The 144179-nt window shown below is 43.3% G+C and overlaps 1 non-coding gene across 1 annotated transcript; it reads left to right on the top strand.

The window, feature by feature from the left end:
• Nucleotides 1-39479: 39479 nt before the first annotated feature.
• Trnap-cgg lies at nt 39480-39554 on the top strand. The gene has a single exon. It is a non-coding gene; the product is annotated as a tRNA-Pro (tRNA).
• Nucleotides 39555-144179: the final 104625 nt, after the last annotated feature.

The following is a 144179-nucleotide window of genomic DNA, read 5'->3' as shown; positions in this document are numbered from 1 at the left end:
TTCGCGTTAGGTATGGCTTTCTAGTCGTATTTGACTGATGATTTCACGACTGTGATGCGTGATAGTGTCTTCACGGCGTAATACATCGCCACCTTTAACTCAACGAGGAACAAAGGCGGAATATTTTACCAACGATACACTATCGCCCAATGCTTGACTATAATCCGTTTATCATAAGAATAAACCTGATGTAAACATTGCACTATGTATTCTTCCGCCTTTGCAGGAACCTCATTGGATTTCCCTTTCACGTGGGACTCCAGCCAAGCTACAGCTAACCTGCAGTGACGTAGCCAGCTGTAGTTCACACGAAAAAAAAAAAAAAAAAGAAGAAAAGAAACGAGCAATACAGCCTCGAATGTCATTTACTTTTCAAACAGAATGAAATAATACACTGCAAATCTCCCACAATACGCTCCTTAGACGACTAGACGAAAGCCTCAACACATTATCGTTTTTAGCTAACGTACTATTGTAATTAAAAACAAGAATACTGAAAATTCCTCACTTAACCGCAGTGTAATTTTTGTGCATAAGCTATGTGTAACGCAACAGAGTATTGAAGAATTTCACCGTACAGTTAAACATTGAAGTTCAAATGGTTCAAATGGCTCTGAGCACTATGGGACTCAACTGCTGAGGTCATTAGTCCCCTAGAACTTAGAACTACTTAAACCTAACTAACCTAAGGACATCACAAACATCCATGCCCGAGGCAGGATTCGAACCTGCGACCGTAGCGGTCTTGCGGTTCCAGACTGCAGCGCCTTTAACCGCACGGCCACTTCGGCCGGCAAAAACATTGAAGTCATTGAAGGTATTACAGTCAGTCGCCTGGTAATCTCTTAAGTCCTTCCTTATCCGAATCCGAGAAATTCATTTCAGTTCTGAAAGTGTCACCTGCTACATTGATAACGAGCCTATCAACAACAGAATCCACGAAGCCAAACAGGTGCACAATTTTCTCTTGTTCTATATCACGTCAGCGTTCGGCAGTGCCGTGTGAAAAAGCTGCGTGCGTTAGTTCCAGCACGTCTGGCAGCTTAACAGTCTTGTTACTTCTCGGGCCAAATCCCGCAGCTTGGCTCCAGATCAGTTCTGTTGGGTTCATATTGTAATGGTACAGTAGAAAATGCGAAAATGCAGCATTTGTATGATGTGCTCCATGCTGTGAAAATGGTTGCTTTTCATTTTTCTACGATACTTATCTATCTCTGTGGTATAAAACGATGGACACAGTCCAAATAAAGAGGATTTGGTTTTTCATTTTTGCCTTAAGAAATTAAATTGTTATGTTTTCTTAATTTAAACAACTTTTTTTTCTTCTCTATGGGACTTAACATCTATGGTCATCAGTCTAAACAACTTTTATGAACAGTCTTTCATGAAACATCGATAATCAAGAATTTGAATTTGAAATGGAAACAGGAATTTCGCGTCTAATACGTAATTAGAAACAAGAAGGCGTGCATTATTCATAAAAAAGATGATTTTTATAATTATGAGATTTAGGTAGTTCAAATTGAACGAGGAAAAAAATCATACACGAACAATCGCATTTGCTTTATATTCCATTACGCTACCGACTGCGCTACACGTTCAAGGGATATGTGCACCTCAACTGCATTATATACATGGCTGGGAAAACTTGAAAGCCAAATATCTCCGTAGATTTATGAAAAATACTTAGAACAGCCTATTCTCGGCACTTTTTAACCGTATTCCACGCGCGTGTTTCACTACGCAACAGAACGCAGCCCAGCCATTTTCATACTGCGCATTAACAGCGCCACAATCAGAGCACAACGCCGCACAGGCTTTGAGTGTACACGATTTTTGAAATAAAAACTACGTAGCTAAAGCGTGATTACGAAAAATTTTGATGGTTCTTAATACATTTGATTATCTTAAAGTTTCATTTAACGTAACTTAGTAATAAGATATCTAATACATAAGTAGGACCTAATTCCAAGAGCGTAAGAACACCAGTGTACGTGTGCAACGGCTTCTGACCAATCATCGCGTTTGCATTTGTTTACAGCAAGTTTATTCTTATGATGAATGGATTATAACTGCTGTATATGTACGTCGTCACAGGGAACAGCTGATGAATATTTTTATCCCTCCCCCTCCACAGAAAATGAATCGAGTATTTATCGAAATTAGCTCTAGCACGGATGTATCTAACGCTCATTATTGTTGAAATTGATCAACGTATAGCTAGGGAATACCATATAAAATATACAGCTAAAACATAAGATAACCAACAGTCACTTCCACCTCAAATGAAACGATGGGATGGCAACAGAAAGATGGGAACAGTCAGATAATCTGCTAATGGAAACAAACTACGCGAGATAGCAGATTGGCGGAGATTACGAACAGTATTATGGCTAGAGTACAAAATTCTCTTTGAAATTCTGAAGGTTGCAAGGGTAAAATATAGGGAGGGAACGGGTACATCGAACTTTAACAGAAACCAGACGCTACTTATAAGAATCGAGGGCATGAAAGGAAGGCAGTGTTTGAGAAGGCAGTGGCATGAGGTTATAGTCTATTACCGACGCTGTTAAGTCTGTACACTGAGCAATCAATAAAAGAATCTAAAGAAAAATTTGAATTAATTCAAACTCACGTAGAAGCAATAAAAACTTTGAGGTTTGCCAGTGACATTGTAATTCTGTCAGAGACAGCAAAGGACTTGGAAGTGCAGTTGAACGGAGTGGATGGAAGGATGCAAGGTGAACCCAACAAAAACAAAACAAGGGTAATGGAATGTTGTTGAATTAAATCAGACGATGCTGAGAGAATTAGATTAGGAAATGAGTAGATGAGTTTTGCTACTTGGCCAGTAAAATGATGTAGACTGGCAACGCGAAGGAGAGTATTTCTGAAGAAGAGAAATATAACTTTGGGTGTTAGGAATCTATTCTGAGGGTACTTATCTGGAGAGTGACCTTGTACGAAAGTGAAACGTGGACGATAAGCAGATCTAACAAGAACAGGTCGGAAGCCATTGAAATGTGGTGCTACAGAAGAATGCTGAAGATTAGACGGGTAGATCACTTAACTACTGTGGAAGTAAAATTGGGGAGGAAAAAAAAAATTGTGGCATAACTAGACTAAAAGAAAGGATCGGTTGAAAGGACGCGTTCTGAGACATCAAGGAATCAAAACTTAGATATTGGGAAGAAGTGTGTGTGTGTGCGTGTGCGTGTGTGTGTGTGTGTGTGTGTGTGTGTGTGTGTGTGTGTGTGTGTGTGTGTGTGTGCGGGGGGGGGGGGGGGAGGGGGTATAAATTGTAGAGGTACACCAAGAGACGAAAAACCGTATGCAAGTTCAAATGGGTGAAGTTTGCTGTAGTTATTCGGGGATGAAGAGGCTTGTACGGAATACAGTAATGCGGAGAGCTGCAGCAAACCATTCTTTGGACTTAAGACAACAACATAGATATAATAGGCTTGTGTATCACCAGAAGAAATTAGCAAACGATTTCCAGTAGTACCGGATAGGATTCTGTGGAAGTAATGCAAGCTTTAATTGATCAAAGAGACATTACATGTGTAGAGTGTATAACTGGTGCCTTTGACAAAGTGGCCTTCACCTCGAAACAGTGGTGATGTAGTGATTATCAGTAAATGGTAGGACACAGATCCAGTGATCCTCTTGAACTTCCTGGTTAACGTGTTCGAAAAATTTTGATGCAAAGTATTACAAGACCGCAGACCACTAAACGATGTGAGCCGTCACCAGAATCTGCACAACAGAAGTCGCAATACATAAGACTATTTCGCTTGAGACAAACACCGCAGCGATGATGACAGACATTACGGACGATATCGACATCCAGTGGTGGCTGTCTTTTTTGTTATTTGCCTCACGAGTGAATTGAAATACTCAGAGGCACCATATACTGAGGTGAAAAAAGTCGTTGGATACCTAATAGCTTGTTGCACCTCCTTTAGCTCGAAGTAGTGCAGTAACTCGACGTGGCAGAACTCAACAAGTCGTTAGAAGTCCTCCGCAGAAATATCGAGTGATGCTGTCTCTGTAGCCATCTATACTTTCGAAAGTGTTGCCGCTGCAGGACTTTGCGCGAGAACTGACCTCTCGATAGTCCCATAAATGTTAAATGGAATTCATGTCGGGCGATCTGGGTTCGTTCGCTCAAATTGTCCAGAACGTTCTTCACACCAATTACAAACAACTGTGGCCCAGTGACATAGCGCTTTGTAGTCGAAAAAAGTCCACTGTTGCTTGGGCACAAAATGGGCTCAAAGTAGCCGAATATAACCATTTCCAGACAGTGATCGGTACAGTTGGATCAGTCCATTCCATTACAACACTCCCGACACCATTATGTAACGAAAAGCAGCTTGCACAGTGCCTTGTTGACAACTCCTACTCATGGGTTCGTGGGGTCTGCGTCGCACTCTAACCCTACCATAAACTTAACAACGGAAATCGGGTCTCATCTGACTAGGCCACGATTTTCCTGTCGTATAGGGTCCAACCGATATGATCACAAGACCAGTTAATGCGCTACAGACGATGTCGTGCTGTTAGCAAAGGCAATCGCGTCGGTCGTCTGCTGCTACAGCCGATTGTCACCAAATTGTGCCGCACTGTCCTAACGTATATGTTTGTCGCACGTCCCACGTTGACTTCTGCGCTATTTCTCGCGATGTTCCTTGTCTGTTGGCAATGAGAATACGCAAACGCCGCTGCTCTCAGTAGTTATCTGAAGGCCGTCAGCCGCTACGATGTCCGTGGTGAGAAGTAATACCTGAACTTTTGTATTCTCGACACTGTGGATTTCGGAATATTGAATTGCCTAACAATTTCGGAAATGGAATGTCCCATGCGTCTAGCTCCAACTACCATGCCGTGTTCAAAGCCTGTTAATTTCCGTCGTGCGGCCATAAGCAGAACGGAAATCTTTTCGCATGAATCACCTGAGTTTGAATGACAGTTCTGCCAATGCCGTGCCCTGTTACACCTTTTGTACGCAATACTGGTGCCAGCTGCACATGTCCCATGACTTTTGTCACCCCACTCTATAGCTGCCTAAGAGACTATTGCCGCGAGGGACGGGCAACTTTATTGTGCCCAGGATTGGAAATAACGAAGGTCATTTCGAAAGGAAGTCCCCAGGGGTCAGTATATGGTCCACCTGAGCCCACAATACGTAAGTTACGTAACAGCAGTACTGTAAACGAACTGATAAATTTTGTAGACGAAGTGCTGTTCTTTGTAAGTGATAACTAGAGAAGAATTTTGTTCAGAATGCTTCAAATGGCACTGAGCACTATGGGACTTAACATCTGCGGTCATCAGTCCCTTAGACTTAGAACTACTTAAACCTAACTAACCTAAGGACATCACAGACACCCATGCCCGGGGCAGGATTCGAACCTGCTACCGTAGCGGCAGCGCGGTTCCGGACTGAAAGAATTTTGTAGTACAGTACCGGCGTTTATGTGCGTTGCTGTTACAGATTGTGATCAGGTTTGAAAAGATGAAACTCTGTTTGCCAAAAGGACAGGAAGAGGAAAAGATGGTGATTTGCAGTCACAAGGCAATTTCTTTCAATAAACCTCGTACACAGAACAAAATAAAAAAAAAAATTGCTCTGAGGTAACTCTTATTAATGATCGTCGAAATGTGATTCATGCACCAAAACCAGATTATTCTTCGAGAGTGCATAACTTTCTTTCGACTTTTTTCCACCGTGTGAAGTTTCACCAGAAGTCCTTATGAAAGTACGAATAGACAAAGCAGCGCTTCAAACAAAAAGGGAAAGAGGTAAGCCGGAAACGAATTTCGCGTCGGCAGGAAACCAATAAAAACTTTTGTCTGTCGGCGGATGGAGGAAGGCGCACAGGAAATTGCAACAGTTTTCTGGACGCGTGTGTCGGATGGCCCGCCCTGGGGGATTCGTGTTGTGTCCACCAAGTACAGTGTTGCATTGTGATTTGAAGTGAACGAAAGAATTTTACCAGCAGAATGTGTGTATGCGAGTATAAAATCCGCCGCAGAATTCTCGGTTATTACTACACAACAGAAGAATGAACTATGGTCGAGAGGATGATAAATGAGAAATACCTCCTGTTTAGTGTTAAGATTATTTGATACGCACGACGAACGACCTGTAGCTGTTAACTACTCCTATACTATAATAGAAAAAGTGCACTTTTTGTGCTTTAAACAGTATTAACAGTTGATAGATGCAAGTTAAGCAGCATAGCTCTCTGTCCGTAAGTAACAGAAATGTATAATTTTCTGCCTTTGTGTGGCTCTGAAAGCCTGGTGTTACTTTATTTACGTGAATTTAAAATCCTTAGCAGTTTTCGACGTTTGTCATGAGCTCTGCCTGTTTTTGCCAGGATGCAAATTATGATTCCTCCTATGCAAATGAAGACACAGTGAAGGAGATGAGAAGGTACGTTGCATCTATAATTAAAATACAAGGAAAAATGATGTCAATGTTACAAACCGACATGCGTTTCCTGCTGAAAATAAATGTTTAATTGACGAAAGCTTGTAGTATGAAAATGCAGCAAATGAAGCAGGAAAAAGGGAACATGAGTACAGACATTTGGAAAATGAAATTAACAGGAAGCGCAAAATGGCAAAGCAGAAAAGGTTCAAATGGCTCTGAGCACTATGGGACTTAACTTCTGAGGTCATCAGTCCCATAGAACTTAGAACTACTTAAACCTAACTAACCTAAGGACACCACACACATCCATTCCCGAGGCAGTATTCGAACCTGCGACCGTAGCGGTCGCGCGGTTCCAGACTGTAGCGCCTAGAACCGCTCGGCTACCCTGGCCGGCGCAGAAAAGGCTAGAGGAGAATAGAGAGCTATAGAAGTATGATTATGGGAGAGATAGGGGCCACCTGTAGTAAAGTTACTAGACTAGGGGCATACATCTACATCTACAGCTACCTGGTTACTCTTCAATTCACACTTAAGTGCCTGGTAGAGGGTTCGTCGAACCATTTTCATACTACTTCTCTACCATTCCACTCTCGAAGGGAGCGTGGGAAAAAGGAACACCTAAAACTTTCCGTCCAAGCTCTGACTTCTCTTATTTTATGATGATCATTTCTCTCTACTTAGGTGGGTGTCAACAAAATATTTTCGCATTCGGAAGAGGAAGTTGGTAATTGATATTTTGTAATAAATCTCGCCGCAAAGAAAACCGCCTTTGTTTCCGTGACTGCCACCCCAACACGCGTATCATATCAGTGACACTCTCACCCCTATTGCGCGATAACACGAAACGAGCTGCCCTTCTTTCCACGTTTTCGATGTCCTCCGTCAATCTTACGTGGTAAGGATCCCACACCGCGCAGGAGTATTCCAGCAGAGGACGGACAAGTGTAATGTAGGCTGTGTCTTCAGTGGCTTTGTCGCATCTTCTAAGTGTTCTGCCAAAAAAGCGCAGTCTTTGTTTCACCTTCCCCGCAATATTATCTACGTGATTTTTCCGATTTAAGTTGCTCTTAATTGTAATTCCTAGGCATTTAGTCGAACTGACAGCCCTTAGATCTGTGCGATTTATCGTATACCGAAAATTTATCGGATTTCTTTTAGTACCCATGTGGATGACCTCGCACCTTTCTTTGTTTAGTGCCAATTGCCACTTTTCGCACCATACAGAAATTCTCTCTAGATCATTTTGTAATTGGAATTCATCGTCTGATGATTTCACTAGACTGTAAATTGCAGCGTTATCTTCAAACAATCTAAGGGGGCCGCTCAGATTATTACCTAGATCATTTATGCAAATCAGAAACAGCAGACGGCCTATGACACTACCTCGCGGAACGCCAGATATCACTTCTGTTCTACTTGATGATTTACCGTCTATCACTACGAACTGTGACCTCTCTGAGAGGAGGTCACGAATCCAGTCACACAATGGAGATGATACTCCATATGCATGCAATTCGATTAATAATCGCTTGTGAGGAACGGTATCAAAATCCTTCTGGAAATCTAGGCATATGGAATCGATCTGAGATCCCTTGTCGAGAGCACTCATTACTTCATGGGATTAAAGAGCTAGCTGTGTTTCACAAGAACGATATTTTCTGAATCCGTGTTGGTTATGTATCAATATGTCATTTTCGTCAAGGTGATTCATAATGTTCGAGTACAGTATATGCTCTAAAATCCTATTGGAAATTAAGGTCAGTGATATGGGTCTGTAATTCAATGGGTTACTCCTATTTACTTTCTTGAATATTGGTGTGACCTGTGCTACTTTCCAGTCTTTAGGAACAGACCTTTCGTCAAGTGAGCAGTTCTATATGATTGCTAAGAAAGGCACTATTGTGTCTGCATGCTCTGAAACGAACCTGATTGGTATACCATCTGGACCGGAAGACTTGCCTTTGTTAAGTGATTTGTTTCGCAACACGTAAGATATCTACTTTTATGTCACTCATGCTAACAGCTGTTCTGGTTTCGAATTCTGAAATATTTACTTCGTCTTCTTTCGTGAAGGAATTACGGAAAACTGTATTTAGTAACTCCGCTTTAGTGGCACCATCATCGGTAACATTTCCATCGCTGTCGCGCAGTGGCGATAGTGACTGTTTTTTGCCACTGGTGTACTTTACATACGACCAGAATCTCTTTGGGTTTTCAACCATATTTTGAGACAATGTTTCATTGTGAAACCTATTAAAAGCATCTCGTATTGACGTCCGCACTAAATTTCGACCTTCCGTGAAACTTAGCCACTCTTGGGGATTTTGCTTTCTTCTTAATTTGGCTTGTTTTTTACTTTGCTTCTGCAACAGTGTTCTGACGTGTTTTGTGTATCATGGTGGATCAGTCCCGTCTCTTTTTAACTTATGCGGTATGAATCTATCTATTGCTGTCGATTCTGTATCTTTGAATTTGAGTCATATCTGGTCTACACTTACATAAATAGCTTGGAAGGAATGGAGCCTTTCTGTTAGACATACAAAGGAAATGAAGACAGTGTTGTAGTAAGAGAAATGGAAATAGATGAAGATGAGGAATGCTATCGAATTAAATCAGACGATGCTGAGAGGATTAGATTAGGAAATGAGACATCAAAAGTAGCTGATGAGTTTTGTCACATACAGGATGTAACTAAATTCCCTTTACAGACGCCGAGGACTTGGACACGATCAACGTTAAATTCATTGTAGTAACTCAAGTCCGGAAACGTACCGCTTTCCCGCTACACGCAAAATATCACAACATGCGTTCACATCTCCCGCATTTTCGGCGCCATTGGCTAGGGTATTACGCACGTCATTCACCGATCACCTAATGTCCCATGCCCACTACTGGAAGATTACATGCAATTCAGTTCAGTTTGTGATCTGCCTGAAGAGGTTCTGCTATTGTGCTTGTCGTCTTTGTTCACATTGTGCTATTGTACAGTAGTAATCATTCATTACAGCACATAATTTTTAGTGTGCTGCTGTTCATCATGGTGAACAACCCGTCTGCGAAGTACACCGACATGATCTCATTGGACGGCGAAGCTCGGCGCAATGGGAGGACTGGTAGTCAGTTGTATGCGGAGTGTTTTCCCCAGCGCCAGTCGCCTTCACACTCCCTCTTTGCTGCAGCGTACCAGCGGGCGTCGGAGATGGTATATTCACCCCCTGTAGGGCCGGGGGTAGTGCTCCTCCGCGGCGCCGCACACCCGTGTTTGAAGAGCCTATACTCCGTGCAGTGGAGGAGGACGCGACGACGGGTACCAGAAACAGAGCAGGTAGACTGGATGTGGACCAGCAAATTGTGCAGCGCGTCTTGCATGAGCAGCAGCTACACACTTACCACCCCAGAACGTACAGTCAGTACATTCACAGGAGTTTACGTCACGAGTCCCTTCCTGCAGGTCGTTCTTGCACAGATCTGTGGACGAGCCCGGGTCCCACGGTGGGTCATTCTCACGGATGAAGCCAAGTTCACAAGGGATCGTGTTCTCATTTCCCACAACAGTCATGAGCGGCTGCAATTTGCACGAAAATTCTGTAAGACGAAACGACCATTTGGATGCATTTTAATAACTTGTCTTGTGTCTTGTCTATACTTTTATTATTCCCAAATACACGTTACACTTTTCGACATTCCATCATTTTCAAAGGCAGTGTTATGACTGACATAACACTGCTGAACATGATGGAATGTCGAAGCGTGCTAAGTGTTTTTGAGAATAATAAAAGTGTGGTCGAGGCACAAGAAAAGTTACTAAAGTCTTGCGCTGGCTGATAGAAACCTGGACGCCGCGAGCACCCGTCGGTTTTTAGGAACGATGCGGTCCGAACATATGGGCATGGTTCCTGGTTGGTTGTCTGACTGGGCGAAATCTTTTTCTTCCACATCTCACCGATGTCGTGAACTTGCTATTCCCTGATGGTATACATCATGGACTGTTCGAGAGACATGCAACTGTCGAGAAACTTCCTGGCAGATTAAAACTGTGTGCCGGACCGAGACTCGAACTCGGGACCTTTGCCTTTTGCGGGCAAGTGCTCTACCATCTGAGCTACCCAAGCAAGACTCACGCCCCGTCCTCACAGGTTTACTTCTGCCAGTACATCGTCTCCTAGGTTCCAAACTTTACAGAAGCTCTCCTGCGAACCTTGCAGAACTAGCACTCCTGAAAGAAAGGATATTGCGGAGACATGGCTTGGCCACAGCCTGGGGGATGTTTCCAGAATGAGGTGACGAGGTACTGACAGAAGTAAAGCTGTGAGGACGGGGCGTGATTCGTGCTTAGGTAGCTCAGTTGGTAGAGCACTTGCCTGCGAAAGGCAAAGGTCCCGAGTTCGAGTCTCGGTCCGGCACACAGTTTTAACCTCCCAGGAAGTTTCATATCAGCGCACACTCCGCTGCGGAGTGAAAATCTCATTCTGGAAATATCCCACAGGTTGTGGCTAAGCCACGTCTCCGCAATATCCTTTCTTTCAGGAGTGCTAGTTCTGCAAGGTGCGCAGGAGAGCTTCTGCAAAGTTTGGAAGGTAGGAGACGACGAACTGGCAGAAGTAAAGCTGTGAGGACGGGGCGTGAGTCGTGCTTGGGTAGCTCGGATGGTAGAGCACTTGCCCACGAAAGGCAAATGTCGCGAGTTCGAGTCTCGGACCGGCACACAGTTTTAATCTGCCACGAAGTTTCATATCAGCGGACACTGCACCGAAAGTGTTTGTGTCATCCACACCAGAGTGGGTGGAGAGGGGCGAGTTGGCTAGATGGATGCTATGCAATCGGTTAATTTATTTATCATTCACAATATACCACACTGATGGGACGTCGGATTCGAGAATGTGGCGTGGACCTCTTTCCATATGTGTGTCACACACACTGGGAATTCTTAAATTCCATGGGGTTGATCGAGAGGCACTTTTGTAACACTTTCTAAACTGTTTTCGTGTGCAACAAACGAGTAACTGGTATAGAGCGGTAGTCATAAATGAAGCCCAAGAAAAATCCCCAGATATGATAAAAGGGGGATGGGATGGTCGATACCAAAACTGGGGTGGACCAAACGGCGCAAAGTCTTGGAATAGGTGTCCAGTGAGGCTCTGCGGGCAACGACGCCAGTTTTATTTGGGAGCTGACGTACAGTGTCGTGGCTCATCTCTCTGGTGGTCTGTAGCAAACACCTGCCGTTACCGCTGAGCGACGGAGATCGGCTGTGAATTCAATGACAGAGACATCGAACGATGGCGGCGACTCTATTCAGGGCGACGCTTCTCTCCGGTAGGCCCTCGCCAATGAGCGATACCTTGGATTTGGACACGTTGAGGGAGCTGCCCTATGCTTCGCCGTAATTCGCTACTCATGTCATGGCTGCTCGAACTTCATCCTCACGGTGCACTTAAAGAACTAGATCTTCTGCACAGACCCTGCGATGTCATATCTTCCAAACCTTGGCCTAGTTCCTGCAGAGGGTTCCAAATCTAAAGCATATAAAATCTTGGAAAGGGGGCTGCCTTGCCAAACAGATCGTGCTATGACCAGGGGCGGCGTGAGGCGGCCGTTGTACTTGATTCTGGAGGTAGCGCGGCTCAAAAGGCACAAAATTACCGTGACAAAACCGCTAGGGAAACCCATATGTTGAAGAACTGTCCCCCAAATGGGAGTGGTCTACACCGTCTAAGGCTTGGCTGAAGTCCAACGATGCAAAGGCACCAGAGTGACGCTGGATACTGTTGTCGCCTCCTAGGGAAGTCTGATTGCAGGAGGTGACGTAACGTGCGATCTTCTTGAGTCCCGAAGCCAGCTTTTGTAAAATGCGATGGGGATACCATCAGGACCTGGGGATTTTGTTGTCAAATCCCTCCTTGATAGTATCGAGTACTTCATCTATGGTCACGTGTTCCTAGAGTTCACGTGCTACCTCCACTGGGAGAACACTTGTAGTAAGTAATGCGGCCTCTGTGACCAGTCCCTTGGAATGCGGTACAGATGCATACAATCCAGATAAATTATTATGTAGAGCATGTCCAATGGTTTGCTGGGTCTCATGTTGGTGGCCTTCATCAGTGAGGACTTGGACAGGGCCTTGCATCTTCATTGTTGTTCCTGGAGGAGGTGGTACATCAACATACGTTCTTGAAGTGTCTGATCAGAGGTTCGAGATCGGGCTACAGCGCCCTCCAAGTAATAGGGCATGATGAAGGAAATGTATGCATTTGTTCACTGTACTACTGTCTGCCCAGCTGGCGAGAAAGGCGTCATCACACAGTCACGAAGAATGGAATAATAAAAGTGCAAGGTATTAGTTCGTCATGCCTTGACTTCCTTAACATAGCACATCAATGTTTTATGGAGGGTTGGCTTTGCACAGGAGAGCCACTAAGATAAGGTGGAGGCACAGACCTCACGAGGACGCCGGCGTTGTGCCCATACATCCTCGACCATATAGCGGCACTCTGGGGAGGTCAGGTGGACGACATTGAATTCCCACAGACCACGACTATGCCGCACATGCTGCCAGGCAACAGTGACGTCGCAGACGTAAGCTTCATGGTCTAAAAAGGCCATAGGCCTGACTTCTACAAGGCAGCTGCCATCATCAAGTGAGCTTGATGAATTAACAATGTAAAATGAGTAACCCAGTTGGGTTTCATGGAGCTTCGTACAGATATCAATGAGTCGCAGGCAGTCTATGACCACCAAGATAGCCGCACAAGGTGAATGCCGTGGGAGTTGGCCATAGGGCCCTTGTGTCCAGTTGAAGTCCCCACCGAGCACCAGATCGTCTTGTGGGACCGTGAAGAGCAGTGTGACCTCCTTGGCGAAGAATGTATGACAGTCATAATAGGGGATAGTACCAGGTGGTGCATAGATATTAATGATATGCACGCCAGATTGGGTGAGGGCCATACCACATGTGGTGGGGAGATATATGGCATCCTCTGCAGGGAGCCTGTCGCGTAGGAGGATGGCGATGCTGCTACCAGTGTCGGAGGCGTGATAAACATGGGCAGTGTACCCAGTGGGCAACTGGAAGTTAGTGACTAACACTTCCTGTAGGAGTGCAATATCAACATCCGCAGAGTAGATGGTGTTTTGGAACATGGCCAGTTCGTGAGGGGCTCGGATGGCGGCAAGATTCATTGTGGCGACACGATATTACTGTGTATAGTCCTTTGCACTCGATGCAGAATGCGTGATGGAAGCATCCAACAGATGTACACCAACCGGGTCTCCTGAAGTGGTCATGATTACTGGCAGGGCGCCAGCTCAGTCGCATCCATGGGTGGATCCCACTCAGACACGCTGGTGATCTGATTCATTCCTTCTTCAATAACATCAGCCCAGGATGCTGATGTCGAAGACATGTGGCAGTCATTTACTGTCGGAATGGGGAAAGTGGGTGCTGTGACAAAAGCTGTGGGGGATCTGTCGTCCTCATGTACTGGCAACATTGAGTATATGTTCTGGACTGAGAGAGGATCCGTGACAAGAGGGGCGTCAGGAGTGGTCGTACCATGTGACTGTACGCAATATGAGAGGTCACCATCAAACAACCGGTCGTCATCTCGCTAGACCATCTGAACGAGGGCGTCGTCGGATGGTGTTCGTCGGCGTTTCTTGCGCTTCCTGGGCGACTGCTGTTTCCTAATGTGTTGTTCCGAATCAGAATGTGGTCGGCCATCATCCGATGCTGAGTCCGTCTGAATAAAGACAGACGTCGGCACGACATCTAGTTTGACGTCCATGGTTCGAGTAGGATCGTCCGTGACGGTCCTGACAGTGGATGGTCCCGGTGCAAGCACGAGGTGACGCCATGCTGGTCTCGTCGGCATGTTGTGGTGCGCTGGGTGGCATTGACGAGGCTTCAGGGGTATACTGGAGTGACGTGGAAGGGTTCTGTGCTACCATCGCGTAAGTGACGTCTAGGGACGTGAGCGTCAATGCTGGGGTCACTTCACCTAACGGTGCCTGTATCAAAAGTCGGCGTAAACGTTCGGACTGGATATGTCCTTCTTGGCCACATTCCGTGCACGTTCGTGGCTGCCCATCGTACGTGACAAAGGCTCGCACACCGACAATCATCAAGTACGATGGAACGTGTTTCCTCAGCTCAGTTTTGGACTGCCGAACGCAATTTAACATTAGGTAGATCGTAAATGTTCGCCATTTCTCCGAAAAGTGGCCCAAGACGTTGCCGTACGGTTGGAAAGCGGCAGTGACTACTTCTTGAGGTACTTCGAACGGGAGATCAAACACCCGCAAGGTTCGGAGGTCTTCTGCATGGTCCACTGTCATTGCACTTACATGTCCATCAGAGTGTTTAAATTTTAGCCCGACGGCATGCTATTGGACAACTCCAGTGCATAGCGTCTCAATCAACATCTTATGTATACAACACTTCCTGTTATGGAAAAATGTATTCCGATCACGTACCGGGGATTCAAACGCAGATCTTTTCATATGAACTATCAGCTTCAAAGGTTCTCGGTCGTAGATGTTCGGCTTGAAACATTACTTTGATCGTCACACGTCGGTAAGAGTGCGCCATGAGGTACTTTCTTAGTGGACTCTATATACACAAACACCGCGACGCGGAAGTCAGGATTCACACTCATAGCAGTGGGAGGGAGTTCAAAAAAATATCAAAATATTTTTTTTTACATATGAAATTTCATCATTTTTTCACTTACTGTTGGCTGCATTTTCTGCTATTCTTCTATGAATTTAACACAGCTACAAACCATACTTACAGATGTATGAAACTCTAGAATTAATTTAATTTATGAAAAAATAAATGAACTGTTACATTTTAAACCTCATGTTCAGAAAAAACTCAAATTTTATAGTTAATTATGTCAATTTTTACCACCTTTTTAATAGATTTTGAAAATTCTGGAGTTTTGCATTAAGGAGTTTGTGCTTAATAAGCACACCAGGTTTGAAAGTAATAGGAGATTTATTTTGGATATTACACGTACTTAAGTACAGAAATTTGTGTTTTGTGGAAAATGGCCGTTAAAGTTTCTGCTCGTATTTGGCATTCTTTTAGAGCTGTCCATCACCATAAGCAGGTTCTCTTTCATTTTCTAAATCAGTTTTCTTCCTCTTTACATTCCTATGATGCACTCTTCTTGTCTTTATTACCTTCAAAAATGATTTACCTGCTTTCACTAAACGTTGTCTGTCTACCGCATACAAAGCTTTGATGCAGTTCACTCCGGGCTTAATTCCCATTTTCTCTAAAACATATTTACTGCTTTGCACACCATCATTAAAACATGAAGCTGTATCATAAAGACCAATAGCAATTGCATTTCTTCCCACAAAAATGGTTTCCGGCAATCTTTCCCATACAAAAATGGTTCAAATGACTCTGAGCACTATGGGACTTAACGTCTGAGGTCATCAGTCCCCTAGAACTTAGAACTACTTAAACCTAACTAACCTAAGGACATCACACACATCAGTGCCCGAGGCAGGATTCGAACCTGCGACCGTAGCAATCGCGCGGTTCCGGACTGAAGCGCCTAGAACCGCTCGACCACCACGGCCGGCTTTTCCCATATACAATGGTTAAAACTTTCATTTGGGTTTTGGGTACCATCATGAAGACATTTCTTCTGTAAGTTTTCATTTGGAAGATCCCTGAGTATAAGTTTGGTGACTTCCATTATAGCAGTTGGTAGAGATTTCCTGTGATGTTATTCTTCACCACCAGCAATTGACCTTTGGTAGCCACACCATGATTCGCTTCTTTTTGGGAATAATTTGTGGATAGGGTTTGTGGAAGTACAAGGCCCAAAGTGCTTGCTTCATATGTTTCATTTCCCCTGTGTGCCTTCTTATTGCCAAACCATAATATGCCTGTAGCTTGTCTGTTTCTGCAATCGTCAGTCACCCTTTCCCTTTTAGTCCCTTCCCATCAGGCATTTTTTTTTTTTTTTTTGACGAATCTTGTCTCAGCCTTGTAAGCCTAGTGCCAAGTCTTTTCTGAAAATGTCCCATATTCATTCTAACTTCTGCAAAATAGTCTCAGCTCCATATGGAACACATTTTTGAACCTCAAGGAAAGCTTTACTGGCGTGTGACGCAGCATCTTGGTACTCTTAAATATATGTTTTATACATCAAACCATTCAGGAAGATGTACGCTACAAAATAGGCATATTTTTGAAAAATCGAATTTTTTAAATTTTTTGACGTGCTACTCCCCCTTACCGTGTCTGTGCCACCTAAACAGCCAGTATATATGGTAGGTTCAATTTACGGATACCAGAGCGCGGGTTTAGACTGGCGACGTAATGTTGTCGCGGTGTGCGACATTCATGTGCAAAGATACGCTAAGCACTGACAACAAATCATTTTGCTTCTATATTATTTTTAGGAATGTATTTTGCGGCGACAAACGGATCTGTAGCGTAGCTCTAGATCTAGGTTAGACTGTAATATGCTTGATTTTGAGCGAGCAAAGCTAACAAACATTATGTCATGAGAATGGATATAACTCTTGTTAGAAGCTATGTTACACATACTAAATGTCGATGAGTGTTTTTGTTAATCATGTTCAAAGCAGAGCATGCCACTACAACTAAGATTTCATACTCACATACATTAGTTTAGCCAGTTCACGAACGGTCACCTTCCAACCTAAGCTAGACTTATGTTATGCTACAGATCAGCCTGTCATCATTAAAACCTGCAGTCCCAAAAAATAATATAGAATCAAATTAAAAATTGCCAGTGCTCTGTTCTACAAGTTTACCAACGTGTCATGTCACACGCCAGATCATTGCGTCACGGTTGAAGGTGACATTTGTTATTTATAACTGAAACACTTTATACGAGGTGGGTCAGGAGGAAAGGTACATGCTTTGAGGGGTAATACAATTAGTGATTCTGAACAAAAACTTTCACATGGACAATGCTCTATCCGAATGGTTTCCGAGATAGAACATATTTAACTCCATCTTGGACATACGAGCGTGGGACAGCGGCTGGTCGATGAAATGTAATAATACTGTACCAACAACCGTTATTTGATATTCTTTTATTAGTGTACCAGTTTCGACGCTCCAATCACATCATCTTCAGGCCTGTACCACGATAGTGCAGAGGAAGATGAGACGAAACAGTTTATACAGGACGCTTGTGGTCTGCCGGCCACTGTGGCCGAGCGGTTCTAGGCGCTTCAGTCCGGAACCGCGCGCCTGCTACGGTCGCAGGCATGGATGTGAGTGAAGTCCTTAGGTTACTTAAGTTTAAGTAGTTCTAAGTTCTAGGGGACTGATGACCTCAGATGTTAAGTCCCATAGTGCTCAGAGCAATTTGAACCATTTTTTGAACTTGTGGTCTATCGACTCAGGAAACTACCTCAGACTGCGCAAAAATACTACCTAAGCTTCAGCGCAACCACGTCGAGCGAGATTTTCAATATTTTCGCGCTCTCTTCGCGAGAACTATTTGTCCTGGAGAAAAAAGTGTATGGGACCATTTTTGTAGCAAATTTAATGTAGTCTACTTTTGTACTGCGGTTTTCGAGTTATTCATGAAAAACCTACAAAAGTGATATTAAACGTGTCCTGCCTCGGGAACGATGAGGATTTGCCGTATGTCCATACGAAGTTGTTCGTTCAGAATCACTATCGCCCATTAAAGCGATTGCCTTTCCTCCTGACACACTGCCCAATAAAGCCTTATAAATATAATTAGTTTAGCAAGATATAATTACTTGCGCTAGTTTCTTGAGTCTGTTGCCCAACTACTCATCATTGGCAAAGACTGCCAAAGACAGAGCACCACCGGTATTCGCAATGACTAAAAAAGCTCCTGTGGTATCGTCACTTACAGTCACTCACGAGAAACCTGAAAAACTTTATTCTGGGTACCTGCACTTTCGTTCGAGGTGGAATAAGACTGCCCAACCCTACCTCGTTCGGCTGCGCCATTTTTCTGAAGATGTTTGAAAGTATTGTAGATCTGATCAGGAAGGCGGAAGGAGTGAAATTAGTTGAAGACGCGTACCAGAAGATAGTGATGTAGGAATTCAGCAATGGTTTGTACAGTCTCGTATGCGACGGACGGAGAGTAGTTATCATGCGGCGTGAGAACGTCACGCCTGGATAGCGTCGCAGTCGGTCATTATTGTGCGGAACTGCATCAAATTCCCCGTCAGCTCGTCCTTAGGCATTCAATAGCGATCGACAGACCAGGCAACGCATGACAATGGCCACCTACACGCTCTGAGCAGACTGTGCGGACAGTGTTGGAATGCACAATGAAACCCCTCCTCGGCCATCGCGTTCCTCTCGTACATCTTCCATTTATTACACCTTCTTGCATAATTTTCAGTGTTCCTTGATCACTCAAAGCAGCCACAGAATACAGGATAGTATGAAAGTTAATGTAATAATACTGTACCAACAGACGTTAATTTGATATTGTTTAATTAGGTAACAAGTTTCGGCGTTCCAATCACGTCATCATGAGGCCTGTCACAAAGTACCGCTCGTGCACGTGTAAGACAAGGCACCAATCAATATTCGTATATGGTTTTGCAGATATCCACACTTCATGAGCACGTGTGCTCTTCACATGCTTTTAAAGTTCGGACATCTACGGAAAAAGGAACACTGGTGTCTTGTCTTATACGTGCACGAGTAGTGCTTGGTGTCAATCATGAAATAGGCCTGAAGATGATGTAATTGGAACGTTGAAGATGGTTGCCTAATAAAACAATGTCAAATAATGGCTGCTGGTACAGTATTATTACATTTGATCGACCAGCCGCTGTCCCAAGCTCCTGAGTCCAAGATGGAGTTACATTTTGTCCGAAATGTGGTTGCCAACTTCTTCGTCTCATCGACGCTTGCCTGCTACTGAAATGAAACACATTTGTAGAAATAGTAAATTTACTCTGCCTGAGTAAGATTGTCATACGACTTGAAAGTCTTCGAGGTGCTTGCCCTTTCCTCGCACGATAACATGCAAATCATGGATGAAAGGCAACAGTCACATTCCAGTCCTATATATCTGAAAAGCGATACACGCGGTGCTCCACTGCAGGCTGTTAACGGAAGCCTGAGGTCTCGCAGTAGGTTCCCAGATACGTGAGTGCTTCGACAACTTCTTACATAGCAGAACCCAGTTTTTTGCTCGCGTATCATGTCATTTCTGGAAACCCAGAATCTACTCCGTAGGAATCAACATGGATTCCGGAAACAGCGATCGTGTGAGGCCCAACTCGCTTTATTTGTTCATGAGACCCAGAAAATATTAGATTCAGGCTTCCAGGTAGATGCCATTTTCCTTGACTTCCGAAGGCGTTCGATACAGTTCCGCGCTTTCGCCTGATAAACAAAGTAAGATGCTACGGAATATCAGGCCAGCTGTGTGGTTGGATTGAAGAGTTTTTAGCAAACAGTAGACAGCATGTTGTTCTCAATGGAGAGACGTCTACAGACGTTAAAGTAACCTCTGGCGTGCCACAGGGGAGTGTTTTGGGACCATTGCTTTTCACAATATATATAAATGACCTAGTAGATAGTGTCGGAAGTTCCATGCGGCTTTTCGCGGATGATGCTGTAGTATACAGAGAAGTTGCAGCATTAGAAAATTGCAGCGAAATACACGAAGATCTGCAGCGGATAGGCACTTGGCGCAGTGAGTGGCAACTGACCCTTAACGTAGACAAATATAATGTATTGCCAATACATAGAAAGAAGGATCCTTTATTGTATGATTATATGATAGCGGAACAAATACTGGTAGCAGTTACTTCTGTAAAATATCTGGGAGTATGCGTACGGAACGATTTGAAATGTAATGATCATATAAAATTAATTGTTGGTAAGTCGGGTGCCAGGTTGAGATTCATTGGGAGAGTCCTTAGAAAATGCAGTCCATCAACAAAGGAGGTGGCTTACAAAACACTCGTTCGACCTATACTTGAGTATTGATCATCAGTGTGGGATCCGTACCAGGTCGGGTTGACAGAGGAGATAGAGAAGATCCAAAGAAGAGCGGCGCGTTTAGTCACAGGGTTATTTGGTAAGCGTAATAGCGTTACAGAGATGTATAGCAAACTCAGGAGGCAGACTCTGCAAGAGAGGCGCTCTGCATCTCGGTGTGTAGCTTGCTGTCCAGGTTTCGAGAGGGTGCGTTTCTGGATGAGGTATCGAATATATTGCTTCGCCCTTCTTATACCTCCCGAGGAGATCACGAATGTAAAAGTAGAGAGATTGGAGCGCGCACGGAGGCTTTCCGGCAGTCGTTCTTCCCGAGAACCATACGCGACTGGAACAGGAAAGGGAGGTAATGACAGTGGCGCATAAAGTGCCCTCCGCCGTACATCGTTAGGTGGCTTGCGGAGTATAAATGTAGATGTAGATGTAGACATGGAGTGTTCATCAGAGACAAAGCTATAGGCAGGAATACCTCAGGGAAGTGTGATAGAACCGATCTTCTTGTTGATTTACGTATATGATCTGACGGAAGCGGGGTGAGCAGCAACCTTTCACTGTTTGCGGATGATGCTGTGGTATGCGGGGCAGTATCGTCGTTGAGTGACGGTCGAAGTACACAGGATAACTTAGATAGACTTCCTACTTGGTGTAATGAATGACAACTTACTCTAAATGTAGAAAAATGTAAATTAACGCAGAGGAGTAGAAAAACAATCTTGTTGCGTTCGAATCCAATATTAGTGGCGTGCAGTTTGACAAAGTCACATCGATTAAATAGCTAGGCGTGATGTTTGCAAACCCATCTGAAATGGAATGAGGACATAAGGACAATAGTACAGAAGGCGAACGGTCGACTTCGGTTGCTTGGGAGACTTTTAGAAAAGCATAGCTTATTTATAAATGAGACCACATATGACCCATTCTTGAGTACTGTTTGGGAATCCCACCCGGTCGGGTTAAAGGTTGATACCGAATCAATTCAGCACCGTGCTGATAGGCTTGCTGTCGGTATATTCCATTAACGCGCGAGAGTTCCGCCCTTTCTTTTCGTGAAACGCTATTGAGAAAATTTAGGAAACAGACATCTGCAGAACGATTCTACTGCTCCCAAAGTACATTTCGTGTAAGGACTTCGAAGACAAGATAAGAGAATTTAGGGCTCGTACGGAGTATATGCTGAGGCTCAATCTACATATAGTGGGGGTCAGTGCAGTGATGTGGTAAGATAAGAAGGATTACTGATTAGAGGAGTATATAATACTACAACAGAACCGAAACATGGTATAATGGGAGTAGGATTCGTTATGAATAGAAAGGTAGGGCAGAGAGTGAGTTACTGTGAACAGTTCACTGATAGCGTTATTTTCATCGGAATCACATCGGCAACGATAGCTCAGGAATAAATGCCAACGTCGCAAGCCAAAGATAGATTAGATTAGATTAGATTTGATTAGATTAATACTAGTTCCATGGATCATGAATACGATATTTCGTAATGATGTGGAACGAGTCAAATTTTCCAATAATTTAACAACATAATTAAGTTAATACAACAACTTTTTATTTATTTATTTTTTATATAATTTATTTGTTTTTTTTCTTTTTTTCTTAATTTATATCTAAAAATTCCTCTATGGAGTAGAAGGAGTTGTCATTCAGAAATTCTTTTAATTTCTTCTTAAATACTTGTTGGTTATCTGTCAGACTTTTGATACTATTTGGTAAGTGACCAAAGACTTTAGTGGCAGTATAATTCACCCCTTTCTGTGCCAAATTTAGATTTAATCTTGAGTAGTGAAGATCATCCTTTCTCCTAGTATTGTAGTTATGCACACTGCTATTACTTTTGAATTCGGTTTGGTTGTTAATAACAAATTTCATAAGAGAGTATATATACTGAGAAGTTACTGTGAATATTCCTAGATCCTTAAACAGATGTCTGCAGGATGATCTTGGATGGACTCCAGCTATTATTCTGATTACACACTTTTGTGCAATAAATACTTTATTCCTCAGTGATGAATTACCCCAAAATATGATGCCATATGCAAGCAATGAGTGAAAATAGGCATAGTAAGCTAATTTACTAAGATGTTTATCACCAAAATTTGCAATGACCCTTATTGCATAAGTAGCTGAACTCAAACATTTCAGCAGATCATCAATGTGTTTCTTCCAATTTAATCTCTCATCAATGGACACACCTAAAAATTTTGGATATTCTACATTAGCTATATGCTTCTGATTAAGGTCTATATTTATTAATGGCGTCATACCATTTACTGTATGGAACTGTATGTACTGTGTCTTATCAAAATTCAGTGAGAGTCCGTTTACAAGGAACCACTTAGTAATTTTCTGAAAGACATTATTGACAATTTCATCAGTTAATTCTTGTTTGTCAGGTGTGATTACTATACTTGTATCATCAGCAAAGATAACTAACTTTGCCTCTTCATGAATATAGAATGGCAAGTCATTAATATATATTAAGAACAACAAAGGGCCCAAGACCGACCCTTGTGGAACCCCATTCTTGATAGTTCCCCAGTTTGAGGAATGTGCTGATCTTTGCATATTATGAGAACTGCTTATTTCAACTTTCTGCACTCTTCCAGTTAGGTACGAATTAAACCATTTGTGCACTGTCCCACTCATGCCACAACATTTGAGCTTGTCTAGCAGAATTTCATGATTTACACAATCAAAAGCCTTTGAGAGATCACAAAAAATCCCAATGGGTGGTGTTCGGTTATTCAGATCATTCAAAATTTGATTGGTTAAAGCATGTGTGGCATTTTCTGTTGAAGAACCTTTCTGGAAACCAAACTGACATTTTGTTAGTACTTCATTTTTACAGATATGTGAAGCTACTCTTGAATACACAACTTTCTCAAAAATTTTGGATAATGCTGTTAGAAGGGAGATTGGACGGTAATTGTTGAAATCAGATCTATCCCCTTTTTTATGCAAAGGTATAACAATAGCATATTTCAGTCTATCAGGGAAAATGCCCTGTTCCAGAGAGCTATTACACAGGTATATGAGGATACTGAACGGGTGATTCAGTACGTAATAGTCATGGGAGACTGGAATGGGATTGTAGCGGAACGAGTAAAAGAAACGATTACGGGAGAATATGGGATTGGTATTAGAAATGAGAGAGGAGAAAGGCTAATTGAGATCTGGGATTAATTTCAGCTAGTAAAAGCGGATCTTCCGTTCAAGAATCACAAGAGGAGGAGGTATGATGGCTCTGAGCACTATGGGTCTTAACTTCTGAGGTCATCAGTCCCCTAGAACTTAGAACTACTTAAACCTAACCAACCTAAGGACATCACACACATTCATGCCCGAGGCAGGATTCGAACCTGCGACCGTAGCGATCGCGCGGTTCCAGACTGCAGCGCCTAGAACCGCTCGGCCACTTCGGCCGGAGAGGAGTAGGTATACTTTGTAGCGTTGCTCTTGGGGGGCGAAAAGAAAAAGAATTGTTATTTTATATATTTTTTGAAAAAATGTCGAAAAAGTGAATATTTTGGTGGGCCACTTGGCAGCAGAATCAGGGATTGATTACTCTATTATAATGACATACGTTGAGCATTAAATACCTGAATAAGAGCAGCAGATGGATTTATTTGAAATCGTTTGGAGGAAACATTATCATTTCTGTGCATTTTTCTAGTCGTGATGTAGTCATACCCGGAACAACACTAAGGGACCAGAAGAAGATTTACAGACTTTAAAAGAAATGCAACACTACACAATTAAAAAAAAAGAGTTGATTCAGAAATAATAGGAAAACCCCATCAGCGTGATCGTAATTTCTGGTGATGAACTAACACAAAATAAGTATCATTCAAGTGAATGAGGAGATGGAAAACATCAAGGTTAATTTACTAAAATAAGCACACTTATCTTTAACGTTTTTTTAAATGCTACGTACCTTTTCATATTAAATTACAATAGATGACCATTGTGGTTAAATACTTTATACATAACAGTCAAAATGCTCTCTTGATGCTGTCTGTTCGTAATCAATTACAAGAAACTACATGTTTCCTGATTGGAAAAATAAGAATTAGCATATTCACTCAATTTTTTCACATAAAATATAAAATACCGATGCGGAACGCAGAAAGCCCGCGTCCACCTTTCATGGAATACTAACAGTAAAAGCTGAGGCGCCCAAAGCCTCATTTGACCTTAAACAACAAAAAATGGCTCTAAGCACTATGGGGGTTACCACCTGCGGTCATCAGTCCCCTAGACTTAGAACTACTTAAACCTAAGTAACCTAAGGACATCACACACATCCGTGCCCGAGGCAGGATTCGAACCTACGACCGTAGTAACAGCGCGGTTCCAGACTGAAGCGCCTAGAACCGCTCGGCTACAGTGACCGCGCCTTTTTTATATCATTAATCGATACATGTACACAGAGATTTACAGGCATCGCGCAAGAACGGCAAAGATAAAGAATAATAGATTCTGTCGCTGCTATGCGATGGTTCATTTCTTTTACTTTACAGTTGTTCGATAACTTTAGACCATCAGGCGTGTACTATTGAGCGTATATTAATGTTTGTGAGGCGAAAATTACCAATATTACAACTTGGAAAAGGTCATGAGATACAGGAATATTTCAAAATGAGATTTCCAAGCTGCAGTATAGTGTGTGCTGACGAGACGAGAAGAGGTACTGGCAGAATTAAAGCTGTGAGAACGGGTTGTGAGTCTTGCTTGGGTTGCTCAGATGGTAGAGCACTTTCCCGCGAAAGGCAAAGGTCTTAGTTTGAGTCTCGGTCCAGCACACATTTGTAATCTGCGAGGAAGTTTCAGGAGTATTTCAGTTAGCTTACACCATGGTCAGGCACGTGTTTCGAAATTAGATACCAGACTGTCAGGCATCAGGAGCAGATACAGACTGAGATCACAATTTAGTAGTGATGAGGAATTGGCTGAAGTTTAAGGGACCAGCGAGGAAGAATCATTGCGCAAAGAAGCGGGATACGGAAGTACTAAGGAATGACGAGATACGATTGAAGTTCTCTGAGGCTATGAATACTGTGATGCAGAAGAGCTCAGTAGGCAATTCACCTGAAGAGAAATGGACGTCTCTGAAAAGGGCAATCACAGAAATTGAAAAGGAAAACGCAGGACCAAAGAAGGTAACTGCAAAGAAACGATGGGCAACAGAAGAAATGCTTCATTTAATCGAGGCATGAAAGAAGTACAAAAATGTTCAATAAAGCTCAAGAATACACCAATACAATTCGCTTAGGAATGGAATAAATAGGAAGTGCAGGGAGACTAAGGCGAAATGGCTGCAGGAAAAAAGTGAAGATACCAAAAAAGAAATGACTGGCGGAAGGACTGATACAGCATATCGAAAAGTCAAAACAGCCATCGGTGAAATCAAAAGCAAAGGTACTAACATTAAGAGTGCAATGGGAATTCCACTGTTAAATGCAAAGGATAGAGGGCGGAGGTGGAAGGAGTGCATTGAAGGCCTATATGATGACAAAGACTTATCTGATGAAGTAATAGAAGAAGAAACAGGAGTCGGAGTAGAAGAGGTAGGGAACCAAGAATTAGAATCAGAATGTAAAAGAATCTTGGAAGAAAGGATAGATAATATTCCATGAGAATTTCTAAAGTCATTGGGGGAAGTGGCAACAAACCGACTGTTCACGTTGGCGTGTAGAATGTGTGAGTCTGGCGATATACCATCTGACGTCCGGATAAACTTCATTCATACAATTCTGAAGATTACAATAGCCGAAAAGTGAGAGAATTATCGCAAAATGGGCTTAATAGCTCATAGATTCAAGTTTCTGACAATAATAATATACAGAAGAATAGAAAAGAAAATTGAGAAGTCGTCAGATGACGATCAGGTTGGCTTTAGGAAAGGTAAAGAGACCAGAGAGGCAATTCTGACGTTGCGGTCGATCATCTAAGCAAGGCTAAAGAAAAATCAGTACGCGTTTACAGGCGTTTTCGACCTGGCAAAAGCGTTAGACAATTGTAATTATGTAAGATGCTCGCAATTTTAACGAAAACGGGGGTAATCTGTAGCGAAAAATGGGTAATCAACAATAAAGAGGGAGTAATAAGAGTGGAAAGCCAAGAACGAAGTGCTTGTACTAAAAAGGGGTAAGATAGACATTTAATCTTTCGCCCCTACAATTCAATATATACATCGAAGAAGCAATGGCGGAAATAAAAGAAAGGTTCAAGAGTGGTATTAAAATTCAAGATGAAAGGATATCAATGATACGATTTGCTGATGACATTGTTATGCTCACTGAAAGGAAAGAAGAATTAGAAGAACATGCTGAATGGGATGAACAGTATAGTGAATACTGAATATGGGTTGAGAGTAAATCGCAGACACTGACAACGAGAAGGGAAAGGATGATACGACATCTGTTAAAACATCATGGAATAAGTTCCAAGGTACTGGAGGGAACTGTGGAGGGTGCAAACAGAGAAAAGCTGAGACTGGAGGCAGTAGGTTGCAAGTGCTCCTATGAAGAGGTTGGGGCAGGAGAAGAAATCGTGGCGAGCCGCAGCAAACCAGTCAGAAGACTGATAACTCCAAAAAAAAAAAAAAAAAAAAAAAAAAAAAAAAAAAAAAAAAAAAACTGAGGCATAAAGGCAGCTGTTTTTCCCTTGCTCCATTTGCGAACAGAATAGAAAAGGAAATGGTTAGTACTGGTATATGGTACCTTCCGCCATTAACCATAGGCTGGATTGTGGAGTATATCTGTAGATACAGATGTAAATTTAGAGTGATATGACTGAATCACAGTACGACAACACAACACATTATATTCTATGCTCATGAGCAAATGATTAGAGCCATAGCGACGTAGCATCGACTCCACAAAACACAAAAAGCGTCGAGGAACCCTTTGGACCTGCTCTGACATCTGCGTTGTACAATTGACACCTTTTCTTTATGTAATATCTAATGTTTGACCAGCTTCGATGGCGTATAAAAAAGCTTCTCTCCTAGAGCCTGTAAAGATTCGGTAAAAAACTACTGAACACGAGCTTAGTTTATTCACACACACCCAGCAAACGTCAGATGCAGGTGACCAAGTATTTCGCTAAATTTCCAACACTGCACCACACAAGGTCGATTACTGTTCAAACATGTTCAAATGTGTGTGAAATATTACGGGACTTAACTGCTAAGGTCATCAGTCCCTAAGTGTACACGCTACTTAACTTAAATTATCCCAAGGACAAACACACATACCCACGCCCGAGGGAGGACTCGAACCTCCGCCGGGATCAGCCGCACAGCCCACGACTGCAGCGCCTGAGACCGCTCGGCTAACCCCGCGCGGCATATGTGATTGACTCTATGCATAGTTGACTAATACAACAGTGTATTATATACTGGAAGGTGAATTATCTACAGAAACGAAAGTAACATTGAGTGTTCCCTAAGAAAACGTAACAGCACTTCTATTGTTCTGAACACACACTATCAGTTTGTTAGATAGGACCAGCAGCTCTGAAACAATATACGCTGATAATGCTACAGGAAAATATTGTCGTTGGACCATCGTGAGACAGCGCAGCAAGGCTTGGACGAACTTTCCATTTGGTGCAATGAATAGCAGCTATCTTTAAATGTGGATAAACCTAACATAATGCTTGTAAGAAAGAGAAACAACGGGGTAATATCAAATTACAAGACTATCGGAAAATATCTTGAACGTGTCACATCGTAGAAGCATTTAGGAGTGACAAGAAATGGGGTGATCGTGTAAAATCACTACTAGGTAAGGTGAACTGAAGACTTCGATTTGTTGGACGATTTTGTGAAATTGTTGTGCGTCTGTAAAGGAGTTCTATTCAAGCCGCTAGAACGCCCAAGTCTATTGTTCCAGTGTTTAGAGTTTTTATCAAGTAGTCTGACAACAGACACCGAATGAACTGAGAGGTCGGTATAGCACGCGAAAGTGTAACAGAAATGCTCGTGGAACTGTAATGGGAATCCGTGGAACAAAGATAACATAGTTCTCGCGCGAAACACTGTTACATAAATTTAGGCGACAACTAATCGAAAAAAATTGACCAGGTGCGTGGAGGATTCGCGCTTTGAGGATTCCGTACAAAGTTAATTATTTATATACAGACAGTTTATGCATTCCAGGAATCGAGGATATCGGCAAGATATCAGTCCCAGGGATTCCAAGACATCCGAAAATGTTTTAATTTCAAGTTCTAAGTCGGAAACCAAAATAAATATTTTCTCGGTGATATAATTACAAACCAGCAGTTATCGGATTTTTTTTCTTTTATTTGTAATTTACTTCCTGTCAAATTACATGATTATAGGTCAACGGGAAGCACCCTAAGTTTTGATGAGTGAGTTTTCCAGTATCAAATTACACTACTGGCCATTAAAATTGCTACACCACGAAGATGACGTGCTGCAGACGCGAAATTTAACCGACGGGAAGAAGATGCTGTGATATGAAAATGATTAGCTTTTCAGAGCATTCACACAAGGTTGGCGCCTGTGGCGACACCTACAACGTGCTGACGTGAGGAAAGTTTCCAACCGATTTCTCATACAGAAACAGCAGTTGACAGGCTTTGCCTGGTGAAACGTTGTTGTGATGCCTCGTGTAACGAGGAAGGAGGAGAAATGCGTACCATCACGTTTCAGACTTTGATAAAGGTCGGATTGTAGCCTATCGCGATTGCGGTTTATCGTATCGCGACATTGCTGCTCGCGTTGGTCGAGATCCAATGACTGTTAGCAGAATATGGAATCGGTGGGTTCAGGAGGGTAATACGGAACGCCATGCTGGATCACAACGGCCTCATATCACTAGCAGTCGAGATGACAGGCATCTTATCCGTATGGCTGTAACGGATCGTGCAGCCACGTCTCGATCCCTGAGTCAACAGATGGGGACGTTTGCAAGACAACAATCATCTGCACGAATAGTTCGACGACGTTTGCAGCAGCATGGACTATCAGCTCGGAGACCATGGCTGCGGTTTCCCTTGACGCTGCATCACAGACAGGAGCGCTTGCGATGGTGTACTCAACCACGAACTTGAGTGCACGAATGACAAAACGTCTTTTTTTTCGGATGAATCCAGATTATGTTTACAGCATCATTATGGTCGCATCCGTGTGTGGCGACATCGCGGTGAACGCACGTTGGAAGCATGTATTCGTCATCGCCATACTGGCGTATCACCCGGCGTGATGGTATGGGGTGCCATTGGTTACACGTCTCGGTCACCTCTTGTTCGCATTGACGGCACTTTGAACAGTGGACGTTACATTTCAGATGTGTTACGACCCGTGCGCTACCTTTCATTCGATCCCTGCGAAACCCTACATTTCAGCAGTATAATGCACCACCGCATGATGCAGGTCCTGTACGGGTCTTTCTGGATACAGGAAATGTTTGACTGCTGCCCTGGCCAGCACATTCTCCAGATCTCTCACCAATTGAGAACGGTTGGTCAATGATGGCTGAGCAACTGGCTCGTCACAATACGCCAGTACTACTCTTGATGAACTGTGGTATCGTGTTGAAGGTGCATGGGCAGCTGTACCTGTACACGCCATCCAAGCTCTGTTTGACTCAATGCCCAGGCGTATCAAGACCGTTATTACGCCCAGAGTTGGTTGTTCTGGGCACTGATTTCTCTGGATCCATGCACACAAATTGCGTGAAAATGTAATCACATGTCAGTTCTAGTATAATATATTTGTTCAATGAATGCCCGTTTATCATGTGCATTTCTTCTTGGTGTACAAATTTTAATGGCCAGTAGTGTATGTGACATGAATGGTCGCATCGTTTGACTGCATTGACTTAGAAACTTAAAAATTTTTACATCGGCAAGGGACAATAGACCTTAGTGTGTGACATAAATTTGAACTTGATACACTACAGTGTTCCCGAGAAAAAGGGTTTCAACAGACTGACAGACAGACGGATAAAACTGACTAAAATATTTTTTCGTGTTACGTAATTACAAATTAACAATTATCGGATTTTTTCCCTTTACTTACACTGCGAAACCTTACTTCTTGCCAAATTTTGTGATTCTAGGTCAATGGGAAGTAACCTGTAGGTTTTGATGAGTGAGTTTTCGAGTATCAAAATATGTGACATACTTGGCCGTATCTTTTGACTGGTTTGAATTAGAAGCCTAAAAGGCTTACAGCGCCAAGGGACAATAGACGTTAATATGTGACATACATTTGAACTTGATACGTGTACCCGTTCTGGAGAAAAAGGGTTCTTAACAGTCGGACAGAGAAACAGACAGACAGGACAGTCGGCCAACAAACCGGTCCTATGGGGGTTCCGTTTTTACAGACTGAGGCATGGAACCCTAAAAACTGTGTGACCATTACGCTGCCACCGTCGTGTATCTCACTGAAATGTCATAGCCGGCCGGTGTGGCCGAGCGGTTCTAGGCGCTTCAGGCTGGAACCTCGCGACCGCTACGGTCGCAGGTTCGAACCCTGCCTCGGGCATGGATGTGTGTGATGTCCTAAGGTTAGTTAAGTTTAATTAGTTCTTAGTTCTAGGGGACTGATGACCTCAGATGTTAAGTCCCATAGTGCTCAGAACCATTTGAACCATTTTTTTTTTTTTTGAAAAGTCATGCGGATTGGACAGTAGAGTTAAGACGAGTAAAAGACATAGAGACAGTCATTTTGTTTCCTCGCTTATTACACCAATGGGACAGGACACAAAATCGATAACATTGATACGGAATACGCCACGTACTGTACAATAACTTAGCGTATGGTGTGTGTGTGTGTGTGTGTGTGTGTGTGTGTGTGTGTGTGTGTGTGTGTGTGCGTGCGTGTAAGTATTTTGCACTGTTTCATAATACACTGAAGAGCTAAAGAAACTGGAACACCTGCCTAATATCGTGTAGGGCACCCGCGTGCATGCAGAAGTGCCGTAACACGGCGTGGCATGGACTCGATTAAAGTGTGAATAGTGCTGGAGGGAATGGACACCATAAATCCTCCAGGGTGTCCATAAATCCGTAAGAGTGCGAGGGGGTAGAGATCTCTTCTGAACAGCACGTTGCAAGGCATCCCGGATATGCTCAATAATATTCATGTCTGGGGAGTTTGGTGGCCAGCGGAAGTGTTTAAACTAAGAAAAGTGTTCCTGGAGCCACTCTGTAGCAATTCTGGGCGTGTGTGGTGTTGCATTGTCGTACTGGAAGGGCCCAAGTCCGTCGGAATGCACAATGGACATGGAATTTCTTGAAACGAAGATGGACGTGGAAGGATGCAAGTGATCAGACAGGATGCTTACGTACGTGTCACCTGTCAGAGTCGTATCTAGACGTATCAGGGGTCCCTCATCACTCCAAGTGCACGCGCCCCACACCATTACAGAGCCTCCACCAGCATGAACATTCTCCTGCTGACAAGCAGGGTCGATGGTTACATGAGCTTGTCTCTATACCCGTACACGTCCATCCGCTCGATACAATTTGAAACGAGACTCGTCCGACCAGGCAACGTTTTTCCAGTCATCAACAGTCCAGCGTCGGTGTTGACGGGCCCAGGCGAGGCGTAAACCTTTGTGCCAAGGGTACACGAGTGGGCCTTCGGCTCAGAAAGCCCATAACGATGGTGTTTCGTTGAATTGTTCGCGCGCTGACACTTGTTGATGCCCCAGCATTGAAATCTGCAGCACTCTGCGGAAGGGTTGCACTTCTTGTCATGTTCAACGATTCTCTTCAGTCGTCGTTGGTCCCGTTCTTGCAGGGAGAATTGATATTTTACCGCATTCCTGATACTCAAATACGCTCGTGAAATGGCGTACGGGAAAATCTCCATTTCATCGCTACCTCGGAGATGCTATATCCCATCGCTCGTGCGCCGACTGTAACGCCACGTTCAAACTCACTTAAATCTTGATAACCTACCATTGTAGCAGCAGTAGCCGATCTAACTACTGCGCCAGACACTTCTTGTCTTATACAGGCGTTGCCGACCTCAGCGCCGTATTCTGTCTGTTTACATGTTTCTGCATTTGAATACGCATGCCTATACCAGTTTCTTTGGGGTTTCAGTGTAATTAAAATCTGGGAATATTACAGTATGGATTCAAAGAAATTTACCACAGCCCTCAGATTCTTTCATCATCATCGATCCTCTTGATACCATGTCGTATGCACTGCTTTGGTTCGTTTTGCAATACAAAACGCCTTGATGAGATTGTGATCATCGCTCAGATTCCTAAACTTCAACCAATTGGAGCCCCCATGACAGACAGATCTCATAAAAATGGCTGCACAAACTGTAGCGAGTGAAACGGAATAATTCCAAATTGAGTTAGCAGCAGAATCGTTCACATAAGACACTACTAAATTAAGAAAAAGAAACAGTACATTACTCTCACAAGTGAAGTGGCAATGGAATACGGTAAAACCATTGTGAAAAAGCCAAAAGAGGAACAAGGATTGAAATGTTGTCCAAATTAGGGTTCAAATTTAAGTAAAAATTGAAATTAGAAAATTTTAATGCTCAGTTGAAGGCATAGTGGTGGTCATCAAACAGTGTCGTTTCGCGGGCTTTTAATTTCGGCTGCTCGCCTTGGTGGGATCTGTGGCAGCCGAGGTCGGCGTCCTTTGTCTGGACTAATATTTGCATTCGTGGCCCGCTGCGGGCATGTCCCCGCCTGGCTGTCACTTTCACCGCGCCGGGCGTTGCACACAGTGTACTCCGCTGCTTGTTTACGCTCACGTCGTATCCAGTTTTGTTCAAGGTCAGTCTGATAGCATTAGCTTCACTTCCGTGATAACCTCTATCGCCACATTGTACTGTTCTCCAAGAAGCAATAATGTCAGCATTCAAATGCCTCATTAAACTCTTGAATTCTTGCCTTGATAGCCGTACTTAATTCATTGCGTCACGTAGAGGTCTTTGTTATGTACAAGTCACAAAAATTTCAGTACATTTTAAGGAGTCTATATTTCCCAACATTATTGGAAACGTCTACTGTCTTCAGCAGTGTCAATGAATGTATGGTTCTTGATTGTTAATCACTTGAAGGATAAGAACTGATGTGAGGGAGAGTTAACTACCACTGTTTTCCGTTTATTTTAGAGGTATCAATGAAACAGAGAAAACTTTTTAAAAATACAGAAAATAACCCAATTTCGTGGAAGACGAGGAAAAGGAATGAGAGAAGATCAATAAAAATGAAACAATAGTGTAGCGAGGTCAAATCCGGATGTCTTTAAAATTATAGGGGAAATGGTATGTATATTAAATTGTACCTTAGTTAGAAAAAGAGAGCTTTTACTCCTCGTATTGGGAACGACAACAGAGACGGAGAAAAGAAACTGATTGCTCTCTGTTTTCTTCAGCGTCTACAGCATTTTAGTTCGAAAGTATCCCAGGTGCAGACAATTCCATTGTTTGAATATATATAGCGTGTAAAACTTGGTACGTGAGAGCGATTAAAGACATGTTAAGGACCATGCTTAATATTTTTTTGCCGTACTGTAGTAACGCGACAATAAAATAAATTTTACATTCTGCTCAATAATATATTAATTTTTGAGGTTATTTTATTATTGCATCAGCTGGCAATGCAAATCTTAGTATCATAAACGGTAACACTTCGGGCCTTTTAAATTTGTATTTTTGAGTGACGTTTCGTTACCTCGGCCAACAAGAAAACAGTGGTAAGGCACTTCTAACCTATGTTAAGTGCATTCATTTTGCAAACATGCAGTGTTAAGTACCCAATAAAAATATAAAATTTTGGACTGAATTTAAGATTTTAAAAAAGATGTCGTCACTCTAGAAATCTTTGAAAACAAAGACTTATCTAAACTGAAAAATGGCAATGGATGTAGGTGAAATATCTTATTTATGAGATATTATTGAAAATGTACTGTGAAATTTCTCCAAACAACCAACTTGTTCCTTACCATTGTTTCCAGCGGAGGTCTTCAACTAGGAATTATGTATAAACGGTGACGACATTATGGTATTAAGCAACTCAGGAGAAGGCTTCAGGGCTCGTTCGTTTTTAGAATAACTTTATTCAGGATTTTAATTTACGTGCCCTTGCATCGACGCTATCATTTGACCTATGGACCAGTTTCTACTTTATGTGAACATCTGCACTTAGTATTTATCTTCTGTTTTTATCTATTATCTGTATTTTGATTAAAAAAATCTCCCTATGACTTTACGTCCTTAGTACCGACACATAATTTACTTCATTGTATTCCAGCTTTGGCACTTTTTTCTGAGAAAACTCTTGCTAGAAGTAACGTACGTTTTCTAGACACTTTCTTTCAACACGATGCGGTTAATTATCTATAAAAATTTCTAAATAACATTCTCAAAAATAACGCTTCGTATCTCACGGTGAACGAACGCCATCTACCGTGGTCAACGCACACTTGCCAGAGTCCTGATGATCCCTGGCTTTCAGTCCTACGTATGTGGCCCCACGATGTAGAGCGATGCTTCCAGCATGTTTACCATTTGACAGATTGTACTGCCTTGTATTCATTGAACCACATTAGGCGTCCCGACACGGAAATTACTTCGCATCCCTTTTTTCTTTGCTTTGCTTTGTACTATAGCTTTCATGAAAATGACCGTTTGCAGTTTTTGCTTTTTCAAAATGCATTTCGCTTATTTCAAGGGTACTGGATGTCATGCTTTTAATAGGTGATGGGAGCATATACCGGGTGATCAAAAAGTCAGTATAAATTTGAAAACTTAATAAACCACGGAATAATGTAGATAGAGAGGTAAAAATTGACACATGCTTAGAATGACTTGGGGTTTTATTAGAACCAAAGAAAAGTATTGCTAGACACGTGAAAGATCTCTTGCGCGCGTCGTTTGGTGATGATCGTGTGCTCAGCTGCCACTTTCGTCATGCTTAGCCTCCCAGGTCCCCAGACCTCAGTCCGTGCGATTATTGGCTGAAGTCTCAAGTGTATCGTGATCGACCGACATCTCTAGGGATGCTGAAAGAAAACATCCGACGCCAATGCTTCACCTTAACTCCGGACATGCTTCACAGTGCTGTTCACAACATTATTCCTCGACTACAGCTATTGTTGAGGAATGATGGTGGACATATTGAGCATTTCCTGTAAAGAACATCATCTTTGCTTTGTCTTACTTTGTTATGCTAATTATTGCTATTCTGATCAGATGAAGCGCTATCTCTCGGACATTTTTTGAACGTTTGTATTTTTTTTGGTTCTAATAAAACCCCATGTCATTCCAAGCATGTGTGTCAATTTGTACCTCTCTATCTACATTATTCCGTGATTTATTCAGTTTTCAAATTTATACTGACTTTTTGATCACTCGGTATTTGCTTTGGCTATTTTTCTTCCACATTGCGAGGGCAGTTTATTTTTCGGATGTTTTATCATCGATATCCATAACTTGCTCATGAACATTTACCGCTACGTCTAGTTTTTAATTTTCCTAATTTCGTCCAATACCAGGGTAGGGTCAAACTTTTCTAATTCGATGGTATTTTACTGTACGTAAATCTGAAGATGTCTTGAGTTACGCTGAACGCGCGTCATTAACGAATAAATAAAGGTGGCCGAGCGGTTCTAGGCGCTACAATCCGGAACCGCGCTACCGCTCCGGTCGCAGATTCGAGTCCTGCCTCGGACATGGATGTGTGTGACGTCCTTAGGTTAGTTAGGTTTAAGTAATTCTAAGTTCTAGGGGACTGATGACTTCAGAACTTAAGTCCCATAGTACTGAGAGCCAATAAATAAAGAGTAATATGAACATTGCAACCAAGACTGTTTTCTTCTCCTTATTCTACATAGTGGTTGTTGTATCACGCCATCGATTGGAACCCGTTAAAGACACATGTGACTCCATACTCTGTATGAAGACTTTCCTTTTTGATGTTCTGAAGAGGGGCTGTGTCGAAACGGGTCGATCAATAAAAGTTTTTGTAGTTAGTTCCATGTTTCATGGAACATTTGCACGATAAATCATAATGACGTGGAAAGAGTCATTTACATTCATATCCCAAATTCCTACGACCACCTTTTGCTCATTAAAATAACAGAAATTCTTCCACAGCAGGTGACCAGTTATTCTAGTTCAAATGGCTCTGAGCACTATGGGACTTAACTTCTGAGGTCATCAGTCCCCTAGAACTTAGAACTACTTAAACCTAACTAACCTAAGGACATCACACACACATCCATGCCTCAGGCAGGATTCGAACCTGCGACCGTAGCGGTCGCTCGGTTCCAGACTGTAGCGCCTAGAACCGGTCGGTCACCCCGTCCGACTAGTTATTCTAGTGGACAATTCAACAGCGTCATAAGTCTCCTCAAATTTTGCTGTGTGGCTTGTTCTGAGAGGTATTCCGGCAGCTGGATTGGTTCGCACGCCACTCACAGATGTGTTCTGCACGCACCACAAGGTCCTGACGCTGTCCCGGACGAGGGCTGATCCAGATGGCGCCGGGACGTCTCCACCTCCCACCAGTCGCCTCCTGGTCTGCTGAGGCCGTACCGTTACCCACGGCGGCCAAATTAAGTCGCATTGTGTGCTAATCCGTGGCGCTCGCCACTGCACGCATCATGTATAAACATCAGCGGCCGCGTGACGTAGCGTAGCGCGCTGCCGTCCCGCAGACACCCGTCACACAACTCCTGATCCGCCGCGCGCTGCAGCCGCTATTCCATCTCAGGAGGCGTCGGGAGAAGGCTGGGATTCAGCAAAACAAGCAGAGGAAACTGACACTGAAAATAACCTGTACAGCATTCGGCCAGGAAATCCGCAGTCGTGCAAATCTTTCTATCACAAGAGGAATGGAGCATACGAAAAAGGAGTGGAACATACGAACACCACGAGTGGAAGATCTCGTCGTCACTCTAGAAATGTTTTAAAACAAAGACTTATCTAAACTGAAAAATGGCAATGGATGTAGGTGAAATATCTTATTTATGAGGTATTATTGAAAATTTACTGCGAAAAAAGCGCAGGTGACGCCTGTATATAAGAAGGGTAGAAGGACGGATCCCCAAAATTACAGACCAATATCCTTGACATCGGTTTGTTGCATGATTCTCGAACATATTCTCAGTTCGAATATAATGAATTTTCTTGAGACAGAGAAGTTGCTGTCCATGCATCAGCACGGCTTTAGAAAGCACCGCTCCTGCGAAACGCAACTCGCCCTTTTTTCACACGATGTCTTGCGAACCATGGATGAAGGGTATCAGACGGATGCCATATTCCTTGGCTTCCGGAAAGCGTTTGACTCGGTGCCCCACTGCAGACTCCTAACTAAGGTACGAGCATGTGGGATTGGTTCCCAAGTATGTGAGTGGCTCGAAGACTTCTTAAGTAATAGAACCCAGTACGTTGTCCTCGATTGTGAGTGTTCATCGGAGGTGAGGGTATCATCTGGAGTGCCCCAGGGAAGTGGGGTAGGTCCTGTTTTCTATCTACATAAACGATCTTTTGGATAGGGTGGATAGCAATGTGCGGCTCTTTGCTGATGATGCTGTGGTGTACGGGAAGGTGTCGTCGTTGAGTGACTGTAGGAGGATACAAGATGACTTGGACAGGATTTGTGATTGGTGTACAGAACGGCAGCTAACTCTAAATATGGTAAATGTCAATTAATGCAGATGAATAAGATAAAGAATCCTGTAATGTCTGAATACTCCACTAGTAGTGTATCGCTTAACACAGTCACGTCGATTAAATATTTGGGCGTAACATTGCAGAGCGATATGAAGTGGGACAAGCATGTAATGGCAGTTGTGGGGAAGGCGGATAGTAGTCTTCGGTTCATTGGTAGAATTTAGGGAAGATGTGGTTCATCTGTAAAGGAGACCGCTTATAAAACACTAATACGACCTATTTTTGAGTACTGCTTGAGCGTTTGGGATCCCTATCGGGTCGGATTGAGGGAGGACATAGAAACAATTCAGAGGCGGGCTGCTAGATTTGTTACTGGCAGGTTTGATCATCACGCGAGTGTTACGGAAATGTTTCAGGAACTCGGGTGGGTGTCTCTAGAGGAAAGGAGGCGTTCTTTTCGTGAATCGCTACTGAGCAAATTTACAGAACCAGCATTTGAGGCTGACTGCAGTAAAATTTTACTGCCACCAACTTACATTTCACGGAAAGACCACAAAGATAAGAGAGATTAGGGCTCGTACAGAGGCATATAGGCAGTCATTTTTCCCTCGTTCTGTTTGGGAGTGGAACAGGGAGAGAAGATGCTAGTTGTGGTACGAGGTACCCTCCGCCACGCACCGTATGGTGGATTGCGGAGTATGTATGTAGATGTAGATTTAGAAGATATGACGCTGGCCTTTATTCCAAAACGAGTGTGGTATTCCATACAATTCCCAGGTCCAAAAATATAACATCCAGTATATGAGTGAGGTTTAACAACGGCTGTTTCCCTAGTCATCTCCACGAAGACAGGGATGTCAGAAACTTCAGAATGAAATATTAGTAAGCGGTCTCAGCCATATATTATTCCAGTGCACTTTACATACCTTACGTTTGGGGTCGTTTTTAACACATTTGAGAAAGTTAGATTACTCCCTACCATTTTGTCCTCTTACATTGACAACCTACAGTTTAATCGCTGATGTTATAAAGAACGAAGGAATGCAACTTTAATGCTGAAATACTTTAATTAATGTGAACATTGCTTCTGAATATATTATTTAGTGTTCGGAAGGATGCTGTTATTATTTTATATGTGGGAATTTTATTTTCGCTTTGTACCGGATGATTACAACTGAAGTGAAGCTACTCACAGAGGTTCAATGTGGGCTGTAATTCTCGTAAGGCAGGGAAACGTGGTAGATATTTTAATGCGTTAATGCGGAACCAGTTTACGCTGGAAGCAAATTAGTCCAAATTTTGGCCTCCAGGTTCAAAGCTGGCGCTGTGAATGAAAGAAGTATAGAGTACTGGCGGAAGTAAAGCTGTGAGGACGTGGGGTGAGTCGAGCTTGGGTAGCTCAGTTGGTAGAGCACTTGCCCTCGGAAGGCAAAGGTCCCGAGTTCGAGTCTCGGTCCGGCACACAGTTTTAATCTGCCAGGAAGTTTCATATCAGCGCACACTCCGCTGCAGAGTGAAAATCTCATTCTGGAAACATCCCCCAGGCTGTGGCAAAGCCATGTCTCCGCAATATCCTTTTTTTCAGGAGTGTTAGTTCTGCAAGGTTCGCAGGAGAGCTTCTGTAAAGTTTGGAAAGTAGGAGACGAGGTACTGGCGAAAGTAAAGCTGTGAGGACGGGGCGTGAGTCGTGCTTGGGTAGCTCAGTTGATAGAGCACTTGCCCACGAAAGGCAAAGGTCCCGATTTCGAGTCTCGGCCCGGCACACAGTTTTAATCTGCCAGGAAGTTTCAAGTATAGGTATGTTTCCATATGTAATGGATTAGGAACGGTACATGGACAGAAAAGGTCAAAAAAGTAATAAAGGCGAGGTGGTGATTTTGTTATTAACTGCCGCTTACACAATTTTGTCAGTTTGAGCACCGGAGCCATCGAAAAGATGCTGTACAGATTTACCTGCTGGCAAAGACGAGAAATAATAGTTTTCCAGCGTAAATCGATTCTGCATTTATGCATTAGCACAGTGAACTAATTTCGCTACCATGCGATAATTGTAGCCCTCGCCGAGAAGCTGCACTTCCACGTTGTATATTTACATCCTTTCATCGACCAAATAATACCAGCTTTTTTAGTAACACTCAAAATTCTTCAGTACCCTTCTTTTGTATCCCGCCTGGAAGGCGGCACGTGGGTCTGCTCCTGAAAGCTGCAACATAGGCCGAATGTAGGAACAGGTGAGGTAAAGCTTTCGGTACTGCAAATAAAGTATAAGTGGTTTTACTATAGTCCAGCCCGAATTATACACTTGGATACATAACTTGGTACAGGTGAGCTCGTAGGTGCGAGGCCAAAGTCCAGATAAGAGAGTCTCAACAGCAAGCTAAGCCAAAGTGATGGTTCTCGGCCGTCTGCTCTTCATGGACTGGGCGAAAGTGGAGCAGCGCTCATAGAGCTGCACAGCATCGGCTAGAGGGCACTGTGGTCGGCGAAGATCTTCCGCTCTCGTAGTGCCTACCTACGCTGTGGCATCAGAACTATCGATACCACATCCCTGCCCCCTGAAACGGTGCACCACCGTTGCGTAGGGATTCCAACGGCGAGTGGAGGGACCCAGGGGTGGTGAACTGAGGGGGCGGACAGCGGAACTGCCAGCACGCCCTCCCACATCCTCGAATTGCTCGCAAGGGGGGAGGAAAACGCCCCGTTGAAAACCTGCCCAGGATGTGCACCGCCACTGGGTATGCTGGGATGAGATGGCAGAGCAACAAGCTCCATGGGCGACGGCGGCGGGCGGCGTGACGGCAGCCTCAGCGTCCATCGGTTCAGGCACCACGGAGGAACACGGCGGCGGCGGCGGCGGCGGCGGCGGCAGCTACGGCGACGGCGACGGCGGCGGCGGCGGCGGCCAGAGATGGGGCCGTGGCGGCGGCGAGATGCGCCTGCAGGCGCAGCTGACCGAACCGACGGTGCATTCAGGGGCGCCCCATGCCGGAGGCGCGAGTGACGGAGGCGCCGCTGGTGCAGTCGTGGGCTGAGGCGGTGGGAGCCGCGATGCGTCCAATTCTGCCGGAAAAGAACCAGAGGCAGAAAACCGAGGGCGGCACAAACGGATCTGGTTCTGGTGTCGCTTGACAGTGCCAGAGGGACTAGAAATTAAAAATAAAGCGCAGCCAAGCTGGCGAAGAATGCGCCCCTGCTCCCAGCCCTGCTTGCCATAGAATACACGATAGAACACCAAATCCTGCAGCGCCAAGCCATAACGAGGCGAAGCAGTGGGAGCGCACAGCGGCGGGTGCAATAGCTGCAGGAACGACCGTTGGGCGCGGCCATGTAGCAATTCCGCTGGGGAACGGGTGCCGCGCGGCTGAGAGCGATAGGAAGCAAGGAAAGTCCATAACGCGCGCTCGCGAGAGTGCGTGGTGTGCAACTTGCTCATCTGCGACTAAAATGTATGCACAAAGCGTTCAGCCTCACCGTTCGACTGGGAGTGGAAGATGAGGTCAGACGGAGAATGCTATTAGCAGCACAGAACGCTTCAAACTCTGAGGACCCAAATAGGGGGGGGGGGGGGGGGGGCATTGTCGGAGACCAGGAAGGCTCTCAATGCAAAAAATAGACGTCCAAGCCCGAATAGTGCTGACAGATGTTGTGGAATTCATAGGGACAACAAGCATGCATCAATAACTATCAACCAGCGGGTGTCCCAGAAAGGACCCACAAAATTAATATGAACGCACTGCCAAGGCGCAGTAGGAATCGGCCACACAAAGAAGCGCTGGCGGGGAGCAGATTGATGCTCCGCGCAAGAGCGACAATTAGCAAGCAAATTCTCAATTTGTTTATCAATACCGACCCACGTGCAGTGACGACGCTCTAATGCTTCTTCCGCACTATACCCCAAAGACCAGCGTGCAGTAATCGAAGGATTTCCGACTGCAACGAACGAGGTACAATCACACGAGACTGATGTGATTACGAAGACTTTCCCGGCGTAATAATTGAAGATATTCTTCTGGGGTGTGCAGCCGGATCATAACGTCATCTTGACACAATATTTCCGCGGTCCAACTGGCCGCCATCTTCAGGTGAGAGTGCTGGTACACGATCTCGCCAGAACTGGCCACAGTTGTTTGCGACTTGTTTGAAGAACATGCTGGACAATTCCAGCGATTTAACTGGACACCCAGATCGATAATTACGCACCAAATGTTTACGGGACATAATCAAATGGTTCAAATGGCTCTGAGCACTATGGGACTCAACTGCTGAGGTCATTAGTCCCCTAGAACTTAGAACTAGTTAAACCTAACTAACCGAAGGACATCACAAACATCCATGCCCGAGGCAGGATCCGAACCTGCGACCGTAGCGGTCTTGCGGTTCCAGACTGCAGCGCCTTTAACCGCACGGCCACTTCGGCCGGCACGGGACATAATCGAGGGGTCAGTTTATGAACAACTCGTGCACTGGCTGCATTTTCGTAATTATGGACAGTTATACAGGCAGCATGGCTCAGTATTTCTGCAGGGGATTTCCAACGACTTGTTCAGTCCCTGCCACGTCGAGTGGCTACACCACGCATAAGGCGGTCTGACACAATATTAGGAGGTATCCCACGACTTTTGTCACCTAAGAAAAAATGGTTCAAATGGCTCGAAGCACTGTGGGACTTAACATCTGAGGTCATCAGTCCCCTAGAACTTAGAACTACTTAAACCTAACTAACCTAGGACATCACGCACATCCATGCCCGAGGCAGTATTCGAACCTGCGACTGTAGCAGCAGCGCGGTTCTGGACTGAAGCGCCTAGAACCGCTCGGTCACAGCGGCCGGCTGTTACCTTAGAGTAAGTGACATTTGTATGCATAAACGCCTAAAGATGAACAAAACATGCTTGAAATGCTTTGCAGTGTGTTAAACATAAAATGAATAAATGTAACAAATAGCAGAAAAATGCAAATATTTAGAACTTCACTTTGTTTTAGTCCTGATATGTTTCATACTAATAAGTTGTACATTCTCTATGGAGTGTAAAATTTTTCCATATTTTTATACATTTATATATTCTGTATTAGTAATGTGTGGATAGTCAGTTAATGCTTGTATGGACGAAGATTTACGCTGAACTTTCTTCTATTTTCGAAAAAATTTGATGTCTAATGCAGCCACTGTCATTAGTTGCTTGAAGCTACTTTTAAAGAAATGGGGTGTCGTTAAATTGAGAACGTGATTGCACTTATTTAGCAAGTTCTGAGCCATGCTGCGGCTCGCATTGGTGCTGTTTGTTGGTTTCCGCCCTCTGTTGATGGCCGGACGGTATCGTTTAGTTGGCATGGTTACAGTTGTTTGTCTTCTTCTCGTGCTGACTGGCGCCACTCGGTTTCGCAGGGGTTGTCTGTCCGCTAGTGGCACCAGCGGCGGTTATCGATATGTTGTAATTGTTGCCCTATCTTTTGGGCGACGTCGTTGTCTTTCCGCGTCTTGTGAGAGAGCCAGTTCGATTGGGGACTCAGGAGAAGCCAGGTCCGCGCAGTGCCAGAACACGCCGGGACCGCTGGCGGCACTCATGGACTGCAGAATGGATGGGCTGTGGTCACGAGGGTGCACGACCTCGTCGTAAACCGGATGCAGCAAGCTTTAAGATGAGTGCACTTGAACTCAAGTAGAGAAACCTCCTCCACTGTGAGATCTCGCGATTCTCCAGTGACTTAGGTTCGTGTTGCTGCTCGCAGTGTCCCTCAGACTAAGATCAGCGAGTCGAGTGCTTGGGGAAGGCGGATCTGATTAGCTTTCCTCGACTACTTATTACTGTTTACTGCGTTCAAGTTGTTCAATTTGTTAAGTTCAACCAGCAGCAATTTTTCTTTCCTAGTGGCCGCTAACGCCCCAGTTACCAGCCCTGGGGGTTAGTGTATTTAACAGCAGTGTACGTGTCCTCGCCTTGCCGCTGCTGTCCAGTAAGGCGTCTGGTTTTGACAGCTTTCTTGATTGTAGGGCGGTTGGTGATTCTTCTACTCTGGTGGTAGTGATACCTTTCTCTTTCCGGGCACTCTAAACACAGTATTATGGGGACATAGTGCAGACCGCCGCTTCCGTCTTTGGCGTATTGTTCCATCGTTGCATTTGGTTTATCGGACGTCAGGTAGCTTCAGCAAGATTATCATTAGTCATTCATTAGACTGCCACTAGTCTGAGTTACCATCTTGTGAAGTGACTGCAACTCCTGGCTGCTTGTCTCATCGCTCGCGAAAGTGTTTGGTGCCAGACCTTCTCAGAGGTCGATTCCTGGAGCACTGTCTCTGGCCCCTTGGTTCTTTTAAGACGTATGTTCTAAAACGAGGTCTGATGGCCAGTAGTTTAGTGCAACGCTCCTTCAGCCCACGCCTTCTGCGGCTATAATCTGCCTCAGTACCGTTTGAGGAACTTATGTACTGGTCCTTGTGTTATATTGTTGTACTATTTATTACAGTACCTTGTAATGCCTACATTAAAGGTTATATATGTCTAGTTAATAGCTCTAGTCGCCTCATGGAATAAATCTAGCAGTGTAGTGTTCAGTGGATGTTAAGGGTTGTGTTACAAAGTTTACCACCATCTTATTTGACCCGTTTGGTGATCAGTTGCTTGTTTTTTTTTTTTTTTTTTAATTAAACTTTGCTACTGTATTTGCTGTTTTACAGCAGGTTTCTAAAATTTTTATGTTATTGCCGTTCCTGGCGTGTAAGGCCTTCGGCCGTAATTGTGGTCATTTGGTATTTGTTGTTCAGCGGTAAGCTTATTTACTGCCGTTCCTGGCGTCTGATGCTTTCTGGTGCGTTTGTGGCGACTTACCTTTAATATTTTAATACCTGTAAGTTGTAAATTGCACCAAGTTCTTAAACAATTCTTAATTTATTGCCATTCCTCGCATGTAAGGCCTCCTGCCCAGATCACAGTGGCTTGCTTTTGAAACATTATCTGCTGTATCTCTATTTAATGGTGATTTGCTAAATTGTAGCTCACTGAAAACACTATTATTTACACAGTAGTTTATTCCTTCATTAATAACGTGTGGTTTTTTTATTTATTGTTGAGTCTGGAATTACTGGTTTAAAATAAATTGTGTGTAACTGTAAACGGCAACCAATAGTAACTGATTACGGCCCAGTCCACAATCGTAACCGAACCCTGCCTTCCTTTGACTACCAGCTTTCAAGCTTCTAGCTAACCCTTTTACAAACAGATACAAAACTATCTCTATGCTTTTGTAATTTCACCAAACAAAACATTAATCAGCAGTGTTTCTACATTACAAACACAACACATTTACTCAGCTCGCAGCTGTTTTAGTGATTTTCACTCGTGTTTCCAATCGCTTATTAAGTGAAGGAAAGACTATAGTATGCCTGCAACCGACCGCTAAGACCTCTTATGTTATAAGTGAAACTCCCTATCGCACCCCCCTCAGGTTTAGTTGTAAGATGGCCCAGTGGAAGCCCGTCAAAAACTGAACACAGATCAAGCGTTAAAAGAGGAAGAAGGTGTGACTGAACTGTGAAAAAAAAAGCAAAATAAAAACAGTGAACGGGTCAAGGACAGTAAGTGCAACATAGAAAGAATCTGAACAGCCGCGGCGTTGTGGTTAAGTGATCACGCTGGTGGACTGCAACTGGACGTGCAGAGTTCAAATCTCTCTCGTGCCAGTTTTCTCTTTTTTTTTGGTGTCTTCACGACATTATGAACTGTCCGTCCAGGCCCTGAAACTCTTGTTGTCTTTCTGTAGTTTTGGCAGTTGCCGTACAATATACACACACCAAAAAAAGGTTTGTATCACCTCGGTTCCGAGAGTTCCGGAACCTTTACAGAAAATTGGAACAGATACCAACATAACATCATTTCCGCCATTTTTATTGCTCATGAAAGCCACACATTGCATTTTGTATCATCACAGCGAGGCCTTCAGAGGTGGTGGACACCACTGCTGTATACACCGGCACCTCTTAATACCCAGCAGCACGTCCTCTTGCATTGATGCATGCCTGTATTCGTCGTGGCATACTATCCACAAGTTCATCAACGCACTGTTGGTCCAAATTGTCCGACTCCTAAACGGCGATTCGGTGTAGATCCCTCGGTGTGGTTGGTGGGCTCACGTCGTCCATAAACAGCCCTTTTCAATCCATCCCAGGCACATTCGATAAGTTTCATGTCTGGGACCATGCTGGCCACTCTAGTCAAGCGATGTCGTTATCCTGAAGGAAGTCGTTCACAAGATGTGCTGGGTGGGGGCGCGAATTGTTGTGCATGAAGACGAATGCCTCGCCAATATGCTGCCCGTATGGTTGTACTATCGGTCCGAGGATGGCATTCACGTATCGTACAGCCGTTACGGCGCCTTCCATGACCACCAGCGGCGTACGTTGGCCCCACATAATGCCACCCCAAAACAGCAGGGAACCTCCACCTTGCTGCACTCGCTGATCAGTGTGTCCAAGGCGTTCAGCCTGACTGGGTTGCGTCCTAACACGTCTCCGACGATTTTCTGGTTGAAGGCGTATGCGACACTCATCGGTGAAGAGAAAGTGATGCCAATCCTGAACGGTCCATTCGGCATGTTGATGGGCCCGTCTGTACCGCGCTGCATGGAGTTGTGGTCGCAAAAGATGGACTATGCCATGGACGTTTGGAGTGAAGCTGCGCATTATGCAGCCTACTGTGCCCAGATTGGGTCGTAACACGTCCTGTGACTGCACGAAAAGCATTATTCAACATGGTGGCGTAGCTGTCAGTGTCCCTCCGAGCAGTAATAGTCTTTGGGCGGCCTGAGTGAGGCATGTCATCGACAGTTCCTTTCTCTCTGTATCTCCTCCATGTCCGAACAACATCACTTTGGTTCACTCGGAGACGCCTGGACACTTCCCTTGTTTAGAGCCCTTCCTGGCACAAAGTAACAATGCGGACGCGATCGAACCGCGGTATAGAGCATCAAGGCGTGGTAGAATTATAGACAACACGAGCCGTGTACCTCTTTCCTGGTGGAATGACTGGAACTGACGGGCTGTCAGACTCCCTCCGTCTAATAGGCGCTGCTCATGCACGGTTGTTTACATCTTTGGGCGGATTTAGTGACATAACTGGATAGTCAAAGGGTCTGTGTCCGTGATACAACATCCACAGTCAACGTCTATCTCCAGGAGTCCTGGGAACCGGGGTGATGTGTGTACATTGGTTATAAAACATGAGTCATGTGGTAAGAATACGTTACCGCCGCAAGTAAATGTGATGAATAGTGAGAGCAGGAGAGATACCACACAGACGTCTCACGGAAAGGAAAACAAACGGGTGTGAGCTATGTCATGACAAAAGAACTCAAGAGTCAAAACTTCCAAAACGGGACGCAATTTTAAGAACGTTAAAAACGTATGGTTTGACAGATCACAGAGAAACTGTGTGATTGTGCAACTGTTGCGTTAATTTGTAGCAGCTCATGTGATAAACTACTATATTTTCATCATTTCCTTGGCAGTGATCGTATTCAGATTCATACGAATACATAAATCCGGCGAGGATGCATATCTCACCCGCTTACGAGCCATACAAATTACGTGCGTCGATAAGAGATTCCTATCATATGACGCACGTACTGTCACTAATGGAGTATATGACACACCAGATGTGTTTTCCGGTGGAGGATTCGGTTCACTTGTCGCTTTGACATCAAACGTTTGCGGTTCCCATTCGAAAGCCACTACGTTTCGCCTGCTAATAGAATAGTTGTGCAGAATCAACTGTCATTATGGGTCCCTACCTTACTCCTCGCTGCTTCAAATGGACGTTACGCCACGACACAGACACAAATTTGAAGACAGCGAACAGCGGGAAAAAAAAGTTGGCACGAGGGAGGTTCGAGCACGGCTCGCTCGCTTGGTTGTCTAATACCGGACCACTTAACCACGGCACCGTTGTTCTCTCAGACTGCTCTATATTGCACTTCTTGGACCGTTCACTGTTTCTATTTTGCTTTTTTTCACAGTTCAATACACCTCCTTCCCTTTTGGTGTTTGATCAGTGTTCAGTTTCTGACAGGCTGTCCACTGGTTTCTCTCACCACTAAATTTGAGGGGGGGGGGGGGGCGGGTTGCGGAGGGGAGTTTCCCTTGTTAGTCTCGTTGACCGAAGGTTACATTTGGGATGGTTACAGCAACACTGTCGTTTTACCCAAGATTTCGCCAGAGAAACGTCGTCACTTTTCCAAAGATTGTCATTTAATTTCATCGACGATTTCTACTGTACTTTCGTATGGGCCATACCGTCGTGTTACAATCCTAGTAGTGCATTAACTGTCACATTTTCTTAATAATTATTCCCTACGTAAAGTAACTGATATTGGTCGCATTAATGTCTTTTATGTGATTTTCTGTAGGGGCTCACTTTTTTGGGAATGTTTCAAACAGATCTGTCTTCCATTTGCCTGGCCGAGTGCAGCTTTTACAAGATCGTCCAATTTCATATTGTTCCTAATGATACTATATGACCCGGTCCAGATGTTCACTGACATTTGTGCCGGCCGAAGTGGCCGTGCGGTTAAAGGCGCTGCAGCCTGGAACCGCAAGGCCGCTACGGTCGCAGGTTCGAATCCTGCCTCGGGCATGGATGTTTGTGATGTCCTTAGGTTAGTTAGGTTTAACTAGTTCTAAGTTCTAGGGGACTAATGACCTCAGCAGTTGAGTCCCATAGTGCTCAGAGCCATTTGAACCATTTTTGAACTGACATTTGTTTGGAGTATGCCAGTTAAGCAACTGTAAAAGGCGTGGAATGAGGTGAACCGTGTTGCAGAGTTTGGGAAGTGTAGACTTGTGCTCAGACTTTCTCATATCTGTGACATGGAGCGCAATGTCAGCGTCGCTTCAATAGCCAAAGAGGGTGTCAGGGGTCATCAAATGACGAATGTGGCTAATTTCATAGGGGTATCACCGCGAACTCTTCTACTGATTGGCCATTAAAGGCAAACATTGCGCTTTACAAAGAATTCCCGTCAGAATTTCGATGCAAGTCGCTCAAGACGGATCGGGAGCATTGGGAGTGTCCCATGTCGAGGCTAAAACTCATTCGTTAGTATTGCAAAACGTCACTGCTAGTCTTCCAGAACTATTTTGGATCGGATGTGAACCTAACAATCTTGGTCACTCTTGCCTTCAATGTTCCCAGTTACAGCGCGCGGAGGGCCCAAGAAAGCTCGAAGAAACACTGAGTCTCAGTGGGCCGCAAAAAAAAAAAAAAAAGGCCGTTCTTAGCAGAAACATGCAGCGCACTCCGATTGAATGGGAGTTGACGCGCGTACACGGATGCTTTCACTACTCACTTTAGCCGTTACACGCTTGTCACAGGCATGTGTGCCACATACTGACGACAGGCTATATATCAGCACGGTGAGTCAGCATGTACACAAAATTTCCAGGCAGCTTTCGGCCGGGAAAGACAACGTGTAGTTTAAATGTAACCTGAGACGTACATCAAGAAAGAATCCCTCGGATTAAAAACCGTGTAGGATAGCGATAAACTTTTTCGCCTCTAGAGTGAAGAAGCAATGACGGAAACGAAAAAAAAAGAGTTCAGTTTCAGGATTATAATACAGACAAAAAGGATATCAATTATAAGAGATTCGTTGATGACATTGCTATCCTCAGTGAAAGTGAAGATGAATTACATGACCTGCTGGACGGAATGAACAGTCTAATGAGTACAGAATATGGATTGAAAGTAAATCAATGGAAGACGAAAGTAACAAGAAGTAGCAGAAATGAGAACAGAGGGGAACCTAATATCAGGATTAGTGATCAGGAAGTAGATGAAGTTAATAAATTCTGCTACCTAGACAGCAAAATGACCCATGACGGACGGAGCAAGGAGGACATAAAAAGCAGACTAGCGCTGGCGAAAAAGGGCTTTCCTGGCCAAGGTAAGTCTACTAGTATCAAACATAGGCCTTAATTTGAGGAGTAAATTTATGAGGACGTACGTTTAGAGCACAGCAGTGAATGGCAGTAAGATATGGACTGTGGGGAAACCGGGACAGAAGCGAATCGAAGCCTTTGAGATGCGGCGCTATACAAGAATGTTGAATACTCGGTGGACTGATAAGGTAAGAAATGAGGTTCTCCGTAGAATCGGCGAAGAAAGGAACATATGGAAAACACAGATAAGAAGAAGGGACAAGATGAAAGCCATGTGTCAAGACGTTGGGCAATAACTTCCATGGTACTAGGGGGAGCTGTAGAAGGTAAAACCTCTAGGGGACGACAGAGACAGGGTAATATCAACAGATAACCGGGGACTTCTGTTGTAGGTGCTACACTGAGATGAAGAGATTGGCACAGGAGAAGATTTTGTGTCGGATCGCACCAAGCAGTCAGCTGTGTGACGATCAAGATGCTGATGTTTGGTTTGTGGGACTCTCAACTGCGCGGTCATCAGCGCCCGTACAAAGTCCCAATTTGCACACAGTCCAATTTTTTCACATTCCAATCTAACCACTCTCACGAATGATGATAATGATGATGAACTGATGAGGACAACACAAACAACCAGTCTCCGGGAAGAGAAATTCCCCATCACTGCCGGTAATCGAACCTGGGACCCCGTGATCCACAGGCAGCAACGCTAGCCACTAGACCACGAGCCGACAATGGAAAAAAAAGAAGAGTTTGCCTTGACGTCTACGTAAAGAATACAGTTTTGATGTTAGGTTGGAGTGAAGATATTATTTAGATATACTGTAACACTTCAGTTCTCACTAGCAGCCTAGAAGGTCTATTAGCTTGCAACACACGTTTGGAGCAGCAAAGGCGCGGCCATAGGCTTCAGTTGCATAGGGAAAACATGGAAATCTTGAATAACGATGGCTGGACAGTGACCCGAACTCCCTTTCTACTGGCTACGCAAGCGTTTAATGTTTTAACAAATGAACTTTCTCTCTCGTTTTTAGATTTGGACTTCAAAGTAATTATATAGCGAGCCGTTTGAAACAGGAGACTTATTAAAAATGTTTACTATGAGTAGCTAATTTTTCTGTGTATTTTTTCTTGAGGTGATGTTTCTTCATGAAAGCTTAGTACATGTTTCCGTGGTTGTTTTAACGATAAATATGTTCTGAACATTTTCTTGTTTTCTTCACCCATACATGTACCTGTGATGTTAAATGATCTTTGGCGGTTATCTATTTCTTTTAGTAACAATAATTACGTGTTAGACGGGAATTCATGTAAGTCGGAATTGCGGTCGCCATATTCAAAAAAGTCAGCTGTCACACTACACACATAGACTGTCTTTCATAAGGACCACAGGCCAACAGCAATTAACAATGATACAAATTTTCTTAGAAGGTAATGGGTTCTCACAGAAACTAATGATTGAAGAAAACTGCCACATAGAAAAAACCACAGTACAAGTAAAAGAAAAACCAACTGACTAAACAGCTCTCTGTAATGGAACTGCTTCGGAAACATCAGAAGAAAAAAATGAAACAACATACAGTAAAACTCACTCTATTTCTCTCTCTCTCTCTCTCTCTCTCTCTCTCTCTCACACACACACACACACACACACACAATTATAAATAAACTCACACTCACTACATTTACAAAATCCATCACGAGTGAGAAGAAGTTTCTTCAAGCAACAGCTGCCACTTTTTCTCAAAGAGTTGCAATAGCCCGGAAAACAAACGATAAACGTAACTTCCACCGTCGTGTTGATTGTTGAAATAACAAATAATGTTAGATAAAAAATATTACCGAAGTGGAAAATAAATCAACCTCCAGTAGTTTCATTCGAGGCTTGAAAATTTTCGATCCATATAAAGGTCAGTTGTTCTTTTAGTTGCAGATAACCAACTGTAATTAAATATCGACTGCAATGCGGGAGATAGAAAAAAACATTTATTGTCAACGTACAGACTTTTGTCAAAACGTTTGAGAATGAGTACCAAAATTCCAGTTCGTACGTATTCGCACCCAACATTTGCTTGTCACTGGACAGTCAGAGAAAAATCCATTAATGATGGTGTAACATGATTAAGTGAAGATAAACAAAGAGATTAAGAAATTGTGTTCTTCTCAAGGCTTTTTTATTTACACCTGATGCTTCTGCTCAATGAGCATTTAACACACACACGGACAAAGTTTCTATACCCTCCACAATCTCACTGACATTTAATATGCACTGGACGCACCTCCACTTGGCAGCGCTATATAGCGGGTAGATAGAAATCTTAAATTGGCAACTGAAGGCAGTGAGAACTGCAAGAGATGAAAAGAGGAGATGAATGTTGCAGAAGTTTCCCACTAGAGAATCACACCAGAGTAAATGTTTTACACCAGCTTCGTAGCTATACTGAGGTGGAGTGAAGCATCGTTTTTTTCACCTAGAAAACATACCGCACATTCGGTGGTGGCATGGCACCAGTTTTTACCAGATAAGGGAGGTCGGAAAACGTAGGAGTATTGTAGAGGAGGCCTGAAAGAACTAATTTATTACAGTATGTCCGGAGAAATTTACCCGATGACGTTACTAACTAACACCTATATGGGGACTGACCTAAGCCGACTCAACTTTTGTCTCTAAGGACATTTGAAGGGTGTGATGTATGGAATCCGGATGAAATCGCAAGAGAACATGTGGAGACATGTTAGACATAGAATCTGGCATCACAGATTTTCGAAAGACGACCGACAATGTACGACACTGTAGACTAATAATGAAGATAAGAAATTAAACCATATTTTGGGAAACAAGTGACTGCCTCAAAAACTTTCTTACAGTAGAACACAATACGTTGTATCGGACGGCGCCTACTCAACGGAAACGAAAGTAACATCAGATGTTCCCCAAAAAGCAGAACAGGACGTCTCGTATTCTCAATACAGATACATAAATTATCACCAGTAGTATTAGATTGTTCGCCGCAACGCTGCGGTCTACGCTCGTAGTATCGTCATCGCACGACTGTAAGAAAAAGCAGAACGCCTTTGACAGAATTTCCAGTTGATGCAATAAATGGAAAATCCTCTTTAGTTGTGCGTACATCCACAACAAAGAGAAAAAAACCAACACTATCCGATTAGAACAATAAAGGCGAACATTCCATAGCAACATTACAATATTTGTCAATAACACTATGAAGCGATGAGAAATGGGATAGGATTAGTAATGTAGGTAAATGGGACAGCTCCGAAAAAAAATCCATTCATCTGTGCAGGATCCACACACACGACGCTAATGCACACTACTGGCCATTAAAATTGCTACACCACGAAGATGACGCGCTACGGACGCTAAATTTAACCAACAGCAAGAAGATGCTGTGATATGCAAATGATTAGCTTTTCAGAGCATTCACACAAGGTTGGCGCCGGTGGCGACACCTAGAACGTGCTGACATGAGGAAAGTTTCCAACCGATTTCTCATACACACAAACGGCAGTTGACCGGCGTTGCCTGGTGAAACGTTGTTGTGATGCCTCATGTAAGGAGGATAAAAGCGTACCATCACGTTTCGGACTTTGGTAAAACTCGGATTGTAGCCTATCGCGATTGCGGTTTATCGTATCGCGAAATTGCTGCTCGCGTTGGTCGAATTCCAATGACTGTTAGCAGAATATGGAATCGGTGGGTTCAGGAGGGTAATACGGAACGCCGTGCTGGATCCCAACGACCTCGTATCACTAGCAGTCGAGATAACAGGCATCTTATCCGCATGGCTGTAACGGATCGTGCAGCCACGTCTCGACCCATGAGTCAAGAGATGGGGACGGTTGCAAGACAACAACCATCTGCACGAACAGTTCGACGACGATTGCAGCAGCATGGCCTATCAGCTCACAGACCATGGCTGCGGTTACCCTTGGCGCTGCATCACAGACAGGAGCGCCTGCGATGGTGTACTCAACAACGAACCCGGGTGCACGAATGGCAGAACATCATTTTTTCGGATTAGTCCAGGTTCTGTTTACAGCATCATGATGGTCGCATCCGTGTTTGGCGACATCGCGGTGAACGTACACTGGAAGCGTGTATTCGTCACCGCCATACTGGCGTATCACCCGGCGTGATGGGATGGGGTGCCATTGGTTACACGTCTCGTTCACCTCTTGTTCGCATTGACGGCACTTTGAACAGTGGACATTACATTTCAGATGTGTTACGACCCGTGGCTCTACCCTTCATTCAATCCCTGCGAAACCCTACATTTCAGCAGGATAATGCGCGACCGCATGTTGCAGGTCCTGTACCGGCCTTTCTGGATACAGAAAATGTTCGACTGCTGCCCTGGCCAGCACATTCCCCAGATCTCTCACCAACTGAAAGCGTCTGGTCTATGGTGGCCGAGCAACTGGCTCGTCACAACACGCCAGTCACTACTCTTGATGAACTGTGGTATCGTGTTGAAGCTGCATGGGCAGCTGTACCTGTACACGCCATCCAAGCTCTGTTTGAAGCAATGCCCAGGCGTATCAAGGCTGTTATTACGGCCAGAGGTGGTTGTTCTGGGTACTTATTTCTGAGGGTCCGTGCATCCAAATTGCGTGAAAATGTATTCATATATCAGTTCTAATATAATATATTTGTCCAATGAATACCCGTTTATCATTTGCATTTCTTCTTGGTGTAGTAATTTTAATGGCCAGTAGTGTACTTACTATCTGGAACAAATACTGTGGCGATACGAATCAGCCATTTCCTTTTGGGGTTGGGGTGATAACGTGAAGAGACAAGGGGGAGGAAGAGATGGGCAGACAAAGAGGGGGAACGAGGAGAAGGAATACAGATAGGGTGAGTAGGAAAGGGAGAGAGGGAGGGGAAATGGACACAAAGGGAAGAGGACGAGATGGAATAGAGAAGAGAAGAGGAACTGGACTCAGAACGGAAAGTTATGGACATGGATAAAGAGAAGTAGCAGAAATGAAATAAAATGGTTCAAATGGCTCTGAGCACTATGGGACTTAACATCGGAGGTCATCAGTCCCCTAGACCTTAGAACTACTTAAACCTAACTAACCTAAGGACATCACATACATTCATGCCCGAGGAAGGATTCGAACCTGCGACTGTAGCGGTCGCGCCGTTCCAGACTGTAGCGCCTAGAACCGCACGAAAAGAGAATAGCGGGCCGCATCAACATCAGGATTGATGGTCACGAAGTAGATAAAGTTAAGGAATTCTACTACATAGGCAGCAAAATAACCAATTAGAACGGAGCAAGGAGAACATCAAAAGCAGACTAGCTCCGGTAAAAAGGGCATTCCTGGCCAAGAGAAGTCTGCTAGTATCAAATATAGGCCTTAATTTGAGGAATAAATTTCTGAGAATGTACGTTTGGAGCACAGCGCTGAATGGTAATCAGAAATGGACTGTGGGAAAACCAGAAGAGAATCGAAGTATTTGAGATGTGGTGCTACAAACGAATGTTGAAAATTAGGTGGCCTGATAAGGTAAAGAATGAGGGAAGGAATATGTGGGAAACACTGACAAGGTGAAAGGACAAGATGATAGGGCGTCTATTAAGACATCAGGGAATAACTTCCACGGTACTAGAGAGAACAATAGAGGGTAAAGATAGAGATTGGAATATATCCAGCAAATAATTGAGGACGTATGTTAGAAGTGCTACGCTGAGATGAAGAGGTTGGTAAGGAGAGGAATCGTGGCGGGCCGCATCAAATCAGTCAGAAGACTGATGACTCAAAAGAAAAGAAAAGTGAAAGAGAACTCTTATCTCTTTGACATCAGTATTATTTCGTGGTCTGCAGCAATTAACTGGCTCTATGTTTAATTTAACGGCAACTAGAATGAAATATTAAAAAAAAAATCGAAGTTTACTTGGCAAGTCTTGCGTGTAACTCAACTATGAAAGACATCTCATACAAGAAATCAAACCGAACCACTTTTTACCAAATAAGAAACGTTCCTTTTGATGTATGAAAATCTCATATACATCGAAAATATCGATATGTTTCACGTCGATTTACGATCAGTAGAGTGTTTGCTGGTTCTTAAGAGTTTCGTAGGCGGACATTTTAATTTTTAGCGCACGTGAGCTTGATTTTGTGACTGCATCTTAGCTGTAGTAATAACGGTTAGCCAGTAGTGACTTCAAATTATTTCACCTATGTCGAAGAAATGGACTCGGCGATTTCTGTTAGATTATTTTAGTTTTTTTTGCGTGTTTAGCCGATCATATTCGCGAGTACTCGCTATGAAGTGGAACACACCAGTAGATTTACAAATATAAAGATTTTCTCTGCGAAAATGTGACTACGTGCTGGCCACTTACATAATTCGATTCTTTTTTAAAATCTTAATCTACAAAGATTTGTATAATTTTAACCCATCGACTTATATATATATACTATCTATTCATAAATTCGTCTACGGTGTAGAAAGACTTGTCAAGTAGAAATTATTTCAGTCTGAGCTTTTTAAGTGAACATTTAATTCACAAGACAGGAGATCAAACATGTCTATGTCTGAATACTTTGCTCCTCTCTGTGCGAAATTAAGGTCAAGTTGTGGACAGTGGAGACTATTTTTGTTTCTGGCGATGTATTTCTGAATACTAGTATTATTTTCAAATTGCGCCTTATTCTTCACATCAAACATCGATTGTTAGTACGCGCAATTTTTTAAACTGATCCATACATGAAACTCCTAGATGAACAGGACCTGTGTCCTTAGAGAATGTTTCCATACAGTGAAAACTGTGTGTCGATTTGTTGAATTTCCCCAGGAAATTATTCCGTAAGTAGAAATAAAACATACAGTTGCCGCTGGATGAGGAGTGTTCCTGTTTTCGTCTGACCCTCTGATCCGCACATGGCTGCAAGTGCTGTCCAGAGACGTATTTTCTTGGCTCAGATTGGCGGGAACTTGGCAGGGAGACAAATGGAGGTTAAACGGAGATTGTTAGCGGTGTATGTTTCCAGTGCAGTGGCCGGGTATCAGAATTTATCTGAGTGCAGCAAGATTGCTGCAGGACAATAATCAGTAGTGTCAGAGCTGTAAGTTTTTAACCTTGTCTCGCGGGTTAATGCGAGCTGGCGGCTAATATAGCAGTGCAGAGAGTTGATCCGGATCCGCTGATTAAAAAGCCCTGTGCAGACAGTGGTGCAATTGCGTCGTTTAGCGGGAATTTGAGCGTGCCACAAAGAACTGGAGCGAGTGCACCGCGGCGAAGAAGCGCTTTCATGACATTGTGCTGGTAGAAAGAGAAGCAGCTATCGTTAAAACTTTTCCATTCGATTTAACAGTTTTTCTGTTGCTGTTGTGATTGTCAGTTCTAATACTGATTTAATGCAGCTCACCACGTTGGTCTGTCATTTCATCTTCGCAGAACTGCTGCATTCCCCATTAATGGAGAGAAGTCTTCCGAAGTAAGAGTGATTTCAGGTGTGCCGCAGGGGAGTGTCGTAGGATCGTTGCTATTCACAATATACATAAATGACCTTGTGGATGACATCGGAAGTTCACTGAGACTTTTTGCGGATGATGCTGTGGTATATCGAGAGGTTGTAACAATGGAAAATTGTACTGAAGTGCATGAGGATCTGCAGCGAATTGACGCATGGTGCAGGGAATGGCAAGTGTAATGTGCTGCGAATACATAGAAAGAAAGATCCCTTATCATTTAGCTACAATATAGCAGGTCAGCAACTGGAAGCAGTTAATTCCATAAATTATCTGGGAGTACGCATTAGGAGTGATTTAAAGTGGAATGATCATATAAAGTTGATCGTCGGTAAAGCAGATGCCAGACTGAGATTCATTGGAAGAGTCCTAAGGAAATGCAGTCCGAAAACAAATGAAGTAGGTCACAGCACGCTTGTTCGCCCACTGTTCGAATACTGCTCAGCAGTGTGGGATCCGTACCAGATAGGGTTGATAGAAGAGATAGAGAAGATCCAACGGAGAGTAGCGCGCTTCGTTACAGGATCATTTAGTAATCACGAAAGTGTTACGGAGATGATAGATAAACTCCAGTGGAAGACTCTGCAGGAGAGACGCTCAGTAGCTCGGTATGGGCTTTTGTTGAAGTTTCGAGAACATACCTTCACCGAGGAGTCAAGCAGTATATTGCTCCCTGCTACGTATGTATCGCGAAGAGACCATGAGGATAAAATCAGAGAGATTAGAGCCCACACAGAGGCATACCGACAATCCTTCTTTCCACGAACAATACGAGACTGGAATACAAGGGAAAACCGATAGAGGTACTCAAGGCACCCTCCGCCACACACCGTCAGGTTACTTGCGCAGTATGGATGTAGATGTAGAGGTGTAGAGAATGGAACCTGCTAACTGTTATCAAGCTTTGGTCTCCCTATACTGTGAAGGGGCACTCAAATGAAAACCGAAAACCGGCCACAATGGGACCGCGGAATGGTTCCATTCAAAAGGAACCACAACACGCGTAAAGACGTTTATCCCACAGGGAGACGAGACGACCACTTCCTGGTTCGTATAACGCTGTCGGCCACTGGCGGATCTAGAACAACACCCACTCTTGCACTTCCTCGTCCGACTGAAACCGACGTCCACAAATGTTCTTCTGGTCACCAAAGATGTGAAAATCACACGCTGAGAGATCCGGACTGTACGGAGGCTGTTGCAGTGTTTCCCAACCGAATAGCCGAAGCCTAGGCTTGATCCGATCGGCAATGTGGGGCCGGGCGTAATGGTGCCACAGGACGATTCCATCCGGCAGCATTCCGACAGCCCGAGGGAAAACGGCAAAGGCAGCAGTGGAAACATTCTGAGCCGTGGCGCCATTGAGTTAGCGGACTGTTCTGTCTGGCGCCACTGGCTCAGGTGTAGTATCAACTATCCCTCCTGCGGCCCCATTGCCAATACCTATGAGGAAGAGTTGGTATCTGTGGGTTCTGTCCTCAGAAGGTCTTTGCTTGACGATATACACTACTGGCCATTAAAATTGCTACACCAAGAAGAAATGCAGGTGATAAACCGGCATTCATTGGACAAATATATTATACTAGAACTGACATGTGATTACATTTTCATGCAATTTAGGTGCATAGATCCTGAGAAATCAGTATCCAGAACAACCACTTCATGCCGTTATAACGGCCTTGATACGCCTGGGCGTTGTGTCAAACAGAGCTTGAATGGCGTGTACAGGTACAGCTGCCCATGCAGCTTCAACACGATACCACAGTTCATCAAGAGTAGTGACTGGCGTATTGTGACGAGCTAGTTGCTCTTCCACCATTGACCAGACGTTTTCAATTGGTGAGAGATCTGGAGAATGTGCTGGCCAGGGCAGCAGTCGAACATTTTCTGTGTCCAGGAAGGCCAGTACAGGACCAGCAACATGCGGTCGTGCATTAAGCTGCTGAAATGTACGGTTTCGCAGGGATCGAATAAAGGGTAGAGCCACGGGTCGTAATACATCTGAAATGTAACGTCCACTGTTCAAAGTGCCGTCAATGCGAATAAGAGGTGACCGAGACGTGTAACCAATGGCACCTCATACCATCACGCCGGGTGATACGCCAGTATGGCGATGACGAATACATGCTTCCAATGTGCGGTCACCGCGATGTCGCCAAACACGGACGCGACCATCATGATGCTGTAAACAGAACCTGGATTCATCCGAAAAAATGACGTTTTGCCATTCGTGCAGCCAGGTTCGTCGTTGAGTACATATCCCAGGCGCTGTTGTCTGTGATGCAACGTCAAGGGTAATCGCAGGCATGGTCTCCGAGCTGATAGTCCGTGCTGCTGCAAACGTCCTGGAACTGTTCGTGCAGATGGTTGTTGTCTTGCAAACGTCCCCATCTGTTGACTCAGGGATCGAGACGTGGCTGCACGATGCGTTACAGCCATGCGCATAAGATGCCTGTCATCTTGACTGCTAGTGATACGAGGCCGTTGGGATCCAGCACGGCGTTCCGTATAACCCTCCTGAACCCACCGATTCCATATTCTGGTAATAGTCATTGGATCTCGACCAACGCGAGCAGCAATGTCGCGATACAATAAACCGCAACCGCGATAGGCTACAATCTGACCTTTATCAAAGTCGGAAACGTGATAGTATGCATTTCTCCTCCTTACACGAGGCGTCACATCAACGTTTCACCAGGCAAAGGCGGTGAACTGCTGTTTGTGTATGAGAAATCTGTTGGAAACTTTCCTCATGTCAGTACGTTGTAGGTGTCGCCACCGGCGCCAAACTTGTGTGAACGCTCTGAAAGGCTAATCATTTGCATATCACAGCATCTTCTTCCTGTCGGGTCCGCAGCTCGTGGTCGTGCGGTAGCGTTCTCGCTTCCCCCGCCCGGGTTCCCGGGTTCGATTCCCGGCGGGGTCAGGGATTTTCTCTGCCTCGTGATGACTGGGTGTTGTGTGATGTCCTTAGCTTAGTTAGGTTTAAGTAGTTCTAAGTTCTGGGGGACTGATGACCATAGATGTTAAGTCCCATAGTGCTCAGAGCCATTTGAACCATTTCTTCCTGTCGGTTAAATTTCGCGTCTGTAGCAAGTTATATTCGTGGTGCAGCAGTTTTAATGGCCAGTAGTGTATATACGGGGTTTGCTGGCCAGAGAAGGAGCCACGAAGTTTGTGGATCGGCAGTAGCGTCGCGACAGGAGGTGGTATAAAGGTCTGAGCGGCTGATACCACGAGCTGCGCAAGGAGGGGCCAACGCAGAGCGGAGATACCGGTGTACTTCACCGGGGTCAGCGTCGACTAAAAGCAGCACGCCGACATTACGTCGGCTGGTTCGCAGCCCCTAGTGTCGGGCGACCGCTCGTGGCCTGGCTGCCCTCTTCTAGCTGGCTGTCGTCGGCACCACTCAGTAACCGCTGCGACGCACTGTGGATCCGTGGAACTCCTTGCTGATAAAGGGGGGTAACATTTTGTAATCCTCGTGATGATTTGTTTCACTGTCTACCTGCCCTTATTATTTTCTGGTTTGTACCCGACCCTCAGAGATTTACTCGGTTGGCTCTTTGGTCGTAGATATAGGCAGTTGTATTGTACTAAGGCACAGATTGTCGTTTGAAAATTTGTCCCGCTATTATATTGCCTTTCATTTCCGGTTTGTACCCGATAATTAATCTTCTAATTAATCAGCTCTTGGTCGTAAATACAGCTGCAACAATTGTACCAAGGCATAGGTTGCTGTTAACCAAGGGAGGGACCTTGTGGTTAGATTTACTTGTTAACCAGTTCAATTTTTTGATTGTAATTGCATTTCTCAGTTATTAGTTATAATCTGAACAACCTGTGTACTAAGCAGTTCGTTTCCGTGTTTGAAAGACCGGGTCATTATTTATGTATTTTAGCTGCATCTTGTGGTTCCGTCGAGTGAGTTCCCTTCTACTAAGTGTTCACAAGTGATGTTTTAAGAGGTTCCTTCAGAGCGGTCTTAATAACTGACAATCAGTTTAAGCTTGGAAATATTAACAACTAACTGTCACCAGGGCTTTAGTCAATTGTCAGAAGGGACGGGTTGGGGTCCAGTTGCACCTTGGTTGCCGACTGAAATTAAGAGGTTGGTTGCTTTGAAGCAGCCTTATCATTGTCATATTGTTTGATAATCTGTTTAGCCTTTAAGCACAAGTGCGCATCTTAACCCCGAAATTTTCGACATACAGCTTTCAAATTAAAAGTTAAGTCATTTGTTTTGAGTAATTGAATCACTCTTGACATCAATGGTGCTTATATAGTTTTCATGTGCTGCTGAAGGGCTTTTCATAAGACAGACTGTGTCCAGCGCGGTAGTAAACACCGCTGTTTCACCCGGTAACGGGCGGCCTGCAGTTCCGGCCATCTTGTAATCATTGTCATATGTTTGCTGTTTTGCAATACAGCACTTCAGATTTGTTTTGCAAAGATTGAAGGCTTTTTCAGCTTAACGTTTAAGGTCAAAAGAATTTTGGAAATTTGTTCCCTTTTTAAAGAAAATTTTATGGTTCAATGCTTCGATTATCTGTAAAACACATTATATATATAGTTAATTAAACAGGTTCTTTGAGAAGAAAGTTATATTGGCGGGTCCTCCCTTCCACGTTTTTCCTTAATTCCAGTAAGTACCACATATCACATTCCACAATTCCCCCGCCAAAGACATGTAAAGCTTTTCACACAAATTCCGGAAAGGTCATGTGAAGCTTTTTCTTCGACTGCACTGGTTTCACACACATGTTCTGAAATCGTCTCACTCGTAGTACAGAATATGGCAATGAGATCGTAGTAACTGCACATGCAGATACACATAATGTCGGGCAGTGCAGTGAATTAAGTGTAGGATTGGGGTGGAGGGTTTGAATAAGCACACTGATCTCTGGGGAATGTGACCAGGCGTTGATATACTCAGCTGCGATGATGATGAAATGGGTGTGTCGCCCACTGACCAAACAGAATCGTTGCTTCATCACACCATGTTGAAGTATGATATGTCGCCTGCCACAACTCAGCGACTCCACTGGATCATGACCGAAACCGTGAAACCAGATAACGTTAGTTACTCTGAAAAGGACTATGTTGAAACTTGTGTGCATTACTATCTCTCTACGTCTGTGCTATAAAATCACTTAGACATAAATAAAGATTCTGAATGTCAGTTGAAGATGGCACATAAACTAATTTATTTCTATGTAAGAGTATCGTTACAACACATGTGACACTCGCGGAACTGGTGTTTAAGTAGAGTCTAGATAACATGCACTTCTTAACGCTATGTCTCACGTTTGCCTATATTCCTGAAGTTTTTTCTGCTTTTGTGGGGGTGGGGTGGGGGTGGGGGAAGAGACAGCGAGGTCATCGGTCTCATCGAATTAGAGAAGGACGGGGAAGGAACTCGGCCGTGCCCTTTCAAAGGAACCAACAACCAACCCGGCATTTGGCTGGAGCGATTTAGGGAAATCACGGAAAACCTAAATCAGGATGGCCGGACGCGGGATTGAACCGTTGTCCTCCCGAATGCGAGTCCAGTGTGCTAACCACTGCGTCACCTCGCTAGGTGTTCCTGAAGTCCATATGATTTCTCAGAGGTAATGCATTCCTGTTTAACAACTTCAGCGGTGCTGATGCTGATAAACAACTTCCATCTGTGAATTTTCTGTAGAAATTGCAGAATCCAAGATATGACATTAACTGCATAGAACACTTTGCTACAGCCATTTTGTCCGAATCAGATTCGTTGTCCACGGTGTGATGATGTGTACTAAGAACTTAACGTGATTATTTGCAAATTTTGTCTTCTCCAAATCAAGAGCTACTCCTGGTTATCTGAAAGCTTTTAGCATTTCATTAATGATCTCCAAATGCTCTTTTTAACACTTGATTTAAGAATCGTGAGAGAAGGTTGTATAAGTCGAAGAGACCTTGGGACACCGGAAGGGTTCAGATTGATTATATAATGGTTAGACAGAGATTTAGGAACCAGATTTTAAATTGTAAGACATTTCTAGCGGCAGATGCGAACTCTGACCACAATTCATTGGTATGGACTGCAGATTAAAACTGAAGAAACTGCAAAAAGGCAGGAATATAAGGAGATGGGACCTGGATAATTGAAAGAACCAGAAGTTGTGGTAGGTTTCAGAGGGGGCATTAGGGAACGATTGACAAGAACAGGCCATAGGAATACGATATAAGAGGAATGGGTACTTTGAGAGATGAAATATTGTAGGCAGCAGAGGATCAAGTAGGTAAAAAGACGAGGACTAATAGAAATCGTTGAGTAACAGAAGAGATACTGAATTTAATTGATAAAAGGAGAAAATATAAAAATGTGATAAATGTAGCAGACGAAAGGGAATACGAATGTCTAAAAAATGAGATCGACGAGAAGTGCAAAATGGCTAAGCAGGAATGGCTAGAGGACAAATGTAAGGATGTAGAAGCATATATCACTAGGGGTAAGATAGATATTGCCTACAGGGTTATTAAAGAGACCTTTGGAGAAAAGAGAACCACCTGTACAAATATCAACAGCTCAGATGGAAACCAGTCCTAAGCAAAGAAGGGAAAGCAGAAAGGTGTAAGGAGTATATAGAGGGCTATACAAGGGAAATATACTTGCGGGCAATGCTATGGAAGTGGAAGATGACGTAGATGAAGATGACAAGGGAGATATGATATGGTGTGAAGAATCTGCTAAAGTACTGAAAGATTTAAATCGAAACAAGCCCCGGGAGTAGATAACATTCCGTTAGAGCTACTGATAGCCTTGGGAGAGCCAGCCATGACAAAACTCTTCCGTCTGGTGAGCAAGATGTATGAGACAGGCGAAATACCCTCAGCTTCTAGAAGAATGTATTAATCTCAATTCCAAAGAAAGCAGGTGCTGACAGGTGTGAAAATTACCGAACTGTCATTTTAATAAGTCACTGCTGCAAAATACTAACACGAATTGTTTACAGACTATTGGAAAAACTTATAGAAGCCGACCTTGGGGAAGATCAGTATGGATTCCAGAGAAATGTAGTAGCACGCGAGGCAATACTGGCCCTACGACTTATCTTAGAAGGTAAGTTAAGGAAAGACAAACCTAAGTTTATAGCATTTGTAGAATTAGAGAAAGCTTTTTACAATGTTGACTGGAATAGCCTCTTTCAAATTCTCAAGGTGGCGGGGGTACAATACAGTGAGCGAAAGGCTATTTACAATTTGTACAAAAACGAGATGGCAGTTGTAAGAGTCGAAGGGCACGAAAGGGAAGCAGTGGTTGAGAAGGGAGTGAGGCAGGGTCGTGGCCTATCCCCGATTTTATACACTCTGTAGATTGAGCAAGCAGTAAAGGAAACAAAAGAAAAATTTCGAGTAGGAATTAAAGTCCAGGGAGAAGAAATAAAAGCTGTAAAGTTTCTCGATGACACTGAAATTCTGTCAGAGACAGCAAAGGACATGGAAGAACAGTTGAACAGAATGGACAGTATCTTGAAAGGAGGGTATAAGATGGACTTCAACAAAATCAAAAGAAGGATAATGGAATGTAGTCGAATTAAAACAGGTGATGCTGAGGGAAGTAGATAAGGAAATGAGAGACTTAAAGTAGTTGATGAGTTTTGCAATTTGGGCAGCAAAATAACTAAGGATGGTCGTAATAGATTGGGAATGGCAAGAAAAGCGTTTCTGAATAAGAGAAATTTGTTAAGATCAAGGTTAGATTTAAGTGTCAGGAAGACCTTTCTGAAAGTATTTGTATGGAATGTAGCCATGTATGGAAATGAAACATAAACGATAAACAGTTCAGACAAGAAGAGCTTTTGAAATGTTCTGCAACAGAAGAATGCTGATGATTTGAGGAGTAGATCACATAACTAATGAGGAGGTACTGAATAGAATTGGGAGAGAAGAGAAATTTGTGATACAACCTGACTATGTTAAGTCCCATGGTGCTCAGAGCCATTTGAGCCAACCTGACTAAAAGAAGGGATCGGTTGGTAGGACACATTCTGATGCATCATGGGATCACCAATTTAGTACTGAATGGAAGCTTGTGTGGTAAAAATCGTAGAGGGAGACCAAGAGATGAATACAGTAAGAGCTTCAGAGGGATGTAGGTAGTAGTAGTTACTCGGAGATGAAGAGGCTTGCACAGGATAGAGTAGCATGGAGAGGTGCATCAAACCAGTCTTTGCACTGAAGACCACAACATCACATTAAAACTTCATCCACAGCAAGCACGAAAGCAGCTGCAGACAGCGTCAATCGATATGACATGCCGTTAAACTGATAACTTCTTGCGTCAGACGAAAGAGCGATATATTTCCCGCTTTCTTCATCTTCTTCATTTGCCAAAAACTGCTCGTGAGATCGAAGCTGTTAAGATATTTGACGCCTTTAGAACGTTGCAATAATTCCTATAAACTTTCTGTTTGGCCCCCTTGCAGTAAAGTAATTTTGTTGACTGTTCTTGCACCTAACACTGGTCTGACAGATCTTTCTTCAACCACATATATTGGGTCAGAGTAGTGACTAGCTGACCTTTCAGTAATAATCTGTCACAACATTCAATCAATTTAGAAATCTGGAACTTCACGCCTTGCAGATGGTACACGACAACTTTTGCTGTGAAACTCCTCATGTCCTTTTACATCCAGTTTACATTTACAACATTTAACTGATCCTGGATTTTTAGAAAACACCATAGGATAAAGGCAATGTATTTAATTTAATTTATCTTTCTTCTTCGAATCAGACATCTCATGAATTTCCTTACGAATTCGACAAAGAACGGTTTCTGCGTTTCCTTCCTTCTAGGTGCCTTTTTCTTCCCTAACATAATCAGTATTTATTAGAGCCGCAGTTGCCTCCCTATTGACTTAAATAATACGTCGTAGATTTAAACATGTAGTTCCCATCTCCTTCTAACTGATGCAGTCTCTAAATGCAACGTCTCTTTCCTCATTACCCTTCTGAACATACAAATTGCCCATAGAAAAAATCCACTTTACATTTATTCGCCATCATTCAGTCTGTTCCTAAAATACAACCAACAGATAATGATTGAACTATCAGGAAACTTTGCTGGTATTCTTTGCCACTGATCTAAAACTTCAGTAATATCTGATTCTTGTGCGACTTGCTTGTATTTTCCACAGCACTGATAATACGTACACTGCTCACAGGAAAAGATGGGATCTGTGAAATCTCTTTTAACTGCAGACTGGATAGTGTGCATGTCTGGTTACCACTGACTAGAAGCCCATAAATATTAAAGCAGGGAACATTAATGTCTCACGTAAAGTCAGTCCTTACATCATAACAGGCTCACACTAAATATCACGAGTATTAACGGCTACTACTGACTGATTAACTGCTATTAAGTTTCGGACTGAGTCCTATCCGAAACTTCATTTAGTTTAACTGCGAATGTCAGGCTGGCATGCCTTCATCATTTCTTTCTCGATCCAGTGATCTGTCTTCAGTTCGTCTGTGTTGTGCGGCTGAAAATCCTTTCCATAACGACTACAGTTTTCCTTAGGATGTCTTAATCTGTGTTTCTGTGCGGTCCATCTTCTCTGTTATCAAAGCGATTTGGTGGCTCGTTATTTCTGTGAAACCTGTCTTCATGTTGTGAAAAATATGCCTCGCGATTTCTTCTATAAAAATTCCCTCAATTGTGTAGTATCTTTTATTGTTCAATAGTCTCAATGCTTTCTAATACTTCTTCAGTTTCATGGTACAAGGACAAAGGAAATTTTTCTCGCTCCGCTAAAGGTAACTTTTCAATTAAAATTTCATTTAACTCGTAATCTTTAAGCGGATCAACTAAAATTCGTTTTAATCACAGTGTTTTTCTAAATATTGATGCATGGCTCTCTCATTCCACGGGTAATTTGATGGTGAAAAGAATTGAGCTCTGATGGCCCACGGATGGTTTTCAAATCAATATTTGCACATGAAAGCTGTTTCAAATTCTTTAGAAGTTTTACATTTTATTGACACTTTACTGCCTCATACGTGACTTTATCTTTTAAATAGCTAACACATGTGTCTATTTTCTGCCTTTCTGGAAATATTTTAGGGCAAGCATGAACAGATTTGAATTCCTAAAGTCTTTTCAAATTTATACTGTGTTCCATAGTAAGTCCAGGCGTGGTTATAATAAGTTCGCCATTCCGTTCACTGAATGCTACATTAATCTCAATCTTCAACTGTTATTGTGTACCACTTCACTAATGTCATTAAATTTTGTTTCAAGTTTTGTACACTGACCTTGTACACTCCAAAGCATTTCCGCTACAACATTTGCGCAGTCTGTGCACTTTTGCTTTACAGTAACAAATGCGTAGTTTCAGCTGCAGATTTCTTGATATTTAACCTTTTGTTCTTTGAAAAATGTTTCTATCGTGATGATTTCACCGCAAGAATATCGCATTTACCCTGAAATTCGGCCTTGACTGCTTCATGTTTTTGTGAAATTGTCTCAGCTAAGTTCAAGCCGTCATAAAGGAGAGGGTGAACGCACCCCGTATTGATGTCCACTAATAGATGTGAGGACACTTTTTATCAGACAGTGTAAGTTAACGCACAGTGAGACAGGAAGATGAGCCAGACCCGGTTCGATTCCGCGTTGCGGGTTAACGACCTTCGTTTTATTACGCAAGCCAGGATGTGTGTGGTTGTTAGCAGGTTTCCCACCCTCGTATAGGCAAATGATGAGCTGCTCCCCAGTCTCTGCCTCAGAAAATGTGACACACAGTTAAAATATAACAACATGCGGAAGAAAAGTTGAGACGATTCGCAAACAGGTGGCGTAGACATCTTTCGTGCCTTAGGTTTACAGACGAGTTTACTGACGACTGTGGCGACAGGAAGGATACACGGCCGTAAAAGTAAAAGCACAATAAAATAAAATTTATCAAATAATGAAAAACAGCTGAGTCCGAGCGACGGGATGAACGCTACGAAAGAGACAGTGATGATTAGGTTGTAAGATTCGAAAGGATGTTCATAGACTAAAATCAGTTTCTTTCATGGCTGTTAGTATCTATCTGCACAACCGATTACGGAGGAGGAGGTGGTGGGATCACTGCTATCCTGTGAGGAGAGGTAGTTATTGTTATGTCGTCAGTCGTCATAGTGGTTTACTGGTATCCATAATCTCTTTTTCTATTGTATTAATCTCCGTTTCTTTGTAGAGCGTTTCCGAAAGTGATTTTCCAACACATTTTAGCTCGACATCTTTAAGTTTGTGATAGTTTTTCACGGGTCTGGTTCACCGCCTGTTCTGCCTAATATCTCTCAATTCGATACTTGGTCTGCCCACTTATTTTTTAATATCTGTCTGGAAAGTTCTCGGGTTTCGTCTTTTTATGCTTTTCGTATTCTTTGCAAGTGTGGGTGCTTTTTATGTATTTCGTGCTTCAACAGAAATAAATTTTCCTATTTAACAGAATTTATTTCCTTCCTAGCTTCCTCCTTAATTACGGTATTTGACCCTACTTGCATTTTTGATACTCTTCATTACATACCCGTTTGTACTGTGGAACCATAATCTAGATTTTGTGTTAAGTATTCCCTGCAACAGTTCCAACCGAGCCATCCCCTTCAGAAAGTCCATTTGGTCTGGGTCAGAACAATAATATTGCCTATGAATCGAAGCACTGCCATCAGTTCACCTTGCATATCCGTTTCTGATCCGAACTTCGCAGTCGTCATTTCCCCGTCAGCTCAGAAGTCCTTTTTTATACAGGACTATTTCTTTGACTTCTTACTTTCATTATATTACAAATCTTTTTGTGTGAAATGCACATTACTCATGCGTCTACGAGACTAGTCTGTATTGTTATACTTTACTTTATTAGATGGTTTTTTGGCCTATATATGACATAACGGGTCTTGAAATTTCCGAAGACTTTGTTCCGTTGGTTAGTGCAAACTGCCAGTTGACTCGTGGGTGTCTGCACATATTCGGAAGAGGAGCGGAAGACTGTGGAGTAACTCTTCATCATTTTCTTGGTATGTGACTCGTCTAATGCAACATTTTATTTCTGAAGCTCCTTCAGTGGCCTTTAATACATTTTGTTTTTGTGTATCATATTTGCGTTACCGATTTGTTGCTATAATACAGTCTTTTGTTATTCTTTTGTTGCTTGGTGAAAATCAACTTTTGTTAGTAAAAGTTTTTTCAGTATATTTAGCATTTTGTGTGTTGATTTGTATTTGTATGTTAAATTGTACCATTTGTTTTTGCCATTCATCTCTTGGGTTTTCCTGTTCTGTGTGTTTGTGTGTTCTGTAGTGTCGGTATTGTTTTTGGAGTTTTGTGATGTTTGTTCCCTGTGTTTATTTTCTTTTTAATTTGTTTTTATTTTATGGTTCAATTTTTGTTCCATGTGGATGTTACATCCACTGTTTTTGCGTGTCAGCTGTATTGTTTCTAATTCCTCTTCATAGTTTTCTCTACCGAGTGGGATTTTCTTCATATACAGAATAAGAACAACAACAACAACAAAAAACTTCCGTCACATATACAAACATCAACAGAAAAACCAAACAAATACCAAGGAGCTAGTGTGTACTAATTAGGATGTCGAAACTGCAAAAATTTCAAAACTAGATTTAACAACACATAAGAAGCTGGAAGTATGAAAACCGCTATTCCATTTTTGCCGAACACCTGATAAAGCTTGGATATGAACATCCAACATGGAACAGGACGTGAAGATTGTTAGATTGAACAATCACAACAGAAAACTCCTGAAATAAGAACACCGTGAATTCATTGTCCCAGGAAGGGGAAACTTTATTGACACATTCCTGGGGTCAGATACATCACATGATCACACTGACAGAACCACAGGCACATAGACACAGGCAACGGAGCATGCACAATGTCGGCACTAGTACAGTGTATATCCATCTTTCGCAGCAATGCAGGCTGCTATTCTCCCATGGAGACGATCGTAGAGATTCTGGATGTAGTCCTGTGGAACTGCTTGCCATGCCATTTCCACCTGGCGCCTCAGTTGGACCAGCGTTCGTGCTGGACGTGCAGACCGCGTGAGACGCCGCTCCATCCAGTCCCAAACATGCTCAATGGGGGACAGATCCGGAGATCTTGCTGGCCAGGGTAGTTGACTTACACCTTCTAGAGCACGTTGGGTGGCATGGGATACATGCGGTCGTGCATTGTCCTGTTGGAACAGCAAGTTCCCTTGCCGGTCTAGGAATGGTAGAACGATGGGTTCGATGACGGTTTGGATGTACCGTGCACTATTCAGTGTCCCCTCGACGATCACCAGTGGTGTACGGCCAGTGTAGGAGATCGCTCCCCACACCATGATGCCGGGTGTTGGCCCTGTGTGCCTCGGTCGTATGCAGTCCTGATTGTGGCGCTCACCTGCACGGCGCCAAACACGCATCGACCATCATTGGCACCAAGGCAGAAGCGACTCTCATCGCTGAAGACGACACGTCTCCATTCGTCCCTCCATTCACGCCTGTCGTGACACCACTGGAGGCGGGCTGCACGATGTTGGGGCGTGAGCGGAAGACGGCCTAACGGTGTGCGGGACCGTAGCCCAGCTTCATGGAGACGATTGCGAATGATCCTCGCCGATACCCCAGGAGCAACAGTGTCCCTAATTAGCTGGGAAGTGGCGGTGCGGTCCCCTACGGCACTGCGTAGGATCCTACGGTCTTGGCGTGCATCCGTGCGTCGCTGCGGTCCGGTCCCAGGTCGACGGGCACGTGCACCTTCCGCCGACCACTGGCGACAACATCGATGTACTGTGGAGACCTCACGCCCCACGTGTTGAGCAATTCGGCGGTACGTCCACCCGGCCTCCCGCATGCCCACTATACGCCCTCGCTCAAAGTCCGTCAACTGCACATACGGTTCACGTCCACGCTGTCGCGGCATGCTACCAGTGTTAAAGACTGCGATGGAGCTCCGTATGCCACGGCAAACTGGCTGACACTGACGGCGGCGGTGCACAAATGCTGCGCAGCTAGCGCCATTCGACGGCCAACACCGCGGTTCCTGGTGTGTCCGCTGCGCCGTGCGTGTGATCATTGCTTGTACAGCCCTTTCGCAGTGTCCGGAGCAAGTATGGTGGGTCTGACACACCGGTGTCAATGTGTTCTTTTTTCCATTTCCAGGAGTGTATGTAGCAACTCAGTGTTCATGTTAGCCATTAGAACAATAACAAATAGAAATGTCTGACATACCTAGACTAAATAAATAAAAAATCATATATAGACACACACACACACACAAAAAACAAAAGAATATTAAACTACATACGGACACACAAAAAAACAAAAAAGGAACGAAATATACTGAGCGACAGTTGGCAACACTACATACAGTGAACAAACCAAACCAAAACACAATGAATAATGGAAGTGAAGCGTTAAGTCGAAAGGTGTTCGTAAAACGCCAAAAATCGGACACCATGGGTACGCAAACAGTCTAAGTACAACTCTAAGACTATATGTTTGCCCTAACAAAATCGCGACTCGTAAGTAGTAACAAATATCAATTTAACATCACGAAACGTCTCATAAAAAAGTTGATTCTCAACTAACAACAAAATAACAACAAAAATCTGTAATTTAATGACAAGTATTTACTATGTAACGCATAAATATTATACATAAAAATAAACTGTTTACAGGTCAATGGAGACGCTTCACAAGTAAAAAGCGAAACACTTATAGTACAATAAAAACTACTTTCTTTTAGTTGTAGTACAGTAGACGAATCACATCCCAAGAATATAGAAGCAACTGAGGAACGATGGAAGACGTAAAAAATACGATATTCATTGTTAGTTTCTGTTCTGTATATTATTCTGATAAATAACTTAAATGCTTCAAACGACAAGCGACAATATTACGAACAAATAAGGCGGCGTTAATGGGCGTAAATAGCTGTAGAAGCCATTTAGAGTGAACAGAGAAGTATTATCTTATTCGGCAGGAACGAGAAGGTAGCTTCAACGGTGTGGCGTATAACCGCTTCAGGCAACACGTGATATCTCCTGGGGGCTTCTAGTCGGAATTTACCGAGAGGAGGACGCGTGGTCCTTAATCGAGATAAGATATCGTCTCTTATTCCAGAAATTCCAAGAGTGCTGGCGTGTTTCTTCCACAGACGGTAAAAAGTCGCGGGTCTGTTGACTTGGGTGCTGTGTTTGTCGTTCGTCAGCCGATGTTTCCAGATAACGCTTACACGGAACCGGCATTCGCAGAAGACAGCTTTGGGGTGCTCACGTAGGCACCAGGATAAAGAGTTCTTCCGCCCATTCAAGCCCCTCCATCCGCCGCGGGAGAGGCGGAATGTCGGCTTCTGCTCGGCGTTCTCGCGTCAGGGACCGCGTTTAAGGGAGTCGTTCTTTTCGAAATTTTCAAAAAAATTATTTTCGTTTTTTGACTTTGAATGTTCTCTGGGATGTCTACTATATTGTAACGTTCATACCAAGTTCGCCAGAAACTCCGTTATCGAACTACAAGGCGATTTGTGGAAAAGTGTCTCCGAAAACCATCCACAGCGGGAACAACATAGTTGACATGTAATTTCAACGACGGCCTGGCAGAAATTATGGAAATTATGAATGTGCTCGGAAAAAAAACAGATGAGATCGGACCACCTTGTCACATTTGCTCAAAAGCGGTCTAGAAGCAGAGCAGCTGATGACCTAAGCTGTCAAAGATGCGAAGAAAATTACTCTGTTTCAAAACGTCATCATTTTCTTAGAACTTAGTATGTTTCAATTACCCAAGATCGACGACAGAAAATATTTTGAAAATGACTTACAAAAAATTATTTTGTTACGGGTCGAATAGGGGGGCTTCGGGGATTCCCGTCGATGACCGATGTTCGGGCTACAAGAGTTTTTTCCATCTGGTGCAACAGCTACAGGGAGCTTCCGATGTGGCTACAAAAATGATTTCTTAAAGACAAGAGTGTGAGAAACAAAACTGTATCTTCAGATTTAGCATTAATTTTATTTTACGTGAAAAAATCACAAAAATCACCTATTTTTCGTGCGTTGTCACGTAAATCTGATTTCGTGTTTCATATTGTAAGCGGGCGCTTTTTCGCCCATATTTTTCATGCGATTTCCGTTTCGTCTCCAGAGAAATTGCAAACCGTTTCTCGTAGCAGCCAGATCAAATGTAATTTAAGTAAAATGTGTATAAAACTATGTTGGAAAAAGAGAGAGTACGAGTTAATTTTCGCTCCACTGTTGAATGTTCTTAATACACGCCGGGGAACACAGTCCAGGGAATGTTTCATTCTTTGTCTTCCCGTACTGACAACGCATGAGTGTGCGTGACTCGTACCAAACATCTCAAAATGGCTCTGAGCACTATGGGACTTAACTGCTATGGTCATCAGTCACCAAACAGCTGCTACACGGATTTGTGAATGAATATCACAGACACATTCATCTTCAGATGCATTACACATCTGTAGCAAGTAATGTGAAATTAAATTAAGGTTGTAGTATTATAACGCACTGAGTAATAAAAAATGATATTCAATACATTTTTAAACATTTATGGTTGTGTCTCATATTGCATAATGCGTTTAAATGTAAGTAGAATTACTATTATTTAATCAATTAATCATCCGTTCACACAGGGATCATAACATCACTTCATCAGGCAATTACTGTGCCAGAAATCTGAAACAAAGAACAGTCAACATGAAGTGTTCCGACTGAGATCGGCTTTTAAGGATCATGATGATGATGATGTTTGGTTTATGGGGCGCTCAACTGCGCGGTTATCAGCGCCCGTACAAATTCCCAACCTTTGCTCAGTCCAATCTCGCCACTTCCTGAATGATGATGAAATGATGAGGAGAGCACAAACACCCCGTCATCTCGAGGCAGGTGAAAATTCCTGACCCCGCCGGGAATCGAACCTGGGACCCCGAGCTCGGGAAGCGAGGACGCGACCGCGAGACCACGAGCTGCGGACTTCTAAGGATCAGTACTCAGGGACCAGCGGTCAACTCACTGCTGTATATACACTACAGGGGTGTGATACCGCAACAGACTAGCTATAGTAAGGGCAATATATACACTGAAGCACCAAAGAAACTGGTATAGGAATGCTTAATCAAATACAGAATACGGCGCTGCGGTCGGCAACGCCTATATAAGACAAGTGTCTGGCGCAGTTGTTAGATCCGTTACTGCAGCTACAATGGCAGGTTATCAAGATTTAACTGAGTCTGAACTTGGTGCTATAGTCGGCGCACGAGCAGTGCGACGTAACATCTCCAAGAAAGCGATGAAGTGGGGTATTCCCGTACGACTATGTCACAAGAGTACCGTGAATATCATGAATCCGGTGAAACATCAAATCTCCGACATCGCCGCGGCCGGAGAAAGATCCTCCAAGAACGGGACCAACGACGACTGAAGAGAATCGTTCAACGTGACAGAAGTGCAACCCCTACACAGATTGCTGCAGATTTCAATGCTGGGTCATCAACAAGTGTCAGCGTGCGAACCATTCGACGAAACATAATCGATATGGGCTTTCGGAGCCGAAGGTCCACTCCAGTACCCTTGATGACTGCATGACACAAAGCTTTAGGCCTCACCTGGGCCCCTCAACACCGACATTGCACTGTTGATGACTGGAAACACGTTGCCTGGTCGGACGAGCTTCGTTTCAAATTGTATCAAGAGGATGGACGTGTACGAGTATGGAGACAACCTCACGAATCCATGCACGCTGCTTGTCAGCAGGGGACTGTTCAAGCTGGTGGAGGTTCTGTAAAGGCGTGGGGCGTGAGCAGTTGGAGTGATATGGCACCCCTGATACGTCTATATATGATTCTGGAAGGTGACACGTGTGTAAGCATCCTGTCTGGCCACCTGCATCCATTGTGCATCCATGTCCATTGTGCATTCTGACGGACTTGGGTAATTCCAGCAAGACAATGCGACATCCCACACGTCCAGAGTGACTCCAGTAACATACTTCTGAGTTGAGACACTTCCGCTGTCCATCAAACTCCCCAGACATGAACATTATTGAGCATATCTGGGATGCATGACAACGTGCAGTTTAGAAGAGATCTCCACCTCCTCGTTCTCATATGGATTCATGGACAGCACTGCAGGATTTATGGTGTCAGTTCTCTTTAGCACTACTTCAGACATTAGTCGAGTCCATGCCACTTCGTGTTGCGGCACTTCTGCGTGGTTGTGGGCGCCCTACGCGATATTGGGTACGTTTACCATCTTCTTTGACTTTTCAGTATGTCGCCCTTGCTGAACCAACTTCAAATGGTTCAAATGACTCTGAGCACTATGGGACTTAACTTCTAAGGTCATCAGTCCCCTAGAACTTAGAACTACTTAAACCTAACTAACCTAAGGACATCACACACATCCATGCCCGAGGCAGGATTCGAACCTGCGACCGTAGTGGTCGCGCGGTTCCAGACTGTAGCGCCTAGAACCGCTCAGCCACCCCGGCCGGCGCTGAACCAACTCCTTATATATACACTCCTGGAAATGGAAAAAAGAACACATTGACACCGGTGTGTCAGACCCACCTTACTTGCTCCGGACACTGCGAGAGGGCTGTACAAGCAATGATCACACGCACGGCACAGCGGACACACCAGGAACCGCGGTGTTGGCCGTCGAATGGCGCTAGCTGCGCAGCATTTGTGCACCGCCGCCGTCAGTGTCAGCCAGTTTGCCGTGGCATACGGAGCTCCATCGCAGTCTTTAACACTGGTAGCATGCCGCGACAGCGTGGACGTGAACCGTATGTGCAGTTGACGGACTTTGAGCGAGGGCGTATAGTGGGCATGCGGGAGGCCGGGTGGACGTACCGCCGAATTGCTCAACACGTGGGGCGTGAGGTCTCCACAGTACATCGATGTTGTCGCCAGTGGTCGGGGGAAGGTGCACGTGCCCGTCGACCTGGGACCGGACCGCAGCGACGCACGGATGCACGCCAAGACCGTAGGATCCTACGCAGTGCCGTAGGGGACCGCACCGCCACTTCCCAGCAAATTAGGGACACTGTTGCTCCTGGGGTATCGGCGAGGACCATTCGCAACCGTCTCCATGAAGCTGGGCTACGGTCCCGCACACCGTTAGGCCGTCTTCCGCTCACGCCCCAACATCGTGCAGCCCGCCTCCAGTGGTGTCGCGACAGGCGTGAATGGAGGGACGAATGGAGACGTGTCGTCTTCAGCGATGAGAGTCGCTTCTGCCTTGGTGCCAATGATGGTCGTATGCGTGTTTGGCGCCGTGCAGGTGAGCGCCACAATCAGGACTGCTTACGACCGAGGCACACAGGGCCAACACCCGGCATCGTGGTGTGGGGAGCGATCTCCTACACTGGCCGTACACCACTGGTGATCGTCGAGGGGACACTGAATAGTGCACGGTACATCCAAACCGTCATCGAACCCATCGTTCTACCATTCCTAGACCGGCAAGGGAACTTGCTGTTCCAACAGGACAATGCACGTCCGCATGTATCCCGTGCCACCCAACGTGCTCTAGAAGGTGTAAGTCAACTACCCTGGCCAGCAAGATCTCCGGATCTGTCCCCCATTGAGCATGTTTGGGACTGGATGAAGCGTCGTCTCACGCGGTCTGCACGTCCAGCACGAACGCTGGTCCAACTGAGGCGCCAGGTGGAAATGGCATGGCAAGCCGTTCCACAGGACTACATCCAGCATCTCTACGATCGTCTCCATGGGAGAATAGCAGCCTGCATTGCTGCGAAAGGTGGATATACACTGTACTAGTGCCGACATTGTGCATGCTCTGTTGCCTGTGTCTATGTGCCTGTGGTTCTGTCAGTGTGATCATGTGATGTATCTGACCCCAGGAATGTGTCAATAAAGTTTCCCCTCCCTGGGACAATGAATTCACGGTGTTCTTATTTCAATTTCCAGGAGTGTATATATATATATATATATATATATGGACGATAATACAAAAACACCGCGAGAAATGCATGCTTGAAGCCGGCAGGTGTGGCCTTGCGGTTCTAGCGCTTCAGTTTGGAACCGCGTGACCGCTACGGTCGCAGGTTCGAATCCTGCCTCGGGCATGGATGTGTGTGATGTCCTTAGGTTAGTTAGGTTTAATTAGTTCTAAGTTCTAGGCGGCTGATGACCTCAGCAGTTAAGTCGCATAGTGCTCAGAGCCATTTGAACCATTTGCATGCTTGAACATACACTACTGGCCATTAAAATTGCCACACCAAGAAGAAATGCAGATGATAAAAAGGAATTCATTGAATAAATATATTATACTAGAACTGACATGTGATTACATTTTCACGCAACTTGGGTGCATAGATCCTGAGAAATCAGTACCCAGAACAACCACCTCTGGCCGTAATAACGGCCTTCATACGCCTGGGCATTGAGTCAAACAGAGCTTGGAAGGCGTGTACAGGCACAGCTGTCCATGCAGCTTCAACACGATACCACAGTTCATCAAGAGTAGTGACGGGCGTATTGTGACGAGCCAGTTGCTCGGCAACCATTGACCAGACGTTTTCAGTTGGTGAGAGATATGGAGAATGTGCTGGCCAGGGCAGCAGTCGAACATAGTCTGTATCCAGAAAGGCCCGTACAGGACCTGCAACATGCGGTCGTGCATTATCCTGCAGAAATGTGGGGTTTCACAGTGATCGAATGAAGGGTAGAGCCACGGGTCGTATCACATGTGAAATGCAACGTCCATTGTTCAAAGTGCCGTCAATGCGAACAAGAGGTGACAGAGACGTGTAACCAGTGGCACCCCAAACCATCACGCCGGGTGATACGCCAGTATGGCGATGACGAATACACGCTTCCAATGTGCGTTCACCGCGATGTCGCCAAACACGGACGCGACCATCATCATGCTGTAAACAGAACCTGGATTCATCCGAAAAATGGCATTTTGCCATTCGTGCACCCAGGTTCGTCGTTGAGTGCACCATCGCAGCCGTTCCTGTCTGTGATGCAGCGTCAAGAGTTACCGCAGCCATGGTCTCCGTGCTGATAGTCCATGCTGCTGCAAACATCGTCGAACTGTTCGTGCAGATGGTTGTTGTCTTGCAAACGTCCCCATCTGTTGACTCAGGGATCGAGACGTGGCTGCACGATCCCTTACAGCCATGCGGATAAGATGCCTGTCATCTCGACTGCTAGTGATACGAGGCCATTGGGATCCAGCACTGCGTTCCATATTACCCTCCTGAACCCACTGATTCCATATTCTGCTAACAGTCATTTGATCTCGACCAGCCTGCATCTCGTGGTCGTGCGGTAGCGTTCTCGCTTCCCACGCACGGGTTCCCGGGTTCGATTCCCGGCGGGGTCAGGGATTTTCTCTGCCTCGTGATGGCTGGGTGTTGTGTGCTGTCCTTAGGTTAGTTAGGTTTAAGTAGTTCTAAGTTCTAGGGGGCTGATGACCATAGATGTTAAGTCCCATAGTGCTCAGAGCCATTTGAACCATTTGATCTCGACCAACGCGAGCAGCAATGTCGCGATACGATAAACCGAAATCGCGATAGGCTACAATCTGATCTTCATCAAAGTCGGAAACGTGATGGTACGCATTTCTCCTCCTTACACGAGGCATCACAACAACGTTTCACCAGGCAACGCCGGTCAACTGCTGTTTGTGTATGAGAAATCGGTTGGAATCTTTCCTCATGTCAGCATGTTGTAGGTGTCGCCACTGGCGGCAACCTAGTGTGAATGCTCTGAAAAGCTAATCATTTGCGTATCACAGCATCTTCTTGCTGTCGGTTAAATTTCGCGTCTGTAGCACGTGATCTTCGTGGTGTAGCAATTTTAATGGCCGGTAGTGTAAATACAAATGGCAGCCAAGTCTTCAGGTGTACCGGAGAGTGAGTGACACAGATGCTCCCTGATAGACGAGACTATTGCCGTGGTAGGATGTTGGGAATAAAGAGAACTTGATAGAGAGACCCTGGATTGTCGACGAGAGCATTTGTGAGTGAAAAAAAATCATAAATTGGGCAAGAGTGTTTTAAATGTGAAGCGGTAACGATTTAATGTTGAAGCCATAATGGTTTTTTGCCTTTTTGTACGAACAATAAGATTATTATTATTAGTTGTCCGTTCTCCTGACGGTAAAGGATTGTTCTGGACTGTTCTGGAATAATGATCGAGAGATTTTTACATTGAAATAATTTTGTAGAAAATGAAATGTTCGAAGGAGGATGAAACACATGAAAGGTCATTGGAATTTATAAGGGGAGAAAGAGATTGTAAATGAATATTGTTTCATTCTAGACGTCAATACAGTGTAACTAATCAAACATGTCTTTCTTTCAATTATTAGTTTGCAGACTGCTTCATTTCTTTTAAAATTCATTTTCTGTCTTTAAGTGAAAGAAAATAAGCACAAGAGGGTTTTCCTGTTCTTGTAAGTAATCTATTGCGCATTGGATCACAATGCACACACGTGGTAATGGTTATGTCTTTATTTTCAGAAAGAAGCGTAGCTCGGCATCTATTCATCGAGTGAGTAAAATAAAAGCCATTTCACGGGAGTAATTCACATTGTGGTAATTGGTGTCTGGTATTCTTGTATGATTACAGCAGTGAGAGAGTGTGCTAGCTGAATGATTCTGATTAGACAGATATCTGCCCTCTGATCTGTATATATGCAGTAACTTTGGCCTCCCAGCGTATAACGCGGGAAATGCGACAACATACCGGGTGATCAAAAAGTCAGTATAAATTTGAAAACTTAATAAACCACGGAATAATGTAGATAGAGAGGTAAAAATTGACACACATGCTTGGAATGAATTGGAGTTTTATTAGAGCAAAAAAAAAAAAAAAAAAAAAAAAAACAATGTTCACAAAATGTCCGACAATTGGCGCGCTGGACAGCAAAACTGGTACCGTGACGGGTGAGAGGTACGCCGATATGTTACAGAATCGCATCATCCCCAGCCTGGCTGATAAACACCTACTGGAACGTACGATGTTTATGCAGGATGGCGCTCCACCCCATATTGCTAGACGCGTGAAAGATCTCTTGCGCGCGTCGTTTGGTGATCGTGTGCTCAGCCGCCACTTTCGTCATGCTTGGCCTCCCAGGTCCAGACCTCAGTCCGTGCGATTATTGGCTTTGGGTTTACCTGAAGTCGCAAGTGTATCGTGATCAACCGACATTTCTAGGGATGCTGAAAGACGACATCCGACGCCAATGCCTCACCATACCTCCGGCCATGCTTTACAGTGCTGTTCACAACATTATTCCTTGACTAGAGCTATTGTTGAGGAATGATGGTGGACATATTGAGCATTTCCTGTATAGGACATCATCTTTTCTTTGTCTTACTTTGTTATGCTAATTTATTGCTATTCTGATCAGATGAAGCGCCATCTGTCGGACATTTTTTGAATTTTTGTATTTTTTTGGTTCTAATAAAATCACATGTCATTCCAAGCATGTGTGTCAATTTGTACCTCTCTATCTATATTATTCCGTGATTTATACAGTATTCAAATTTATACTGACTTTTTGATCACCCGGTATTTTCAAAGAACTGGGATACATATTTCATCTGTTATCTACGGACCGCAGTCTTTCACATACAAGGTCGCCATTGCAAATTTGAAACTGAATACCGTCTGTCCAGTGAAACCTAGGACTTAATTGCACTGCTTATTACATAACCAGCAGGAAATCCTCCTTGTTTACTTTCGAGTACAGGCTATGGCCGATTATTCTGGCGATAGAATATAAATATTCAGTACATTAAATACTTCATTTCGAAGTCCGAAACACCTGGTTTATTTTTGCGCACTAGCATTCTTGTCGACCATTAGGACAGGACGAGTTTCGTCCTATCTGAATCTGTAATAAATGCTCGGGGAGGTTGCAGTCTTGTAATGAAAAAATAACACAATGTTTATATTCTGTATTAGATAAGAAGTTTTAAATAATGTCATAGTGCCATGTGTGCCCTGTTTACCGTTTGAAGGGGATACAGAATATAGTCTGAAGCTGAAACAGAGAGCAGGCGAGAGACTGTAGAAATTACTTACTTTAGTATAGCAATTTCGGCCTTTTGCGATGATAGTGTGCTACTCAGAAAATAAAAAAAATGTAGAAAAAAATGGCCGGGTGTGAGTAGGACTCACGCACTGAACCGAGCGAGGTGGCGCAATGGTTAGCACACTGGACTCGCATTCGGGAGGACTATGGTTCAATCCCGCGTCCGGCCATCCTGATTTAGATTTTCCGTGATTTCCATAAATCGCTCAAGGAAAATGCCGGGATGGTTCCTTTGAAAGGGCACGGCCGACTTCCTTCCCCATCCTTCCCTAATCCGATGAGCTCGATGGCATCGCAGTTTGTCTCTTCCTCCAAACAACCCAACTCACGCACTGAGGGTTCCGAACAAATTTAGTTATGTATATAGGCAGTCCATCCATTCCGATAATCGAGAATCTCGACAATTTTTGCCTGCCATCGACGTTGATACTGGCAACATATTGGTCCCAGGGATTCAAAGACATTTGAGAATTTTTAATTTCAAGTTTGAAGTCGGATACAAATGAGAAAATTTTTTTCGTGTGATATAATGTAAAATTAACAAAATTCCTGATTTTATTCCTTTACATGTTGACTATTGTCAAATCTTCCATCTGGTTTCATGATTTAATCTCAAGGTTAAGTACCCATAACTTTTTAATGAATGAGTTTGCGAGTATCAAAATATGAAACATAAATGTCCGCATCTTTTGATGACATTGACATAGAAGCTTAACTTTTTTACATCGCCGTGGGACTGTAGATCTTAATATGAGATGCATTTGAGCTTCATACGTCTATCCCCTCCTGAGAAAAAGGGTTCTGAAAAGTTGGCAGACAGGGAGATGGACAACAAAGTGATCCGTAAGGTTTCTGTTTTTGCCGATTGAGGTACGGAACCCTAAAAAAGAAGCACACAGTGATTATACAGAATAGCACAAACATGCCATCAGACAGAAGTAAATTTAAAAAAAAATTGGTGAAAATAGCACATCACTTACATTTTGCTTCAGCACATGTTAGACTTTAAAATCTTACGACAAAGATACTTGTACATGTCATAGCCAGAACTACGCCTTTCAGTATAGGACTACACCAACATCAAACGAGAGCGAAGCTCTGTACATCGTGAAATGATGTAAATTACGTTAACACATAATTTACATCAAACTGCATTCCTACAGTGAAAAGACTTAGATCTGACCATGATATGTACACATGCCGGAAGATTTTAAAGTATGACTTGCGCTGAAGCAAAATGTAAGTGTATGGGTTAGTTTCATTATTTTTGTAATGTACTACTGTCTATATGGCATGTTTGTGCGACTGTATGTACAATCTGTGCTTCCCATTTTTAGCTTTTGCACACCTGATAATGGCCCAAAGGCGGAAATTGCAATACATAACAGCAAAAGTGATGTTTTTCAAAGAAGGACATTGTTGTCAGTTGAAAAGGACTGTCTGGTAGAAATAAACAGGAGGCATTTCTGAAAGGCTGCAGCACGCAACTACGGTGTAAGGTAAAGACATGTTTCTGATATCTGTGTAACAGAGACGTGATTGTTAAACAACTCCATTGTAAATGTAACTTAATGGTGTCTAATGGGAGTCGACACGGGCGATTTGCAAGAAGTCGTTTATTTCTGTGAGAAATGACAAGTTGTTCTTTATGGAAGCTGAAATATACCGAGAGTGAACTACAAGTATTTCTTCGAGTACCTACTTATTTCACGAGTAGAGAGAGAGAGAGAGAGAGAGAGAGAGAGAGAGAGAGAGAGAGAGAGAGAGTCTTATATGCTCGTTTAATTAGCATTAATCTTCGGAGAAGAAGTTGTTAGCGATTCTCATGGAAAGATTTAATTGTAAGGTAAAGATGTTCTCCTAAAAATACCAATTCCTATTGCGTATGCAAATACTGACATTTGTGATGATGGGTTATTGTGAAGAGCAAACATTATTGGTGAGTGTGTACCTATGGTAGGGACTGTAGTAATTTCAAGATCAGAAACCACAATTTGTTTCGAACTTTGAGACACTGAAAGTGTGAATATGAAACTTATATTTTTCAAGTAGTATGCCGTTGATAATGTAATTTTACTAGAGTTAAAAATATTACTGTTATTTAATGAATGTTTGCTGTATCCGGAAGCAATTTTTCAATTTCTACAAAATGGCTAGTGGTGATGATAAAGAGGAGTTTTTTAATCGTTTGCTAACAAGCAATAAAGTGTTATTAGATGAAGGAGAAGAAAAGCATAACAAGCTGGTAGATAGCGTAAGAAGAGAACTAGATACGGAATTGTAGAAAGATCAGGAAGAGTTTAAGCAAGCTTTGCAAGATAATTTAATGGGAGAGATGGATAAACTCAGTAATCAAATCATGTATTTGAGTGAAGTAGTATTGGAAAGAATAGTGAAAGAAGTAAAGATACAAGGATAGAGTAAGAAATTGTAACATGAGACCAGGAAAGCTAAGACTAATAGTCACCGTGCCCAAGAAAGGTTGGAATTCGTCGAGAAGAAAATGAATGACATGACTTCAGAGGTGCAGAACTGCGTAGTAAAGAAGCTGAGAGATAGTGATTTATCTGCGGATAGTGATGAGTGTGACCAGTGTCGACATTTGTGACCAGAGTAGCAAAATGAAGGAAGTTCAGGGTAGTGATGACACTTCCCTCCTTATAGTGTAAGGGGAGTTGAGAACGTGTTACAAAAGGGAATTAGACAACTAAGGAACCATTCTGAAAATTACACAAGACATCAAAAGATATAGCAAGGAAGAGCAAGTTTCAAAAGTAGTGTTCCTTCTTAAGTAAAGTAAGTGGTAGTGGGAATCAATTTTGGGAAGAATTTAGGTTTGAAATGGGCAGATGTGTAAATCGGAAATTTCCGACCTTTGATGCAGAAAGAAGAACCTACACAGTTATTTTTCTGAAAACGTTACATGGAACCGTGCCTATGGCTTGGGATCATAGAAAACAGATACGTTGTGTGATGAATCATTTAGAGGGGAGTGTGTTGCAGTGGAGGCTGCTGAATGTGGAGAGATTTGATTTTTATGAGAGATCTGAAAGAGACTTTAAGTCAAAATTTTGGTCAGAGGAAGCACAAAAAAGACTAAGGTTGAAGTTTCTGGATCCAGGTGTATAACAGAGGCGTGTGGTAATTATAGGAGTTTCATGGAATGGCATTACAAGTAGGCAAAATATCTTGATCAATATATCTATAAAACACACGTGACTGAAGTACAAGATTACCCACAGAAGCCAAGGAAAAACTAGCAACAGAGCGCAATAATTTCTTGATCAACTTGCTTACTTAAATTTTCATGGGATAGTTATAATAACACGGGAGAACAGAGTGGTCTTAAAACGGATAACTGGTCAAAATGAGAGACGTTCTTCAGTCCTTTAAACGGATCCTCTGAGCCTTTCGATGCCACCGACAGTTTTAGAATGCAGTCAAAAAACCTCAAAGTTTCGTCTCCTTGAACTTTAATTCCCTTTCAAATTTCTTTTGGGTTCCCTTTAGTTCATATTCAGTGTATAGTTTGAATACTATCGAGCACAAACTACATCCCTGTGTCCCTCCCTTCTCAATCACTGCCTGACTTTCATGCCCTTCGACTTTTAAAGCTTAGTACTCTTAGTTCTGCCTTGCCATATGAGTTCTTGAAATTCATACAGTAAGTTCTCTTTTCTGCAACGGTTTCTTTGATTTACCCATACGCGGCATAGTCACGGAAACTTCTACAGGTTTACATTTCTACTCCAGCCGCTGGTGTATTGCCACTTTTTACTCCCTGTCACTCGTTTTTAGACGTCAGTATTCCCTTACGCCTGCTTCACTTGCTGTGTTTTTATGTTTTGTCCTTTCGTCAGTTAAATTCAGTATCTTGTGTATTAGCAAAGGATTTATACTGGAAATTGTCTCCGCGTAGTTGTCCCTCCTCTGCCTACACTATTTCATCTCTCAAAGCTGCCCATTCGAATTTTGTTGTGCTCCTTTTACCTGATCCCGTCAATAATTGTTGAAGCCTCCCTTTGAAACAGTTAAACTTATCCAGGTCACACCTCGTTAATTTCTTACCTTTCTGAAATTGACTTGTAACCTGCGATCATAAAATCTACGTCCACATCTGCTACTGTAAATGTTTTGCAGTTTAAAATGTGGTTCGGAAGCTATTTTACCATTTCAAAGTCAGTCTCGAACCTTCCGTTGTCTCCATGTCTCTCCTACGCATTCAAATTTCTTTCATGATACTTAAACCGAGCATTGATTAAATTTTGCTATGTGTAAAATTGTACCAGGTGGCTTCCACTTTAATGATTCTCGCTCAGTCCATGTTCTCCTTCTATGTATTCTGCTTACCCTTTTCCTACTATCGAATTCCAGTTCCCTGTAACTAAATTTTCGTCTTCTTTAACTATCTGAATAACGCTTTTTATCTAATTGCACCTTACTTCAGTCTCTTCATCATCTGTGGAGCTAGTAAGCATCTAAATTCTCAAGAAGTGTAGCCCATTCACGAAGGATGTAACTTACAAAACGCTCGTTCGACCAGTACTTGACTATTGCTCGTCTTTTTGGGGTCCGTACCAAAAAGCATTAACAGACGAAATGGAGAAGCTCCAAAGAAGAGCAGCGCGTTTCGTCGCTAGTTCATTTAGCAAGCGCGAAAGCATGACGAAGATGCTCATCTCCAGTGGCAGACGCCAAAAGAGAGGCGTTGTGCGTCACCGTATGGTTTACTGTTAAAATTCCGTGACCGTTCGTTCCTAGAAGAGTCAACCAAAGTATCACTTCTTCTTACGAGAATATCGCGAAAATATTATAAAATTCGGGCTCACACGAGGGCTTACCTACAATTGTTAATCCCGCGGACCATTCGCGACTGGAATAGAAGAGGGTATAGAACGTCCCCCACACCACACTCCACAAGATGGCTTGCGGAGTAGGGACGTAGATGTACTACTCTGGTAGGAGTTGGCAGTGTGTCTGTCTTGGCTACCGTAGTACATTCTCTACTCTGTTCACAGGCATTCACCCGTAATCCCACTTTGTTTTTTTTTATTTTTTATTATTGGAACTACTCTGGCAGTATCTCTATTCGATTTTGTGTTATTAACCCGGTACTCACCTGATCAGAAGTCCTGTTGTTCGTGCCGTCATACTTCAATAATGTCCATATATCTCACTTCAAACTACCTATTTCTCTTTTCGGTTTCTATAATCTATCTACCCGAATAACATTCCAACTTCTGGTACGTAAAACGCTAGCTTTGTTGTCCCAGTGATAACATCCTCTTAACGAGTCCCTGGCCGGAGATCCGAAGGGGGGAATGTGTTACCTGCGAAATAGCTTACCGAAGAGAATGTCATCATGATTAAACCATGTCCTCGGGAATTATAATGCCTGTAATTTTCCGTTGCTTCCAGCCGTCCACGTCATCATACAGACAGACCACGTTCGCTAATGTTATCGTGCCGGATCAGCCTATCATCCAGACTGTCGCCCCTGTAACTACTAAAGAGGCTTCTGTGCCTCTTTAGGAACCAAATGTTGACCCTGGCGGATGTGGCTGCAAACACGGTACGTCTATACAGGCATTTCTCTTTGAGCTACTCACATCTCCACACGAAGACCATTTCCATGAGGGGGGGATTTCCTTCGTGATATGAATCATTCGAAACTTTTCTCTTTTCACTTACTCATTATCATTTCTTTAAATTCATAAATAGTTTCATTATACACTGAAGAACCAAAGAAACTGGTGCCCATGCCCCACGACGTGGCATGGACTCAACTAATGTGTGAAGTAGTGCTGGAGAGAATTGACATCATGAATCCTGCAGGGCTGTCCATAAATCCGTAAGAGTACGAGGGTGTGGAAATCTCTCCTGAACAGCACCTGGCAAGGCATCCCAGATATGCTCAATAATGTTCATGTCTGGGGAGTTTGGTCGCCAGCGGAAGTGTTTAGACTCAGAAGAGTGTTCTTGGAGCCACTCTTTAAGAATTATGGACATGTGGAGTGACGCATTGTCCTGCTGGAATTGCCCAAGCCCGTCGGAACGAGCAGTGGACATGAATGGATGCAGGTGATCAGACAAGATGCTTACGTACGTGTCATATCTAGACGTATCATGGGTCCCATATCACTCCAACTGCACACCGCGCACACCATTACAGAGCCTCCACCAGCTTGAACAGTCTCCTGCTGACATGCAGGGTCCATGGATACCGGTACACATCCATCCACTCGATAGAATTTGAAACGAAACTTGTCCGACCAGGCAACATGTTTCCAGTCATCATCAGTGCAATTTCAGTGTTGACGGGCCCAGGAGAGGCATAAAGCTTTGTGTGGTGCAGGCATCAAGGGCACACGAGTGGGCCTTCGGCTCCGAAAGCCCATATTGGTGATGTTTCGTTGAATGGTTCGCACGCTGACGCTTGTTGAAGGCCCAGCATTGAAATCTTCACCTATTTTTGCGGAAGGGCTGCACTTCTGTCAAGCTGAACGATTATCTTCAGTCGTCGCTGATCTTGTTCTTGCATGATTTTGTTCCGGCCGCAGCGATGTCAGAGTTTCGATATTTTACCGGATCCCTGATATTCACGGTACTCTTGTGAAATGGTCGTACGGGAAAATCCCCACTTCATCGCTACCTCGGAGATGCTGTGTCCCATTGCTCGTGCGCCGACTGTAATACCACGTTCATACTTAAATCTCGATAATCTGCCATTGTAGCAGCAGTTACCGATCTAAAAGCTGCACCAGACACTTGTTGTCTTACGTAGGCTTTGCCGACCGCAGCGCCGTAATCTACCTGTTTACATTTCTCTGTATTTGAATACGCATGCCTATGCCAGTTTCTTTGGCGTTTCAATGTATCTGCTTATTACACCCGCGATCATTAATTATTGATGAAGTGGCAAATACATTGAGACAAGATTTCTTCAGTGCTTTCTAAGCCGTGGGATGTTTGAAATTTACTGTGTTTAACACAGAGCGACGGCGCTCTTTCTGGCTGAAAACAGACAGTAACACAATCTGCTTCTCAATGACTCTAATACTTTTTTACGCTAGTTCCATCTGCTTTCTCCTACAGGTGAGACGAAATCGACTGCGAACGACTTACCGCACTTTTCGCAAGCTGGTGTTAGTCACTCTCGCCCGGATGCGCACCACACGCTGACGTCACCGCTCGTGGCTCCCCCTCTCTGTTTTGCTTGTGCCAGTTGTCTTTCAACCGCTATCAGCTCTAGTGTCATGTTGACAGACCGTCTCTGCCGTAAGCGCTTACGCCGCTGGCGGGACACGCCTCATCGAAAGGTGCTGCGCTGCGAGGCGGCTTAGCAGTGTCAAGCAACGGGAACAGGTACTTAAATCACACCCGTGGAGTTTTTCTTATCGTTACTGGGCTCTGCTATCGATAAGCACCGGCGGTAGAGCAGAAGAATACGCCACTCTCACTTTGTTTGGCCGTAACGACGAGATACGGCTCGTGAGAGAAACTTGCCACCTTCCGTTTTTGTTGTCAATGTAGTTCGTCCTCGGAGTCAGTTAGACCCTTCACAGATCTATCTGAAGCATGCGTTCTTGGAAACGACGTCTCCCGCAGTTATATGCTGAAAATGTGTGACTTAACAGAACGTTGTTTATCAGCAGGCAAGCCTCTGTTCTCAGAAAAACGCGTTTTAAAAGAAGTGTGGTAGTAGATCGGATAGGACAGCAACACGATTGTTCCAGAATTTTACAATACGTTATTTTTGTCAAAAAATTTGCAATTTTTAGCTCTAAAAGTATCATAAAACATAAAAGTGATGAAATTTTTCACCAGCCTCCTATCCTTTACGCTGTCCACTTACGTATGAATCCGACTAATACTTTCTGTAACAACGCGAAACAAAGAGAATTTACATCGAATAATACTTTCTGTAACAACGTGAAAAAAAGACAATTTCCATCTTCTTCAGGTTCTTCTTCTTTTGCTTGCGCCTCTATTCCGCACTGTTGGCGTGGTTACAATCGGATGTGGCAAGGTTAATTTGAAGGGGTGGCCAGATGCCTTTCCTGTCGCCACCTCATACCCCCCCCCCCCCCCCTCCCCAGGACGGAATCAGTGTACCCCAGCTGTTTGCATCTAGTAAAAAAAATGTAAATGTCGTGTGACTAGGGCCTCCCGTCGGGTAGCGGGTAGACCGTTCGCCACGTGCAAGTCTTTCGATTTGACGCCACTTCGGCGACTTGCGCATTGACGGGGATGAAATGATGATGATTAAGACAACACAACACCCACTGCACGAGCAGAGAAAATCTCCGATCCAGCTTGGAATCGAACCCGGCCCCTTAGGATTGGCATTCTATCGCGCTGACCACTTGCATTTCGTTCGTTATTGATCGTTGTGTTTGGTCGTTGCGGACGTCGCAAGACATCCTGTTCAAGTTCGGTGGTTGATTCTTCGAGTCAGTTTTTTTATTACAGAGGCCAACCGGTTCTCTGACCGAACACGCTGAACTACCGTGCCGGCTGTCACTCAGCTACCAGTGGCAGACTGTGCATCTAGAGTAAATTAAGTAATAGTGCGAACGTGTTTCAAATGTCTGCGAGTCGTGTAACTGAGACAGGTCGTGGGGACCAGCCCGGTATTCACCTAGTGGGATGTGGAAAACCGCCTAAAAACCACATGCAGGCTGGATGGCACACCGGCCAGTCGATCCGGGGCCGGCGCGCCTACCAGAATCCAGGAAGCAGCGCATTAGCTCTCTCGGCAAACCTGGCGGGTAATTTCCATCTTCTTCGAGTATCTGGTGAAAATAAGTGGAGGTGTACAGTTAATGAGGTCTATCCGAGAATGTTTATTTATTAACCTAATAATCATACACGCTACCTTCTGTGTTCCAGCAAACACCCAGCTACATTGTAGCTGTTCTAGAATAAGATGCATTGGAAATAGCAGATGAACCTTAAAGTTAAGACTTTCCTGGTCAAATTGCAATGTTCCGCCGCGCACAGAGAGAAAAAAAGATTAATAGATGCTGATGAGTTTAGATTCACGAACGGTTATATTTCACATTTCTGTATACGTTGTTGATACAGAAATGAACACGACAAAAAATGCACTTTTAGAAACATTTTTAGGTGAGAGATGTACAATTATTTCAGAGATCTCTCAAGGATCTCCGTTATGTCGGAAAATTTGTGTCGGGCAGCTATCCACTTAATAAAATGTTAAATATAAAAACAAACCTTTCTTATCACGATCTAAAAGACGAAAGCTCTTTTTGAGTTACATCATAACGTTAGCGCACGTTATTACAAGGTTGTTCTAACCACTTGCTATTTTCATCAAAGCGTTATTCGTAAGGGAAATTCGTACTCACTTGAATACGCCTACCAGTCATCTGACTGGTTTAAGGCGCGCGCCAACCTTGCAAACTTGGAACATTTGTCCCAGTTATTTGCTGTAGGTATTCCAGACTCTGTCTTCCTGTGGAATTTTTACCCTCTGCAGTTCCCTCTACCACCAAGGAACTTATTCCCCGATGTATTAACACATGTTCTATCATCTTGTCCCTTCTACTTGTTTGTTTTTTCCATATATTCCTTTCCTCGCCGGTTCTGCGGAGAACCTCATTCCTTTTCTTATAAGTTCACATTCTTATGTAGTACCATATATCAAACGCTTCTGTTCGTTTCTGTTCCGGTTTTCCCACAGCCCATGTCTTACTACCACACAGTGCTGTGCTCCAAACGTACATTCCCAAAAATTTATTCCTCAAGTCAAGACCTATGTATGATACTAGCAGACTTTCCTTGTGCAGAAATGAATTTTCCGCCAGTGCTAGTCTGGTTTTTATGTCCTTGTTCCGTCCGTCACGACTTATTTTGATGCCTAGGTAACAGAATTCCCTAACTTCATCTATTTCGTGATGACCAATTCTAACGTTAAGTTTCTCTCGTTATCCATTTCTGCAACGTCTCATTACTTTCGTCTTTCTTCGATGTATTATCAGTCCATTTTCTGTACTTACTAGATTGTTCATTCCATTCAGCACATCCTGTTTTTCTTATTGACTTTCACTTAGGAATGTTATCAGCGAATCTTATGATTCATATTCTTTCACCTGGAATTTTAATGCGACCCTTGAAACTCTCTTTTATTTCCGTCATTGTTCCCTCAATGTACAGACAGAGCAGTAGGAGCGGAAGAATACATCCGTCTTACACTCTTTTTAATCCAAGCACTTCCGTCTTGGTCTTCCACTCGCTGTCCCCTCTTCGGTTCTTGTACATAAAGTATATTACTCATTTTTCCCTATAGCTTCCTCGATTTTTCTCAGAATTTCGAACATATTTCACCAGGTCGACAAATGTTGTGAACGTGTGTTGACTTTTTTTCAGTCTCGTTTCCATTATCAACCGCAACATTAGAAATGCCTCTCTGGCGCTTTTACCTCTCCTGATGCCAAAATGATCGTCATCGTAACAGTTCCAAATTGTGTTTTCCATTGTTCTGCATATTATTCTTGTCAGCAGCTTGGATGCATGAGCTATTAAGCTGACTGTGCGACAATTCTCGCACTTTGTGGTCCTTGCAACTTCTCGTTGGGTGGATGAGTTTTCCATAAAGTCTGATGGTAGATCACCAGTGTCGTAAATTGTACACACCAACGTGACTAATAATATTGATGCCGCTTTCGCCTATGACTTGACTGAAACTCGGCTAAATATGCACGAGATGCATTGGACTGTCCACTTAGAGATCGCCATCATTGTTGCTCCGCGTGAAGGAAGAGTTTCTATTTCTTCGGAATCATCTGACTGCCTGACAGTTCTAAAAGAACGTTAGTGCCACCAGCCAGAGCGACATGTGACTTAATACACGGTGAATTTCTGACCCATTTTCCTCCGGATAATTTGTGCATTATTTTTAAATTCATCGAGACTGTGGTTGTTGGTTTCAGTCTATCCTGTACAAGTCTCTTCATCTTCGAATAACTGCTGCAACTTACATCCATTTGAACCTGTTTACAATATTCAAGCCGGCCGGAGTGGCCGAGCAGTTCTAGGCGCTTCAGTCTGGAACCGCACGACCCCTATGGTCGCAGATTCGAATCCTGCCTCGGGCATGGATGTGAGTGATGTCCTTAGGTTAGTTAGGTTTAAGTAGTTCTAAGTTCTAGGGGACTGATGACCTCAGCTGTTAAGTCCCATAGTGCTCAGAGCCATTTGAACAATATTCAAGCTTTGATGTCCCTCTCCATTTTTACCCGTCACTCACCTTTCCATAGCCAAGCTGATGATTCCTTGGCGCCTCAGAGCTTGTCCTTTCAACCGATCCTTTGTTTTACTCAAGGTGTGCCATAAATTTCTTTTTCGCCCCAATCGATTGAGTTGCTCCTCATTTTGTTGTCCGATATGCCCATATAATCTTCAGCTTTTTTCCGGAACCACATTTTAAAACCTCCCACTCTCCTCTTGTTAGAAATGTTTGTCGTCCACATTTCCCTTTCGCGTAATGCTACACTCCAGATGCACAGTGATAATTATTGAACTATATGAAATAAAATTGTCGTAACTTCTGAACGATTTGCGTTAGGACGCTCAAACTGCACGATTGGTCGCGGGGGCATGATGGGAATTAGTACGTGAATATGGTTTAATTTAGCGACGAAGCCTGTTTTCATTTGTATGGGTTCGTCAATAAGCAAAATTGGCGTGTTTGTGGGACTGAGAATCCGCATTTCGCGATGGAGAAGTCTCTTCACCCTCAACGGGTGACTGTGTTGTGTGCAATGTCCCAGTCACGGAATAATCGGTGCGATATTCCTTGATGGCGCGGTGACTATCGGGCGGTACATGAAGGTTTTGGAAGATGATTTCATCCCCGTTATCCAAAGTGACCCTGATTTCGACAAGATGTGGTTCATGCAAGACGGAGGTCGGCCCCATCAAAGCAGGAGAGTATTTGATATCTAGGAGGAGCACTTTGGGGACCGCATTCTGGCTCGGAGGTACCCAGATGCCACTGGCATGGGCCTCGATTCGCCGCCATATTCTCCGGATCTGAGCACATGCGAATCTTTTTCTTGGGGTTATGTTACATACAAGGTGTACAGCATCAACACCAAAACCATTGCTGAGCTGAAAACAGCCATGCATATCATCGACAACGTCGATGTTCCGACACTTCAGTGGGCCATGCAGAGTTTCCCTATTCATATGCGCCACATCGCCAATGATGGCAGGCATATCCAACATGCCATAAACTAAATCCGAATATCTGCAGTGACGTTTACCTCTTGAATAAAGTTTGTGCACGCTGAAGTTTCTAATTTACGTTTTTCTCATATAATTCAATAATTGTCACCCTTGTAAATAGCTTCAGAAAAGACCCCCTAACACTTAAAATTTTATTCGATATGTACAAAATACTCTGTTTCAGAAAAGATTTTTCTTGCTCTTACCAGTCTGCGCTTTATATCCTCTCTCTTCCGGCAGCCGGCAGTTGTTTTGTTATACAAATAGAAAATTTCGTCAGCTGCTATTAGTGACTAATACCGTAACCAAACTCCCTCAATATCACCTGATTTAATTCGACCATATTCTGTTATCCTTGTTTTGTTGATTTTCATCTTTTCAGTTCCTTCAAGACACTGTCCAATTTCGTTCAACTGCTCATCCCAGTCCACTGCCGTCTCTGACTGAATTACGAGGATACTCGAAAAAATAAGTTACACATAATTACGACAGGCCAAGTAACTTTCATTGAATTCTGCACTGCACTTCAAAGTGACACGTATACATGACACTGTGTTTGAACACAGTTACACAAAGTCTTTGGTAATAATGACCGGAATGTTCTACCAATCGTTCTTGTCCTCGACAATAGAGATTTGCTTCTTGGCCACGGAGTGTTTCACTTGAGACGTTTTGCCTACAAGAATCGTACTGTCCCGCGAAGTTCAGCTTTGGAGTACGTTTCCAAACATAACTCTATTTTACTGCCACACTTTGACGCAACGTGTAACGCGCACACCAGTAGATCCGTGTCTGCGGGAAACTCGGAAGGTGTACACTCTTTTGTTGCGCAATGGTCTTTAGAGTGAGACGACATGTGTAGCTTACATTTCGAAGTCCGGTCGTGCAAGGTTATCGGCTAGCCTCAAAGCTTTAATCTCTTGTACTTGAATCTTAATTCCCTTTCCAGACTTGCTGAGCTAAAGATGTTTCTGTGAAATGAGTGAGTACTTGTTGTGTCGTGGAAACAAAGAGCGTGACGGCTGAGCAGGAAAGATGGTGGCTGGAAGTGTCCAATAACAAGCTACCGCCAGTCAAACGAGCTATTCGATCGTGGTGCATTTCCTTTTGATCTCGTGATGACTGGGTGTTGTGTGATGTCCTTAGGTTAGTTAGGTTTAAGTAGTTCTAAGTTCTAGGGGACTGATGACCATAGATGTTAAGTTCCATAGTGCTCAGAGCCATTTGAACCATTTGAACTTTTAATCTCAAAGAAGGGACAAAGTGGTACTCATTCGCCTTTGTAACGGACGCTGTCCAGTGACACACCCTTAACTCTTGTAGCGCGAAGATCTGTCAGAATGCGGTGTTTGCGGCGACAAAATCACAGTGCATCGTGTTTTAAAGCCGTGTGTTTCGTATGCTGATAGGGGGGGGGTGGGGGGGGGGGGGGGGGGGGCTTCGGTCTACCGAAGAATTTTCCAAAAAAATGTAGGCCATGAAAAGCCAATCTCTTTTTGAGTCATTAGTCTTCTGACTGGTTTGATGCGGTCCGCCACGAATTCCTCTTCTATGCTAACCTCTTCATGACAGAGAAGCACTTGCAACCTACGCCCTGAATTGTTTTCTGGATGTATTCCAATCTCTGTCTTCCTCTACAGTTTTTGCCCTCTACAGCTCCCTCTAGTACCATGGAAGTCATTCCCTGATGTCTTAACAGATGTCCTATCATCCTGTCCCTCCTCCTTGTCAGTGTATTTCACATATTCCTATCCGCTCCGATTCCGCGCAGAACGTCCACATTCCTTACCCTATCAGTCCACCTAATTTTCAACATTCGTCTATAGCACCACGTCTCAAATGTCCCAATTCTTTTCTGTTCCGGTTTTCACAGAGTCCATGTTTCACTATCATATAATGCTGTGCTCCAAACGTACACTCACAGAAATTGCTTCCTCAGATAAAGGCCTATGTTTGGTAGAAACAGACTTGTCTTGGCAAGGAATGCTCTTTTTGGCAGTACTAGTCTACTTTTGATGTCCTCCTTGCTCCGTCCGTCATTGGTTATTTTCCTGGCTAGGTATCCTTAGTTTCACCTACTTAATGATCATCAATCCTGGTAAGTTTCTCGCTGTTCTTATTTCTGCTACTTCTCATTACTTTCGTCTTTCTTCGATTTACTCTCAGTTCATATTCTGTACTCACTAGATTGTTCATTCCATTCAGCAGGTCATGTAATTATAATTCACTGTCACTCAGGATAGCAATGTCATCGGCGAATCGCAACATTGGCATCCTTTCATTTTGAATTTTAATTCCACTCCTGAACCTTTCTTTTATTTCCATGATTGTTTCTTCGCTGTACAGATTGAACAGTAGGGGCGAAAGACTACATGCCTGTCTTACACCCTTTTCAATCCGAGCTTTTCGTTCTTGGTTGTCCACTCTTATTATTCCGTCTTGGCTCTTGTATACGTATTATCCGTCTCTCCCTATAGGTTACCCCTATTTCTTCTCAGAATTTCGAACACCTTGCTCCCTTTTAGATTGTCGAACGCTTTTTCCAGGTCAACAAATCCTACGGACATTGGCAAGAAAAATGTTGAGATTTTGTATGAAGTCTGGAGTCTTGCTCAATTTAATTGGACAAAGGTTTTCTTTGTGTCTTTGTGTGGTTTATGCTATTAGTTCCGCAATGAACCAGGCATATTTATAGCAGCTATTATTTGATTAATACTAGTAACATATAACAAAGGTATAAATACATATACTGTACAATGTATTTGTGTCTGTGGCTGCAATTTTACGTAGTGTCGCAGACGGAATTGTCGCTATTCAGAGATATGACAGGAAGGATCGTTCGAAGAAAAAAAGTCCTGTAAACAAAGGCAATAAAATGCATACCTTAGGTGGCCTGAGCATTTCCACATCCTCGATACTGTGAAAGAAAACTCTTCTACTGGAAGCTCTTTGCTTTTCATCTTTTGAGAGGTGGTAGCATGGACCACAGACATTGGCTCTAAAGTAGATACCTTAAGAGCTGTAAGTATTTGCCCAGTAGAAGAGATGTGTTTAACAGTAGCGAAGATGTGCTCATTAGCTCTTAAAGTATACACTTTAAGAGTCCATCTTTACTAGACTATTTTACTTCGTAGGATCGTTCCCGTCATATCCCTGAATACTGACAATTCCTCCTGGGACACCATGTATGGCCTTTACGTTTGAACCAGTGACTTCTCGTACAACAGTAGCACGAGTCAAGGGAGCCCGTATGATAGTTTATACGGGAAAGGGGGGGGGGGTTACTTGGGGGTAAGCAATATATTTAATATTTTGGAAGACGAATGACTATAATACAGGGTGACAATTAATGAACTATATGAAATAAAATCGTCATAATTTCTGAACGGTTTTGCGTTAGGACATTCAAGCTGGCGGTTGGCCGCGGGGGATGATAGGAATTAGTATGCATGGTTTAGCGATGAAGCTCACCTTCATTTGGAGGGGTTCGTCAATAACCAAAATTGGAGCATTTTGGGGGACTGAGAATCCGCATTTCACGATCGACAAGTCTCTTCGCCCTCAACGGTTGATTGTGTGGTGTGCAATTTCCAGTCGCGGAATAATCGGTACGATATCCCTTGATGGCACTGTGACTACTGAATGGTACGCGAAGGTTTTGGAAGATGGTTTCATCCCCATTGTCCAAAGTGACCCTGATTTCGACAAGATGTGGTTCATGCACGACGGAGATCGGCCCCATCGAAGCAGGACAGTGTTTGGCGTCCTGGAGAAGCACTTTGGGGACCATATTCTTGCTCTGGGATACCCAGAGGTCACTGGCATGTGACTCGATTGGCCGCCATATTCTCTGGATCTGAATGAGTGCGACTCCTTTTTCTGCCGGTCTATATTAAAGACAGGTGTACGGCAATAACCCAAAAACCATTGCTGAGCTAAAACAGCCATTCAAGAGGTCATCGACAGCATCGATGTTCCGACACATTAGCGTGTCATGCAAAATTTCGCTATTCATCTGCGCCACATCGTCGCCAATGATGGCAGGCATATGGATCATGTTGTTGTTGTTGTGGTCTTCAGTACTGAGACTGGTTTGATGCAGCTCTCAATGCTACTCTATCCTGTGCAAGCTTCTTCATCTCCCAGTACCTACTGCAACCTACATCCTTCTCAATCTGCTTAGTGTATTCATCTCTTGGTCTCCCTCTATGATTTTTACCCTCCACGCTGCCCTCCAATACTAAATTGGTGATCCCTTGATGCCTCAGAACATGTACTACCAACCGATCCCTTCTTCTGGTCAAGTTGTGCCACAAACTTCTCTTCTCCCCAATCCTGTTCAATACTTCCTCATTAGTTATGTGATCTACCCATCTAATCTTCAGCATTCTTCTGTAGCACCACATTTCGAAAGCTTCTATTCTCTTCTTGTCCAAACTATTTATCGTCCATGTTTCACTTCCATACATGGCTACACTCCATACGAATACTTTCAGAAATGACTTCCTGACAAACCTAAATCCGAATATCTGTAGTGACGTTAACCTCTTGCTATGCGGTGTGGGATACGCATCATTTGGGACTGACGGATGACATCGAAAAAGTACAAAGAAGGGCAGCTTGTTTTGTATGATCGCGAAATAGGCGAGATAGTGTCGCAGACATGATACGTGAATTGGAGTGGCAATCATTAAAACAAAGGCGTTTTTCTTTGCGGCGGGATCTTCTCATGAAATTCCAATCACCAGTTTTCTCCTCCGACTGTGAAAACATTCTGTTGGCACCCACCTACATAGGGAGAAATGATCATCACGATAAAATAAGAGAAATCAGGGCTCGCAAAGAAAATTTTAAGTGCTCGTTTTTCCCGCGTGCCATTCGAGAGTAGAACGGTAGAGAGACAGCTTGAAGGTGATTCATTGAACCCTCTGCCAGGCACGTTATTGTGAATAGCAGAGTAATCACGTAGATGTAGATGAATAAAGTGTGTGCACGCAGTAGTTTGTAACTAATTTACGTTTCCTTCATGTCGTTCAGTAAGTAGCCATAAGAGTTCCAGATTCGACCCTATTAACCCCCGCCCCCCTGCTATAGGTGCCCTTGCCCCGAGTCAGAGTAAGGGAGCTAATGGCCATCCTGTTTAGCAACCCACAATTTTGAACGCAGTCCTCCATACGTTCGAATAAATGGTAACGCACTGCTGATCTGTGGTTTCCTCAAATTTTAGGTGAATATAGGAATGGTTCCTTTCAAAAGATACGGCCGGTTTTCTCCCTCATACTTTCTGTGGTGTCACCGCCAGACACCACACTTGCTAGGTGGTAGCTTTAAATCGGCCGCAGTCCATTAGTACATGTCGGACCCGCGTGTCGCCACTGTCAGTGATCGCAGACCGAGCGCCACCACACGGCAGGTCTCGAGAGACTTACTAGCACTCGCCCCAGTTGTACGGACGACTTAGCTAGCGATGCAACGGACGAAGCCTCGTTTATTTGCAGAGAAGATAGTTAGAATAGCCTTCAGCTAAGTCAATGGCTACGACCTAGCAAGGCGCCATAGCAATTGATAGTTATCGTATGAAGCATGTCTCATCAAGAACGATGTATACAAATGATGGATTAAAGTTAAGTATTCCAGAAGCTACATACTTTTCTTTATAGCATTCATTACGTATCCTGTTTCAGACCTCACGCCATCCTGCGTGAGCTTATAGCGTGCATTTCGGTCTCCTCAAACCACACTGTGTCGGCACTTCTGTCGACACATCTCTTTCTTCTTTCCGAGCTCACTTTTCGTCTCTGCGTCTGCGTCGACTGCACGCCAGATCTCAATCTTGCCGCCTCCGTACATGTCCGCATAGCTGCATAAGCTACAGTCGTCGGTGTTCAAAGAAAGTCAGCAGTGGCGAATAAGACGTACGCGCATGCGTAATTCAATAGCAGAAGACGCGCGGCGCAGCAGTGACGCAGGCTGATGCATCAGCACGGCGTGGCTACCGAAGGTCGCCGGGAGCGGTATCTGCCGCGAGTGTTTATAATCATGCCGGCCACGGCGTGGCGGCGCGCGGCCGCAGAACGAGGCCGGGCGGCGGGCGCGTTGCGACGCGCGGTATTCCGCTCAGGTGGCGCGCTTCGCAGGCGACACTCCGTCTGACGCCACGCAGTTCCGCTTGCTCGCCGCTGTCGCTGGGAATTGCCCGGCTCGTAGCGCGAGGCGGCGGCGCCGCCGGACCGGATATGAGCCACCGTGGCCTGCGAGACACGCAGCGCACGACAGCTCACTGGTTGGGGACTTTCACTCACCGGGTAGAGTTTCCTGACACGAAACAGATCCTGGCGGACCAGGATTCGAATCTCACCATTTAGTGCACACTGCAAATGGAAGTGTAAAACAAACAAAGGAATTAAGATAGCGGATGATGAGTACATCAGTGTGCTCCTGTTTGTGGATGAAATGGTTATTATTCAAAATAGTGAAGATTACCTCGAAAGATCAATATACGAACTGGTCGAACTATGTAAGGAATGTAAATAAGTTATACAAAACTGCTACCAGTCACTTTTTTTTAATAATTATGGTTTTTCCATGAACCGGTTTTCGAACCTTTTCAGGTTCATCTTCAGATGGTTTCATGAAGTTACATCATTATTGCCGGCCGGAGTGGCCGAGCGGTTCTAGGCGCTTCAGTCTGGAACCGCAGGACCGCTACGGTCGCAGGTTCGAATCCTGCCTCAGGCATGGATGTGTCTGTCGTCCTTAGGTTAGTTAGGTTTAAGTAGTTCTAAGTTCTAGGGGACTGATGACCTCAGATGTTAAGTCCCATAGTGCTCAGAGCCATTTGAACCATTTTTGAACATCATTATTGTTAGCATAACGCTGGGTGCTGGCTCTATCCATATCTGTCGAAGCTATAGTCTTTGGCGATACATTAAAGTGTGTTCCATCTTTTAGTCACAGAGCCAGCACCCAGCACTATGCTAGCAATAATGATGTAACTTCCTGAAGCTATCTGAAGATGAACCTGAAAAGTTAGAAAACCGGTTCATGGAATAAAACATAATTATTCAAGAAAGTGACTGGTTGCAGTTTTGTATAACTTATTTACATTCAGTATACAGTCACGGTTCTAAAATATCTGTAACGGATAAGTATAATCTGTTGCTACCACGCCAAGTAATTAGAACAGTGAGCGAATTTCGGCAATGTAAATTTCAACTAACGAAAACCATACTTGCAATAAGATTTAACAAATAGTGTCTCTCAGAAAATGTGACTCCAAATTATATCAAAATACAAATAACGAGTCAAAGCATGTCAGCCAAGATGACAAAAGCACGATGTGAAACTATTTGGTTAAAAACTGAAATCAGGTCTCTTTATAAAAAGAAAGATCTCAATTCAAAGCTGTACAATATGCACTTCGAACTTAGTCATAAACTTGCTGCTCATGTATTCATAGTCTTTATAGACTATGTCAATGTATATGTCAACAAAGAATGTATTATCATCTCACATAGACACGAGAAAAAGAGAAATTCTCCAATTTCGAAGAATGCGGTAATGTACCCCAGTATATCCTCTCACACAGATCATAAGTTTTTTGATAAAGTGATAAATACTTCACAAATATGCTTCAGTAGTAATGAATTAAAGCTGTCAAACAAAGGCCTTAAGCACAACATTACTCCCTCACTAAATAAAGGCAACATTAAAGACCTAATAGTAAGCACAAAGATTGCATGCACAGCAGCTAAACTAAAGCACAATGAATAAAATGCTATAGCTCATAAGGCAAACAACATCATTCAACAGAACAAAATGTACAAGAAGATGAACACTGAACATTGTACATTATATGACATAAACAAGAAACTTTCAACTGAAAATGACCTTGTTGCCAGAGCAGACAAAGGCAACACAGCTGTTGTCACATACAAATCAGACTATGTTAGCAAAACTTGTGAATTCTTCAGAAAGAATAACATAAAGGAAATAGCATATGACCCTACCCCAAAATTCCATGATAAAATTAAAAAGTTGCTTAAAAACTGCAACTTCTTGTTGACACCATTAGAATCAAAGCACTGTATAGTGATGAACTCATCAGCACCAAAAATGAGATTGCAGCCTAAGATCCACAAACCAGAATGTCTGATACATCCCATTGTGAACTCCATCAATAGTCCAAGCTATAAAATCACCAAGAAACTTAATGATATTATCCGCAAGGCATATGTATTTGAAAATAACTTCTCCATCAAAAACAGTTATGAGCTCATGAATAGTATAAAGGATATCCCCAGTCCAGTCACAGCTAAATTTGCATCTCTTGACATAATCAACCCATATACAAACATACCTGTCAAGGACACAATTAGTTTAATAAGAAATAACTTACTCAAACATGAGATAATGCGTACAGCTGAAATGTATGAACTCATAGAGATCCTGGAACTTATATTGTCGCACAACTACTTCCTGTTCAGCAACAAGTTTTACATTCAGGAAGATGGATTGGCAATGGGTAGTAGTCTTGAAGGCTTGCTAGCAGACCTATATATCAACAACCTTGAAAACATCTTTTTTAGATCCCAAACCAAACTAAAAGATAAGATGCTGTATTACAAACGCTATGTTGATGACACTCTCATTCTGTTCAATGGAACAACAGAAGAAATAGATAATCTAGCCAAAGAACTTAATAAAATACACAATAAAATTCAATTCAGAATAGAACATGAAACACCAGAAGCCATTAGCTATCTTGATCTAACAATCTCAAATAAAAATCAAAAGCATAAATTTCAAATTTTCAGAAAGCCAACAACCACCGATGTTACCATACACAAATCCTCTTGCCATCCAGACCAACATAAAAAAGCATTCTTCAGAACAATGGTTAATCACACGCTTAAAATCCCAATGGACACAAGTGAAAGACAAAAAGAAACAAATTATTGAATCAATTGCCTCCAGCAAGTGGAACAACCCTGCAATAATAGATGAACTAATCCACACAGCAAAATTAAATCAACCAGTACACAGAACAACCACCCACAAGCAAGAAGACCACCTTTATAAGCCTGCCTTTCCTAGGGAAGATTTCTCACCAAATTGCCAACCTCTTCAAGACATACAATATAAAAATAAGTTTCTTCACCAACAACAAAATACAAAATAAAATCATACACAGCACCAAAACCACTATACAACAGTATCAAAAGTCAGGTGTGTACAAGCTCATTTGCAGCTCATTGTCAAGCTTCTACATTGGACAAACTGGCAGAAGCTTCACAACAATATTTAAAGAACACATAGATGCATTCTGTCTTAACAACCTGAATAAGTCAAGCTTTGCCTCAAATCTTGCCCAACACAATAATTCTGCAAACAACATACTCGTAGAACAGAATCTCCAAATACTCAATTTTGCCAACAAAGGCACAATACTTGACCTTCTTGAAGAAACTGAAATATTTATCCACACAAATACAGCACCTGACTACCTATTCATTGATCAGATTGAACTGAGAATCAAATTTTTCCTTCAGAATTTTGAAGATCTTCAAGTTCAAAACAAGTAACCACTCAATGAACCCTATACCATCTCCCCATCCCCCTCCCCCCCCCCCCCCCAACGACCTCCTCCCTCCCTCTCCTTACATCCTAACTACACTGGTGTCAATGTAATATCCTACCACAGAAGAAAAAAACCTGTACTATATTTCTAAATATTAAAGCCCTCTACTGCTAACATATATCAGTACTTTTATACATATTACTTCTAGCTGGAACAAACAAAAGCTGCTGTTTTCAATATTCCAGATCACTTTAATGTAAGAATAAAAATAAGTCAAAAGTTAAAGAACTTGTGTTCATGGTTTATCAAATATTAAGTGTAGAGCAATACAAATAGCTTTAGTCCATTACAATCACTATATCTTTTATACATATAACTTTAGCTAAAATAAACAGAATCTACTCTTGCTGGTACCCCAGATCATGTTAACATAACAACAGAAATAAGTCAACAGTTCATCTGAAGGTTTGTTATTAATTTAAATACAAAGGTCCTAGTCATGCAGACAGCTGCATCTCACTGCAGATACAATACCTCTGTATCATTGATTTCTGAGTATTCATGTTAATGCCAATCACGATTTAAAAAAAAAATGCTATAAACTGCCTATATTATACGCAATATACAAATGGAAATAAGATATCAGACCACCTGAAGTTTATTTATTTTATTACGTGCTCACATCTTATCGCCAGTCTGATTAAAATATTTGTCTTTATATCGACTTTAATACATGTAAAGAAGAACAAATTATATCTCTGTGCAAAGTAGGCCTATGTCATATCTTTCTGTCAAGATTTTTGTTACAAGCAACAGTTGTAAACCGCATGCTGGATGTTGGAAAAGTGACGCTGTCAGAGTGCAAATTAATATAGTTTGTATTGCAAGTGTGTGTAGTGATATAACAACTGGACATCAAAATGGAGGCAGACAGATGGACACTAACCGAAAAAAGCCGCCTATACTGTCGCAGTAAGTAAAAAACTAACTTTACATCCATATCGACAGGTAAGCTATAGTCAAGGCAATACATTAAAGTGTGTTCCATCTTTTTGTCATAGAGCCAGCACCCAGCATTATGCTAGCATTAATGATGTAACTTCCTGAAACCATCTGAAGATGAACCTGAAAAGGTTCGAAAACCGGTTCATGGAATAAAACATAATTATTCAAAAAAGTGACTGGTTGCAGTTTTGTATAACTTATTCACATTCAGTATACAGTCACGGTTCTAAAATATCCGTGATAGATAAGCATAATATGTAAGGAATACTGTTTGAAAGTAATAAAATGTAGATAATGGAATTCCGAGGGAAATATCCAGTCAGATCAAAAGTTTTGAAGGAAGCACATTTGTGCCATCGGCTATACAACTTTATACTTATTCTGTAGCGGTTTCGCTTATTACAAACATCTTCACAGGAGAAAAACAGTGTACATCAATGGATCAAAAACACATTTTCGTCAAATATGACCGTACTGAAAAATAATGTCTCCACCATCGTAACTCTTCAACAGTTGGCAGCATTGGTATGTGGCACGTACTGGCTTGTTCCGTAGCCTCTTCTCTACAGCTGCAGTTGGCTGGAAGCCTTAGTATGGAACGGTTGTGTTGTTCAGTCTAAAGTACGGAACCCTGCGCAGACGGTCGGTCAATGCGATTTAAGCAGCGTGCAGTCATTGCATTCTTGACAGCAGAAGGTGTCACCCCAAAGGAGATTCATCACAGAATGAATGTAGTTTATGGTGATTGTGTTGATGTGAGTACTGTGCGTCGTTGGGCGAGTAAGTTTAAAGATGTTGAGGCGGGAACATCTGACCTGCGTGAAAAACAATGAGTCGGACGTCCTGTGACAGCAACCACCGAGTTTCACAAGCAAACTGTTGACAGACTGATTCAGGACGATCGTTGTATCACTCAGAGATGGTCCGAAAGGAAAAGGGAAATGTTTTCCTGCAGCATGACAATGCCACGTGGCACTGCGGCTGAGCCTCAGAGACTGAATCTCACCACCGTACGGCATACGGTCCGGATTTAGCACTGTCTGACTTCCATCTAAAGCCGGACCGTATGCCGTACGGTGGTGAGATTCAGTCTCTGAGGTTCAGCCGCGGTGGCACGTGACGTGTGTGGTTTGGCATTGTCATGCTGCAGGAAAACATTTCCCTTTTCCTTTCGGACCCTCTCTGAGTGGTACAACGATCGTCCTGAATCAATCTGTCAACATTTTGCTTTGAAACTCTGTAGTTGCTGTCACAGGACGTCCAACTCTTTGTTTGTCACGCAGGTCAGATGTTCCCGCCTCAACATCTGTAAACTTACTCGCCCAACGACGCACAGTAGTCACATCAACACAATCAGCATAAACTACATTCATTCTGTGATGAATCTCCTTTGGGGTGAGACCTTCTGCTGTCAAGAATTCTATGACTGCACATTGCTTAAATCGCATTGACCGACATGCTGGGCAAGGTTCCATATGTTACACTGTAACAGCACAACAATTCAATGTTACGGCTTCCAGCCAACTGGAGCCGTAGAGAAGAGGCTACAGAACAAGCCACTACCTGCCGCATACCAATGCTGCCAACTGTTGAGGAGTTACGAAGATGGAGGCAGTACTTTTCAGTCAACCCTCGTACATAAGTGTCATAATAGTCTGCCCGAACACAGGCCATGTAAACCTATAGTACCTTGGCGCAATTAACCACACTTGGTGATAAATCCTCATTCAATAATTTCTTCTTGGTGATAACTCCACACTTAAGTGTGGATTTATCGCCAAGTGTACATTATTATATGTGGAGTTATCAACAAATTTTCATTACTGTAATTGTGCTAAGGTACACCACGTTTATATGGACTGTGTTCAGGTAGACTTTTTTGACAGTTATTTATGCTCTACATTTGGTTGGGCCATATTGACGAAAACATATTTTTGATCCATTGCTGTAAACTGTTTTTCTCGCGGTTGCCTGAGAAGAATGAGAGCAAAAAAATTGTGCAGTCGAATGTCTTGTAGTATAACAGCCTTTCTGGGCGAGATCATCAATACTCCTTCATAGTTGAAAGTTGATGACTCATCACACATCCCTCTTAACACTCTGCCTCTATTGCTCCCAGTCTTCCGCATCTCGGAGTAGCTGGCCCAATATTGGATTAGTTTTCTCCTTTATCTGGTCCATCCATCGTCTCGGTGATCTTCCTGCAGTTTTTTCCATTTAACTTAGCCTCGGATGATCACCTTTTCCATGTTACCCTCGTAGAAGTATGTGGTTAAAGAATTGCAGAGTTCGCCAGAAACAAATATTGAATAAACTCTTATCCACTCTGACTTCTCGAAGGATTGATTTGATGGTTCGTTTGTACATCCATGATATTCTCAGCAACCTCTTGTATGTCCACATCTCTAAAGCACAAATTATTTTGCCGGCCACTTTAGCTATTGTCCAAATTTCTGCCCCATAAAGGAAATCTGAAAACACCAGTGACTGCAGCACTCTCACTGTAGCAAGTCCACTTGGAGAAATGCGTGATACACACTTCGCTGTCTTACAAGTTATTTATCCACTCCCGGTTTCGGTCATAGACCATCTTCACAGTGGGAAAATATCTATGGTGACACCTTCAGAGGCCATACATGCTACTTACCCAGAAAAGTAGACACCATTGCTGACTTGAAAATGCCGCATACTTTTCTGGGTAAGTAGCATGTATAGCATGTGAAGCTGTCACAATAGAAAATTTTCCACTGTGAAAATGGTCCATGATCAGAACCTGTAGTGAATAAATATACTGTAAGACAGTAAAGTGTGTATCATGCAGTTATCCAATTATATAGATGCTATTGACGGTCGCCTGAACAAAGTTTCAGCAAGTATGGTAAGGGCTCGGGGTTTCCAGATCATTCTCAGCTTCGATGTAGCATACATACCCAAAACAATTCTATGCAGTATTTCCGGTGTAGAACCACCATCTTTCTGAACCACTGAGCTCAGCTATACTTTTATGGTGAAATGTAATGACACAGATAACAACACAGGTAGAAAAATTAGGCAGCCCAATAAGACAACACGCTATACACCATGCAATACCACCTCTGACGTTGATAACGGCGTCATTCCTTGTGCGAGAGAGTCCATAAGTGCGGGCCGTAGTGGCCGAGCGGTTATAGGCGCTTCAGTCTGGAAACGCGCGAGCGCTACGGTCGCAGGTTCGAATCCTGCCTCGGGCATGGGTGTGTGTGATGTCCTTAGGTTAGTTAGGTTTAAGTAGTTTTAAGTTATAGGGGATTGATGACCACAGAAGTTAAGTCCCATAGTACTCAGAGCCAGAGCCAGTACATAAGTTTTTCAAGTTCGCCACAACCGGCTGAAGTCACTCATACGCTAAGTGATCAGAAGCACCGGACACTCTCAAAAACATACGATTTCATATTGGTTGCACTGTGCTGCCACCTACTGCCAGGTACTCCATATCAGCGACCTTAGCAGTCATTACACACCGTGAGAGAGCAGAATGGCGCGCTCCGCGGAACTCACGGACTTCGAACGTGGTCAGGTGATAGGATGTCACTTGTGTCATACGTCCGTACGCGAGATTTCCACACTCCTAAACACCCCTACATCCACTGTTTCCGATGTTATAGTGAAGTGGAAACGTGAAGGGACACATACAGCACAAAAGCGTACAGGCCGGCCTCGTCTGTTGTCTGACAGAGACCGCTGACAGTTGAAGAGAGTCGTAATGTGTAATAGGCAGACATCTATCCAGACCGTCACACAGGAATTCCAAACTGCATCAGGATCCATTGCAAGTACTATGACAGTTCGGCGGGAGGAGAGAAAACTTGGATTTCATGGTGGAGCGGCTGCTCATAAACCACACATGACGCCGGTAAATGCCAAACGACGCCTCGCTTGGTGTAAGGAGCGTAAACATTGAACAGTGGAAACACGTTGTGTGGAGTGACGTACACAATATGGCGATCCGATGGCAGGGTGTGGGTATGGCGAATGCCTGGTGAACGTCATCTGCCAGCGTGTCTAGTGCCAACAGTACAATTCGGAGGCGGTGGTGTTACGATGTGGTCGTGTTTTTCATGGAGTGTGATTCCGTTGTTTTGCATGGAACTATCATAGCACAGGCCTACATTGATGTTTTAAGCACCTTCTTGCTCCCCGCTGTGGAAGAGCAACTCGGGGATGGGGATTGCATCTTTCAACACAATCGAGCGCCTGTTCATAGTGCACGGCCTGTGGGGGAGTGGCCGGCCGGTGTGGCCGTGCGGTTCTCGGCGCTTCAGTCTGGAACCGCGTGACCGCTACGGTTGCAGGTTCGAATCCTGCCTCGGGCATGGATGTGCGTGATGTCCTTAGGTTAGTTAGGTTTAATTAGTTCTAAGTTCTAGAGGATTGATGACAGATGTTAAGTCCCATAGTGCTCAGAGCCATTTGAACCATTTGTGGGGGAGACAATAACATCTCTGTAATGGACTGGCCTGCACAGAGCCCTAACCTGAATCCTATAGAACAGCTTTGGGATGCTTTGGAACGCCGACTTCGCGCCAGGCCTAACCGACTGAAATCGATACCTCTCCTCAGTGCAGCACTCCGTGAAGAATGTGCTGCCATTCCCCAAGCACATGATTGAACGTATGCCTGCGAGAGTGGAAGCTGTCATCAAGGCTAACGGTGGGCCAACGCCATATTGAATTCGAACATTACAGATGGTGGGCGCCACGAACTTGTAAGTCATTTTCAGCCAAGTGTCCGGATACTTTTGATCGCATAGTGTATATGATTATGTCCCGTAGAACCAGCGAATTGTGCGGGTGTTGACTGCTTCGTTTCACCTGCTTTTCCAAATAGTCCCATACATTTCCTAGGGGATTCTGTTCAAGTATATTAGGGGTCAGTCGACGTGCGAAAATACGCTTGAGGATTCGTCAAATCAGGACGTATCCGTGCAGCTGTGCGAACTATTGTTATCTAGGAACACCGGCGCATCCACAGCAGAATCATCAAGATGTAGAGGAAAGGGTAACAGTTGATCGCCTAGAAATTTGAATAAACAGCTTGGTTCATTTGTTTACTTTATTACAGTCTATGGCCACAAAAACTTTTTTGTCCCCATGTTGTCGATTTTGGTCAGTGGTGATCATCTTCAGTTCTGTTCAATACATATCGTAAGGTAATACAACCAGAGTGGCGTCGTCAAGTAAAACAGAATCAGCTATCTCTTGACGATACCACTCTGGCTCTATTACTTTAGTATACGTATTAAACAGAGCTGAAAAACATCGCCACTGACCGAAATCGATAGTCTGAGAACAAAAACCTGTTTTGAGATAAGAGACTAGAATAAAACAAACAAGCTCTACACTGCCTGGATCACTTTTATTATTTGCAGCTACGTGGCAGCTTGTGATCCTAGTCATGAAGACCCATTAAAGACGTGCATCTTTATGAGGTGCTGTGAGCAAAGGCCTTTGCGAGATACTCTACTCCAAAATCACACAGTTCTCTTCGCAGTGTTCGTTCGGAAACTGGTTGAGACGGACGTTCACTGAGAACGGCAATTCCTGTCAGGCTTCAAACTGATTGTTGTTGACAATGTGAGCCACTCGTCTCCGGTCCCTGTCAATTAGAGTATTTTGAAGATCACTGCTCTTCCGTGTTGCTTGATGACTGCGAATGGTGCGCCATTTCTTTTAGGCATCTGGGACTGCCAGTGTTGACACACCAACAAATTGGCCAACTTCATTCACTATGTCCAAACAGTAGCTCTTTTCTACTATTCTGTCGCGTCGCAACGTCGATCCATCTTGTTGAGCTTATTCCATATGACCGACCGGCACATAGATACCACTTCACTATCATGACGTGGGTCGTTGGTGTAGGGTCACACGACCACCTGGTTCTAGTTTTACATAATATATAGCGCTCGAAAGCGACCAGGTTGCCAGTTTTGTGTAGTGGGCTTATTCTCTTACGACGTTTTCATTATATTTTTTTTAGGACTTGGCGTAGACTTTTGGCTGCTTTTATGTTTTTGTGAGACTGTTTAATTCTTTGGCAGCGATGGGAAGTAATCACCAGAGCTGCTCGAAGGCTGCTTCGTGCACAGTTTGTGTGGATTCCAAACGTCGAGCAACTAAGTGTCCGTTCGGCACTTGGAGAAGACTGATAAGGATGTTTTCGAAATTTATTGAAGGAAAACGACAAAATTAACCTGGGCGAAAAGCCGAAACTTGGAAATCGGGAATCCAAGCCCATGCGTCAGGTAAAACAGAAAATAAATGGGACTTGATCACATATACGGAAAAAACGAGTTAGACCTCGAGATCTCATGAAACGCGACTCTTCCAACTAGGAAGTTGCTGGACAACAGAGTTTGGCTCAAGATTTAAGATAAAGGAATTAAAATTACACAAGTTGTATCTTGGTGTTAAACAAGTAAACAGTACAAACACGTCGTTTCGACGAGCTACAGGACTTATTCCGGATCGAGTCGATGATTACTGAGTATTTTTGGATGACTACACGACACGAGCGTCGTTGTGCAATTACGAATAAACTTCATTTACTTATTTATTTACACGTCAAGTTCCGTAGGACCAAATTGAGGAGCAAATCTCCAAGGTCATGGAATGTGTCAGTACATGAAATTACAACATAGAAGAAATAACAGATAAAAACAAGTGTTCATGAGCCTGAAAAAAGTCAGTCCATAATTTTAAGTAAACGCTATCAGCAATACAATAAGAATCAGCTTAACTTTTCAAGGAACTCCTCGACAGAATACAAGGAGTGACCCATGAGGAAACTCTTCAGTTTCGATTTGAAAGCGCGTGGATTACTGCTAAGATTTTTGAATTCGAAAATGGATGTAGCAGTATACTGCACACCTTTTTGCACAAGAGTTAAGGAAGTTCGATCCAAATGCAGGTTTGATTTCTGCTGAGTATTAACTGAGTGAAAGCTGCTTATTCTTGGGAGTAAACTAATATTGGTAACAAGAAACGACAATAAGGAATATACATATTCAGAGGCCAATGCCAAAATACCCAGACTCGTGAACAGAGGTCGACAAGAGAGGTTCGTGAACTCACACCACTTATTGCCTGAACCGCCCATTTCTGAGGCAAAAATATCCTTTTAGAATGGGAAGAGTCACCCCAAAATATAATACCATACGACATAAGCGAATGAAAATAAGCAAAGTAGGCTAATTTTCGTATCGAACGATCGCTCACTTCTGATACCGTTCGAATAGTAAAAATGTTAGTATTAAGTCTTTGAACAAGATCCTGAACGTGGGCTTTCCACAACAGCTTACTATCTATCTGAACACCTAGAAATTTGAACTGTTCAGTTTCACTAATCATATGCCCGTTCTGTGAAATTAAAGCGTCAGGTTTTGTTGAATTGTGTGTTAGAAACTGTAAAAACTGAGTCTTACTGTGATTTAGCGAAAGTTTATTTTCTACAAGCCGTGAACTTACGTCATGTACTGCCCTATTTGAAACCGAGCCAATGTTGCACACAACATCCTTTGCTACCAAGCATCAGCAAACAGAAATATTTTAGAGCCACCCGTAATGCTAGAGGGCGTATCATAATTAAGGAACAGTAGTGGCCCCAACACGATCCCTGGGGCACCTCACATTTGATCGTACCTCACTCAGATTCCACATCACAGCCATTCTCAACACTGTGAAAAAGACCTTTGGCTGTCTATTGTTAAAGTAAGAGGTGATCCAGTTGTGAGCTACTCCCCGTATTCCGTAATAGTCCAACTTCTGGAGCAATATTTTGTGATCAACATAATGAAGCACCTTAGTTAAATAAAAAAATATGCCAAGCGTTCGAAACCTTTTGTTTAGCCCATCCAGTACCTCACAGAGAAAAGAGAATATAGCATTTTCAGTTGTCAAACTACTTCTAAAGCCGAACTGTACATTTGATAGCAAATCGTGTGATATAAAATGATCAATTATCCTTACATACACAGCCTTTTCAATAACTTTTGCAAACACTGATGGCCGTTTGAGCTCTTTGAACAACTGAAGGTTTCTAAGTACGAATATTCCCTGTTTGCAGGATTAAACATTTGAAGAATTAAACATCGAAGAATGTGACCACCTAGCTTCATAGTCTCTGATGATGGTTCTCCCAGGAGACAAAACATTAGAAAGAAGAGTACGATACGGCTCATGACCTAAATTCCTCGAAATGCCGTATGCCACCGAGGAAGTAAACACAGCCCATGATGCACAAAAAATAGTTACGCAATTACTTTTTGCGCAGACTTTGACGTAAATACTAATATCCGAGAACACAAGCGGATAGACGACAGTTTTTTAGGAAATTGAATGAACAAGTAGTATGCAACAAATCACAACACACATGCGCTAGCTCTCTGCGAAGAGTGATGAGAAGATTTCTTTACCGTAGAGAGGCTATGGATTTCGGAAACGTTTCCTGCTGTGTTTGACAAAGACAGTTGCTACTCAGAGCATATCAGTTGTTTGTAAATGTACAATTTAACAGATTATCGGACATGCATGACCTGTTCCCCATTTGGTAGTCCTTGTCCTACGACAAACACACTGAGCATTTCAACATGTACTGGCGTCCCGCATACACAAGTCTGACCGACATTACATCAGCACGGCTGGTGTCGGCTGCAATCGTCTCATTCATTGGTCATCAGGGTCACCGGATCTACCTCGACTAGCTATTTGTATGCACGGGTGGATGAAGAGACAAGTCTACAGAAGAAGAAAAAGAACTAACGCAAAAGATGGATCAGCTCGATGTATAAACAGTAGTGCCCTCATAAAAAAACAAAAATAAACGATGTCAGCACAAGAACTACGTATCAGTGCTGCGAAGAAAACTGAAGAAACGAAATAAGTTTTTTGAAAACTTAATATAAACTGCTGCAAGTAATTAGCGTATTTTTACATTAAATTACTTCTATACGTAATCAGTATTATCAATCACGAGGTTCCTCTCATGCATGACATTTGAACATCTATAAACTGGGAAAGATATGCTTTCCAGTCTTTCAGAGAATGTGCTTTTAGGGATATAAAACATATTTTTTTTGATTTTAATTTTACTTGTCGTTCTTCATTATGAAGAGTGGTTTGATGAAGCCCTCCATGTTAATCTGTTTTCGTCTCTGCGTAAATACTGCAGCCTACATCCGTTTGAAGCTGCTTGTTGTTGTCAAGCCTTGGTCTGCCTCTACAGTTTTTACTTCCTCCACGCTTCTCTGCGTTACTAAACTGATGCACCAGAATGTGTCCTATCAATCTATCTGTCTTTTAGCCAAGCTGTGCCGTGAAGCTCTTCTCTCCGAAATCCATTCAACGCCTCTTCAATATGTATTCAGACTGAAGTAGCGAGTGAAAATTTGTACCCAGGCTGTGGATCGAATCCGGGTCTCCTGCTTGCTAGGCAGGTGCATTAGCCACTAAGACACCTTGGCACAGCAGCTCACTCACCTGCACGGATTACCCTGGCACGCCTCCCTCCTCGATCCAAATAATCTCGTGACATCTAGTGGTCAGTTCCGTATTAAATATGAGTCCGCATACTTTTGATCAGGTAGTGTATATTGAGTGGGACGCGTGAGGTCGCTATAGCTTAACAGTGATGTCTTGTCACTAAGAGCGCAGCAGGTTCCCTCTGTAGCCTGTTCGTGGCAAATATGTTCGGTCTGGAAAAGAGTGGGGATGCTGTCGATGACAGTCATTGGCGGATGATGTGAGATAGACAAAGTTTAGTTGTCAGATACAGCGTACAATACACACAGAATACTGTTGCATGAATCTGCAGTTGGTCACACTGTACAGTGGATGGTCGGGTGTACATGAAACTGGAGACCGAGGATAGGTGGCACAGATTTTGATTTTTGATTTCTTGTATGCAATACATGGAGAGTTTCTAGTGAATGTGACAGATAGCCCAACTTTGTGATTTAAAAAATCACCTTGGACCCAGTAATTAAATTACTCTTGATAAAGGTACTTTGAAGCTGAAATCATGATTGGTAAGTGTAAATGTAACGCTGTAAATAAACAACAGTCTAATGGCGGTACTGACTTTAAAAAAATGTATTATGACTGTGGCATTATGAAAAAGTTATTAAATAATTAAAAAAGTATGTAGGTAACCTCTTACCTAACAGCTTACAATTATGGCAGCCAACTCTGAGTGCAGGGTTGGTATGCGCCTAAGGGTGAGTCGGCATAACGTGATCTGGATACGGATCCTCAGGCTGAACACAGAAATTTTCGAGGAATCACATTTTATTTTATCAAACTGGGGTTAAATTCCTTTTTAAAGAATAAAATCTACAAAACAATTAATTTGTCGTGAGAAAAAATGAACTAAAACAAATTCTTGTTAAATGCATAAACAACATTAGAATTTCACTGTATGAAACCTTCAAGAAAAGTAAGATCTGCTCATTTTTATAGCTACCTATAGATATTCAAATAATATTAGTTCAATGCTCTAAATCAACCAGAAATGTAGGAGTTAGGCAGTTGTTTATTTGAACAAGTGATTCAATTTTTGCACGATTTTATTCTGGTCGCACGAAATTTAATCATCCTCGTCCAGCCATCTTCAGTTTTCCCCGTTTATGAGCATGGAAGACACACAAATCTCGTTGCCATCAGGTTCGACAGTCTTCCCAGGTTACTGATGCGTATGATACTGCACCAAATCAAAGTCATTTAAATGTACTCAGGGTGTACATTAGGCCGCTGACATGGTGGGGTATTCCTTGTTGATCTTCGTGACTTGGTCGTATAGCTATGCCAAGTGGCTCATACTCCGCGTGGACTGGGGCGCTTTGCCACGGTTCGCGCGGCCCACCCCCCTCGGAGGTTCGAGTCCTCCCTCGGGCATGGGTGTGTGTTGTGCTTAGCGTAAGTTAGATTAAGTAGTGTGTAAGGCTAGGGACCGATGACCTCAGCAGTTTTGTTCCATAGAAACTTACCATAAATTTACAAAAATTTCCTAACAGTAAAGGGATGCAAAAAAAACAAAATGGATACCACACAATCCCATACATCAGAAATAAAAGACTGTGATACATGTATGCAACCTATGTTGACCACTCTTTCGAAAAACGTCATCAGCAGCACTTCAATTCGATCTTCAGGTTCAACAGAACAAAAAAGGGAAAAAATGCAACCAAAACATTTGATATCCAGTCAGAAAAACGATGAGAAAGGGGTCCTTCCTTCGTGACCTTGCCAAGAAGACTGAGGTTACGGAGTATGGTGCAACTTTACATAAACTCCCCACAAGCACTCAGGCAGCGCTCTTCACAACGATGGCAGGAAATAAAAGCAGTGTGACAACTAGCCCCTTATGGCAACTATGGTCACCCCTACCAAATTAATCTGTTCAGTGACATTACTGTAATCAACTGCCAGCAGCGCGGTCAGTGAGATTCTGGGTGGTACCGAGAACTATGCGGAGCCATGCCCTACTCCATTGCCGTGGACAGCTGTTTCTCAGTTCAGCATCCATGGCGCGAACAGCCCTATCGAATTGGTCCCACAGATTATCGACTGGGCTTAAATCCGGGAAGTATGATGGCCAGTGGAGTATGATAAACACATTCTAGTGCTCTTAGAACCACGCATGTACACGGCCAACTGTGCGACACGTTGTATTGCCCTGCTGGTAGATGCTATCAAAAAAATGGCTCTGAGCACTATGGGACTTCTGAGGTCATCAGTCCCCTAGAACTTAGAACTACTTAAACCTAACTACCCTAAGGACATCACACACATCCACCGTAGCGGTCGCGCGGTTCCAGACTGTAGCGCCTAGAACCGCTCGGCCACTCCGGCCGGCAGATGCTATCGTGCCGAGGAAAACCAAACTGCATGTTGGGTTGAACATGGTCCCCAAGTATAGATGCATATCTGTGTTAATCCATTTTGGCTTCAAGACTGAAGAGACGACCCGGGGAATGCCATGCATCCTCCGTTGGCCTGGACCCTTCGGATGATTGTTGCAGGGTGTTTGCTTACAGTCGTTTCAAGCCGTACACACTAACGGTTGTCTTATGGAGCATAAAAGGTGATTCATCTGAAAAGGCCACTTGTCGCCACTCAACGTCCTGTTGCGGTACTGGCTTGCAAATTCCAGCGTTCGTCGCCTATCAACAGCAGTCAGCATGGGTGCATGAACCAGGAGTCTGCTGTGGTGGTCCATATGCAGCAACGTTCGCTGAACGGTCATTGAGGAGACACTATTGGTAGCCCCTTGGTTCATCTGGCCAACAGTTGCACGTCTATCCGCCCGTACACCTCTACGCAGCCGTCATTCACACCTACCTGTCATCTATGGCCGTGATGCATCAGTTGCCACGGCACCGGTTTCAGATACTGCCATTTTGCCCTGCACGGTGCATTTTCACCACGGCGACATGCTAACAGTTCACAATCTTAACCGTTTCCCGCCTTTGCCCGAAAGCCACGATCTTGCCTGTTTGACATCAGATAATTAACTCTGTTTCTGCATTAGAAGAACGACTGCACGGTTTTCTACGTTCACTGCTAGTGTTGCCGCCTGCCGTCTGTGAGTGGTTATTGCACGTTAACGTTGAACATAGTAGATGGTCACGTTAATTTGACTGGACCGTGTATTATAGGCTTTCTTTCCAATTCCATTCGCGTATTGAGCGAATGAAAAAATACACTACTGGCCATTAAAATAGATACACCACGAAGTTGACGTGCTACAGACGCGAAATTTAACCGACAGGAAGAAGATGCTGTGATATGCAAATGACTGGCTTTTCAGAGCATTCACACAAGGTTGGGGCCGGTGGCGACACCTACAACGTGCTGACATGAGGAAAGTTTCCAACCGATTTCTCATACACAAACATCAGTTGACCGGCGTTACCTGGTGAAACATTGTTGTGAGGCCTCGTGTAAGGAGAAGAAATGCGTACCATCACGTTTCCGACTTTGATAAAGGTCGGATTGTAGGATATCGCGATTGCGGTTTATCGTATCGCGACATTGCTGGTCACGTTGGTCGAGATCCAATGACTGTTAGCAGAATGTAGAATCGGTGGGTTCAGGAGGGTAATACGGAACGCCGTGCTGGATCCCAACGGTCTCGTATCACTAGCAGTCGAGATGACAGGCATCTTATCCGCATGGCTGTAGCGGATCGTGCAGCCATGTCTCGATCCCTGAGCCAACAGATGGGGACGTTTGCAAGACAACAACCATCTGCACGAACAGTTCGACGACGTTTGCAGCAGCATGGACTATCAGCTTGGAGACCATGGCTACAGTTACCCTTGACGCTGCATCACAGACAGGAGCGCCTGCGATGGTGTACTCAACGACGAACCTGGGTGCACGACTGGCAAAACGTCGTTTTTTCGGATGAATCCAGGTTCTGTTTACAGCATCATGATGGTCGCATCCGTGTTTGGCGACATCGCTGTGAACGCACATTGGAAGCGTGTATTCGCCATGGCCATACTGGCGTATCACCCGGCGTGGTGGTATGGGGTGCCATTGGTCACACGTCTCGGTCACCTCTTGTTCGCATTGACGGCAATTTGAACGGTGGACGTTACATTTCAGATGTGTTACGACCCGTGGCTCTACCCTTCATCCAATCCCTGCGAATCCCTATATTTGAGCAGGATAATGCACGACCGCATGTTGCAGGTCCTGTATGGGCCTTACTGGATACAGAAAATGTTCGGCTGCTGCCCTGGCCAGCACATTCTCCAGATCTCTCACCAATTGAAAACGTCTGGTCAATGGTGGCCGAGTAACTGGCTCGTCACAATACGCCAGTCACTACTGTTGATGAACTGTGGTATCGTGTTGAAGGTGCATGCGCAGCTGTACCTGTACACGCCATCCAAGCTCTGTTAATGCCCAGGCGTATCAAGGCCAGAGGTGTTTGTTCTGGGTACTGATTTCTCAGGATCTATGCACCCAAATTGCGTGAAAATGTAATCACTTGTCAGTTCTAGTATAATATATCTGTCCAATGAATACCCGTTTATCATCTGCATTTCTTCTTGGTGTAGCAATTTTAATGGCCAGTAGTGTAAGTATCTTTCTGTGTCTGTACGTGTTCTAATTTCTCTTCACTTATTTACATGATTCCTACGGAAGGTATACGTTGCTGGCAACAAAATGGTCGTGTGGTCTTCCTCTAAATTAGTTTAACTTTCGTATGGGCTATAAAGACCTGTTACCACTCCAGCAGCTTCTCTGAATTCGTTCGATGTCTGTCGTCATGAGAACTTGATGAAGACTTCTAATACTGGAACAATATTCTAGAACTGGTAACTCTATCGTCTTGTATGCGATCTCCTTTTGTAGACGCATTGAATTTCCTCAGAACACTTCCAATAAATCTTAGTATTCCATTTGGATATTGAATTTTACGAGTTCGTGACGTTTGAAATGGCTTCTAGACACTTGTGTTATGTGACATTGTCAAGATTGTCACGACTAATCTTGTAACTAGATTTCATCGCGTTCTTTCACTTTGTTATAGTCATTATTTTACATTAATCCACTTTTAAAAAGAGATCGTCCAACGACGATACTTCCCACCACTGGCATACACGCAGTTACCTCTGGAGCGGTCAGTCGTGCCTGGTGCAAAACCGCTGCTGGTATGTGACTGGCGCCGGACTTGGCGGTAGCGTGTCCGCCCGCCGGCCTCAGCGACCTCGCCTGTCCTCAAGAAGGCGACCGCTCTCTGGCCGACAGGCCACTTACTGGCAGAACCGGGTTGCAGGAACCACCGCCGGCTCCACATTCCTCAGGAGCGCGGGATTCTTTCGAACCCGGCAGGAAGTAGGCTGCCGTCACGTAGTTAATCCCCATCTGCAGGTACCAGAATCTTGTGAGTCACAGACATCTTCATTCTCGAGTATCACTACCATCGACGTAAGTCCTCTTGACGTTTGCCTTGACCTTCCACGATAAAGTATACCACTAATGACCAGCCCTGTCCTCAGTATATCTACTCATTTCCTTACAATTTATGTTCTTCCAAATTAAACAATTTACATCTTCAAAGTTAATGACCTTGTCACAAAAGAAATTAACAATGCTCTTCACAAAAAGAAAAATAATTCTCATTCTATAGTTAAGCGTATTAAAAAGAAGCTCAGAGAATAAAATGGACCAGCCGGCCGGTGTGGCCGTGCGGTTAAAGGCGCTTCAGTCTGGAACCGCGTGACCGCTACGGTCGCAGGTTCGAATCCTGCCTCGGGCATGGATGTGTGCGATGTCCTTAGGTTAGTTAGGTTTAATTAGTTCTAAGTTCTAGGCGACTGATGACCTCAGAAAATAAGTCGCATAGTGCTCAGAGCCATTTGAATCAATAAAATGGACCCATCGTCTAAACAGATAAACGGAATCTCCCGTCACCTTGTATAAGGACGACTGTGTTAAAAAGCACTAGAATTCTCACCAGTAGTAAGAATCCCACTACTAACTTCGCTGAAGAGGTTAAAGAAGCCTGAAATTCGCTCTTTTCTCCCAGTGGCCGTGATAAATTTTTAAGCATGAATCTTAGGACACCAGATTCGCGACCACAAGTTGAGATATATAGTTGAGATATACAGGGTGTCCGAAAAGTCTTTCCCTGATACATAAATTGATAACTCAGGCTGGAAGTAAGATACAAATATGAAACTGGTGTCTAATTTTTTACAAACTATCGAAGTTTCCTTCACACATCAGTAAACTTCCACATGAGCACCTTTGGTAGCACGTAGCACATCTAGGCGATATTCAATTTCCGTCCACACATTAGCAAACATCACTGGAGGGATCGATTCAACGAGAGTGGTTATCCGTTGCCGCAGGTTTTCAACACCTGGTACACGTGTTCGGTAGACCTCGTCCTTGACATAACCCCATAAAAAGAAGTCTAATGGGGTTATTTCAGGAGAGCGTGGAGGCCAAACCGTTGGCCCATCACGACCAATCCATCGCCCAGGAAAGGTCATATCGAGATAGGCACGGACGTCCAAACCCCAATGAGGCGGTGCACCGTCTTGCTGAAACAAGACATCGGGGTGATACTGAAGCAGCTGAGGAATAGCATACGGTTGCAACATGTCCAGATACACTGCAGATGTGATGGTAGCCTCAGCGAAGAAGAATGGCCAGATAATTCGATCGTGCAATAGCGCGCACCAAACATTCACCTTTGGACTGCCTCTGGTGCACTCCATGCCCTCACCAGGGGGTTCTGAACCCCAAATGCGCACATTATGGCGATCACTGCTCCACTGACAAAAAAGGTCGCTTCGTCGGAAAAGGCACTTCGTCTGAGATAACCATCATCTTCCTCAATACTTGATAGCATTTCGACCGCAAAGTCATATCGACGTGTACTGTCATTGGGCAACAAGGCCTGAACGATTTGCACTTTGTATGCACGAAACAATCAACGTTTATGTAAAATGTCATGGAGAGAGCTTTTTGACATCTCTAACTCACGTGAGGCCCTGCGCACCGATTTCTTCGGACTTCGCAGAAAAAACTGCCTTACAGCTTCCACCATGTCTGCTGAGGTTCTTGGTCGACCAGACCCCGGAAGGACAGCAACCGATCCTGTGTTCTTGAAGTTCTCATACCAGGCTTTAATGCTCTTGGCATGAGGTGGTTTCCTTCCAAATGTTGTCTGGAAGTGTCCCTGCACTGTGGTTGGTGATCGTGTCTCATGGTACCACAGGACACTCTGTACCTTCTCCTGATTGGTTAACGTGGCTTCTTGGGCACTGCACCTCATCCACTAGTTACGTACTACGAACCTAAAACAGAAAAAAAACTTTGATAGTTGTAAACAATTCAACACAAGTTTCATATTTATATCTTACTTCTAGCCTGAGTTATCAATTTATGTAATCAGGGAAAGTCTTTTCGGACACCGTGTATAGTCGTTAATGAAACTGGTAGGCCTGGTTATTTAGTTAAGGGACGATACCTTTCCCTGTCGCAGTATGCTTGCATCATCGCTTGATACACTCCTGGAAATGGAAAAAAGAACACATTGACACCGGTGTGTCAGACCCACCATACTTGCTCCGGACACTGCGAGAGGGCTGTACAAGCAATGATCACACGCACGGCACAGCGGACACACCAGGAACCGCGGTGTTGGCCGTCGAATGGCGCTAGCTGCGCAGCATTTGTGCACCGCCGCCGTCAGTGTCAGCCAGTTTGCCGTGGCATACGGAGCTCCATCGCAGTCTTTAACACTGGTAGCATGCCGCGACAGCGTGGACGTGAACCGTATGTGCAGTTGACGGACTTTGAGCGAGGGCGTATAGTGGGCATGCGGGAGGCCGGGTGGACGTACCGCCGAATTGCTCAACACGTGGGGCGTGAGGTCTCCACAGTACATCGATGTGGTCGCCAGTGGTCGGCGGAAGGTGCACGTGCCCGTCGACCTGGGACCGGACCGCAGCGACGCACGGATGCACGCCAAGACCGTAGGATCCTACGCAGTGCCGTAGGGGACCGCACCGCCACTTCCCAGCAAATTAGGGACACTGTTGCTCCTGGGGTATCGGCGAGGACCATTCGCAACCGTCTCCATGAAGCTGGGCTACGGTCCCGCACACCGTTAGGCCGTCTTCCGCTCACGCCCCAACATCGTGCAGCCCGCCTCCAGTGGTGTCGCGACAGGCGTAAATGGAGGGACGAATGGAGACGTGTCGTCTTCAGCGATGAGAGTCGCTTCTGCCTTGGTGCCAATGATGGTCGTATGCGTGTTTGGCGCCGTGCAGGTGAGCGCCACAATCAGGACTGCATACGACCGAGGCACACAGGGCCAACACCCGGCATCATGGTGTGGGGAGCGATCTCCTACACTGGCCGTACACCACTGGTGATCGTCGAGGGGACACTGAATAGTGCACGGTACATCCAAACCGTCATCGAACCCATCGTTCTACCATTCCTAGACCGGCAAGGGAACTTGCTGTTCCAACAGGACAATGCACGTCCGCATGTATCCCGTGCCACCCAACGTGCTCTAGAAGGTGTAAGTCAACTACCCTGGCCAGCAAGATCTCCGGATCTGTCCCCCATTGAGCATGTTTGGAACTGGATGAAGCGTCGTCTCACGCGGTCTGCACGTCCAGCACGAACGCTGGTCCAACTGAGGCGCCAGGTGGAAATGGCATGGCAAGCCGTTCCACAGGACTACATCCAGCATCTCTACGATCGTCTCCATGGGAGAATAGCAGCCTGCATTGCTGCGAAAGGTGGATATACACTGTACTAGTGCCGACATTGTGCATGCTCTGTTGCCTGTGTCTATGTGCCTGTGGTTCTGTCAGTGTGATCATGTGATGTATCTGACCCCAGGAATGTGTCAATAAAGTTTCCCCTTCCTGGGACAATGAATTCACGGTGTTCTTATTTCAATTTCCAGGAGTGTATTACAAATCTTCACACTAATATTCCAAGAGATGAAACGATTCGTCTTGTAGAAGATAATCTCACTAGGTACGAGAAATTGAATTATGACGACATTATAACACTTCTCAGAACTATTATTAAGTATAATGTCTTTAATTTCAATGGTCAGCTGTATCAGCTACGTGAAGGCCTCGCTATGGGGAGCTGACTTTTACATCTGCATCTACATGGATATTCTGCAAATCACATTTAAGGGCCTAGCAGAGGGTTCTTCGAACCACCTTCACAATTGTCTGTTATTCCAATCTCGCATAGCTCGTGGAAAAAATGAACACCTATATCTTTCCGTGCAAGCTCTGATTTCTCTTATTTTGTTATGGTGGTCGTTTTTCCCTATGTAGGTCGGCGTCAACAAAATATTTCCGCATTCGGAGGAGAAAGTTGCTGATTGAAAGTTCGTGAGAAGTTCCCGCCGCAACGAAAAACGCCTTTGTTTTATTGATGTTCACCCCAGATCCTGTATCATTTTAGTGACACTCTCTCCCCTATTTCGCGATAATACAAAACGTCCTGCCCTTCTTTGAACTTTTTCGATGTACTCGGTCAATCCTATCTGGTAAGGATCTCACACCACGGAGTTGTATTCTAAAAGAGGACAGACAAGCGTAGTGTAGGCAGTCTCTTTAGTAGATATGTTAAATTTTCGAAGTGTCCTACCAATTAAACGCAGTCTTTGGTTATCCTTCCCCACAACATTTTCTGTGTGTTCCTTCCAATTTAAGTTGCTCGCAATTTTAATTCCTAGGTATTTAGTTGATTTTACGGCCTTTAGATTTGACTGATTTTTAGTGTATCCGATGTTTAACGGATTCCTATTAGCACTGATGGTCTTACACTTTTCGTTATTTAAGGTCAACTGCCAATTTTCGCACCATACAGATACCTTTTCTAAATCTTTTTGCAATTTGTTTTGATTATCTTACGACTTTATTGTCTTGCTGGGTTTCTAGCTGACGTTTTCATTAATCGTGTTGAAATCAGTTTCTTTAAATATTATCATATTCTGACTAATAGCATCTCATTCTACAGACGGTAGACGATGATGATATGAATCATATTAAAAGCCAATGTGAATAATGTCATACCTCTTACTGGCTCCCTGAATTGCAATCACTTTAAAATTAAATTCAAATATCAAATAGAAAATCAGTGTCATGAACTTAGCTTCTTCGATTTGAAACTGCGTCTAGTAGAGTGCAAAATTAACTTGTACATATATAGGAAACCTGACATGACAGACAACATCGATCACGCTTCTCCCTGTCACCCCTTTAAGCACAAATTGGTATTTTTCCATGCTGATTGACCTTTGTTTGAGGTCCCTATAAACACTTCTGCTGTTGTCACCAAACTTAATACGCTAAAGCGTACAGCTGTCAACAAGTGGTGTCAGTCTAGCATTGTACAAAAACTTTATAAAGCTAAAACTAATTAGAACACTTTTTTGTCTTTACTTAATAAAAGTGGCCATACTGTAATCAAATATTTTACAATTCCTTTCCTAGGTGAAATTTAATGTGTTGTTGTGGTCTTCAGCCCTGAGACTGGTTTGATGCAGCCCTCCATGCTACTCTATCCTGGGCAAGCTTCTTCATCTCCCAGTACTTACTGCAACCTACGTCCTTCTGAATCTGCTTAGTGTATTCATCTCTTGGTCTCCCTCTACGATTTTTACCCTCCACGCTGCCCTCCAATACTAAATTGGTGATCCCTTGATGCCTCAGAACATGTCCTACCAACCGATCCCTTCTTCTAGTCAAGTTGTGCCACAAATTTCTCTTCTCCCCAATCCTATTCAATACCTCCTCATTAGTTACGTGATCTACCCACCTTATCTTCAGCATTCTTCTGTAGCACCACATTTAAAAAGCTTCTATTCTCTTCTTGTCCAAACCATTTATCGTCCATGTTTCACTTCAATACACGGCTACACTCCATATAAGTACTTTCAGAAACGACTTCCTGGCACTTAAATCAATACTCGATGTTAACAAATTTCTCTTATTCAGAAACGCTTTCCTTGCCATTGCCAGTCTACATTTTACATCTTCTCTACTTCGACCATCATCAGTTATTTTGCTCCCCAAATAGCAGAACTCCTTTACTACTTTAAGCGTCTCATTTCCTAATCTAATTCCCTCAGCATCACCCGACACAATTCGACTACATTCCATTATCCTCGTTTTGCTTTTGTTGATGTTCCTCTTATATCCTCCTTTCAAGACACTGTCCATTCCGTTCAACTGCTCTTCCGAGTCCTTTGCTGTCTCAGACAAAATTACAATGTCATCGGCGAACCACAAAATTTTTATTTCTTCTCCATGGATTTTAATACCTACTCGGAACTTCTGTTTTGTTTCCTTTATTGCTTGCTCAATATACAGATTGAAAAGCATCAGAGATAGGTTACAATTTTTCATATCAGACTATTATGTTATACACAAAACATTACCTGGCGCTGACCATTAATAACGCTGCTAAGCAACTTTTTGTACATAATCAGAGGCCTACAACTGACAAACATCACAAATCCCGGATGCATAAAATTCAGAATAATAGATGTCTGAGATATCGTGTGGGAGAGACCCAGTTTCCTGAGCATTTGCTAAACAAGAGCGATGAAAATTGTATGTCTAGTTTCACAGAACCTCTCAAAACTGAGAAACACCCTCCCTGCCCCCCCCCCCCCCCCCCCCCAGCTTTCTTTACTTAATATCGAAATTTTTTATACAGTTCACAAGGGCTACAAAATGAATCTCTTATAAGGTTGAAATATGTATAAATACCCGCCTTAATTCTGAGGTCTTGCTAAATGATGATCTTTCACTCACAAGGGAACTCGCCCCCCCCCCCCCCCTCAGATTTAGTGGTAAGAGGGTCCAATTGACTGCCCGTCAAAAACTGAGTAGAGCTCATGCATGAAAACAGGAGTAAGTTGCACTGGACTGTGGAAAAATAGAAAAATAAGAACAGTGAACACTCCAAGGACAAGAAGTGCCATATAGAGCACCCGGAGAGACGAATGGAGTCGTGGTTAAGTGGTTATGGTGTTGGATGCCAAGCGCGCGAGCTGTGTTCAAACTCCCTCGTACCAACTTTTTTTTTTCGCTTTATTCAGATTTGTGTCTGTGTCGTGGAGTAACATCCGTTTGCAACAGCGAGGTGTAAGGTAGGTATCTATAATGACAGTTGATTCTGCACAACCACTCTATTAGCCCCCGAAAGAAAGTGACTTTCGAACGGGAACCGCAAACGTTTCATGATAAGGCGACAAGTCAACCGAGTCCTCCATCGGAAAACACGCCTGGTGTGTTATATACGCCATTAGTGACAGTACGTGTGTCATATGATATGACCCTCTTATCGACGCACCTAATTTGCTAATTTGTACGACTGGTAATTGAGTAAGATATGCCTCCTTGCCCGATATAGGTATTCGTATGAATGTGAATGTGATCGCATCCAAGGAAATGATGAAAACATAGTAGTTTGTCACATAAACTGCAACAAGTGAGCGCTACTGTTTCACAATCACAAAGTATCTCTGTGCTCTGTCAAGACACATTTTTAACGTTTTTGAAGTTGCCTTCCGTTTTGGAAGTCTTGACTCTTAGATTCCTTTGTTGTAACATATTAGAATATGAAATAGGTTAATATGCATCCCTCAAAACAAAAACTACACAATCAATAAAGAGTATGTTCCCGACGAGGGAGTGGTAAGATGGCCCAGTGAACACAGATTAATCATGAAACCGGGAAGAAGATGTACTAAACTGTGAGAAAAAAAAGTAGAAACGGTGGACGGTCCAAAACCAAGAACTGCAAAGAGCAGCCTGACATAGCAACGCAGAATATAAAATAGGTTAATCCACATCCTTAAAAAAAAACTACGTTGAACTTTGGTTGTAATTCCTTCTGATCATTTTTATAGTGTCTTTTATTGTACCATGGATCTTTTATTCCACTGTGCTTCCAGTTCATAGCATCGAGCTACAACTTAATAAAGTGTCTTAACTGTCACACGCTAATTTGCTAAAATGCATTCATTGAGCGAATGTTATAAGGCTTTCCTAGCTTTCACGTATTTGCATGCTAGGCTTTAATCGGCATTTTTATGAGGTAAAGATACGGCTTCTGCATATGAAGTCAACTCGTAAACATGCGCTAGGGCCCTTCGCAAGCTTCCGGGTCATCGGTCTCGACTCTCCGGCCTCGTAACCTAAGTCCAGCTGACTTACCTCGCGTTTCTGCAAACTCGTCTCCAGCTGCCAGCTTCGTCTCCAAGATTTGAGAGATTCAGTCAGTAGCCGCTACACCATCGATTCATGACGCCATGATCGACTGTTAACATTATAGAATTCTTTATTTGTTTTCAATCAGTTTACTTTACATGTAATCTTATTTTTACCCTTGAGTAGCCTTTGGGCATTTGATTCCATGTATAACTGTCATTTTCATCTTTATATTAAACATTTAATAACTTTTTATAAGGTTCTATGGGAGCCAGTGCCCCTACTTTGTATATAGGCGTGTCTGTTTCATTTCACTGTATCAGCTTGTAGGTCGCTATTCATCGCATATGTTATATATTGTTTGAGAGACACCGTTCATAGTATATATAAAGACTTTGGCTGTAGACAGTGGTAAGAAACAAACTGATATTTCTGAGAAATTGCGCAGTAAAGCTGCAATGAAATCTCATAAATATATTTGATTCATTGTGACTCTTTTTTATTCAGATGAGTCGTTATTTTCAAATATTTCTAGAGTAACGACATATTTTTAAAATCGTATATCTCATGTAAAAATTTATTCTTAAAAATACGTCAGTGGCTACTTAAAACTGTTAACTTACAAACTGAGTACACATAACAGACGTTAGCATTCACACTTTACTTGCAAAATGAGTGCACGTAACACGGGTTAGTATTGGCTTGTTTACTTCTGGGTAGGATAACGAAACATTACTGTGAAACTTCTCAAAAATGTAAAAGGACCGAATCGTTTCAGTTTGATACTAAACACGTTCAATAGATATTGTGCAATAGTGAGTATTGCAAAGTAATATTGACCGTCCGAGAGTGGTATTGACGGTTTACGCAATATATTGAAGGTGACTACAGAGTTTTATAAATATTGAAGACCGCTCAATATATTGCGCAATATATGGTACAATAAAAGGGTGTCCTTGTGCAATACAGCGTTGGTCCTGTGGAGACCTGATTTGTGGACAAGCAGATAACTGATACAGCGACGCCGTATGGATACATCAGGAAAGCCAGATGAAAGGAATCATCTGTTGAAGTCCATTCAGGAGAGTAGTTTGATTACATATTTAATACTTATACAACAGTTAGCTGTAGAATCATTTGGCAAGTGCAGGGAAATAAAACTGCTACTTCTTATTGTTCGTTTCAGAAACTTGAATTATTTATAGCAGAAATACATAACAGCACTATCCACCGATCATCAACAATAATGTATCTTACTCTTTTCAGGTTTATAGATCGCTTCCAGCGTTGTAAAAAATGAAATCCAGCGAGTATATGAGAAGCATATTTTCTTTGTGCACTGGACGTAAAGACGTTCAGGAGATCGTTGAAGGATTATTTATTCACCCTTAAAAAATTCCGGTATCAGCCTCAGCTGCAAGTTCTCTCAGTATGTTTGTATGGCCGTTTAAAGGACGCCTTCCAAGCCACTTTTGGCCCTTCGTCGCATCATATCGCTTATCTTCTTGTACAACATAGCCACTGAAATCGCAATACATGCGGTCTCTACATAATCGAACGTCAACATGTTCACTACGAAGGCAGAGGTCTAACTGATGCGTCCCACGCATAAATATTGCGCAATAACACTGTGTCCTTGGCCTGACAGTTCCGCGCAATATGTAGACGCAATGTTATTGCGCAATAAATGTTGAGCCTGTGTGGGTACTTTGAGATTTGCGTTACTAATTTGTGCAATAAATGAGATTTGCATTACTAATTTGTGCAATAAACAGCCCTAAAATTAATCTACAATTCAGCCCAATTTAAAATTAAGTTTACTGTCACCTTGCTACTGCACTTAAACAATACTAAGGATGGACTTAACACCGGCTGCTGTGGTCGAGCGGTTCTAGGCGCTTCAGTCCGGAACCACGCGGCTGCTACGGTCGCAGGTTCGAATCCTGCCTCGGGGATGGATGTGTGTGATGTCCTTAGGTTAATTAGGTTTAAGCAGTTCTAAGTCTAGGGGAATGATGACCTCAGAAGTCCCATAGAGTTTAGAGCGATTTGAACCATTTGATGGACTTTCTGCCATTACACTGCCACATCAATTCACGTTAACTATGGTAAGGAACACACGTTAATGTTTTTTTACTTGCTTAAATAATTATTTACATTTATTTCATTAGCATCAAATTTCGAAACGTATTTGCTTCGGGAACGTACTGAGGATCTTTATCGAGTCGTAGCTATCCATATCGTCCTTGGATTTGTAAAAACCATCTCTGGAAAGTATTTTCCTAGCACGAACGTTGCACACGCTGCTACCAGCCACCTTTTTGGCACTTACCACTGTTTACGTGCACATATCCTGACAAAGTAGCCATTAGTGAGAATCTGAAATAAGAGATATTTTGACTTTTCTCAGTTTATCGTGGAACTATTGAAAGGGTACAGTACCGCCCGACATTGAAAATAGGTACAACATACTTCATTATTTTTGTCAGAACAACACATTTTTTTTGTAAAATAACTCAATTTCAATTAATACAGCGAAGCCGGATACCAGTGTGGGAAAGAATGACAATTTATTTGCACTCCCACAAAATAAATCCCTACATCCAGTTTGGTGAGATCTGTGAAATGAATGAATGAATGTATGGTCGTCTGCTAACCGCAGATAGTGAATGTGAATATATGATCATCTTTGAGACGATCCTTTGGCCACCTTTGGTGGGACCAAAGAGATGAAATTTACCTGAGCTTTGAGCACCTGAAATGTGGCTGACCAGTATGGTAGCAAGGTGCTCCCCCACTTCAGCAGAGGTGCGAGAGGACCTGAAGAACGGCAATGTTTCGGCACTCTGCCGCTGGATCTTGTGCTGTTAAGACCTGTCTTAGGTGTGTTCCGTAAAGACAAAAGAGTGGAGACATGGTATGCATGTGGAATATTTAAGAGTAGTTTGAAATAATAATTTCTCTATTTCAGAAACTATTGTGGGGAGAATTAAATGTCAGGCAGGTAATATTAATGGGATCGTAGTAATCTTCGGAACTGACCAACGGTCACAATGAAACCACGTGTAGAAATAAGTTGAAATACTTCCGTGTGCTTAAGTTAAGCTGAATTACTAGCGTGTGTACTATAAGTTGAAATATTTAAGAGATGGCGTGTGCAGGACTTGAAATTAGAGACAAGTACTTCCACGTGGTGAGTACCGTGTGAGTCCCAATCTGTGTATGAGACAAAGGATAAAGAGAAGTACTCGTCCATGGTATCAGTTGAGGACTCGCGTGTGTGATGAATATGCTCTTAATATTACTTTGCATGTTATGTTTCCGTGTGACGCTTGATTCAAACTATAATACTCTGAGAGAGAAGCAAGGTGAGTCAGCCGTCTATCCAGCAACGCCACTTGGCTTGCATTGCACAGGAAGACGTGCATATATCTCCAGAGTTCATAGTAGGAAAGAAGAATTACGAAGTGGGGCAGTGTCGTGTGAAACTGGGATAAATACTAATTGAAGTGGGAAAGCTGAAAGTGATAGTGTTGTGACTATTTATTGTATTGTATTCCATGTTGTAGTGTGGTGTATGTCATGTAATTTGGGTATGTGTGGTTTGCATGGGAGAGTAGCAAGGTAGTTTCAAAAGATAAGTGGGTTATGCTTGTTCCTTCTGTACCGCTCGATCTGGAGGAAAGTTTCGTGATGATGATTGTGAGAGTCGAAGTGTAAGAAATAATAAAAGATCCACCATCCTATCCAGAAAGTGCACTGTAGCGTTAAATAATTACGAGACCATAAGATAGAGATTCACCAATGTAAAGCCATGCCCACTGGGCGGAATTTCTCATGTGTTATCGTTGTAGGTTATAGAATTTGTGTGTTTAGGTTATAGAATTTATCGGAATAAATAAGATAGTGAAAAGAAAAAGATTGGTGGACTTTTCCTTCGAATTGTATGTTGTCATGATGTCCCGAATTTATAATGTGTGCGCCATTCATATTCAGTGCGGTGGCCACGTGTTGATAAAAGCCGTTAAATAAAAGACAAAAAGAAAATGTGGTATTGCCAGTGCGTAGTGAACAGTCAGAGTTCTGTAAATTACTGATAGTCAGATGTGCGTTTCCGTTGCGTATTATTCATACAGGAGGATAATTTGTAACTTAATTGAGAGTACGAGAGTTCATATTACTCGATAAATAAGAATGAATCCACTCGCTTGGCAGACCACTCATCTTGCAGGCCTGACTGCTTGATGACACAGTATGAGCAAGGCATGTGGGTGCCTCTCACTATGTACAAAAATGAATAAGGCACATCACGTTCCATATTTTACAGGCAATAAGTCTGTTACTCATTGACTGTCCCTTTACCATTGTTTACAATCAAAGTCTCCATGATATGTTTTTTTTGCGATGTGACACTACTTTTTCTTTGATGCAGGTATGTGGCTCTTTCTCAACAGTTGTACATTCGTTTTTAACACACCCATTATACTTTTCTGATGCTTATCTTTTGTACATCTGTTTTTAGCCAAATTTTTATATTTTGTACTTTTTTCTTTGTAGAAAGTCTTTATCGTCCTATCCTTATTTGACGTCGGTTTACCTATGTTCGAGCCTAGACCACACTTCTGAAGGTGACAGATTAGTCTGTTGAAACAGGTGACGGGAAATTAAAGAAAAAAAGGAAAAATTGTGCAGCTAACCACTGACTTTTTATTTTAGTTAAAAGGTAATCTACGTCTATACTCAGCAAGCCACATTATGGTGTGTGGTGAAGGGGTACTTTTGGTACCACTATCTTTTTACCCCTTCCTTGCTCCATTCACGAATTACACAAAGGAAGAGTGACTATCGATTAACCTCCGTAAAACCTTCAATTCCTCAGATTTTCTCGTCGTACTCAGTTTCCGATACGTATAAGAGAGGAAGTAATACATTGCCCGACTCTTCTCGGGATTTCATTTGTTAACTCCTTGATACACAACGCCTCTCTTCAAGCATCTGCCATTGGAATTTTTTGAGCATATCCGTAACGCTTTCTCCCCGGCTAAACGATTCTGTGGCGAAACGTGCCATTCCTTGATGGATTTTCTCTATCTCTTCTACTAATCCTATTAATCAAGACTTTAGGGATCCCGTAAAGATGAGCAATCAGAATCTGTCGAACAAGTGTTTTGTAAGACATTTCTTTCGTGGATGAGTTACATTTCCTTAAGATTCTTTCAACGAATCTCAGCTTAGCATCTGCTTTTCCTACTACACTGACTGGAACAAAGCTCCCAAAACCAGGAAATAATAATGTAGAGTAATGAAATTTCAGGAACACATTTGTCTAGATAACATATTTAAGTTAATAGCATCACAAGATCACAGATTAGTATAAGCTCGAGAAAAGCCATTGCAAATATGAAATGTTAGTACGTTAATAGCCAAAATGTTGAGTGCAAGCATGCAAACGTGCGTACATTTTATCGTACAGGTGAAGGATGTCGTGTGGGATGGAATTCTAGCGCCGGCCGGAGTGGCAGAGTGGCTCTAGGCGCTACAGTCTGGAGCCGCGCGACCGCTACGGTCACAGGTTCGAATCCTGCCTCGGGCATGGATGTGTGTGATGTCCTTAGGTTAGTTAGGTTTAAGTAGTTCTAAGTTCTAGGGGACTGATGACCTCAGAAGTTAAGTCCCATAGTGCTCAGAGCCATTTGAACCATTTGATGGAGTTCTATGCCTGTTGCATTTGATCGGTCAATACAGGGATGGTTAATGTTGATTGTAGATGAGGCTGGAATTGTCGTCCGATGATGTCCTATATGTTCTCGACTGGAGACAGATCTGGTGATGGAGCAGGCCAAGACAACTTGTCGACACTCTGTAGAGCATGTTGGGTTGTAACAGCGGTATTTGACCGAGCGTTATGCTGTTGGGAAACACCCTCCTTGAAGTAACCGATTTGTAATAGTTGATTGTATCACAGTGGTGCCAACTGCTGCAGACGCAGTAAGATGTACTACAGCCATACTCCGAACATCATCTGCAAATAGCCTTATGGAGCTTCCTACGTTATCCATTAGATCTTATATACACGGGGGGGGGGCTATAAATGATTCATTCTTTTTCAAAGCTCTATACTCTATAGTTTTCGCTATTACATATACAAATATGAATGATGCATGAACAGAACCAGAAACTCTCCAAGTTTGCGTTTGCACTCTACAAATGTTCTCTGAGGGCTCCTCTGTCACACGACACGCGTCGTAGCGGTAGTCAGATTCGTTCCGTACCTTATGTGGCAACATCCTGTCAATGGTCATCACAACAGCATTGATGTGCTTTCTGGGCTGCTTCAGTATTCTCGACAGTGGTTGTACGTATACGATACCCTTAACGTACCCCCTAAGGAAAAAAGTCGCAAGGCCTTAGGTCAGGTGGATGGTCACTAACGTTATTCACGAAGTATGTACCGTGATCAATATTTCACTTCCTTACGTAAAAGCTCAAGTTTGTGTATCTTTGTTCAGTTAAATTTAATAAACCATATCTTATTACGATAATTCCGAACGCAGCAAGCAAATTTAGAATTTCATTGCAAACCAGCGATATAGCGATAGCCATCTCTGCGGTATTATTAATTCTCTTACGGTCTGTAAACGTTATTTCTCGTTGTCCCATTTTCTTATTTCTTTCTCTTTGATCCTTAAAATAACATTAAGTGAATTAATAATTTAACACCTTTGTCTTTTCTTTAATGAAATCTAATTAATCTTTTTTCTCTAATTACTGATTTTTAAATCGCAATAAAATCTCAATGTGACATTGATCCTTTGGGTGACCTGGAATAACTAACTGTCTTATCCCTGCAAGACTGACTTTTAACTGTTTTGCGTCAATGTACCTCTTTATTATTAACGCCACTTGCGTACCTTTCAGTGGGGATTCAGTCCTTTCCACTGTAGAATAGACTCCGAACTCAGAATTCAGTTTAACTTTTTTTAAAAATTAGTATCAGATTATTATCTCACGAACATCTTCCTTGTGAACGAGTGGCATTAAAAGAAATCTGCATCCCACAGAAATCGGTACAGAAAAAACAAAACAAAAAACATAAACGAAAATCCTGTGAGCCATCACCACTTTTCTGCTAACTTCAATACAACAATCAAAGCTGATCCACGTCAGGGGTTGGCAATCGCGTTCCCTATTACAATCCTTAAATTAAATTTGCTACTCGTCACGCTGCCAAGCAGTGGAATTGAATCTAGACGAATAATGTTAACTGGTTCCGCTAGGGTGTGAAGTCTATTTTCAAAGATAGGTGACACAAATTTTACGGCCAACAATAACTGAGTCTTCTTTTAGACAAGTCGTGCCGATTCTCGTTCCTGGCTTTATAAAACACCAGCTGAGATTTACACTCAATGGTACACAAAATCACAATTATTACGCCACTAACCCTGTAGTGCGTACTCAAATATATACACCAACATAAACTGCTCAACTACCTTAGAGTGGTTGTCCAAAATCACACGAATTACCTTAGGCAGCGCGTCCACCAATTTCAACCACGACCTTTACAGTCTTGCGCTCACCAGGAATACCACGAATCGCACTCGAAGTACAGACCAATGACTGCCTACATCAACTTCTCCAAATACGGAATACAGTTTCAAAGAAATTAGAGCGTAACTTACAAGAGCACGCTAGCTTGTTCTTTTCGGCACAATGTGATCACTAATAAGCTTTATCCGCGCTATTGCAGCGTCAGTTAACCAGTTCCTCTGCATATACGATCGCAGAAATAATCTCTCCAGCCCTGCTATCCAAACTAAACTCAAATCATTTCGTTTAACGTACTCTGCTTTCTCCCGGGGAACAATATAAAACAGATACACTGCTAAACATGTCTAACAACTCGGCCACACTAAGTTCTGATCGACAACACCGACCTAATACTAAGTTAACAATTCAATAAAACCTTTTGACGATATTCTCACATAATTTATTAGTCGCGATCCTACCTAGATCTGCGATTTATTGTCTTATACTTGTTAATTAGACATGATAATTACGTAGAGGTCGCAACTACCAGCTCTAGTGTAGGCTTGCCGAGTAAAACTAAAATCAGAACTGAACTTCGGAATCCCTAAAACCATAGGGGAACCAGTTTAGACAATCACTTCACAATTCCATTGCTTTTAACAATTAAACATAAGTTCTTCGGCGGCCTTCGTCTCGTTGAATAGCGGCCAGCTCGATGTGATGATATCTCTGGCTCGCACAGCTGCTGGCGGCGCGAGGAGGCTGCCACAACTTGCTCGTTCTGTAAAGCGCGTTCGAAAGCTCTGTTTTCTACAACATTTGCACACATAGAGACTTTAGTTACGGAACATATGTACATTTATAACCATTAATCACGTATTTAATACTTGGCAGCCGGTTAATATGTTGAAGCGAATCAAAGTCCGTGACGGGACACATAAACTTTTGTCCCGCCCCTAGTAGAGCATAACGATGTTATTAATTTACAGGAGAAATAGCTGCAATTATAAGATGAGGGAATGCAGTGACTCGCTATAGAACCACCTTAGTTTATCGAGGGAAAGAAGAAATATTTATAAAAATGTGTGCTAGGTTAGTGGCTAAGTTTCTGTGAAGAGCAGCGAGATCATTACATTGTTTCTTTTAGAGGTTTTACCATCAGTATTATAAGTATGAAAGCACTGTGGGCTACCGAGGAAGACTGCACTGCGATTTTCCACGAAGGAAGAACTAACTGTCCACCAGTAAAACGGAAGTGGTGGATTTGGAAAAGTTGATGCTGCATCTCAGAGCAATTGTAGTTATAAGATGACATACTTTAAGTTACAAAAACTGTGGACTGACTTAAAGGGAGCGTCGAGTGTTTAGTAAAACATCATTGCACGAAAATATTGATTTACTGTGCTAGATATTGTACGGCTGAGCAGGAACGCGGAGAGTAACCAGATATATGAGGAGTGGTGCAAGACCGCGAGAAATAATTATTTTCGTGTTTATTACATTCTCGTGACATACTTTCAACAATCTTTTTGTTCAGTCAAGTCAACTGAGAAACTTGATTCGTTTATGCGCATTGCGTTATAACTAAATATCTGCTATCTTAAACACTGATTACGAGTTATCTGTCCTAACTTATCAGAGGACGGGATAAAGCAAGTTCTTTCCTGCATAGCGCATCAACGTTTAGAAAGTTATGTGACGACCTCTTATGAGATTCATCCTACCTCGAAGTGGAAGGGGTAACTTTAACTTGTTGCTGCAGCCATGTTTTCAGGCTCCTCACGCTTAATGTACGAGAGGATGATTATTATCGCAGTTACGTGCGTGACGTATCGTGTTTTTGTAGCTGCCGCATATAAGAGAGCCACGAAATAATCATGCGTTACACACCAGAAACGTTCTTGAGATGATGTACTTAGCCTTTTGCTAGACAATAAACTTTTTTGTTCATATTTTGTCGGTCTACGGCCTTCGGTATCTCAACAGTATTGTAGAACGATAAAAAGAAGCATAAAAATTTTATTTATCGTCGTTCACGAATTCTTCTATTTAGCTCTTACTTTTACTTCTACTTTGTCACTTTTTCCAAAAGTTCTGTAGATATTTTTTCTGAATTCAGTAAATGTTTCAGATACTTTTTAAAGTTGAACGTGCCTTTTAGGTTTTCCTGCAATTTCAGTGCTATCTTTCGCGAACGTCGAAACTGTTCTCCATATAACTGCTTCAATCTGGATCCAGCACTTTCCTTAGCATTTACCATTCTTGTGTCATCAGTCCTTTATATTCTGTACTGACTACATTTCCGAGTTGCTGATCAAGTTCAGTAGGTTTATTCAGCGCCTTGACGCCCGCTTCTGTTTTACGTGGTACATATGACTAGTTCGTATATGAGCGTCTGTATTCTGTTTGTTTGTGGACCATTAGAATTGTTAATTGGGTATAATACGCCCATGTGTCTTGTTTCATTTTAGTTTCCTTGTTGAAAGGGCTGTTAATTTCTCGTTTGTTTGTAGTACAGGTGTACAGTTACAACTTGTGAAAGTTTTCCCTTATATGTTATAGTCTGTGTGTCATTAGGATGAGAGACAAGCTGGAGACACGGGCGAGGGAGAATGGGACGGACACTGAAAGTGAGATGCAGCTCTTGCTGCTTATGGCTAAAGTTATCTAGGATTGCTTACTCGCGGTTACTTGATTGTGTGCCACTCTCTCTATTTTGTGGAATGTCTTCATAGACAAATGTTGACCAGAACTATATTTTGTTGGGTACACAAACAACAGCGCACTTTCAGCTTTGTCGAAATGGCACAGCTTGGAGAAACACCGAATTTTGTTTCTATTGCTGTGCACTTTATGCATAGACAGATGGAAGTTTTTGGCGTTCTTAATGAAAGCGACGAATTCTCTTATAGGAACTGTTAGCTACTACTCTTTGACACGAAATGAGTGGTTATCGAAGAATACGATCCTGCGCGGTGAAAACCACCTGGAAATGCTGCGCAACCGACAAACTCCAGAGTCGGAGACGAAATCTTCAAATTTCTGCTGAAATAGTGAATATTGGAGATGTGCTCTACTTCTAAAATTGCTCCAATAAACGTTGTGAGTGAAGTGTGCCTTTCGGAAGCTAGGATGGATTTTATCCGCGTTACAAAGAAGACGACATGACACACTGGCGACGGTTCGACTTCAGTCAGCAGCAGACCAGTTTAGATCGCCCTAGAATAAATTAAAATCCCTTTCGTCGATACAACGCCGCTATCATGAGTGCTGACACTAGGTGTGTGCTAAACAACCTCATACACGACGAAAGATTCGCTGAACTATTGTGGTAACAACGAATCTGGCTGCTCCTTATTTGCTTTACACGTTGTGCTGTTATACTGGAACAAGTCGAATAGTTTTAGAGGTTCTTCTACGCTGCCACTGGACGTTCGCTTCAGTCATCAGTGGCAGGGGGAAGTCTACCGCTTCCATGACGGTTGCTCGGTGTTCAGAGTACCTGCTAAAGGAGACAATTTAGATCCTAAAAATGGTGGACTAGGATCAACTGATATAACGGATAAAGCCTCAGCACCTTTTATCAAAAGGCAAGTTAATTTAATAAGAGACTCGCGAGAAAGCATCACCGGCCAACTTTTCGAGATCATTAAACCTCAAAGCGTGCTTCCCCCGATTGACGTGCTGAATATCAACAGACGTTTACAGCATGTGAGGATTTTCTATGTTGAGTTCAGTTATGTAAGTGTCGAACTCAGGCAGTCACGACACTTAACATCAAGAGTCATAATGCGGGAACGAAAGAAAAGCGAAGGAAGGAACAAAATAGAACGACAGTTTCCAAACATTGAGTGGACTGAAATTTGGAAAAACATTAGTTCTAATGTGCTCACTATATAATAACGTCATGGTACAAGACAGTTAACAACATAGTTTGCACCAATGAAAGACTGTACGCAATCGGACTCTGTGACACAAATTTATGTCAACAATGCCATCTAGTTGACACAATAATTCATAGATATACTTGCAGGGGTCACATGAATAGTTGAAAGTGAATCCGAGAGCAAATAACTCTGATTACAAGAACATTCCCTGAGTATATATCGCTGTCATTGATACACAGGCCTGAAGCACGCTTTTTCCCAGAGGCAAAAAATAACGCTGTGTACTGGCTGCTGGGAAAATTTGTTAATTACGTCCTTAAAAAATTAGGATCCGACAGCACCATAGAGTTTAAGGTACACATGCTGTGTGAATTCCACAAAATTAGAAGGTATTCGAATCACAAGAAAAAGTTCGGTAATATGTTAAACAATATATTTGAAAGAATGGGCACTGCTTAACATAAAAAAAAGGAGACTGTGTTGACAGTGATTTATTGAAGTTACCTTAAGGATATTATTTAAAATTTTACTGTAAATTTTTGGTGTGTGCTTTTTCTACTTCAGAGAGTAGTTTTTGAAATTTTATAAGCTAATTACAGAACTTATGTGACACTCAGATTGTGTGTCTAATAGTGTCAAAACACAAAACATTAAGGCTGCATTATTGGTTTATATTATAAATATGGAAATTGACAGTTTTTATGGAAATGTTCGTATCGATTGGTTAAAACCATAAGATTGTATCTGATATAATGTAATACTCAATGGCTGGCAGATAGCCATGTTCATTTTTGTACTGTGATGTGTAAGTCAGTTTTGCAGTGAAAGACTTATTATATAGGTCAGATCACTTCAGATACTTAATATTCCATTAATGTCCAGAAAGTGTAGTTGGAAGGCTAGTCAACTTTATCACATCTCTTTTCCACCAATCTCAAGTATTTCAGAAATTGTCTAATAAGATTATTAAATTGTTTTTTTTTTGTGCGATGGGCATAAATCTTCCATATTCTATGTTTGTTAACTTCCGTACATTTGTGTGAAATGCTCATAGCTAGTCTGACTGAGCTGAGAAGGTTAAAGATCAGTTTCTACCCTTAACCTGTCTCTCACGGAGACGATTTCCTTGTGTACTTTAATACATTAAAAATTATCCCACCAATGAAACTTCCTGGCACACAGTTTTAATCTGCCAGGAAGTGCACACTCCGCTGCAGAGTGAAAATCTCATTCTGGAAAAATCCCTCAGGGTGTGGCTAAGCCATATCTCCGCAATATCCTTTCTTTCAGGAGTGCTAGTTCTGCAAGGTTCGCAGGAGAGCTTCTGTAAAGTTTGGAAGGTAGGAGACGAGGTACTGGCAGAAGTGAGGCTGTGAGGACGGGGTGTGAGTCGTGCATGGGTAGCTCAGATGGTAGAGCACTTACCCGCGAAAGGCACAGAAACGGGTTAGCTCCCTCTGTAGTAAAAAAAAAAAAAAAAAAAAAAAAAAAAAAAAAAAAAAAAAAAACTGAGTTAATCGATCAACAACGAACTTAAGCGGATGTCTTACGACGTCCGCCCAGTTTTCATCTGCCAGGAAGTTTCATATCAGCGCACACTCCGCTGCAGAGTGAAAATCTCATTCTATCCCATCAATGTTTAAAAAAATCCAATTATTAATTTTTTTCATCACTGGTCATATTATTTAATTTATATGACATTCTAGAGGTAAAGGAATGAAGAAAAAAACTGCATGAATGTTTCAATTTATGTTTTCGACGTCTATGACAAATACCATCCTGCATCGTGTGATGTCGAGAGCACATCCGACGAGTAATTGTACATTACTGTTGTTGTCTGGCACATTGTGACTTACTGTATTGCTGATTGCGAATAACGTCATTCGTATCATTATTTAATCGAGGTTTGACTTGGTCTTTCCAAGCCTGTCCCTCGTCCTTGAAAATTTAATTACAGATAGTAAATCGTCAAAAAACGTATGAAATTCGCTACAATTTCAAGGAAATGGACGTGTTTTTTCCCACTGTATCATCTCTCAAATGTCATACAAATTAAATAAATTGACCAGTGATGAAAAAAATCTAGACTAAAAAATAAGCGTTAGCGGGATTCGAACCGTCGCCTCGTCCACAATCCTCTTCTCAAAGCGAAAGCTAACCCTTTTTTATCTCATTTTGGTCGTTAGTGGTCATTGTATGTGTTCGGGGTGATAGTCCCATGATGGTTGTTTAGGTCAATCGTTCATCCATTAACTCAGTGTTTTATTACAGGGGGCAGTTAACACTCTGACCGAACACGCTGAGCTACCGTGCTGGCTGTAAAAGACGCGTAAAACTTCTCTTGTGATTTTCTCGGAATTGCCTCAGTAGTGCACCTTGCTACTTTAGTTGCACATTATGTTGCTTTAATGGCGTACTAATGGTGTGCATAGTTTGAACTAAATCAATGATGGCATCGTCGTGGCCTCCCTTTGTGAGTTAATGGTCTCTTGGTTTCCGAAAGGCGGGAGTACACTCGTGAGTAATTAGCCGCCCTGTAGAGAGCGAGGAAACTCACGTCGGCTTGGTGAGTGGAATGATTCGAAATGTCACGTGACAGGGGCATCAACAGACCACCTTCGTGCCAGCGTAATGTGCTGTTGAGAAGACGCACAATATCAGCGCTGTGATCACGGCCAGATCTCCAAAGCTGTGTAGGTGCTATGTTTTCAAATGCTACCATGGACCATGAATACTTTGACTGAGGAGAAATCCCTCCTAGCAGCCGTGGTAAGAATATGTTGATGAAGGGCTTCACCCTCACCTATCATGGACGGCGCATAGTGCAGCAAACCACTTGTCAATCGCTGCTGGACGACAACTAGTGAGCAACCGGACCGTGCAGAACCAGCTCCTCAACGAGGTAAGCTATGCAGAAGCCAAGAAAGATCACACGGAAGTGATGCAGGTGTTGGAACAGCAGCGCTAGAAGCTCTAAGGGTGGAAAAAGGTTGCCTGGACTGACAAGCTCCACGGAATGCCACAAGCTCGGGCTCACTGCATAACACGTTTGCTAGTCTTAAACTCTGACACTCTGGACCCTATGATGCCCCCCATGAACTTAGCGGTCACAAACTGCTACACCTATTGAAACGATATTAAGCTGGTAATGTGTAAACTGATTATTGATCATGGCCACAACGACAAAGTTACGGTGGATAGTGACCTGGCTACAATAATATAAGTGTCATCAAAACTGTTAAATGAAAAACTGTGGTCAATATAATTGTTTATTCATTAAGCGGTACAATTTCAGGGTCACCACAAGCGTCATACAGTCTTGAAAGAAAGCCAACCTCAAATGTGTTAATGAAAGGAAATGTATAAACTTTATGACCACGAGAAACAAAGCAAATTAACACTGACACGTAACTAATGTAGGAAACACCGGGGTTGGGTTACGGAAGCGAAACAATGCAGTTACTTGTCTTCTAACACAACGATACGTGTTCTCTCAAATTTAATTCAGCAACTGAGTGACCACTTAGCGCTGACAGAATAAGAAAAGAAAGATAGAAGATTAGTGTCATTTTCCTAAGCTCAGTTGCCCACTTTACCCATATTACTCTTAACTTATCCGCATGTTCTCTGACATGAATCACATCCCTCCTCCTTACGATTTAAACGCAGTACTTTACACTGTGCAGTTTTTACCATGGCTGACACGTTATAGCAACAGATGGCACGGTGCAGCTACAATTCTCGTCCTCGACTCATACGCCAATACTTAATACAAATATTATGCTACCACAGTCCGCCTTCATCGTCCATCGGTGACTGAGTGTGAAGACTGCGCGGTATCGCTCATTGCAAACGGGAAATACAGGACTATTACAAATGATTGAAGCGATTTCATAAATTCACTGTAGCTCCATTCATTGACATATGGTCACGACACACTACAGATACGTAGAAAAACTCATAAAGTTTTGTTCGGCTGAAGCCGCACTTCAGATTTCTGCCGTCAGAGCACTCGAGAGCGCAGTGAGACAAAATGGCGACAGGAGCCGAGAAAGCGTACGTCGTGCTTGAAATGCACTCACATCAGTCAGTCATAACAGTGCAACGACACTTCAGGACGAAGTTCAACAAAGATCCACCAACTGCTAACTCCATTCGGCGATGGTATGCGCAGTTTAAAGCTTCTGGATGCCTCTGTAAGGGGAAATCAACGGGTCGGCCTGCAGTGAGCGAAGAAACGGTTGAACGCGTGCGGGCAAGTTTCACGCGTAGCCCGCGGAAAATTGGCTCATGCCAGAACTGGAGACCGACAGCGCCGACTTCATCTTTCAACAGGATGGTGCTCCACCGCACTTCCATCATGATGTTCGGCATTTTTTAAACAGGAGATTGGAAAACCGATGGATCGGTCGTGGTGGAGATCATGATCAGCAATTCATGTCATGGCCTCCACGCTCTCCCGACTTAATCCCATGCGATTTCTTTCTGTGGGGTTATGTGAAAGATTCAGTGTTTAAACCTCCTCTACCAAGAAACGTGCCAGAACTGCGAGCTCGCATCAACGATGCTTTCGAACTCATTGATGGGGACATGCTGCGCCGAGTGTGGGAGGAACTTGATTATCGGCTTGATGTCTGCCGAATCACTAAAGGGGCACATATCGAACATTTGTGAATGCCTGAAAAAAACTTTTTGAGTTTTTGTATGTGTGCGCAAAGCATTGTGAAAATATCTCAAATAATAAAGTTATTGTAGAGCTGTGAAATCGCTTCAATCATTTGTTATAACCCTGTATTTGGCTCTTATCATGGCAAGCTACAACTTAACGAAAGCTTTCAAGGCTCCACAACATGAGCAGCTGCTCATAGATATCTGAACACCGAATAGCTGACGAGGTTGGAACACATAGTCTGTCCTCTCCGAAAACCGCGCACGTAGTAGCCGATGAGGTCCGAACACTGAGTCCGTTCTATGTTAAGTCTTAACCCCTCCAAACCCTCACCGACTTACCAAACATGCTGAGTGCTTATCTGATCTCACAAGTCTGGAGAAGATGCTATCAGGCCAGAAAGCTCGACCGCGTGCATCTCGGGCTAGATTTGAAAACAGCAGTATCTGGCGTCTACTCGTCTGATCTCTCGCAACTGAAAGCTGAAGTTAATGCCCTGGCACCGCTCCACTGTGTTGTCTGCGTGTTGCGTCTAAGGGGAAAGCAAGACAGCCTGTCCGGTCCTGGCACAAAGCGGAGCGACACCTCCTTCTGCTTTCAGGCTCTGGATGGTCGCACTGCGGTTTTCGAACACACCTTCATGACGAGGTGCATTCCTCTGGGGCACCGCCCCAGTTCGTCTCGCACAACATAGGAGAGTGAACTGAACATTCGAGAGAAAGCTACCCCCCAGAGCTTCGTATGCACTATTCGAATCCTAACGGCAAAGACAAAATTATGGTATGAAATTAACCGAAGAACCATTATAATCGAACCAGCTTAGCCATTCATTTACTGATAGAGAGAAAAATTGAA

This window comes from Schistocerca americana, chromosome 3 (genome assembly GCF_021461395.2).
Source record: "Schistocerca americana isolate TAMUIC-IGC-003095 chromosome 3, iqSchAmer2.1, whole genome shotgun sequence".
NCBI classification, from domain to species: Eukaryota; Metazoa; Arthropoda; class Insecta; order Orthoptera; family Acrididae; genus Schistocerca; species Schistocerca americana.
This window is presented reverse-complemented; position numbering and strand designations above follow the sequence as displayed.